Below are 111,920 nucleotides of genomic sequence, written 5' to 3' on the forward strand. Positions count from 1 at the left end.
ACCCACTAACCCTCAAAGGTCTTGGAGTTACATTCCGCGCCCTCCACTAAATTCTCACTCTACCCTTTCCAAGCCCTCCTACCTATCCATAATACGGAGTGAGACTCCGATGTTGCCGAGTAGCCAGAGACCTTCCTCCGCATCATTCTCTTTCTTAGCCCCCTCCCCTTCCTCTCCGTCTCTCAGCCCTTTTAGCTCAAGATGGTGGCCCTCCTTAGCTCTGTTCCATCTCCCTTTCCTTCTTCTCCAGCACCTCCCTTCCAGTCTTCCCACACTCAGGCCCGGGGCTAACCTGCTAGAGTGGACCCAAGTTCCATTTACGTCTGCCCCGCCCCTCCGCCCTCCCTAGGGCTTGGCCCTGGGTCCGCCCCTTCCCGCCCCCTCCTCCAGTTCCCTCCTTCTCTGATCTCTTTGCCCTTCCCCCTTCCCGCCCCTGTCCACTCCAACCTGCTGGCCCCTCCCGGTCTGAGCCCGGGGCCCGCCTCTTCTAACTTAGGACGCTCGCGATCCCCAACTCGGCGCTGCCATTCCGGCGCCTGCTGCCTGGGCGGCCCGGACTGCTGCGCTTCACCAGTGCGCTCGGCGACCGGCGAGTTTGGGACGTTGGTGGGTCCGTGCATCTGTCCGGAGAGAACTGCCAGATCCGCGGTCCGCGATGGTTCTGGCCTCGCTGCTGCTGGGGCTGCTGCTGCTACCCGCGCTCTGGAGTGGAGGTGAGTGCGGGCTGCAGGGTCTGGCCGAAGCTCATTCTAGCGAGCCGTCGAGGGTTATGGGGGATCCCTGGCCAGGTCCTGGGGTGCACGTCTTAGTGGAACCGGTGGGCACCGGGAGCTTCCCGTTACCACAAAGGAGGACCTTGAGCCCGGTGGGGGGCTCTGGGAGCACCCAAGTTTGAGCCTGTAAGAAATGCAGCACAGGTCTGGTGTAGCATGCACTAAGAACTTTACCCTCAACACTGTCTAGCGGCCTGGCCGCTCTTTGGCGGGATTTCTGCGAGTCACAGACCGAGGATTCCAAGGTAATTCCACGCCGCGAACCACTAAGTAGCTGCAAGAGTTGGATGTCTACGTTCGCGCCTGGCGTTTCACTGAGGCTAGGTGTCCTGCCAGGGAAAGACTAGTTCTGGCTTCTCCCCTGGGCTCTGATGAACATTGTGTTGGCACCCCTTTGCGGGGATACCTTGTGAGTGTAAGAAGCCTGGAAAAAGCAGAGGGGGACGATATGGTCCTTTCACTATTACTACTGTGGAGCGGAATCTGTTTTGTTTGGGTATTTTGTTTGGAATCTGTTTTGTTTGGGTATTCACCTCAGACTCGCTTAAGTGTTTTCACAAGCGGTTCAATTTGACATGCTGGATTGATTAGTGCAAACAAGTATGGCAGGTTCCTCCTCAGATGACACTGAGGTACTTTGTGAAGAAGCTGGAAAAAAACAAACTAGGCTTTTCCAAAAAGAAATAAAAGCAGGAGTGGGGAGTTGGAAGACTACTATAAGCAAGCACGTTTCAGGTATTACCCCTCCCCTAAAAGGTTCTGTTTCTAGTCGGAATAAGGTTTTGTCTCTTTGATCTTGAATCTGGTAGACTGAAGTTTGTCTTTTAAGACTACCCGGAAAGTTTGGTTTATGGTCTAGCTACAAACCTCGTTTTTTCCTCTCAAAGTTCATTTGCTCAAATGAGCATTTTTTGGAAACAATCCTCTCCTTGCATATTAAATTACATAAACAATTTGTAGTTTGAGGCAATATGACAATTTGCAACAAACATCAGGAGCCAAAAACGAGCAAAGAACTGAGACCGCTCGATTCTCCATTACTAAACCCTCAAAAATGCCTCAGCCTTTCTGCCAGGTCTATTCTTAATAATCCGCTGCAAGTCGGGTGCACTTTTGCTACTAGTGCTGGCGGACCATATGTCGGTTTGGAGGCTGTGAATGTGGTAAGCATGGGAAGAGTGATGGGAACCAAAGCTTTTGTTTGATATTTTAAAATCTCTGCTTTATTTTCTAAGTTTTGAAAACGTGTGATGAAGCTCTATACCTGACAGACTTAGACAACCACAGAAAGGCTTAAAATGCACTCCGAGAAGAATGAAAGTTTCTCATTTTTTTTTTCTACCTGAATTGGAACTGCTGAGAACATGTTTCAGGCATTCCAGTCCTTCCTCTCTGCTCAGCCCCTGATTCGGAGGGTAGGGGTGGGGGTGTGGGGGTGGGGACAAAGCAGTATAAGGGGCATTTGGTTTCCCTAGGGAGGGTCAGAGATGGAAAGAGGATGAAGGAGAAGTTTGAAAGTGCATAAAAGTGAAACCAGTCTGGTGACTTAGTCTGTGACTAAGATTTGTGAATCCTGAGAGCAAACTGGATTTTAAAATGGTCAATTTCTTAAACTGACACTGAAAACAGATATTCCAACTTATTATAAACATTTTTTTTTCAAGAACTCTAAGCGGTTCTGTTGCTTACAGTATTTTTATTGTGACTCCTCTTGTTTTTTGGAAGTAAGCAGGGTTTAAATAAATAAATGAATGAATTTTGTGAAGTTCTTTAAGGTAGTGAGCAAGATATAATCATTTTTAAATTAACAAAATTATGCTTTAATTAAAAAAGAATCATTTTATTTCTGTGTTTTGCTTGTGTATGTGTATGCATAGTTCCCAAAGAGACCACCGGAGGGCACTGAGTCTCTGAAATTGGAGTTACAGGTGGTTCTGAGCCATGCTGGGAATTGAACGTGGGTCCTCTGGAAAACAGTCAGCTCTCTTAACCTCTAAGACATCTCTCCAGCTCAAAACTAGGTTTTTAAGCCTTACTTCTTTTTGAAAGAATCTACAGATAGTTCTGGAAGGAGGGCTAGTGAGTCACAACAGATTGTCAGGTAGGAAAGAAGACAGCCAGATGTGGGCTTTCATAACAAATCCAATTGTGTTGTCCCCAAGTGAAACATCCTCCAATGGCTTTCTGTTCCGTGCCAGATTTCCAGATCTTGAAAAGCTTCACAGGGCCTCTGACCCCACCCCCACCCCCTTTGACTCATTTCTAGTCATTTCCCCCTGGTTACTGCTACTCTGGCCACCTCTGTGTCACCTTCCTAGCACTAAACAGCTTTTTAAAAAGTATTTGTTGATTTTTGTTTCTTGTCTATGAGTTTCTTGTTTTGTCTGCATGTTGTATGCGCACCTATGCATGACCAGTGCCAAAGGAGGCCAGAAGAGAATGTTTAAGTCCCTGAAATTGGAGTTTCAGGAAGCTGGAGACCACCAAAGGAGTGCTGGCAACAGAGTTCTGGTCCTGCAAGAGTGGTGCACACCCTTAACTACTAAGCCATCTCCTTAGTCTGATTAAAAATATAATTCAGGAGTGCATTTCTCCAAGGACCTTGACTTTGGATAAGAACAGTAGTTTCATCATAACTCAAAACACATGGCTCTGGGTTGGACCCCATCTCTATGGAGGAAATACAGGTCTGAACTCTATGGGCCTTGGGGAGGTGGTTATGTCTTAGAAGCTCTGGACTATTTTTGGTACAGCGGGACACTTCCATAGAAAGTGTTAGAGTAAATTTTTGTCAACTTGACACAACCTAAACATATCTAGGATAAAGGAAGCTCAGCTCCGGAAGATTGGCCTTGGTCATATCTACTGGGGTAGTTTCTTAATTGCTAATTGATGAAATGTGGTTTTGACTTCCACCTCCTCCCTGGGGGTGGAGGGGTGCCAGCAGGATCTTGGTTCTGCTGTGAATACCTGGGAGGTGGAAGGTGGCTTCTCTTTTAGACAGGGCTTCATTGACATAGCTTTTGTTCTTTATTTGAGGTGAACAGTGGCTCTATGAACCTCGGAGAGTAGAAAGGGATTTTCAGGTGAATGTGCATTACCTGGGGCTTAAAGTACTGGGAATGCCTCGTTTGCATGGAGAGGCACTCCAGGAGTCCAGGTGCTTGCTGGGCATGTTCTTATTGAGAGAAAGGGAGTAATTTGGTGAAACCTGTAATTTCACCACAGACTACCCGACATTCCTCAGGATGTGGGGGTTGGGCTCCCCAGATAAGGTCAAGTGGAGAAGAGGAAGCCCAGGTGGCAAAGGGAGTTCTCCATTTTGGGCTGAGCTCAGGGAGCTGTCCCATCATGGTAGACCACCTTAATAGCAGGGTTTCTCAACAATAAAGAAGGGCCCAGCCCACTGTGGATGGAACTATTACTCGGTAGGTGGTCCTTGGCTGTATGTATGAGAAAGGTGCTGAGCAAGTCATGGGTACAGGCTTCTACTTCAGTTCCTGCCATCAGATTCCTGGCTTGGCTTCCACTGACCGTCTGATTAACTTTACCTCCAAGCCAAATAAACCCTTTCTTTCCCAGGTTGAATTTGGTCAGCAACAGAAAAGCAAACTAGGACATGCTGGGAAGATGAGATGAGCAAACAGCACATTGTAAACCCTGAACCATTGGTGCTGTAATTACCAATGGTGCTCCTCTGTACTTCGGCATGCAGATTTGGTGTGGGTAATTCATTTTCCTAGACAAAAGGTGCTGAGTAGACGCTCTTCCCCCCGCCCCCCTTATTGGAATGCTTTCTAAATAAAACCTTGAACTATGAGGGTAGAAAGTCCAGATGTAGCTCCGTTGGGTAGAGTGCTTGTCTAGCGTGCACAATACACTGGCTGCAATCCCCAATGCTGCCTAAGTCAGGTATGGAGACTGGCTCACCAGGACTCAATTCTACCTGAAGAGCTCCTGGCAGGTGATGGCTGCTTGCGGAGAGAAAATCAGTTTTCTTTAGGAATGTGGTTCTCGGTTGCCCATGCTCTCGTGGATGGACCTACACTCATGTGACGCCTGCAGCATTGATTAGACTCAGCGTGAGCTGTAAAATATAAATAAAAAGAGGACGTGAACTTGGGATCCAGAAGGAGTTAAGGGGGGGAGTTGGATGGTAGATATCATCAAAATACGTTATATACATGTATGAAATTCTCTAATAATAAGTTTACAATTACACATACACTGACATATACCTATAATCCTAGCAGTCTGAGGTGTAGGCAGGAAGGTCAGAAGTTCAAGGTCATCCTTGGCTACATATCAAGTTTGAGGCCACCCTAGACTATATTAGATCCTGTTTTCCCACCCTCCTTTGCTGCAGTGATTTGGTGAAGAGACTGAGGTGGTTGTTCTGGGTGCCTAAGTCCTTTGCTACAGACCTTTAGGACTTTTCTTCCTAGTAATTCTGGCAGCAAAACCCAACCAGGAGCAGGCTTTCCCAGAAGAGACTGGCACTACTAACCCCTGCCCGCTACCTTACTTGTGGAGTAGAGGCTCAACTTGCCAGAGGAATAGCTTCCTGTCATGTGCCTCACAGGAAAGCATAAAAATGAGGTCCAATTCTGGCTCCACTTCCTACGCAGCTCTACGCCAAAGTGGGTGTGGGTTTGTTTTGTTTTTTATTTGTTTTGGTTCCGGCTTTTTAAGTGACTGAATCTAGGTCTTTCCTTTCCTTTGGCGGCCTCCGCAAGAAAATGAGCATTGTTCATTCTGTGCAGATGTGAGGGTCTGTGTGTAGACTGGGCTGTGGGAAGTAACAAGGAAGGTAGGTCCTGGGTGCGCTCTTGCTTCCCGCTTGATGGCAGGTGCTGTTGGAGATCTCCGCTAGCCAGCAGGAAGGCCCAGCCTCTCCTCTCTCATGCTGGATATTCATCAGCCCCTGTCCTTAGGTAAGTCTGAACCCCGAGGTTCCCCTTCATTGTGCCTGCTCTTTTGCCTGCAGCTGAAACACTGACGATGCATCCTGGCAGGGTAGATCCTTTCCGATCCGTGAGCTCCATTTAGGGAATAAAAATTCTGAAAAACTTACCAAGTGAGGCTGTTCTTGATCACTGGCTCTAGTTTTTGTCATGGTTTACTTGGTTTTTCGGCCTATCCCCTGGCTTGTGCTAGGTGGGACGTCTTTTACCATAGCAAGAACCCTGGTTTTGTGGAGAGCTTACACTCAGTTCCAACTTTGAGCATATGGAAGCCTGTTGGTCCCCTTCCCCTGACTTCTGTCAGTTTGTGGGCCCAGTGGATGTGTGGGCACTTGAAGTCCTAGACAGCCTCGTCTGGGTCATCTCCTCAGGCTGCAGGGTCTTAGTGACGAAGGCAGGGTGAATATGTCTTGATGATCTCATCAAGACATCTATATTTACCTCCAAATATAGAATTGTTCTTCTTACCTGTTCATTTATCATCATTTGACTCAATGATCAAAGGGATTTTCTGAAGTCTTGAGGTGATAGAGGGACAGATAGGGCAGAGGTGAGAAAAAGACCAAGAACAGAGATGCTGACTTTGTGTAGTGTGGTGGTTTGAACATGCTTGGCCTATAGGAAGTGGCACTATTAGGAGGCGTGGCCTTTTTGAATAGGTGTGGCCTTCTTGGAGGAAGTGTGTCACTGTGGAGGTGGGCTTTGAGGTCTCCTGTGCTCAAGCAAGGACACTACATCTGGTACAGCAGCTGCAACCAGATATACTACCTGATTTAGTTTTTGATTGTCAACTGTCATTCTCCATGACTCATCTCTCTTCTGCATGGGCCAGACAGGAGTGTTAAAGGGAGATGTGATGGGAACCACCACCCCTGCATCTTTCAAGTCCTTGATGGTGGCACTAATTTCTGCATTTCTTCCAGGTATATGATTCTGTTTGTGATTCAGTATTTTCTTTGGCAGAGGAAACTCTAAGGCTTCCCTTTAGCTTTTCCAACCAAAATAACCTTTTCTCTACAAGTTGGGGAGCCAATGTGAGAATTCTGCCAACTTCTAAGTATATTTATCCCAGTTATACATTCTGGAACTAGGGAAATAACCACAGGATAAGTTTAGGGACCTATTGGACCTACTGTCAATCAGACATTAGCCAAAACTTCATTAATAACCTGGCCTCCATAAACTCCTACTGGTAGCCACAATATTTTTTAGGATCTCCCAGAATCAGCATCAATTAAGAACCAGTACCCAATAGACCCCAGAAAGTCTGATTGTTTTTGTTCCCTCATTCTACACTTACCCTTGTAAAAGGCTGTAGGTCCCTCTGGGGAAGAACTGGAGAAAGGCTGACAGCAAAACTTTTAGGTGTCTTATCAAGGTCTTTCCTCAGGGGTACCTGGCCACCCCTTCATTCAAGGGGTTCCAGGTCTGCAAACTGACTCAAGTCTGGAAGTTGATTCACTGGCTGAGATTGCCTTTTGCCATGATCCAGTGTAACCTTTTTCACTTGTTTGAGAATTTTTCTGCTTACACAAATCAAACAGAAATGCAGTAGACTTCTAATCTCTTTCATACCTGGAAACACCACAAGAAATTAGCTGTACCAAAGGTCCATACGAGTCATGCCATTATAAAATTCACCTCGCCTGTGCTGACCATTCATTACGAGTTAGGTTATTTTGAACATTGTTTTATCTATGTTGCCCATTACGATAACTACAATCACCTTGCCTCTGGCCATTCAGTGCAGCCACCTGACCCCACTACCTTGAGGTCCAGCGAATTTAATTCACCCACTGAGCAGCAGCGTCTCCAACCCTAAGGTCTGGCACAAGGAAAGGGGAGAAAACAAAACTTCAAATGTGCTGGTCCCCTCTCATCATTTTGTATCTTATAGGATTCACGAAGGGCATATGTCCTGGACCTCCATTATGGAGGATTAGGTTTTACACAGTGTATCCACTGCAACATTGCAATTTCCCTGAGCTTTAAAATCCCTTCATCAGCACCAAGTCAAGGGATCTCAGGCATCTCCAACTTCTGTTTTTTGATAAACCTTTCAGCCAACCATTCAAACAAATTTCTGACACCGGTTTTTAATCATGCGAGCTTCCATATCAATAAACTCAGCTGATCTAATTTTATGTTCCTTCCACCATTATCCCACACCCTTAAAATCTGTTCCCACACATATTCCCCAGACTTCTTCTTGAGTGAATTGGCAAACTCATTAAGCTCCTTAATAGTGTAGTGCACTTCTTCATGGACTACACTTCCTACCTCCCCTGTAGGGGTCTGCTTTGCCTCAAGTCTGGTTATGGGTCTATTGGTGGACCTTGAGAAGCATCATCAGTATTGTGTTGCCTGGCATTTTCTTCAGAGAAAATCATTGCTAGTTTATCAGACAGTGAAGGCGTTTTGCTCCTCAAGTGAAAAGGGTAATATTTTAAGGGTGAGGGTACTACTTCCTTAGGTGAGATAAACCCGGAGAATCTAGGGGTTCAAAGTTCTCAGCTTCAGTAGGGTCCTCCCACACATCCCCATCCCAAGTTATAGGATCCCAAGTTATATGTCAATTAATGACCTTACTTTAACTGCTGACACCCTCTGAGGCTGAGACTTCAATCGCCGTAATTCAGCCAACCTCATTATGAGGCTTCAGTTTGATTTTTTGCAACTTGAACTCTATGGCTTCTGCAGAGAAGACTCTCTTCAAGGGCACACTTAGAAACCACTAGATTGTCTATTTGACTCTGGAGCCAGTCAAGTTTACCATGGAGCTCATTCCTGTCCTTTACCAACTTATCCAGAAGTACTAAGAACAACCAACCAGAAAGATCATTTTCCTTCCTTCCCTCCAAACTGTAGAGTTTCATATACAACGTCACCTAATCCATTACCATTCACAATTGATGGATCAAGATAACAAAGGTATTTACCTCTTCAAGTTTGAAATATAGTTTTCACCATGGGCCTTTTATATTCTCTGAGCTCTCAGGAGAGAGTAAGTGGAGAGGTTTCAGTAGCTAAAGGTGCTAGTGAATTAGTAAGTGTTGGCAAATTATAAAGGCTAGCCCAAACACCTAAAAGATCCATCCTAATACTTTTCTTCCTCTAGAACCACTCCAGGTACCAACTTCTGTCTTAGTTTGGGTTTATTGCTGTGAAGAGACACCATGACCAAAGCAACTCTTATAAAGGCAAACATTTAATTGAGTCTGGCTTACACTTTCAGAGGTTCAGTCCATTATCATGGTGGGAAGCATGGCAGCATCCAGGCAGAAGATGCTATAGGAGCTAACAGTTCTATGTCTTGATAGGAAGGCACCCAGGATTCCTTCCGGCAGCCAGAAGGAGGCTGTCTTCTGCACTGGGTGGATCTTGAGCACTAGGAGACCTCAAAGCCCACCTACACAGTGACACACTTCCTACAACAAGGCCACACCTATTCCAACAAGGCCACACCTCCTAATAGTACCATTTCCTGTGGGTCAAGCGTATTCAAACCACTACATATAGGCCAAGGACATACACAAGAAGTTTTATACCCAAAACCAAGATATTCCACTGATTTGGTTTTGGAAAAATTTTATTTTATTTTATTTTATTAGCCAAACAATGCTTTTTTTTTTTTTTTTTTTTATGGCAATTCATTTGATGTGTCTATATTTCTCTTTGTATTTAGAACCTTCCAAGATTTCTCAATTGGTCTCTTCAGAGGTACTATCTAGCCCAGCAGGATGTGGTCCATACAAAGTTAGTTCCTGTCCAGTTCCCCTCTGGAGGGACTGTCCACAACTCATGGGCCTCAGATGTGCAATTAGGTAAACGCTCTCTGATATAAATCCCTTTTCTGGCAGGTACATCCAACCTTTTGACATTGCAACACATGTAGGGCTCACTCATGCTCAGAAAACATGCAATTGAGTTATCAAACAAATAAACTCTCTCTCTCTCTCTCTCTCTCTCTCTCACACACACACACACACACACACACACACACACCATAATGTTTGAAGTAAGTTTACAATTTTATATTGGGTTGCACTCATAGCTACCTTCAGCCACATTCAGCCATGGGCTGGACACCCTGGAGCTGCTTGCTCTTGCAAGCTCTAATTACCTCAGCATCCAAGGACTCTAAGCATGGTAGGATCTGCCTTAGCCACACTCTCACCTCATTAGACACACAAAAGAAAGCCTTGTTTGTTTTGGAGAAAGTGTTGCTTTGCTATCGTAAGCTTTTGGGGCTTCTAGTTAAAGCTACTAACAGCAGGCTGGCCTCCTTTATGGGTTTGATGAGGAGTTTCACAAGCAGGAACAGGCTGTCCTTGTGGTGAATATTAGACGGGAGCCCACACTAGCCAAAGTTGCTTTCTTCCCTCACATTGCTCATGGAACTCTCTGGGAGGTGATAAATATGCATGGATTCCCATTTGCTGCTTGTATCTGGTGGCTGGTGTTCCCCGTTTTTTTTGCTCTGAATGACCCTCAGCCTCTCTGGTACACAGGAAATGAAACCAGCCTGTAAGCATTTGACAATTATCCACATGATTTGGAAGTGGTGGATGAAATTAATGTTCTTTTAAAATTTAAGAACAAAGTTTAAAAGGAAGCTCATTGGATTTAGAATTAGTTAAAACAACAACAACAACCACAAAAACAAGTTTGGGAGACCAAGATGTAGGTTCTCTTCTTGGGTTAGATTTTTGTTTTACAGGGACATTTAGGTGAGTGTGCAATGCCCATTTATCAGCAGACAGAGCAGATAGATGAGAGTCTGTGTAGAACACATTTCTACCTGGAGGGGAAGGAGATGGAACATTTTCTTGAAACTGGCCCACAAATCTGAGTCCTGGCTGCGATCAATTCTGGATGTGAGCAATGGTCAGTATCCATTATGCAATGAGGAAATGGAGATCGAGGGCAGAATATGATGTAAAACATGGATCACTCAGTTGGCTCTTCAAGTGTTGGTAGTGTCCATGCTGACTGCCTATGCTCTCCCCAGCCCCAGTAAAATATCCCCTCCGGCTCCAGCTGGAGAAATAGAATAGTCTTGAAATGCAAAGTCATCTTATTAAAAATTGTAGACTTCTCTGAACAAGCCATGAGGTCTTCCCATCAAATGTGCTGGGAGTGTGGGCTCTTGGGTTCTGAGTAGCAGGAAGGACCCTAGGTCTTCCTGGAGTAAATGGGATGGGGCATGCCCGCTAGAGAAAGCAGTAGAAGTCTCAGGGCTTGGGGGAGACTGACATCAATTCTAAAGATCTGTTCATTTAGTGTTAGGGTGTAATTTTACATTTGTGGGAGGAAAACCTCAAATGTGCTGTGCACAATTAAATGCAAGCCATCTAAGTATTTTGGCTGAAGGATAAGGGAAAAGGCGACTGGGGCAGAGGCTATCAACAGGAGGTGAAGTGAAGTGGTTTTAGTTGTTTTTATTGTTTTGTTGCTCCAGATAGGCTTTCTCTTTATAGCCCTGGCTGTTCTGGAACTTGCTCTATAGAACAGGTTGGCCTCAAACTCAGAGTTCTGACTGTCTCTGCCTCTGGATCGCTGGGATTAAAGGCGTGCGCCATCACTGCCCAGCTAGGAAAGTGAGCTTTAAACTCATCTACAAAGTGTTTGCAAAACCCAACTGCCTAGGGCAGCCCCGGACCTATGGACCAGATCTTTGGGGGTGTGGACCTGCACTGTTTGGCCATTCTAAGTCACCTCTCTAATTACACTCCACAGAGCCAGTGTGTCTAAAGTCTGATACTTGGAGAAGGCTGGGGAGCCTTCTCCTACCATCCAGGAGAAAGTGTATCAGAACCTGGCCATTAATTTAGGACTAAGGTATTTGTGCTTATCCAAGGAAAGGGGCGGGTTTCAAGCCGGAGTGAGAACTCTGGATTGGATCTTCAAGCCAGAGCCAGTTGCTGTCATGGTTTTAGGTCTAGCAGGAAGAGTAACAAGGCAGTTTCTTCTCTTTAAAACATACCGCACAAGCATGCTGTGATTCTAACTAGAGGGGCCAACCAATAAGTATCCTTGACTTTTTCTTTTTGCCACTGCATTTTTTTCTTTTCTGATCTATTATTTAGTCTTTATACTGAAGACTTGTCTAAGTAAAGCATAGAAAAGCATAGGATATTTACCCATGGCCTTACCACCCAGTGTAAGAGGTCAAAGGTTAGCAATGCAGGCTGTTTTTCACTTGTTGCAACCCTTAGTCTCACTTCATGTCGAGTTCATTAGTGGCATATAGATGGAAATGCCTGGTTTTCTGTTTCATTTTTAAAAGATAAGATAGGTTCTTATGCAGCTCAGGTTGGCCTGTGGCTTGTTATAATCCTGAGTATAACCTTGAACTTCTGATCCTTCTGCCTCTACCTATAGAGTTCTGGGATCACAGAGCTATGGCACCATGTCTGGTTTATGCAGTGCTTGCTGGAGCTAGAACCCAGGACCTCCTGCATACTAGGCAGGCACTCTACCAACTGAGCCACATCTCAACACGGTTCATTTATCCTTACAGGTACATACATGAATATGGCAGACACTTAATGCTATACAATAATATTTTTCTTTTAATGATCCATGATGTCACACATAATATCTGTGTATGGGTAGCGGCATGTGGGTACAGGTGCCTCTGGGGGACAGAGGCATCAGTTCTCCCTGGAGTTACAGGTGATTAATAAGCCCCCAATAAGCTAGGAATCAAATTTAGGTCCTCTGAAAGGGCGTTATACATTGATTGCTGAGTTTTTTTTTTTTCTCCAGTCTAGTTCTCTCTTAATGGCAATTTAGGTTTTCCTAAAGAAAAGTTCCAACTGCTAGATTAGAAGAGCCTTAAATTTTTAAAATCAGTTTATGTATATAGGTGTTTTGCCTGTATATATGTCTACACATGAATGCCTGGTGTTCTAAGAGGCCTGAAGAAGGTAGCAGATCTCCTCAACTGGGAGTTACAGAAAGTTGTGAGCTGCCATGAGGGTGTGGGGAACCCATACCTGGATCCCCTGTAAGAGCAGCTAAGTCCCCTTAGCCACTGAGCCATCTCTTCTGTCCCCAGATACACAGAATTTTACATGTGGAACTTGATGAGTTTAGGCAAATATTCATGACAAAACCACCACACAAGTTAAGATAGCCCCCAACTTTTGTATGTCTCCCAGTGAAGATAGACACTTATTTAAAAGTTGAAATGTTGAGCTGTGGGTTAAAAGCAGTCTTCCCTCACAGAATGCCAGTTCTGTGTGTCGCTTAGCAGACTGCTGTGGTAGAATATCTGGACAGAGCCATTGCGTCCCAAGGCTACTCTAGACAGGTCTGCCCTCCTCAGAGCAGGTGGTAGCTGGTTTGTCAGTGTGGTTGAGGCTTCTTCCCTCCCTGGACCTTCCTGCTTGCCCTTGGTTGTCACACATGGGACCCCTCCTGGTCAACTCTCCATCTCTCCTTCCTGGCTATGCAAACCCACTTGTGAAGGCCCTACTAAGTAAAAGGGACAATATTTTTAAAATATTCATTTTTTATTTGGGGTTTAAAATTTCCTGTGTTGCCGTCAGTGGTGGTACACGCCTTTAATCCCAGCACTTGGGAGGCAGAGGCAGGCAGATTCCTGAGTTCGAAGCCAGCCTGGTCTACAGAGTGAGTTCCAGGACAGCCAGGGCTACACAGAGAAACCCTGTCTCCAAAAGCAAAGAAAAAAAAAAAAAAGATGTCCTATGTTATGAATGTTTACCTGAATATCTGTGTGTAGTGAGGGCAAACAGGGGAAGAACAAAAGATTTCTCCTTCGGTGTCCTTTTATGTAGGCTGCCTCTAGAAGACATGGCTCATATTTAGGGTGGGTCTTCTCCCTTCACATGAGCTGGTCAGGAAATCCTTCACAAGTATGCCCCCGCTGCTTGGGTTTTAGTTGATTCCAGATGTGGTTAAGTTGACAGCCATGATTAGCCATCAAAAACTGTGACTCCACACCATTAAGTCCCGCTCCCCCTCCTGAGCAACCACCATACAACTTTCCGGTTTTGCTCCTTATGCCTGCTTTAGCTTTTTCCAGAGTGCTTGTTGTTGTTTTAAATGTTTGTTTTACATGTAATAGCCAGAGTTCTTAATTATACTTACTACAGAAAGTAGGCAAAAGTTCATCTACTTTTTGATAAAGTTTTTGAAGAGGATGCTTTGCTCTCTGTCACTTAGAACTCTAGCAAATTAGCCTTGCTAAGGCTTTAGTCTTCCAGAATTGTCACATTTTTAGGAAAATACCTATTTTCTTTAAATGATTTTTTTTTTTTTAATAAGCAGAATTCAGCTTTCTGTGGTCTGGAGTACAGTACAAGTTTGGGAACAGCATGGTAGAGAAAATGAAGTTGTGGGCTGAGGGTCTCTCCTGGGTTTTGGAAACCCACCTCTGGGCCTTTGAGAGAATCAACTCCAGACACGCACACCCCCACACACACCCGCCTGGGTGAGAAAGAACCATGCTTTCTGCCTGTGGCCAGAAAGAATTGCTTCAACATCTTTCTGGGGCAGCTGGCAGACTGCCAGAGGGGAAAGGCCTGAAAACCCTTGGTTAAATAAACAGTGTATGTTCACATTTCTTCGTGAGGAGTTGAAGGGTCTAAGTCAGCAGAATTGGTTCCATATGTTTATCATCTCCAGCCTAGGCATGACTAGTTGCAACCGAAACGAGGCAGATCAGATGTTATGCTGTTGTGGAAATACTCCCTGCCGTTGGTCTGTGCACGCCAGATCCTGCAGCGTTTACCTCAGCGCCTGGCTCCTGTTGTCAGACATGGGATAGCTCCACTTCATGGCTGCTCCAGACCGTTCATCTGAAACCCTGCTCATCATGCCCTCCTCCATCTCCCAAGAGATACCCAGTCACACTTGGGCTTATCCAATGGGTGATTTCAGTTCCATATGCATCCCCTAGAAAGAATCCAAGGCAGTTTAATCAGGAAAAATCTGAGTTCAAGGCCAGCCTGGTCTACAGAGTGAGTTCCAGGACAGCCAGGGCTATACAGAGAAAACCTGTCTTGAAAAACAAAACAAAACAAACAAACAAACAAAACAAAAAGAATGAGAAAAAAAGTAACAGACAGAGACATCATGGAGGTGTGTGGCACTTAAAGCCCTTTGGGTCTAAGGGTAAACATGGTTCTCTTTTTTCCCACCTCCTCTTTGGCTGAAAGAAATGTGTGAGGCAAGGGTGGTAAGGTTGTCATTCTGGTAAGTTCTTTATAATTTGGTCAGATCTTTGGGGCCTTACTCTCCAAGAGGATAGGAAGTTTGCCTGGTAGACTGGACTCCCTGTCTGCCCTTCCAAACATACTCTTCTTTCCACTGTAACCCCAGAAAGCCAACCTCTGGTCTCACTGGACGACCTGTGAATGGGTGCCATGGAACTCTGGCTCCAAGTAATCTCATATGCCACATAGTAGTTGTTTTTCTGTTGTTTAGGTGTGAAAGTAGTGGCCCGTGTCTCATCTGACATACTATGCTGACTAGGTCTGTGTGAAAAATCTGGCCTGGCCAACATCATGCCTCATTGGCTGCTTTACTTTCTTCCCACTGTGTGGGGAACTCTGGACTTTTGCTATCACTGGGGCTTTTGGCCTCCTGTTGAGCCACAGCTGTGACCTCTTGTAAGCACATGTGACCACTGGCCACTTACTCCCCTCTTTTCAAGCCATCAAGCCCTATTCCCATCCCCCCACTGCTGACAAAGTCTGGGGCTGTACGCTTACACACAAGCACAGCCCGAAGTCTTTAATCTCTCAAATAGCCTTTTAACTTTTTCCAGTGGTCTGAGGGCAATCTCTCTGGTGAAGTTAATGATTACTATGTACAGTTTAGAACTGGTCAGGCCAAGTGATCTCTGACTGAAGGTTATATTTTTCCTACTCCCTTTTGGAGACAGTGCCTCATGTATCTCAAGACTGGCCTCAGATTCTCTGTCTAGCCTAGGATGACCTTGAACTTCCTCTCGTCTTGCTCTCCTCCTGAGTGCTGGGATTACACACATGTGCTTCCAGAACCAGTTGTATGCAGTGCTGGGAGCAAGCTCATACGAGGCTGGCATATGAGCTCACTTCCATCCTCAGCACATGAGCTGCACCACCAGCCCCGTAGTTTTCCTCTCTTTTAATTCAGAATCCTTCCCATTTGCATAAAGTCAGACTATTCCAAGTGGAAAAATTTTGCCTTGTTTTTACCAAAAAAAAAAAAAAAAAAGAAGAAGAGGAGGAGGAGGAGGGGGAAGAGGAGGAAGAAGAAGAAGAGGAGAGGAGAAAGAGGAGGAGGAAAGCATTCAGCTCCACAACTTGGGGGTACACACAGAATGGGAGATCAGTGACCTGGCCCCTTCTTCTGAGGAAGGCAGAAGTACTGTATATACAATCTATGTGCCCCAGAAAAAGGCCTCTCAGGGAATACCACAATAACAGATCATACCACAGGGAGGCCACAGGGCTGAAAGGAAAACACAGCATGCTGAGGCAAAGTATCCTATGGCCCAATCATCGTACATACGACCCTGCACACCTATGGATTGAAAACCAAGAATACCTTAGTGGCTTGAGGGTAAGTCACCACCCCTGAATCCTCCTTTGGGCCTCCTGATATTGAGACTGAATTATAGATCATGAAGCTGAGGAAGAGAAGAAAGAACAGGCCACAGGTCCCACAGCCTGGCCTTTCAGGCTCACTCTTACTCCATCATCTGGCCCAGGAGCACTCTTCCCAGATCCCAGCATTCCCTGTGAATCAGGATCATGGTATTTAAATAACACCAGGGTCACTAACTAGGACTCTCTGCCCTACAGGGCTGTTGTCCTGCACAACCCACAGTCTGGAGGGACTTCAGATCCAGAAAATCTGCTTGATGCCCCCTACCCACTGCCCTGGGGCCTTCAGTGTCAGCTTCCCTTTTCCACCTCAGACCATGGTCACTGAGCTTCAGGAAAATTAAAATGAAGTTTCTGTTAAGAAAGTCTTATAGAGGCCAACCCAGGAGAGATCCCCGAGAGCCAAGAGCCCAAAGTATGCTTTTCCTGGGATTCACAGCTGTCAGGTACTTCCGCCATGGTCATTCCCTATGTACTCTCCCTAGTGGATGCCATTGATTATTCCTAGAGCTTGTTTCCCCAAGGCATCGCTACTTTAGAGGACCAACAAGCCAGAGTTCAAAGGAAAGTCAATGAGCACCACCTCAGGCGGGATGTGGAGAGTGTATTCCACATCTTGCCGCCATGGTCCTCTTTTCCTCTGGGTTTCAGAGAGGTTAGAGACATCTTGAATGTCAAGGCAGTAGCAGAGGAAGTGGGCTTCACCTCTGAGAGCAGAACTGCTGACTAACCATTGGGCATCCCTGCCCACTAGTTCTCACACACGGCTCACCAAACATCCTTGGACTTAACTGTGAGTTGCATTAGTCCATCATACAGAATAGAGATTGTGTGCTGGCATGGAAATTCATGGTCAGTCAGTCTTGAGACTTCACAAAGTCCCCGAGTGTCTGAGCCACTGCAGATGTGTGGGTGGCAGAAGCCTGTTCTGGATGCACAACAACAGTCCCATCATTGTCTTCTATGGTGGTTTGAATAGGAATGCCTCCCATAGACTCGAGTGTTTGAAAGCTTGGCCCATAAGGAGACACACTATTAGGAGGTGTGGCCTTGCTAGAGTAGGTGTGGCCTTATTGGAAGAAGTGCATCACTGTGGGGATAGGCCTTGAGGTCTCAGATGCTCAAACTAGGCCTAGTGTGGCAATCCCCTGCTGCCACCTGATGATCAATAAGTAGAACTCTCAGCTCCTCCAACACTATCTGCCTGCGTGCTGCCATGCTTCTTGTCATGAGGATAATGGGCTAAGCCTCTGAACTGGAGCCAGCCCCAATGAAACGTTTTCTTTCATAAGAGTTGCCATGATAGCTGGGCTGTGGTGGTGCAGGCCTTTAATCCCAGAACTTGGGAGGCAGAAGCAGGAAGACTTATATGAATTCGAGGTTAGCCTGGTCTACAGAGTGAATTCCAGGACAGCCAGGGCTACACAGAGAAACCCTGTCTCAAGAAAAAAAAAAAAAAAAAGAACAAAAATACAAAATAAAAAAAAAATACAATAAAGGTTGCTACAGTCATGGTGTCTCTTTACAGCAATGAAACCCTAACTAAGACATCCTCTCAGCCAAGGCAGCATCAATGCCTGGCCTATCTGTCTTCCCTGTCCACCCTTTAGAATACTGTACAATCTCATGCCTATATTCCATAGATGTTCACAGTGTGTCAGTGCTAAACCGTGCATCATGCAGGACCCTTAGGATGCTACCTAGAGTCTCTGAAGAAGCCACAGATGGATATGTTCAGAAAAACAAAGCAGACCCACATGGAAAGTGGACATCATACCTAACCAACTTAGCATCTGAGCCATTAACCATTGTTTGCTGCATCCCACATGTCTGTCCCTAGGCTGAGCAATGGGGAAAAGTGATGAGGACAAAGTCTTTGACTATAGGAAGCCACCATGTGGATTCTAATTGAAGGCTACGTGGGGCTTGGGAACACAAAGGCACTGGGCAGTGGGGTTCTCCTATCTGAAGCTGGGACTATGTGGTGCTGTTGAGCTGATGCAGGTGCTGAGCTTGGAACTGAGCTAGCCAGAGGCCATGTATCCGAGGGTGCTTGCTTAGCAGCATGAGCTGTGAATGAAAAGTCACATTTTCCACCACCTGCTCATCGGCCCACACATTAGAACACCCTTGGAAGAAGTGGGATGTGATTTCTTCTGCATTCACCCAAGTCGCAGCCAGATGCAGCCCACTCTTCCACACATGCGGTGTGGGAAGGACTAAATTCGCAGGGAGCTGCTGACGGGAGTGTTTACTATAGCTCCCAACTGAACAGTCAACAGTTATCTCCAAAACGGGAGTCATGCAGCAGGCCCACATCTGCCTCGACTTCCGTGAAGTCAGTAAGAACATGCCAGTGACAGTTTTGAAGGCTCATTATAGAACCTGTTCTTTTTGTCTGAGCTCACCTTCCCATTATCAGGCCACCGGAAATAATTCTGACAGGATTCTACTTCTGTGGCAACTTAAAGAGGGCAGTAAAGGAGCATTCTATAGAATGCCAAAATAGCTGGCGACGGGGAAACCTGGCACCTTAGAGTGTACTTTGAAAGCTGGGGATTGGACTCAGTTGGCTGAGTGTTTGCCTATCATATAAGATTCTCTAGTACCTCATAAACTGGGTGTGGTGGCCCATGACTGTAGTTCTAGCACTTAGAAGGTAGAAGCAGGAATGTCAGACATTCAGGGTCACCCTCAGAAATATGTCAAGTTTGAGGCCAGCCTGAGTTACATGAGACCCTGTCCAAAAAGAAAACAAAAATGTATTATACTATTATCCTGACCTTGGGTTCAGAATCTCAGACTGTTTCTGTTTTTGCATGCCCACTCCCTTTATCCACACTGAAGATTATGCATTGCTCAACTGTCAGGCACCATTTACACACATGGACAGCACTGCAGCTGCACCCCAAAGTTGTACAGTCCACATCTCACCAGCCACCAAGAGAGGCCTGGTCCTCAGTACCAAGCCTTGAAAGTCAGCACTTTTCAAGTGCGAGGCAGCAGCAGAGTTGTAATAGCTCACCATCAAAGGAGAAAATAATAAAAATAATAGCTAACCTTCACTCTGAACCTGTGAGCCACACATGGTAATCTATAACTCCTTTATTCCTAATAGTGGCCCTGGAGACTCCAGTTTTGACATTCCCGTTTTTCCTGGGAGGAAGCAGTGCAGAGCAGCTCAGCTCAGGCTGCTGTCTCCCCATTAGCTCCAGGACCTTCTGATGCTCTGCTTTTTGGACACACATATGCCTTACTTTCTCAGATTGGACTGTGGGAGCAAATGTTGATGCCAAAACGTTATCTACATAGGTGCCAGAAGTCAATATATTCAGGCAACTTCTTGGCAGTCACACATGGAGATGAGTTGTCTTCTGGGCCATCTGAGTATGAAAAAAGTGCAGGCTGAGTGCAACTACTGCCTGACTCAGGGGTGTCCCAGAGATGGGGAGTCTGCCCCCACTCACTTAGCAGCTTTTTGCTTATAACACCTTGGCTCATCTAAGGCTGAAAGCTACAACAACCCCAGATTGTTATAAGAGGTTGTCTTGCAGGGTTGGGATTGCAAAGTAGTTTCCATTTTATGTGATTTTTTTTAAAATAACAAACTAGTGGTGCCTTTAAATTAGAAGAGCTTGGTGTTAAGGGATAAATTATGTAATGGAGGTTAGCACCTATTTTTTCAGCTTTTAAGGTTTGCCTTCTGAGAAAGAGACATACATCTAACTGGAGGAAAGCAATTACTTAGACAAAACCTTTGACCCCTTGGTCCCATGGTGCTTGAAAAATAGGAGAGCTGTCATTGCCTCTGCGCACAGTGAGGAAGTTCAGTCTTCCCTCTGAAGGTCAGATGACTGAGTCTGCTAAAACAAACTGCCGACAGATAGACATATTAGCAACAGAAAGAGCATATGAGAGGCTGGGGATGTGGCTCAGATGGTAAAGTGCTTTCCTGGCATGCATGAAACCCCAGGATCAATTCCTAGCACCGCATAAAACCGGGCATAATTCTAGCACTCAAGAAAATAGAGACAAGAAAATTAGAAGTTCAAAGTCAGCCTAGGAATTGGAGAGACCTGGATGTCAACAGAAGCAGGACTGGTTTTTTTGTTTGTTTGTTTGTTTGTTGTTGTTTTGTTTTTTGTTTTTGTTTTGGGGAAAAATGATATGTTTCCAAGAAAGGAAACTCAGCTGGGAATGGAGAAGTGAGAAGAAGGTTTAGAAGCTTGAATGGCCACCGCCATGGCCACATTGAACAAAGGGTGGGGGCATTTGTGTCACATCAGGCTCTGGGGGTCATTTACATAGAGTGGGATTTCTCAAGCATACTGTGACTTCTATTTCTGTTTTAGAAATAAGGAGCTGAGATATGGCTTAGAGGCTAAGAGCACTGGCTGCTCTTCCGAGGACCTGGGTTCAATTCCCAGCACCCACATGGTAGCTCACAAATGTCTGCAACTCCAGTCCCAGAGGATCTGACACGATCTTCTGGCCTCCGCAGACACCACACACACAGACATACATACACACAGGCAAAACACCCATACATATAAAAATAAATAAAAATAAGAAATAATGTGCCTGCCCAGGGAGGAAATGACTATACACACTCTGAGATTAATTAAAGAAAAGCTCTTTCCTTAAGCGCCTGGTTGTCTGGTGCTAATGCCCAAATAAGAGTCAACCTCAACGGAAGAGTTCATTAGCTTATGTAAGATGCATACCTTAGCTCATGCATTTATCATGCTCTGACATCCTTAAATCTCTTTTGGGTCTTAGCCTCAGGTTCCACTTCAAACAGTTTAAATGGAGGCAGGAGTCTGAAAATCTGGCTACTTAGGCAGATAAAGATATCACAGTAAAGATATCACATATTCCTAGACTTATAAGTATGCTAGTCTTGGTCTTTTTCAAATAGTTGTTACTTAGGGTGGTTTTTCCACCTCATAGAATTATTTTCTTTCTGATACTAGCAAAGGGGACTTAACGATGGTTGTGAACCCTACATCCTGTCCATGCCCCTTAGAGATGAAAACCAGGTCCTAATGGCTGGTCATAAGTCATTGCTGTCTCCTTCGTTGTAGGAGGCTGAGCCTAATGGTTGGTCAATCCCAGTGAATAAACATTTACATCCTAACATCCTAAATTTCACTTATCTCTAGCAGGCCTGGTTAGCATAGTACTTATCTTTAGGTATTTTGGAAGCAGAGCTCCTTTGGTTAAATCACACTTGTGTGACTTAATCTTTAGCAGATCTATTGATAATTCTTTATATAATACCCAATTCTGTAATTGTAAGTTTCTTCTATATCAGTTCTATACAACTTCACAGCACATGCCTCATTAGCATCTTAAATGTCTTCGTGTGTGTGTGTGTGTTCCTAAATATATAAATGCAACCTTGTTAGGTTTATAATGTTACTCTGTATGTTTCCAGAGGTGATCATTTGGTATTGGGTATCCAATGGGGTGCTCTTCCCTAGGGAAGACTGTTTCTCCTGCTTTTCAGCATTCCTCAGTTGCCTATAGTTTCTTTGTGTGGCGCTGAGACCTTATGAGTTTTTCTGAATCCACGTGAGCATGTCTATTGGTGTCATCCTTGTGTGTGTGTGTGTGTGTGTGTGTGTGTGTGTGTGTGTGTATCATCAGTCATAGGTTATTACCCTCTGGAACTCTGAAACTCACTTGGACCTGTGGTGTCTGTTCTAGCTGGCTCCAGGTCGTCTTGTTAGGGAAGGGAGGGTGCCCTTGGCCTACAGGTGCTTCTAGTAAACCAAGGCCTGTGGCACCACATCCTTTATCACATTCTCCTGCCTCCCTTTCACTTCTGGACTCTTACATTGATCGATCTCTTGCCTGCCATCTGACACCCATCCTAATTTCTGAGAGGCATTTCCAAAGGAGGAGTCTTGAGAGTGGAGCCAGAGTAAGAGAGCCAGGTGGCTCCCAAAGAGGTGAAGGGTGTCCTGAGAGGTTCCTTGTGGACAGGAGTAGCAGCCACAGCTGAACAGTAGACATGTAGCCTGCAGTGATGAGACGTAGAGGAAGCAGCAGGAGAGCCCCAGGTCCTTCTTTTCCTGCTTGTTTGTTCTCTCTCTCTCTCTCTCTCTCTCTCTCTCTCTCTCTCTCTCTCTCTCTCTCTCAGACTTCTTGCTTCACTTCTTCACTAGTCAGTTGAGCATTTTGCTGGACACTTAATATGAAATGCTATTTGTAAAATTCAAGCTTAACTGGTGTCTATCTTAGTTAATTTTCTACTGATATAAAGACACCACGACGGATGCAATTTATAGAAGACAGAGTTTATTTGACACTTGAGTTCATGACCATCATGTGGGGAGCGTGGCAGCAGGCAGGCAGGCAGGCATGGCAGGCAGGCAGCAGGCAGGCAGCAGGCAGGCAGGCAGGCAGACAGGCAGGCAGGCAGGCAGGCAGCAGGCAGGCAGGCAGGCAGGCAGGCAGGCAGGCAGGCAGCAGGCAGGCAGGCAGCAGGCAGGCAGGCAGGCAGTAGGCAGGCAGGCAGGCAGGCAGGCAGGCAGCAGGCAGGCAGGCAGGCAGCAGGCAGGCAGGCAGCAGGCAGGCAGGCAGGCAGCAGGCAGGCAGGCAGGCAGCAGGCAGGCAGGCAGGCAGGCAGGCAGGCAGCAGGCAGGCAGGCAGGCAGGCAGGCAGGCAGCAGGCAGGCAGGCAGGCAGGCAGCAGGCAGGCAGCAGGCAGACAGCAGGCAGGCAGGCAGCAGGCAGGCAGGCAGGCAGACAGCAAGCAGGCAGGCAGGCAGGCAGGCAGGCAGGCAGCAGGCAGGCAGGCAGGCAGGCAGGCAGGCAGCAGGCAGGCAGGCAGGCAGGCAGGCAGGCAGGCAGCAGGCAGGCAGCAGGCAGGCAGGCAGCAGGCAGCAGGCAGCAGGCAGGCAGGCAGGCAGCCAGGCAGGCAGCAGGCAGGCAGGCAGGCAGGCAGGCAGCAGGCAGGCATGGCGCTGGAGCAGTAGCTGAGAGCTCATATCTTGATCCACAAGCAGGAGGCAGAGCCCACACCCAGTGACGCATCTCCTCCAACAAGACCACAGCTCCTAATTCTTTCCAAACTCTTCCACCAACTGGGGACCACATATTCAAATAGATGACCCTATGACGCGCGGGGGGGGGGGGGGGGGATTCATTCTCATCAAACCACCACAGTATCCTGTGTTCTTCCTTCCCTTCTCCTATCTTCTCTCTTTTTTATATTTCTCCTCCCCTCTCCTCCCTCTCTTCTCCTTCCCTCCCCTCCCCTTTTCTCCCTCTCATTCTCCCCCCTTTCCACCTCTGTCCCCCATCTCTCTTTTTTTCTTTAGAGATAGAGTCTCACCATGTAGCCCAGAACTTGCTATACAGATCAGTCTAGCCTCAAATTCACATAGATCTACCTGTTCCTACCTTCTGGGTGCTGGGATCAAATGTATGTACCACTCATCTGACTTGAGCATTTTTTAAAAATCATATTTATTTCTTTTGTATGTATATGTGGAGGTCAAAGGCCAACTTCAAGAAACCAGTTCTCTTCCCCTACTACACATGTCACTGGGATTGTTGGCCCCAGGTCGTCAAACTCGGTAAAGTGACTTAATTCACTGAGCCATCTTGCCAGCCCCTGTGTTTTTATTCCCTAATTATGGCCTAATCCTAAACAGAAGTCACAATGGTCCCTGTCACCTATGATCAGGTGCCCAGCGGGCGAGATATTCTGAGCAAGAGGTATAGCCCCCTAGTAAGGCCGGGTGCCCCAGGGCACTGCAAGACACTAACCCAGAGCACTGAATGCTGGGCTGTGTCTGCCTTACCACTGCCTCCATCATTCACTGCCAACATATTTGAATGAGTAGCAACCAGCAGAGAATGTGTGTTCCTCAAGTGCCACTTACAGAAGCTCAAGTGCAGGGAATGAGCCTCTATTTTTAGAAATAGAAATAAAAACATTTATAAATAAAAACCAGATGAAATAAAAACATTTCCTGCCTCATTCATGTAGGCATGCATTTGCTAGACGCTCCAAGTCTGGGGCATAGGGGAACTTTCCTGTTGGGCACAAAACTTCTAAACCCGTCTCTTTGTGAAGCCACAGTGGCCATTGCAGTTGTCTGAGCAGATGGGTAGTAGGTGGGAAAGGTGACTTCGGCCTTCATACAGCTGGCCTTTTCCTGCTAGGTTATGTATATAGAACTTGAATTGAGTCAAAATTGTTAGAGAAACAATTGTATAAATTTATATCCTTGGTGTCTGTATATGGGAGGTGGTGCACGCTCTGCTGCACACATGGGGAGGTCAGAGGACAGCTTGCAGGAGTCAGTTCTCCTTCCACTATGTGGGCTCTGGGGATGGAACTTGGGTCATCAGGCTTGGCAGCAAGTGTTTTTTTACCCACTGAGCCATCTCATCAGCCCAAGAATTGACTATCTCTCTCTCTCTCTCTCTCTCTCTCTCCTTCTCTCTCTCTCTCTCCTCTCTCTCTCTCTCTTTTTTGTTATTTTCTTTCTTTTTTTTCTTTTTCTTTTTTTTTTCCAGAGAGGGTTTTTCTATGTAATAGAGCCCTGGCTATCCTAGACTCACTTTGTAGACCAGAGATCCATCTGCCTCTGTCTCCCAAGTGCTGGTATTAAAGGTGTGTGCCACCACACCAGCCAGAATTTTCTTAGGTATCCTTTAGCACAGTGGTTCTCAGCCTTCCTAACGCTATGACCATTTATTTAATGCAGTTCCTCGTATTGTGATGACTCCCAACCATAAAATGTTCTCATTGCTACTTTATAACTGTAGTAATTTTGCTACTGTTATGAATCATAATGTAAATATTTTTGGAAATAGAGTTGCCAAAGTGGCGGAGACCCACTGGTTGGGAAACTTTAGAAGGCAGCAAGAACACAGATACCACAAATCGGTAAGTGAGGCTAGTCGTCAGTCGTGCTTGTCTATCAGGAAGTTCTCCTCATCTCTCTTCTTTTGTTGAGGTGCTAGGAACTGAACTGGGGGACTTGTAGATGCCAGGCAGGTGTTCTACCACTGAGCTACATCCCAGCTCTTGATTCTTTGAGACAGACTTTTCACTGTGTAACTCAGGTTGGTCTTGAGCTTTTAACCCTCCTGTCTCAGCCTCACAGATGCTTGGATGACAAGAATATGCCTTTACATTCAACTTCTTGTTTATCTTTTCTGAGGCCACTGAGGATGCGCTGCTTCACTGACTATGGCCTAAGTATCTGGATTTTTTTTCTTCAGCATCTTAAAGGTTAAAACTCTAATATTCTGCTTTGCAGGCACTGCTGAAAAGAGGGAAGAAACCAAGCCAGATCAGCTATCTTCAGGGCCTTTACCAGGGAGTCTACCAGCCGACCACAGGCCATTCTCCGCTTCTCACTCCAGTAGGGACAAACTGTCACCATCCCAGACTGGAAGATCACATCCAGCACACACAGCTGCTCCCCAGATGACCTCTGCAGCATCAAAGCTCCTACCTCCTGTTGCGTTTAACCACACAATTGGACACATAGTACTTTCAGAACATAAAAATGTCAAATTTAACTGCTCTATCAATATTCCTAACACGTACCAAGAAACAGCTGGCATTTCATGGTGGAAAGATGGAAAGGAATTGCTTGGGGCACATCATTCAATCACACAGTTTTATCCTGATGAGGAAGGTGTATCAATAATTGCATTGTTCAGGTATGTATCCTTTCTTTCTAAATGCCATTGTGCTAATACCACCTCTAAAGCAGAATCCTCAAGTAAAAATCACCTTTGTTTTGCTTATTTGTTAAGCACTGTTGATCCCTTTAGAGTGTGGATAAATAGTTGACCTGACTGTGGTGTTAATTTCTTTTAAATGAGCTTGCCTCATGGTAACTGCTGGCTAACACACGCTGAGGGTTTAGAGGGCTGCTCCCAACTTATCTAAGGTCAGTATTAAGTGCACCTTAGATTCAAGGGCTACTAGAGAGTAGGAAACTGTGTATGAAGTGGGTGTAGTTGTGTTTGTGCCTGTGCATGCATGTTTGTGTGTGTATGAGCACACACACGCGTGCACATGTGTGTTTGTGTGTGTGTGTGTGTGTGTGTTAGCCTGTGTTCATTTTCAGTTCTGGGGATGGAGTCCAGAGCCTTGAGCATGCTAAGCATACATTCTACCTCTGAGCCATACCCCAACCAAAGAGAAAGTGGTCTTTTTCTGTAGACAAGCTCTCAGGTAGTCCAGGCTGACTTCAAACTTGCTATGTAGCTCACGCTGGTCTGGAATTCCTGATCCACCTACATGCTGCGGTTACAAGACTGGATTGATAAAGTGCTTAGAGTTTTTGTTTTAAAATTATTTATTAATTTATTTAATATTATGTATGTTTGCCTGAATGTCTAGATGTGCACTGTATATGTGCCTGGTGCCCTAAGGGGCTAAAGAAGGGTATTAGCTCCTCTGGAACTAGAGTTACAGACAGTTGTGAATCACCATGTGCATCCTGGAGCTGAGCACCAGATCTATGCAAGAGCAGCATGTGCCCTTAACCGCTGAGTCTCTCTCCAACCCCAGGAAAGTAGCTTTATGAAGGACCATGTAAAGAATGCCAGCTCTTGGAGAGATGGCTCAGTTGGTAAAGTGCTTGCCGTGCAAGTATGAAGACTCAGTTCAGTCCTCAGTGGGAGATGACGCATTCCAGATCTGGGGAGGCCGAAGATAGGTGGCTACCTTAGTCTGACTCACCAACCAAGTTAGCCTACTAGTTAGCATGCATGTACACATGTACACATGCACACACACACACACACACACACACACTCGCAACAACATCAATGTTATCTAGTGGCTATGGAAACAGTATAGCTGTCCAAGTCCTATTTCCCTTTGTTACTGGCCCTCTTCTGTATTCAGTTCAAGGGAATGAGATCGATCGGCTGTCAGCCAGTTTCAGTATTCCTTCTATTTTGCAAAGGGAAGGTTGATTGATGAGTTAGAGTAACTACCATCAGCCAAGGCAGGACAAGCATCTGGAATATTCCGTTCTTCCGAAAGCTGAGCCATCGTTTTCAGAGGTTGTAGACTGTGGGATTGTTCTCTTCTATCTCTTCAGTTATCTCCTGGTTTTAATTTTTATTAACATGTATTAATCGTGTGTATTAATGAGTGCCGTGTGGTATGTATATTACATACTGACCGAATCAGGGTAATTAGTATTTCCTCTTCCTTATCATTTAAAGCTTATCTCTTCTAGATCTTCATAAAATAGAAACCAGATTGTTACAGTTGACAACCGCTGTGCCGTGGAATGACCAAATGTATTCATTTTACTGAACTTTGGCTCCTGTATCCAGCCTCTCCTTTCTCCACCTTTACCCCACTTCTTAGCCTCTAACCATCAGAGTTCTATATTCAGATCAACTTTTTTAAAGCTGGGTGGGGTTAGTCTTTATGTTTTGCATATGCAATTGAAGAGCTGACTTGGCCCGTTGTTACCAAAAGCTCAAAACGAGATGGGGACCACTCAGAGTCAAAGCAAGACCTTTTATTTTCTGACGCCTGCACAGGAGTGGAGTGGATGGAGTCTGACGCCTGCACAGGAGTGGAGTGGATGGAGTGAGGCGCTCTTTGATCTGCTATGTTTTTCACTTTCTCTGACCTGACCCTTGGCAAAATCCCATATGTGTCATGCCTTTAGGTGAATCATTTTTGTTTCCTTTTCAGAAAGCCACCTCATAGTTCCCACAGTCCTGATGACTCTGCTCAGGATTTAGTTTGTCAATGTTTCCACTAGTTGTGCTTTGCTTCCGGGCAGAGAACAAACTTCTATGATTCTCTTGGTTCATTTTATTCTAGCAAGATCTATGGAGCTGCCCTTCTCAGACAGTGGCTCTGACTGTATTTTTTTCTGCATCTACTACAGAAAGCAGATGTTTTACATAATAAAGCTTACAAAGAGAAAAGGACACCATTACATAAGCACCTAGTAGGGTGTTTAATGACCTAAAGAAATGAACAGAAGGGCTGCATAGGTCAGGTATCACTTGAAGAGAGCACAACCCTGCTGTTACAGCCATCCATGTGACTCTGGGTCAGCTGCCACAGCTCCCTGGCTATCCATAGTGATGGGCTTGGACCACATGATGTGAATTTTAAAATGGCCCTTTAGACCTGGGAAATGGCTCAATAGGTAAAGTACTTGGCATAAGGACCTGAGTTTGATACCCAGAACACACCTTTTTAAAAAAGCTGAATATGGTGGCAAGCACTTGAAATTCCAGCCCTAGGGAGGCAGATCCCTGGGGCTTTCTCACCCAGTCTATGAGCAGGTTCCTGCTGTATTTAAGGTGGGGGTGCATAGACCCTGTGGGCCAAACTTCCCTACACTTGGCCTTTTCTGGCCCCAGTTTCTATTGTCACCTCTTTATCTCACTGCTCTTGGTAACAAAATGAGATCAAGGGACTGAAGAGATGGCTCAGCAGTTAAGAGCACAGGCTCTTAACTTGACTCAGTTCAATTCCCAGCACCTACATGGTGGCCTCATAACCATCTCTTACTCTAATTCCAAGGGATCTGAGTCCCTGGTATAGTCCCTATCCTGGCAAACACTCAGACACATGAAGAAGAAGGAGAAGGAGGGGGAGGGGGAGGGGGAGGGGGAGGGGGAGGGGGAGGGGGAGGGGGAGGAGGAATCAAGTGGGACATAGCAGAGCATTCCTGTAATCTTAGCAGTTTGGAAGATGAGGCAGGAGGATGTCATGTGAGAGGTCTGCCTGAGCCACACAGCAAAGAAAACCTTGTAGGAAGAAGAAGAAGGGAAATGGAATCAAATATGAGCAGAAATCCAGAAAATGGCCTGGCAGTGGTGGCACATGCCTTTAATCCCAGCACTTGGGAGGCAGAGGCAGGCAAATTTCTGAGTTCGAGGCCAGCCTGGTCTACAGAGTGAGTTCCAGGACAGCCAGTGCTACACAGAGAAACCCTGTCTCGAAAAACAAACAAACAAACAAAGAAATACAGGAAATAAGAGCAGTTTCTTTACCCAAAGCACCATGAGAAAATTATTGTTAACCATGGGATCTGAGGGTCATGGACTTGATTCACAGTCACTAAACTCTTTGCCCAGAGTTTCTCTCACTTGGTTATCCATCTCACCCTCTTGAAACAGGGGAGAGCAAGAAGCTTGGCAGTGGGTCTTTGCACTGATTTGTTAAATTGTATTTTTATTTTTATTTTTTTTTGCTTTTGTATTTGGTCAACTGCATATAAAATCAGTACCTACTTACGCTGTGCACACTCATATGTGTATGTGTGTATTGTATGAGTGTGTGTATGTATGTGTATATATGTGTGAGTGTGTGCATATGGGGTGTGTATGTGTGTGAGTGTATGTATATATGTGTGTGTATGAGTGTATGTCTGAGTGTGTATGTGTGTGAGAGCATGTGTGCATGTGTATGCGTGTGTGTGTGTGCGTGCATAAAGGTCAATCAGTAGTAATAAGAACGTTTACCTTGACTGTGTGACTTTTTCCTATTTCCTGAATCTTCCCCTCCCCCACAGTAACATTTATCTACCTTCTCTGTAGATAAATGTTTGACAGCTCCAAGCTTCTCGTTCATTCAGAATCATATAGTACCTTCGCCTCTTTGTATTTCTTTTGAAGAAGACTTGAGAGTTTAACTGCTCCTCAGGAGACATTTCTCTGTAGGCCAGCCCAGCGTTGGCGTGTTGATGGATGGAGATGCTGCCTGCTAATAGAATATCCTGGAGCAGCCCAGTCACCACTGCCCTGGAGCTTGGGCTTCCCCAGTGCCAGCCCTGAAGCTCTGGCCAGGTGGTTCCTGTCTAGACACTGCGGCTCAGTCTGGATCACTTCATTCAGCCTTCTTGGTCCAGACGTTTGTATTTCAAAGGCTGATGGGATTTTCATCCCTTGGGTCGGGAGCGATGCTAGAGCCAGAACCCAGGGTCTGGGGCTGTGCTGGGCTAGTGTTCTGCAGCAGGACTGCATCTGACCAGCCCCACACTATTTTTTAAAGCACCATGAACAATTATAAATTTAAAGTTAAAATGTATTATGTAATTTAACACCCACAAATGCATTGAGAAGTAAAATTAACAAAATATGTACTAGATAGACCTAAATAATGAATATACTAAGCCATAACTGGGAAAAGTAATGATTAATAAAGCTACATATATTATATAGTAAATTATACATAATTATTATATATATTGACTATATGATACATATATATTCATTGGCATGTATGAAATATTTTGTAATTGGCTGATCATCTAGAAAAGCATTAAATTAGACAATGTTTCATATGGCTTCATTAAATTTACCACAGGAAATAATAAAAACAAAAGCAAAAAGTAGGGGAGAGATGGCTCAGTGGGTAAGGGGGCTTGCCACCAAGTTCTATGATCTATGTACTAGCGCTGGCCTGGCTATCCCAGGAGAAAGGAAAAAAGGAGACAGTCACATGTCCCTTGTCTGTGCCTCCCTCCCTGAGCCACCACCACCTGAGCACAGAATTGGTGTCTGAGGTAAATGCAATGATGTTGGCCTGCCACAGTGATGGTTTAGGTGGGGCTGAAGAGGCTCTGGTTAAGAGTACAAAGTTTGGTTCTCAGCTCATGCTGGGCAACTCACAACTGCCGGTAAGTACAGCTCCATGGCATCGGATGGCCTTTTTTGGCATCTCTACTCATGTGAGCATACAGAGGGGGATGGGGAGAATAAATCCAAAACAAGAAAGATGACTCGGGCACCAGAAAATTCCAAACCAGACAAGAGGATACCGGCCCTCTATTTTCACAGTGCTTGCAATTTAAGGCAGTCAAGTGAATATTAAAACTCTGCAAAATACTTAGAGACCATGCAAGGTAGAAGCAGGACCTAGTTTCAGAAGGTCATTTGGGATATAGAGCAATTGCTCAGAACTTTGAAATTCCATAATCTATGGAATTCCATAATCATAACTACAGCCCCAAACTCCTCAGATTTCCAAAAATGTCCTGAAGGAGAGGAACCAAAGCCTTGGATCACAGGCCACCATGGAAGGCAAGACACCTGATAGCATGCATATTAGGGACTCAGAGAGATATGAAAGCAAGAGATGTGAGTGCAAGAGCAACCATGTGGGGGGTGTGTGTGTGTGTGTGTGTGTGTGTGTGTGTGTGTTAGAGAAAGAGAAAGGGTCAATGAATTCACACTATAATAAATACTGAATTCACACTATAATAAATACTAACAAGTCTGAAACAGCCAGGTGTTGGTTGGAGACCCATGGAAGATTGCCACTGACCTTCCTCTGGGGACCTCAGTCTGCATCTGATTAGAGGAGATCCATGCATGTTGGGAAGGGTCATCTGCTTTACTCAAGGGTTGCCAAGTTAAATGTTCATGGCATCTGAAAAATATTCTTACAGCAGCTTGTAGACCACCAAGCTCCACAGCCTGGCCATGATGACATAAAATTAACCACATGATAAGTGTATTGAAGGATTTTCTGGTTCTATAATAGAGACTCAAAGACAGTCACTACAAATTTCTTTTTTGTGTTTTCTTTGAAGCATAACCAGTGTGCAGCGCTCAGACAATGGGTCGTATATCTGTAAGATGAAGGTGAACGATAAAGAGATCGTATCTGATCCCATATACGTGGAAGTTCAAGGTGAGCCCAAAGCCATATCCTGTTGCCTGAGAGCAGGGTAGAGCCTATGTCACATGTCTTCTACATGACACTCGGGTGGGTTTGCCTGTTTATAAGTGCTGTAAACCTGATGGATCCATCGGTGTTGGAATTTTGCAAGACAGTTCTTGGAGTGTGTGTGTGTGTGTGTGTGTGTGTGTGTGTGTGTGTGTGTATGTGTGTGCGCCCAGGAGGATTGTGCATGCTAAGCATGTGCTCCATTACGGGACCTCTATTGCCTAAGTGTTGCTCCCCACCCGTGAGGTGCCACCTTCCATGGTGTCCCCTCTTATCGCCATCTTATCACTTCTCTGCCTCACCTTCCACATCCCCTTCCCACCAAAAGACTTTTCCAGTGTCCATCCCCTTTGCACACGAACTTGATGCTCAGTACCACTGAAGAAGGCTTGAGAGAGGGAGAGAGGGAGAGAGGGGGGAGAAAGGGACAAAGGAGGGAGTCATACTTACAATGGGTAAGTATGGAGGAGAAGAGACAGGAAAACAGTCCCTTCGATGAGTATCATAGAAACCTTTGCTTTGGACCCATCCCAGAGTACACAGCTGATACCAGGATTATGTGGCCATCAGTCAACAGGAGGGCATCCCTACATTTGGAATTAATCTTGTAAAATACAATATTTAGTAGACAATTTACTTGTCAGGATCCCAGAAAAATACACAAGTTGGGGGAAAGTCTGCATCTTGAAAGCTTTGAAACAGGAGGAAAAAAGAATCCTATTATCCTGTGTGGAACCAGATTTGCGAGACACGAGTTTATAAATCCCGTGACTTAAGTGTTGAGGCTAGCCAGCTTGCCCTGGTAAAATTTTGGGCATGTAGTCCAAACAAGTAATCATTGGCTTTCTCTGAAAATTCCCCAGACTCCTTGTGGGCCAGATTTTGGAGTTTCAGTAGATTTTAGGATTATAACTATAGAACTCTGCTGATTATGTCTTCAAGTGAGTACTTGTTATAAACTCTTTAGTTTTATACAAATACATGTATGAGGGATGGGAGGGTAGGGGGTGGACTTCAGAGTCCAAAGAGGGCACTGGACCTCTTGAGCTGGAGTTACAGGTAGTTGCAAGCTGCCTGGTGTGATTGCTGGGATGAACGTGGATCCCCTGGAAGAGCAGTGAGCACCTTAAATGCCAGCCATCTTTCCTGCCTCGCTCTGCTTGTTTTGGTGAGAAATACTGCCAACTTGCCAACCAGTGCCAAGCCCTTAAGCAACAAACACCTGATTTAAAAGCTGGCTATGGATTCCACTCTGGCCAAAGCAGATGGATCACCACTCATAGTGCCTAGAAAAAAAAGTGTCCTAGAAAGCTGGCTGGGGACAGACAGGGTGTCAGGAACGTCTGCTCTCTTTACTTGGAGATGACAATTGGCTATTTCAGACCCGGGGAAACCCCCGATCCCTGTCTTTAAAGGTTCTGCTTCTGGTTAAAGCATGCTCTGCTCCACCCTCTCTGCAGGACTCCCTTACTTTATTCAGCAGCCCGAGAGTGTAAATGTCACCAGAAACACAGCCTTCAACCTCACCTGCCAGGCCGTGGGCCCTCCTGAGCCTGTCAATATCTTCTGGGTTCAAAAATAGCACCCGTGTTAATGAAAAACCTGAAAAGTCCCCATCTGTCCTAACTGTACCAGGTAAGTCTGAGCATTATGCTTATGCATTACATTCATTCATTCACTCACGCATCCATCCATTCATTCATGCATTTCTTCCCCTTTAAACTATAAAGGTGACAAAACTTTGGTGATGATTGCTAACATCACCAATGTTGATTGACCCAACAATGGTCAATCAAGAAGGGCGGAATAGGTATGGGAGCACTAGGGAATAGGGATGAATAGGTATATTGGAATGGAGGTGGGATGTCCAGTTGCCCACCTCAATAGAATCCAGCCCATGCATTCTTAGTCCTGCTCACATCTCCATGGTACTGTGGCCTTGCCTACCTGGCAGGAATTACCCTGTGGAAACACTAAGGTAATTGAGGTTGGATGCCGAGAAAGTGGATCGGTCACGGAGCACTGTGACAGGAAGTTTGTGAGTCACTGTGGGACTGCTGGCGAATTGACATTCCAGGGCCATCTTGATCTCCATCCAAACCAGAATGCCTTGGCTTTGCTCCTGCTCTTGGGCTGCCACTGAAGCTTCCGGTGCCGCTCAAGCCAACGGGCTCCTCTATTGCTTCCCTGGTTGCCTTTTTGAGCTCCATCTGATGATGTGGCCACGCTCCATCCCTTCTTCCTTTCTCATGCATTCAGCAAATGTTCAGGAGGGTCTGCTGTGTGCCCAAGACAGATCTAGGCCTGAGATCTCAGCGGTGGACGTTTTAAAAGGCACATGATGCTGGCTGTCTTCCCTCTTCATCGCATCTGCTTTGTTGCCGGGCCAGTTCTGAACATCGGGTGCCCAGCTCAGTCCTGGCCTAGCTCCCTTTCCCTCCGAGTCACACCCTCCTGGCTGAGTTCCTCGGCCAGCTTCAATGCCATCTGTGGGATGGCTGCCTGGGACTTTATGTCTTGGGCCCTGCCCTCTCTACTGAGCCCCCAGCTCCTGTGTCCAGCCGTCTCCTTAGCTTTTCCCTCGTGTTGAGTGTATATGCATTTCAAAATGCAACTCTTCATTCCCCTCAATCTTCTGCCCCAGAATTCCCCCTTCCTGCTAAATAATATCACGAAAGAACACTCCTCCCTTTCCTCATTTTTTTATACTGAAAGCCTCAGCGGTTTTGTGAATTCTACTTCTACAGCGCAGTCAGCCTCTATCTGTCTCCACGGTTCACATCAGCTCCTGCCAAAACCACTGCTCCCATCCTGTCCCTGAGTCTCTCCAGTCTCCTCAGCAGCAGCTCATGTCACTCATCTTATGAGACCCCATCAGTGGCTTCCCATTGGTCTAGACTATCACCCAGAATCCTTCCTGGCTTTGTTGGTCAGTCCTTCACGCTCTGGCCCCTGCCTAGCTCTCTACCCCGCACCCAATCCTCTGCCTGTGCTCACTAAGCATTGTTGACATGGAGTCCCTTCCATTTCTTCAGACACATCATGTCTTCCTGCTCAGGACTTTGTACCCCTCTTCTGTCTGCCCACACTGTCTTCCCACCTGCCCTTCGTCCTATGACACATACATATATTGCTTAAGAAGATATCTTTCCTCTTTTTTTTTTTTTGACTCCCAGTCAGATTGTGTGTGCATTCTTCACTGCCCTTATCAGAGTTTAACCATGTTTAACCCACGTAAGAATGGATGTGACTAACATAAGTCTCCCTTCTGAGCATGCTCCCCGAGACACAGGACTTTGTGTTTGGTGCACCACTGCAGGCCACCCTAAGCCGGATCCTACTGATAGCTTGAGCTGAGGCCACATAAGCAAGTGAATTCCAGCCCTAGGTATTGGTGTGGAGGCCCCTCTGTGACCTCTGATGGTGGGAGAGGTGATACGGGGTTCTCTACCTTCATCTAAGTTTTCTTTGAGTTCCTCCAAGGAATAGATAATTGGAGAACTTGTGTGTTTAAAATCAATTTCAAATAATACCCTCTGTGAGATAATTGCTCCAAAGTCCATGAAAGAAAGATATTCCTATTGTTATTATTATTATTTTATTATTATTATTTTGAAGTATAGTTTTATGTAGCTTACGACCCTAAACTCCTGACCATCTACCAGCATTTACCTACCAAGTCAAGTGCTGAGATTACCAGCCTGGGCCATCGCAGCCAGCAATACAAAAGATTAATGGTTTGAAAAAAAACCCAGATATTATATATTTAATTTAAAACTCTTTTACATTTGTGGGAGGTTTGTGTGTGTGCGGGTAGATGACAGAGGACAACTTGTAGGTTTTTGTTTTCTTCTTCTACCATGTAAATTTTAGGGTTTGAGCTCAGGTCCTCAGGCATAGCAGCAGGTGTCTATTTCCCAAGCCATCTCACTGGCCTCAATGTTCTGCTTTTTAAATTTTTTTTTTTTTAATTGAGAAAAATAGGGTGTGCATTTATCATGGAGGGTGTGCTGTTTTGAGATGCATGTGTGTATTGTGGAATGGCTTTAGTGACTAACTTATGTACTGCCTCAAACATACTGTTTTTTATCTTTATCATTATTGTCTCCGTGTGGATATCCACATGCCACAGGATGTGTGGAGGCCAGAGGCAACTCTGTGGAGATTGGTCTCTCTTCCCCCCTTTACATGGCCTCCAGGGATTGAAGTCAGGCTTACTCAGGAAGTGACAACTTTACCCACTGCACTATCTCGCCAGCCCCACAGTACTAGTTTTTGGTTTTGGGGTTGTTTGTTTGTTTGTTTGTTTGTTTTTGTGGGGTTTGTTGTTTTGGTTTTGTGTGTGTCTTAAATCATCTGAATTTAGGAGAGATGGCGAAAATGGGAGTTGAATGGAAAAGTGCACATATTTTAAAGTTTAAAAATACCCTTTCCAAAAAGTCCTTGCCAATTTCTAGACTGTCTGGTAAAGCACAGAGGCACAGGCCCTGTGCTGTGTGCACACAACATCAACAGATTTTTATTTATTGCCAAACTTTGTTTACCTGAGTCTATTTGTAGACGGTTGTGTGTGTGTGTGTGTGTGTGTGTGTGTGTGTGTGTGGTGTGTGCTTGTGGAGGGCTCAGGTTGACATCAGATGCCTTTCTCAATAGCATTCTGTCTTATTTTTTTGAGATATCACCCCTCAGCAAACCTGATGTCTGCAGACTTGACTAGACTGGGTGGTCAGCAAGTCCAGGGCTCCTCTTGTTTCTTTGCTTGCACAGAGATTCAAATTACACCTTTTCTGGCTTTGTTCTTTTATATGTTTTTTTTTTTTTTCCTAATCTTGCTAGAAGATTCTCTCATCTATCATAATGCGCACACACACACACACACACACACACACACACACACACACCTAATCTGAAATTTTGTTTTCTGTAAGTCCAAAAAATTCTGTTGGGAAGAAAATTCCAGAAATAAGAAAGGGAATATATTCACATAATTTTTATTACAGGATATTTTAGGGATTGTTCTATTTTATTAGTAGCACTCATTATTGATCTTCTAGTGCACCTAGTTTATAAATTAAACTTTGTCAGAGGCATCTGTGTCTAGGGAAATCATGCATTTCTGGAATCTGGAACTGAGATTTCAAACATACATTGAAAGAGTCCTGGGGCCGGGCGGTGGTGGCGCACACCTTTAATCCCAGTACTTGGGAGGCAGAGGCAGGTGGATTTCTGAGTTCGAGGCCAGCCTGGTCTACAGAGTGAGTTCCAGGACAGCCAGGACTACACAGAGAAACCCTGTCTCGAAAAACCAAAAAAAAAAAAAAAAAGAAAAAAAAAGAAAAGAAAGAGTCCTGGGAACATAATCCCCACCTACTAAAGTGGGATTTTTTTTTCTGACTTACTCCTTTAGTTGTCTTTGAGAGCCTCAGAGAGCAGAAACTAAAACTTCCTTTGGCTGTATCTTCAATGTCTAGGAATGACAGATAGGAGAGGGGCCAACACCATGTCATAAGAAAGCTCCTTCAAAACTGTAAATATTCCATCAGAGAGCCCATGACAATGGAAAGTCTCTCTGACATCTTGTACATCCGGCACGGGCTTCACCAATTTCTCTATAATTTCCCGAGCCAAGACTAATGTCTCTGCAAATGGAGAGCCTGTGTTTAAGCTGCTGAGCTGGCATTTCCTACCTAGTTCCCCGAATGACTACAGTTCCCAAATTGACCACATTGCCCAAGCAGTTCTCCTGGTTGTGAAAGGTTGGAAAAGTGGGTTTCTGACTTTTCTCTCTTTCTCTTTTCTTTTTGGTGAGAAAAATTTTTGCATGTATGTGGGGGCAGGGTCCTGTATGTACATGCTAACCATATACTTTATCATTGAGCTGTACTCCAACCCTGTGTTTTTAAAGTTTTCTAGGATTCACATTGATTATATCAAAGTAACATGTCAGATTTACATTCAAGTCAACCCAACCAACTTACAATTGCCTCAAACTGCATCCACCCATTTGTCACCCTGGTTCTTCTTTATGCAGAGGAGGCAACACCAGGTACCTGGCCATCTCAGAATCATATCATCTTTTAAAAGGCTCATTTAATTTATTTTATGTGCATGAGTGTTTTGCCTACATGTATATATGTGTACCATGTGTGTGCCTGGTTCCCATGGAGGTCATAGAAAGGATCTGATTCCCTGGAATTGGAATCACTGTGTCAGTGCGGGGAACTGACTCTGGATCCTCTGCAAAAGCAACAAGTGCTCTTAAACACTGACCTGCCTCTCTGGCTCCTCCTACAAATACTTTGTTTTGTTTGATGACAAAGATGGCATAGCTGATGCCCAAACGTGAAGACCTTTTGAGCCAATAATGTATTCTATTTGGAAGCCTTAAATTTACCCAAATTCTTTGCTCTGCCCTGTCTGGCTGTCAATCATCAGGTTCTGCACATTGTTCTCGACTGTCTGTTGAGCCCCTTCCCCTGTGCTTTTCCACAGTGATGACCTTAATTCATATTTTCCTGCTTCCTTGCCAACACTGTTGTTGCTGCACCCTAACGGTGGCCCTGAATTCCTTGTTCCTCTGTCCTCTGTGCTCTCCCGCCTCCCTCAGCTTGCCACCTACACAGTGAGTCATTCTCTGCTTTGTCAGCTTCTTCTAAAACCCAGAGCACCCCGTTGCAGGCAGTCCAAGCCAGTCAAAGTCTACCATTTTACTCGGATGACCCATATCCTTCAGCCCTTTGACCTTTATCCCCCTGCACCTCTCCTGAAGCATTGCTGCCTGCGCACGGGATCTCATGAGCCTCTGGCAAGTCCACAAAGGCACTGTGCCATCTCGCTTGGCTTCCCAGGCTGGTCCTTCTAGCCAGCTGCTTTCTTCTCATTGGCTTTCGGGTAAACCCCTCTTCCATCTTTTGACTTTTCGCCCTCTGCTCATCTCTGAATGCTTGCCTGGTCACTCTGCTCTTATCTGTATACTCACAGCCCCTCTGACTTCAGTACCTCTGCTTCCTACTCAACCATAATCATCTACTTGTCAGGTGCCCAGGAGAGGCTAGCATTTCATGTATAGATTATGTGAGAAGTATTAGCTAGTGTAGCCCTCTCTCTTCAGTGAATGGCTGAGCGAACCACTGAACAAATGAACTGTTAACCCAAGGGCTGGAGATGCGGTTCAGACCCATAAAGCCCTGCATTGGGCTAGCACCCATGGACATTCCTAGCACCATGGAAACAGGACATGGTGGTGCATACCTGTAATCCCAGCACTTGGGGAGTGGGAACTAGAAACATAGATTCAAGGTCATTCTTGACTATATAGTGAGTTGGAGGTAGTCTGGGATACATGAGATTTCATCTTTAAAAAAAAATAGTAGATACAAACTTTTCCTATCAGTCTAAGAAAGTATCAAGTAGGGAAGTGGTTGACTGGCCCAGGCAGTCTGGACTGCTTTGAGCAAGCTTATTTGCTACAGACAGGATCTGGCTCCAGGCTGGCCTCATCTCTAGAAGAGCTGGGGTTATAGGAATATGTCACCACACTCCTGGCACTTTTCTCCTCTTGTCACAATCCCTCCCCACCTGACTCTGAAATGTAAAAGCTGTCCCAAAGACACAGCAGGAAAGGTACTGTGTCTGAAGACCACTATTCTGAGTGAACAAAGCCAGCCTCAAAGGTCACACGTGATTCCATTGAAATCACCATCCCAAGTGCAAAATTACTACCCTAGAGAAGGGATCAATTCTTTCTGTTGGTTCTCTTAGGCTAGGATGTACCCACGGGGGAGTCCTTTTTCAGTAGAACAGTTTCATAGGCACAAGTCTGTATGTGTGATTTAAATTTCATAAGAGTATACACACATAAATGCACTCTCCCCCAGGGGGGAAAAACTGATAAAATCAGAGTACGGTTGAATTTTAGTGACTAGCAGTGTACCAAAGTCACCTTCCTGATTTCCATTCTGGTATTATGACTGTTTAAAATCTTTTCATGGAGAAGTGGGGGGAGGGGGGAATAGACAGGAACTTGGTGCTATTTTTGCAACTTTTTTGTGAATCTAAAATTACTTCAATCCGAATTTTTTTCCCTTTTAAAGAAGCATTTTATAAGACTCGGTGGTAGAGAGTTTGCCTACCACACACAAAGCCTGGTTTCTGCTTTTTGCACTGTAAACAAAATGCCCAGCCCAGGCCTAAGGGTGTAGCTCAGTGGGTAAAGTGCTTGTCTATCATGTATGAGTCCTCAGGTTGATCTCCAACAGGAATAAACCAGGTGTGGCGGGTGTGTGCCTGTAATCCTAGCCTGCGGGATGTAGGGCAGGGGGATCAGACATTTAAAGTCATCAACACCTATGTGGTGAGTTTAAGGTCATCCTGGGCTACTGAGACAATGTCTCAAAAAAATAAATAAGTGGATGGCTTTTGTCTTAAGCGACTCCAAATCCGAAGTGTACAGAGACCTTTCCTGCCTGGTATTTATGGTGGAATTACTGTGGGTGATTGAGGATGACCTTTCTCAGCATACAGACTGAGGCATCTTGTTGTTTTGTGTCCTGGAAAATTTTAAAAAACTTCTTTTTAAATGTAATTTTACTTTTATTTATGAGTTTATTGGGGGTGGGGGGGGCAGTATAGAGTGCAGTACCCATGGTGGCCAAAAGAAGGCTTTGGATCCCCTGTACTGAAGAGATGGCTTGCCGGTTAAGAGCACCTGTTGCTCCCGCTCCCTCAGAGTACTGGAGTTCGGTTCCCAGCAAGGGTATCAGACAGTTCACAACCACCTCTAACTCCTTCCTGGTCCAAGGGAGCCTATTCTAGACTCCATGGGCACCCACAGACAGAAGAAGTACACTCACATAGACAAGTACATGCAGATGAAAATAAAACTTAAAAAAAAAAAAAAAAAAACCCCACCAATTATCTGTTTAAATGGACAACTAACAACTAGTTTTTGTTTTAGTTAGCTGGCTATAGCTCCTAGTCTTCGTTGTAATAACCATGGCAGTGAAATTTTACACAAATCAGTTCCTCCTTCTTACAGTGCTTGCCAAACGATTTGCTTTGAATCTCACTGCATCTTTAATGCCTGTTTTGTAATCTGGAAGTTGCTTAAAGTCTGTTCTTCGGAGGGCAGCTGGAACATTTCCTGGCAAAGCCAAGTCTGCCAGTCCTCCTCCTCTAGGGCTCCAGGCTTCCCCGCTATTTTGGAAAAGGGCCTGGGCTGTTTATGCGCTAGGATTCCCCAGGCTATTCCCTAATCCGAGGTATTTCCCCTGAGGCATTTCTCAAAACTCTACTGTCAACCTCTCCCTCTGCTGGAAATCAGGGCCTGCTTCCCCACCCTCCCAGACCTTCTTCTTAGAACTTGTCACCTTCCTGCCTCCTTCCAGCACATCAATCAGCTTCTCTATCAGGTTGTGGTTTATTTTGCTCTGGGGGAATGTGAGCTCTAAGGGACAGGAACTAAAGACATCCCAGGCTCCTGGGGGGGGGGGGGGAAGAGTCTGCTACAGAGTGAGTACTCAGTACTTGTTGAGTGGGTGAAACCAGGGCAGACGGAGTTCCACGTAACAAGCCATTTCCCCTATACAGTGTGCTCTGTGTATCGCATTCTCGGATAGAGAGACAGACACAAGGGAAAAAAAATGAAAATGCAGGATTGTTTATTTCATTACATTTCAGAGTTGCTTAATCCAGAGCTCAGATACTTGGCCTGACTGTTCCTGGAAGTTGCTTCCTCAGCAACTGTGATTGTTCTTCCCTCAAGGGAACATCTTGTCCCTTAAAGCTCCTTAAAATATCTCAGGTCTGGGTCACAGGCTGCCATTCCTCAAACTGTGTGAGTGTGTGTGCGAGCCTGTCCCTGTGTCTCTATGTATGGGGGTGGGGGGAAGCAAGAGAACTATAGACTATCATCCTGTGGCTTGGGGAGGAAAGCCGTCCACTGGAACCCAGAGGACAGGAGGGGAGGAAGAGGTTTTAGGCTCTGTGGAGCCTCCACCTAGAGCATTCAGGATTTGTGGGAGGAAAGGTGGAGACTGGAGACTCACAGATGCTGTTCTCCCAGGAAAGCCACAAGGATTTGGGCTATAAAACTCTCAGGTTTATTTCAACCTGGTGGTTATTGTCCCTGCATAGAGAGACCAAGCAAGGGAGGAAAAGCTGGCTTTTCCTGCTGAGCAGTCTGTAAAGCTAGTCTGGCTGTGTAAACCAGACTGTGCTTGGGACGTATATTAGTGCCACAAAACCGAAAAACCATAAGGGAAAAAGTTACACAGGGAGAGGGTGTGGGTTTGTGGGACGGCAGCCGCCTAGAGTGAGTGAGGTCGGAGTTCTGTCCCTGGAATGCGGAGGATAGAGGTGAGGTGGGGGTGAGGGTGGGGTAGAGTGGGGGTGGGATGAAGTAGGGTGGGGTACCCCTGAAGCTGTAGGTGCCAGTCTAGTTTTGGAGAAAGTTGCCTTTATTTACATGGGTTTCCACTTCTGTCTGCTTGCATCTGTTTGGCTTGTGGGGGTCAGCTCCCTACCCACATGGAGAAGCACTGGAGCTGGTCTCTGGGAGTTCCAATTTGGTGTGGGTACCTTGTGCTGCTGAGACATCTGCTATAAACTGTTTTTCTGACCTTGTGTAAACTTTGGAGAGAAAAAAAAACACAAAGAGGGAAATGACTTCCTGCTTGATCTAAAACTCAAGCCGCACAGTAGCCAGCTTCCCTTTAAGCACTTGTTCGTCCATTCACCATAGAGGCCAGGAACAGTGGAACAGTGTGCTCAGCTGATCAACCTCCTTTAGGGAGCTGTGTTGAAGTACCGGGTCCCAGGGAAATAAAGCTGGTTTGCCATAGGGCTGACTCTTCCTGCTTCTCTCAGCGTGGAATGTGATTTTTGTAGTTCATACTCCAGGTATATTTCCTAAAAGTTTGTGGAACATAGTTTTCCTAATAAGAGCCAAGCATTGCAAGCTCTTGGGAGCTGGTAGGATGGGTGTCTCCCCTGGGAGTTCAGGACTCATTGGTTTTGAGGATGCTGCAGCCTGACAGCGAGGCTGTGGTTTGGAGTGCAGCAGATGCACGCTATGCACCGTGGGTCCCGCCTTGGTCCTCACTGACCGTGTACATTCTCTTCCCCACAATCAAAGCCTGACCGACTGATGCCCAGAAAGGGCTTTTTGTTTGTGTGTTTGCTGTTGTTGTTTGCCACCGACCTCTCATTTCTTCCTCCTTTTCTAGGAGGTAGAGACTCACTCTGCCCCTCCCCCAGAGTCCCAGTGGGACAGCAGCTCTCAAAGAATTTGGTGTTCAGGATCTCTTTAAGAGTTAAAAATTGGTGAAAAAGAAAAACAAAACAATTTTGTACTAGCTATGTTTGTCTGGTTACGGAATTAGAAAGTAGAATGGAAAACTTTTTTAGAAATGAGGATATGCAAGCCTGTGTTCCACTGACTGGTAGATGTGTGGCGTCATCATGTGACATCACCCTCTGGAAAATTCCTTCATGCATTCGTGAGATAATGAGCATGAGAAGGAAAATAACACTACTATCATGAGAATAGGCTAACTTTTGATCCCAAGTGTCCCTGGCACCTTCTGAAATCTGTGGACCCGAACAGCTGCTATGGCACCTTGTCTCAGGGTTCAGAACTTTCTAGACTGTATACACAGAAAAATTACAATTTGATCTGGCAAAGGAGGAGGGAAAAATGTAGCTTGCCTATCATACATGAAGTCTTGGGTCTTATCCCCATCACTGACAAAGAAAACATGGAATTATTTATACCAATTAATTGTTTCCTGATAATTCCTATATAATCAATCAAAAGAAAGAAAATCATATGGCTATTATTTGAAGATTTTCGAGCACACATGTGGATGCTGTTAAATAGTCTTCACGGGAGAAGTAGAAAATCATGGTGGAAAATTTAGACTCTAGGAGGAGTGATTTCTTTCAGCAGGTGATGTTGGTGTCAAGATATTGCAGGTGGAGTTGGGGATTAGGTATGGCCAAGTTCCTAGATTCTATCCAGTTTTCTAGGTCTCTACTATTACATTTTATTCAGCTGCTTCAATCATGGAAAATTTTGGAACGTAGATTATCAGAATGTTTGAGCAGATGTGCATACTTTTCAAAGTTAGGAGGAAGCACACAGAAGATATAAGGAGACCCCTCCCTGCAGAGTAGACATCCACAATCGTTCTTCATAGATGCAAGTAAGGGGTGCAAGATAAAATATTCATTTCCAGATAACTAATTATTTGCTTTAGCCACCATGCAAAATAGAAGCGTTTCCCCTGAGAGGAAGTGAATACGCAAAGATAGGGCTCCTGACTGAAGCCACTGTTCTTGGTGCTTTAAGTTGTCAGGAAACCTTAATCAAGCAATCCACTTGAAGATTTCCCTCCAGTGTCCACCACTGGGAACTCTTTCCCTTGGTTCCTGTGTCCTTCTGATGCGACCCATCATTGCCTGCATGTGCTTCTGGGTTAACTGTTGTGTTTGTGACTAAACTCTGGCTGCATGGTGTAGTGGCTCACACCCCTTAACTACCAGCACTTAGAAGGCAGAGGCAGGCAGATCTCTGTAAGTTCAAGGCCAGCCTGGTCTACAGAGTGAGTTCCAGGACAGCCAGAACTACATAGGAAGACCGTGTCTCAACCTCTTCCCCCACCTGACTCAAAAAAGTCTGAACAGCACCACCTGACATTCAAGGATTGAAGGGATGAAAACAGCTGCCTCTGGGGCCAGAGCTGCTCCACTCTGGCACCTGTGGTTTCTTCTGAGGTTGCTTTTCCTATGGCTATCATGTTTTTCTCTTTAGATTAATTTTACACTTTAGGCTAAAAGCTATGAGTCAAAAAATAAAAGCTGGCAAAGCCACAGGTCTCTAGCCCAGGACAGCCTGTTTATCTGCCTCAAATCTCATGAGTGCCCTTCCATCCCAGGTCTGACAGAGACAGCAGTCTTCAGCTGTGAGGCCCACAATGACAAAGGGCTGACGGTGTCCAAGGGTGTGCAGATCAACATCAAAGGTGAGCAGGAAGGCCAGGGCTCTGGAGCAGGCCCTGGGGGCTGGGGAGGGACACAGGATTGAGTCTGGTTTACTCCATGACTTTTTTTTTGTAACACTATGTAAGTCTCTTCTCTTTGGTGTCAGTGCTGGAAAAAATGGGGACAATTATAAAGCCTACTTATTTTTGAGGCTTGGTTATTGACTACAAGTAATACCTCATAGCAGTTCTTGGCACATACTTTGTTGATAAGCATTAGCTAGTGTGGTTCTGCTTAGCACAAGAAGAAAATAAGCTAGAAGCTTTACCTCCATTTTCGCGTTTCCATTTCTGCCTTGCACTTATTTATCCTCATTGACCTTTGAAGAGCCCAGAGGTGGGCTCTTCAGGGCTGCTGCTGGTGAGGACTGGGCCAGCAGAGCCTGATCCAAATCTTACAAGAGGAGACTTACAACTGGGAGCAGAGAGCAGAGAGCAGGTAGGATCAGTTTGTCTCCTCCTCCCCCTTTCCATCTTACCTCCCCTTTCACTAGATGGGCACTCACTGGGCAGTTGATTGACAGTAACAGGGTCCAAGGCAGATGTTAGTGGAGACATGACAGTCCTTTGCCCTGTCCTTCTACATAATAACAGGTATTGACACCCAAAACTTGGAAGGGAAGAAAAACCTACAAGCAAATTCTGTCTTATTTTATCTTTATATCATCATTCTTACTCATAGAAACTCAAACACATTTTATATTTTACTGTCACATAAATCTTTAGCTAGAGAAGAGTAAATGCTGGGTTTATGGTCCTTTCCTATTATCTTTGGGAAATCAAAGCAACACGAAGACATACTGGAATGTGCTGAATGAGAAGTTAAAGGCTGGGCAAGCAGAGAAGGGTTTAAAACTACAGAAGGAGTTCTAAAATATTCTTATTTCATTTTTGGTAAACGGACTGGATGAAGGATATGACATAGCATTTTGTAAAGGTTCATTGCAAAAAAAAAAAAAAAAAAAAAAAAGCAAACTAAAAGTGACTCCTGGAGGAAGTGTATAACTTCCTTCCTTTTCAACAAATTCCGCTATTACAGTTTCAAAAGGCATGTTGGGAATCTCAGAAATCTACCAGTAGGAGTAGACTTGTAAAGACGTATTTACTAAGTCTAAGGTTTAAACTTCTCCAAGTTTTAGACGTGTATAAAATGGGAAGCATTAAAATGTATGCTTCTTGTAGAAACTCATCTAAACTTTCTTTAAAAAACTCTATCCTGTTTCCAAACCTTAGGGAATTTCTATTTATTTTAAGACAAGTTGACCTTGAACTTCTGATTCTTCTGCCTTGTCTCCCCAGCACTGAGGCCAAACTTGTGTTTCTGATCTTCATTTATCTTAAAACCTTTATCAGAACAAACCAAGACCCCCTTTGTCTAAGCCAGTGGTTCTCAACCTCCTAGTGCTCAATCCTCTAACACAGTTCCTCATGATGTGGTGACCCCCAACTATAAAATTATTTCGTTGCTACTTCATATCTATAATTTTGCTACTATTATGAATGGTAATGTAAATATCTGTGTATTCCAATGTTAGTCCACTCAGGTGAAAGAGTTGTTGACCCCCAGAAGGGTCACGACCCACAGGTTGAAACTGATTTGATACTTGTGGCCTCCTGTGGTTTACAATTGTGATTGTGTGTGTCTTGTTTTTCCATAGTAATCCCCTCTCCACCCACTGAAGTCCATATCCTCAGCAGTACAGCACACGGCATCCTGGTCTCCTGGGTCCCAGGTTTTGATGGCTACTCCCCACTTCAGAACTGCAGCATCCAGGTAAATCTCCAGAATGGAAAAGGAAGGGACTGTGTAGTGCTCTGACTCCCCCATCTTCCTCTTCCTCTTCTTCCTCCCTCCTTCTCCTCCTCCCCAGGGTAGGTGTGGAAGGTGTACCTCCACTTCTATTCAGAACCTCTTCCACTCCCCTCATTGTCCACCATCATGGGCTAGCTTGATTCTCTGGCCACAGTGCTCCATTATGGCCCAGGACCCAAGCAGGAGAAAAACATGTTTCTAAGGACAAAGGCCAAGGAACCAGGGGTAATTTCTTTATAAACTACACAGACACATCCCCAAATGAGAGCTGGTTTGTGACCAAAGGTTCAGGAGGCTACACACCTCCTAGAATGATTCGTCCTGGACTAGTGTTATGAAGGACAGTTAGTTGTGCCAGCCCAAGGTGGGTCATGTATGCTGATAGATGAAGTCCCTTAGCCACTGTCTCTTGGGGAAATGGGGGGTGAGGAGGTGGGTTTGCTGGCCATGTTCAATCTTCATCTCCTTTTAACATTACCTAAAGTTACTATAAAACAGGGCTGGGAAAAATATGGGTGGGTCACCCTAAATGATACCTCGTCATGGTATAAGCTGCACTCTTGAGTGTTCCTTTCATGAAAACAGAAACAGTGTCAATAACATTGTTACTTAGCAAGTACCTATTATAGCCAAGGCATTCTGCAGATACCTCTTGTTTAAAACACACTTACCTAGTCTGTGAGTGACAGGACCAGACTTCAGGCCCCTGAAGATCTGATGCCAATCAATATCAGAGCTCAGAGGTCCTAACTCTACAGTCAGATTAGACGCTGTGTGGGAGCTAGTTAGCAATCACTCGGGGACTGTCTGTTGGCAGTATGAATGTATTCTACCTTGTCCATTGTTATGCATAGGGACAGAATTAATTTTAATTTCCTGAATATCTAGTTTTATCATTAAAAACTCATTAACCAGCTGGGCAGTGTTGGCGCGCACCTTTAATCCCAGCATTTAGGGGCAGGCAGAGGCAGGTGGATCTCTGAGTTGGAGGCCAGTCTAGTCTACAGAGTGAGTTACAAGATAGCCAGGGCTACACAGAGACCCTGTCTCAAAACACAAACAATAAGCCAACAAACAAAAGTCATTAACCAGGCCAGCAAGTTGCCACACAAACCTGAGAGCCTGGGTTTGATCCCACAGTAGAAGAAGAGAACTGAGTTCTGAACATCATCTTCTGACCTTTACTTGTATATCATGGCACACAGGTGCCCCCCCCCCTGATAATAATAATTAATAATAAATAAATGAAATTAGATTTTTAAAAAGATAAACAAATTAACCTAGCATGCTTGTCATGCCAACTCAGTTTGGAGAAGTGACTTCCAGAGAATTTTGTGTTGATTAACCAGATGTTTTTCATACCATCTAGAATTAAGTTCTCTGCCCTTGGTGCCTCCTACTCTTATCTGACAGCTGTTCCTTCTATGAAAAATAAAAACAAGCATTGATCCCTAAAATAGTCTCCTCACCCTATGGCTTCCTGCCTTGCTTAGCTCCTGCCTGCCTTTATTTGTAAAGCTTAGTGCACTTCGTGTGCCTGCCGTCTCTCACCAGGAAATCCAATCAACTGATTAATGATTTTTTTTTTTTTAGGATAAGAATCAGTATCAAAAAAAAAAAAAAAAAAGTCAGCATCTTATTGTCTGTAGTGGTCTTCTGCTCACTGCTGCCAAAATAACCATGAACTTCTCATCCTCTTGCTTCTCCTTCCAAAGGGCAGTGTGTGCCACCATGCCTCATTGAAAAAAATTCACTATAAGCATTTATGCTGCACACCTGTGCTAAACGTTTCCCTGTAACATGGCTTTAGGTGTGTTCCAGGGCATTTTTGGTTTGCTGTATCATTCATCTCAAGGGGTTCCTTTCTTGGTTTTGTTTTGTCTTTTTCTTTTTGTCTTCTTGATTATTTAGGAACGTGTTTAAATTCCATGCTTTTAAATTTTTTTTAAAAATTATTCCCATTTGTGTGTGGTATATTCACATGTGTATATTCAGGTACATGCACACATGTGTGAGGTCAGAGGAGGCTGTCTGGTGTCCTGCTCCATCACTTTCCACCTAGTTTTCTGAGACAGGGTTTGTCACGAAGCCTGAAGCAAGCTGGCAGTCAGCAAGCCCCATAGAGCCTCCTGCCTCTGCCCCCACAGCACTGGGGTTACATGAGATTGGGCATGCAGTCAGCCACATTCAGCTTTTTATGTGGGCACTGCTGATTTGCACGTGGGTCTCCATGCGTGTCCAACCAGTATTCTTACCCACTGAGTCTCTTTTCTAGTTTTAATGTTCCATTAGAAAATGCTTAGCATGATTCAGTCATGTAACATTTAGTAAGGCTTGTTTAATGACATAGCGGATGTCCTATCCTAGAGACCACCAAGCACTAGAGATGGTGTAAACCAGTTGTAAAAGTGTACTAGGTGTAACAGTTTAGCCTAGTTGTTTTGTTGTCTTCCTCTGTCCTGTATTCTGTTCATCTTCTGTCCTAGTATACTTCTATCTGTAACTGACTGAGGAGTCTAGGTCTCAACCCTTTATCTTTTTAAACTTTTCTTGCTCTAATTCTACCCGTTTTGTTCTGTGTGAGTTCAGAGCTCGCTTGCTGTGTACAGAGAGATGTTTGTTCTCACAGACATAGCTGGAGTTACAGCCAGCCTTCTGAAAAGCTAAACTGAGGAGCCAGAGGGGGTATGGCCGCCCTTCTCTCCTGAGAGTGGCTAACTTCAGGGAGACTCAGAGTGAATGGCTCCTACTACCACCTCTTTGGGAGATCAAGTCTCTGGGTAGGTGTGAGGAGGGGCAGGACAGCTGGATGGCTGGAAGTACCAGGTCTCTCCAGAAGGTGAAGAGTCAAACACCAGCATCACCCACTCCCTCTGACTTTGCATAGCTGTAGACTATATAAAAAGCATCCCAGGGCAGACAGATGGAACCATGAGGTGTCAGATGTGATCATTCTGCACTCAAACCATTAGCTAGCTCGGCTCTCCACTCTTTCTCCCTTCTGTCTCTGGTGGACTTGTTAGATGAGCAAGTGACAACAGAAAAGCCAGTTAAGTGACACAGGTAATCTCAATATTTACCTATATTAAAAACCTGGGTTTCATTTTTCTGAATTTCACATGTAATAGAGTATCCTTTGTTTCCTATGGTGGCCCTGCGTGGAATCTAGAAGTTGTGTGCAGTGTGTCCCTTTTCTGGAGGGACTGAGCATGGATCTTAGTTCATTACCATTTTAAGCTCGGTAACAAATGAATGGTTTGGATGGGATTCAGGGCTGCACACTTTTGGGACACACCCTTTCAGTTCCTTTGATCCTGACTGTAGTTTCTTTCTTCACCCATTTTTTGGGACACATGTTCCATTTCTATTTTTAACTCCCTCATATGCTTCTTGCTGTTCTATGCCCTCCTTTTCCCCAGGGTCCACAGAGGAGGGCCATTTTAGAAATCCTATTTTTTTTCCCCCAAGAACCTGCCTGTACATGCTCACAGAGGGTTCTGGAAGTGGAGTTGGGGCAAAGAGCCAAAGGTTTCTTCCACCTTAGTTTTAGTGGTTGGTCACCAGGAAGTCAGTGCATAGTTTAATATGAAAGAACAAAGAGTTATTCCTGCCAAAAAGCCACCCCAAGATAAGCACATGGCTCCTGTTTCTCAGACAGTGGTGGCTCCTCAGCCTCGGGCCAGGTGGTACCTTCCTGTCACCCACAAGGTCTGAGTCAGAGGTGGAATTCAGCCTCCACTCCACCCTCATGACATTAACCAGGGGACTCCAAAATGTTCTAAAATGTCTATTTATGGTCCCATGCTAAACTGCACGCACACCTATCCTGACATAACAACACTGTACTCCCATGGGCTGTGATTACACCTCCTTATTAAAGGGAATTAGGTTTTGGATTAAAGATTTTTCCCCTAAAATTGCTTTTGGTTGTTTCTGTTTTTTACATTGCTGTTCAGTCTTTTTTTTTTTTTTTTTTTTTTTTTTTTTTGATTTTACATACATATACATGAGGTAGAGAAACCACCTTCACCCCCTCATAACCCATTCCCAAACAGGATGTATGCATAAGGGGGAGGGGAGAGTTTGGCCAAGAACTAGATTTTTGCTGAGAATCCTTTTCTCTTGTTCTGTGTACATAGATTTGGAGGTAGTATGGAGGAAATGGTGGCATTTGTGGAGAGGGGTAAAGATGAGAAAATGAACATTTTAAGGAGATTAGAAAAAGGTTTGCTAGATGAGATAGAAACCATCTTTTCCTGTATACCCCAGCTTCCTTCAGAATATATGTGCACGCTCCTAAGGTTGAGTTTCTGTTGGAGTGGAGAGTAAGAAGGATAAAGGACACATTACCAAAGCCAACTCAAGGCAAGAGCAGGGATCTTCATGTCACAAAATAAGACAGATTTTTGCTGGGCATGGTAGCTGCTAATCTCAGGTGTCTATAAACCTAGCTACTCAAAGACTGAGGAGGGAGAATTCAAGTTTCCCCACAGCATGGACTATGTGGTAAGGTTCTCAAAATAGAAACGTGAAGAGGCTTAGAGGTGTTGGTAGCACAATGGCAGGACAGTTGCCTAGCATGTGTGTAGGCCTGCAGTTCAGCCCCAGTTCTGGCAAATGAGAACAAATCACCTTTAAAAAGAAGGAAAGACCCCAGGCAGTGGTGGCGCCTGCCTTTAATCCCAGCACTTGGGAGGCAGAGGCAGGCAGATTTCTGAGTTCGAGGCCAGCCTGGTCTACAGAGTGAGTTCCAGGACAGCCAGGACTACACAGAGAAACCCTGTCTCAAAAAAACCAAAAAAAAAAAAAGACAATAGTCACGCACTAGCTTTGTCAACGTGGCACACTAAGGGTAGATGTGGTATGGGAAACAAGAGTGGCTGCAAACAGGCCGTGGCATCCATCTGGGGATTCCTGAGGCCATGTTTGTAGTTGTGTATTCCTCCGTGAAGCAGCCTGGGAATGAGATTGCAGACACAGAACTAAGAAGCTGGAAGAGAAATATCTAAAGTGTACACTTATGGAACCCCACCCCCAGAGGAAAAGGAGTCCCACAGTTCTCAGGTGACAGTATCTTCCTGCAAGATGGCTGCACCCCAGAACCTCAGTCCCCCCTAAAGTGTGTCTGCCAGGGGAGAGGAGAGGCTAATGCAATGCCTGAATGTAATTCTGATGAAAATTAGGTATTGCTGGATCAGAATTTTCTGACTGCCTCAGCATCTTGATTCTCTTGAGGAAGACTTTCAAGATCTATTTACTATTTGGGAAGTCAACATGACTGGGGTTTCCAACTGCAGTGTAAAAGAAGCAAAGATGGTGTGATGGCTATTCTTGGTTGTCAACTTGACTACATTTGGAATTAACTGAAACCCAGGTGGCTGGGTACACCTGTGAGGAACTTCTTGATGAAGTCATCTGAAGTAGTGAGATCCACTTTTAATCTGGGCCACACCTTCTGCTGGCAGCCTGTGTAAAGGACATGGAAGACGGAAGCTTTCACTCTGCCTGATGCTCTCGCTCTCACTGGCATGTCCGTTCCCTCACTGGCACTGGAGCTTTACTACTTTGGAATTCTGGCACATACTGAAGACAAGCTGAGACATCCAGCCTCGTGGACAGAACACCTACTGGACTCTTGGACCTTCCGTTGGTAGACAGCCATTGTTGGACTAACTGAACCACAGCCTGTAAGGCATTCTAATAAATCCCTTATATGTATGTTTGTTCTATCAGTCCTGATTAATACAGATGGTTCTACCAGGAACAAAGCATAGTGCTGGGAGTTAAAAATGTGCTTCAGTTGTCTTCCCAGAACACAAGGCCATCACACTCTCAAATTCTGCATCTGTGGTCACATGCACAAGACTGGGCCCATCAACTTCCTGTCATGGAGTAGGGAGGTGTCCATATGGCTTTACTCCTCCCTGAGAGTGGATAGGCAGGTAACAATTGTCACCAAGGAGCAGCTCATGGAACCTCACTCTTTGAGGATTCATGGGCAGTTGATGATTGCTGTGGGGAGGAAGAGACTTTTTTTCAGTAGCATAGCCTCTGGTAGGGTACCCATGGTTCTGTAAATAACCCCTCACCCATGCTCCAGTAAACAATCCTAACGAAACCCATTAAAAATACACACACACACACACACACACACACACACACACACACACGGCCATGATGGTGGAGAATGGCTCAGGTGTTAGGAACATTTTTTACTTCTGCCTGAAACTCCAGTTCCAGGGGATCTGGTTCCTTTTTCTGACATCCAACAACACCAGACATGTGTATGGTGTACATACATGCATGGCAAGACATTTATACACATAAAATAAAAATAAGTAATATATGTTTTTAAGAAGACATAACCATAGAAGAGAGACCAACACCTGGAAGAGGGTGGCGGGAACAAGAGAATGTAATGGGGATGAAACATAATCAAAACACATTTATATACATGTATGAAAATGTTATAATGAAACCCATTATGTATAATTAGCAGGCTAATAAAACATTTTAAAAGGGGACTGCAGAGATTGCTCAGTGGTTAAGAGTGCTTCCTTCTCTTGTAGAGGGCCTAGATTTGCGTCCCAGCCCCCACATCTGCTAGCTTACAAGCATGGAGATGCTGTGAATCGAACCTAGGTCCCCTGAGAGAGCAGCCAGTGCTCTTCCCTCTGAGCTAGGTTTCTAACCCCAAGTTGTGAACTTTTAAATTCATGATACACTGCATAGGAATAGTAAAATCTCAGCAAAGCTGTTGGTGCTATGTCAGAAGTGTGAAATGAAACAGGTTATAGTAAAAATCCAAGCATGGCACTCCTTATGAAGTACTGAAAATATGCTTGAATGATATTCAGCGCCTGTGTTCCATGTTATCATAAAACAGCAACGCTGACAAAAGCCAAGAAATCCACCTTCTAAAACGAGATCTGGAAACTACTTAAAGGGCCAGGAACTATGAAACAGAAGAATGGATTAAGAACTGAAGTGGATCTGGGAGAAGGGGGGCTACTTTCTATTTGAGTACATGTGAGTTATGATTATTAATATAGTAATAATATCATTACCACAGTAACTGTTCATCAGTTACCTGCCGCAGTGAAACTTCACAGTATAGACATTTTCCTGAAGGCGTCAGTTGCTGCCAGAGCAACGTGAGTAACACAAGGAATGCTGATGGGGAATTCTGTGTGTCCTGAATGGAAGCAGGTCCTTCCTCCAGCACAGAGGAAGGGCTACGTGCAGCCAACATCTGCGTGCCCAAGTCTGACACCCCCCATCCTCCCCACCCCTGTCTTACTAATACTACTTCGCATCTACTCTTCATTCAGGTCAAGGAAGCTGACCAGCTGAGTAATGGCTCAGTCATGATTTTTAATACCTCTGCTTCGCCACATCTGTATGAAATCCAGCAGCTGCAAGCCCTGGCTAATTACAGCATCGCTGTGTCCTGTCGGAATGAGATTGGCTGGTCTGTAGTAAGCCCTTGGATTCTGGCCAGCACAACAGAAGGAGGTAATTCCTGCAATACACAATGGCCAGCTCTCTCAACAGCCTGTGATCAGACAAGCCTTTCCTAGTAGCCTGATGTCTTGTGCACTTAGCTTGTTTGGTGCATTTTAGTGGAGTGGCCAATAAAATAGGAAAGAAACAGAACAAAAAAACCTTATCTGTACTATGTGTATGTAACATTTTCTTTTATGTGGGAAGACAGTTGCACCATTTTTAAAGCCAGGATTATTTTCAACTAACACACAATGCACAGTTATTATTTGGCAACCCAAGGGGAAAGTCACTTTTTCATTAAATAAAATTTTAGCCTGACAGTTGTCTAGAGGGTGTCCTAGTTAGGTTGATGGAGACAAGGTCTCACCACATAGTTTTGGCTGGCTTGGAACTTGTTATGCAAACCAGGTTAGCCTCGAACTCTTAGAACTGCTCCTGCTTCAACCAGGGATCAACCAGCAAGCAGTGGTTCCTCCGTGGTTTCTGCTACAGGTTCCTCCTTTATGTCCCTCGACAGGACTGTGACCTGGAAGTAAGTGTAAGACAAAACAAACCCTTCCCTCTGCCAAGTAGCTCTGGCATGGTGTTTATCAAAGCAGCAGAAATAGCTGTGTGGTGTGTGTGTGTGTGTGTGTGTGTGTGTGTGTGTGTGTTTTTAAAGGGTTGGAGTTGAGCGCTTGCTTTTCCCTTTTCTGTATTATAGTGTTCCACTGTTTCCTCTCTTGCTTCGCTTTCAATGTAAAGTTGGTGGTAAACCTGATTTTATTCCTCTCCCCTTAGCACTGGTCTTGAACAATTTAACTTTAGATTTATTTTCCTAATTTTCATTAGACTCCTTGCATTTATGTGTTTATAGTTTGTATCATATTTGGAAACATTTGGCCTACTACCTTGCCCTCACAGTATTGAAGACTACATTGTATGAACACTTTATCACTGAGCTATACACATCTCTGTGCCTTGTATATTTTGGGCCTTTTTACCTCTCCTCTTTTTTAAGGACTTCATCTATGTGCATAGCAGACAATTTGAAGAACCATAATGCAATGGTGCTCTGCTAATCCCTCCCCCCTTTCTCTCCTCATTTTTCCTTTGGAGAGTTTCTATTGTTACCTCTTCTGATTCAGTAATCCTACTTTGTTCAGTACCTAGTGTGCTACTAACACTAACTAGACTGTATCTTTCATATTGAGATTCTTGTCTATATGAATGATCATGTAGAATACAGTTAGGATAATTGTTTTGATGTGATTTGATAATTTGAACATCTATTCTATCTGTAGTGATATCTTAGCATCCCAGTATGCTGGCTAGTTTTATGTCAATTTGGCGTAAGCTAAAGTCATCTCAGAGGAGGGAACCTCAGTTGAGAACATGCCTCCGTAAGATTGGGCTATATACAAGCCTGTAGGGCATTTTCTTAATTGGTGATTGATGGGGAGGGTCCAGCCCACTATTGGTGGTACCATCCCTGGGCTGGTGGTCCTGGGTTCTATAGGAAAGTAGGCTAAGCAAGCCAGTAAGCCACACTCCTTTATGGCCTCTACATCAGCTCCTGCCTCCAGATCCTTTCCCTGTTTGAGTTCCTGTTCTGACTTCCTTCCATGATGGACTATGATGTGAAATCATTGTAAGCCAAATAAACTCTTCCTCACCTTTCTTTTGGTTACGGTGTTTCATCGCAGCAATAGTAACCCTAACTAAGATGCCTAGTATGGATAATCTTTCATGGCTATCACTGGTAGTACCATGAGAATTCTACCTTGTTCAAAGAATTTCCTGTAAATAGCAAGCTTTATTTTAGCACATAGGTGAGCCAGTGAGAAATTATTTAATTTTGTTGGGTATTGTTTTCAATATTTGTTGAGCAAGACCATATAGCATTGCTCAGAATAAGGCCAGTTATTAACTACTGTAGAGATGAGACCATTCTGTATGGTCTGGCCAATGACCTTGAGTCATAAGGGTTTCCAGTCTGATTGATGGGAGCTAACACTGTCTTTCTTCAGCCTTTTGAACTTGTGTTGAGGAATGAAGTAGAGGTACCTCAAGGCCAAATCACCTCATAATCAAACTTTCAATAAGGCTTCTCAATTTTAGTCTCCATTTCTTGCCTGGGCTCTCAACCTCTGAACCTCTCTATGGTTCTTAGTGAGAAACTGGTTTGTTGAGTTGATGATTCTTTTTTTTTTTTTTTTTTTTTTTTTTTTTGGTTTTTCGAGACAAGGTTTCTCTGTATAGCCTTGGCTGTCCTGGAACTCACTCGATAGACCAGGCTGACCTTGAACTCAGAAATCCGCCTGCCTCTGCTTCCCAAGTGCTGGGATTAAAGGCGAGCACCACCGCCCGGCGAGTTGATGATTCTTAACTCTTTTTCGGTGTTCACATATATGCAGAAAGTCCTCTGTGGTTAACTCCTTTTGCCTTGTGAGCTCATATCTTTTAAACCACATACACACACACACACACACACACACTCACACACACCCCGTAACAGGGGTTTTCAGAGGAGGCAGACAGAAAGACCTGCTTAGTTGGCTCTGCTTATTATTAAATTCTACAACAGATCTGAAAGTGTGTAAATTATTCCCTGGCAGAGTTTTGGCTTTATGATATTCCCCAGGTGAAAACTTTTTTTAACTGCTGTCTAGCCTGAGGATACATCAGAAATGAAGAGGATTGAGATATCTTTTTTGTTGTTATTTTCTCTTCCAAAATATCACAAATATATAATTTAATCTATGAATACAACTATAGGTAATGGTCTAGTATATATTATTCCTATTAATATTCCTTATTCCATCTGTGAGACATGTAGTTTTTAATTTATAAAGTGGTTTAATCCCAGCACTTGGGAGGCAGAGGCAGGTGGATTTCTGAGTTTGAAGCCAGCCTGGTCTACAGAGTGAGTTCCAGGACAGCCAGGGCTACACAGAGAAACCCTGTCTCGAAAAAACCAAATAAATAAATAAATAAATAAATAAATAAATAAATAAATAAAGTGGTTTAATATAGGAGCTAGGAAATTAGCTCTATTGGTGAAAACTTTGTCATATTCAGCCCCCAGCTAGACATGATGATGTGTGCTTAGAATCCCAGTACTGGGGAAGCAGAAACAGGCTGGTCCCTGGGGTTGGCCATCCTGCCTAGCCTAATTGGTAAGCCCCAAGTCCTACTTAGAGACCCTGTCTCCAAACAAATAAACAGAAAGATGCAAATTGGCCAGCTCCTGAAGAATGACACCAAAGGTTTGCCTCTAACCTCTATGTATACATACATATATGTGCACACATGCACATAAACACAAACATGTATGCCTTATACAGACATATTAAAATGAAATAATATGTACTGTTTAGCCATTTTTTCTACCTCATTGGTGTTGTGTTGTCTTTTGTTATTATTGTTGGGTATTTTCATACCAATATGCATAGTGTATCTCATTCCTTCATTAGCCACATAGTAAGTTTTCCATTAGGGAATGTATCAAAGTTTATCTTATAATTTTTGCCTGAATATTGCATGTATTCTGTTTTGTGTTGTTATTATACAATGATGAGTATAATTCCCAATGTAGATTACATTATTGAAAATAAAATACTTGGTCAAAAAGTCAGGCATGTTGGCCCATGCCTTTTATTTCAGAGCTCAGAGACAGGTGGACCACGGTGATTTTAAGGCCGGTCTAGTCTTCCTAGTAAGATCCTCACCCTCCAAAGCTTGCAGTAGTAGTCTTGACTTGTTTTCTAAGTTATTTTATATATAAATACACAACACACAGTTGGCTGCATTTATCTGTAGTCCCAACATCCTCAAAATTCATGTAACTGAGGATGAAAAACATTTGAAAATCAGTTGCATCCATACTGAAATCCCTTGTCATTATTCTCTAAACAATGTAGCACAGCAGCTACTTTATTTTTTTACCTTGTTTTTTTTTTTTTTTTTTTTTTTAATAGGGTTTCTCTGCATAGCCCTGGCTGTCCAGGAACTAGCTCTGTAGATCAGGCTGGCTTCGAACTCAGAAATCCACCAGCCTCTACCTCCCAAGTGTTGAGATTAAAGGAGTGGGCCACTGCCACCTAGCAAATAACAGCTATTTTTATAACATTTGCACTGTACTGTTAAACAATCCAAAGATGACTTAAAGCATGTGGGAGGACATAGGTATGCAAGCACCGGGGAATGCTGGTACCTTCAGAATCCCCTGAAGTTACTGAGGGATGACTATAGAAACACTTCAGACTCGATGACTAGTGTCCTTACTGCCCTTACTGTCTGGAGCAGTAACCTGCTTCTGGGCTGTATAATGCAGCTTCATTTTCATCAGCATTCGCTGCCTGCCCATTCCAGATCCACAGAGCTTATCTCCATCCAGCCTTGTTCACTTCCAACGCCCTAGGTATCTACTGGAGGAACCCATGAGCACCAGCCCCCTCCTTCCTAGGAGTTATAAACACCCTGGGCGTTTATAACATTATTAAAATAGCAAGTGAATCTTGAGGATTTTGCCTCCCCAAACCCTTTCTTGTAAAAAACGTTACATGACAGCGGGATGTAGCTTACTTGGTAGGGTGCTTGCCAGCGTACGCAAAGCTCTTAAGCCCCATCACCACACAAAACGCACACACAAAACTCTTGTGGTTTTTCAGTGGTACTGTTTTGTTTTTCAAGTCAGGATTTCTCTGTGTAGTCTGGCTGTCCTGGAACTCACTCTGTAGACCAGGCTGGCCTCAAATTCAAAGATCCTCCTACCTCTTCAGACAGAGCTGTGTTACCTGCTACCCTCTTCTCATGGAATTTTTTGCTTTCCTCTGAACAGGAGATTAAAGTTTGGACCTGCTAGACAATGAACTATATCCCTAGCCTTTTTTTTTTTTTTTTAATTTTGAGACAGAATTGTACTAAGTTGCCCACCCTGGCTTGGGACCTATGATGCTCCTGTTGTGGCCTCCCAGGGTTTTGGGGATGACTGGATTAAAGGCTTGTGCCACTGCCCAGTTCTCAGTGATCCCTAGTTGCAAAGAGGATAGGTATTTACCATTTGTCTGGGTCTTTCATAAAATATTTGAAACCCAAACACTTGATAACCAAAAAGAAAATGAAAACTGTATGTTCTTTTCCTGTGGTGCTTCATCTTTTTCTCTTTCTCTCGTAGCCCCATCAGTGGCGCCTTTAAACATCACTGTGTTTCTGAATGAATCTAACAATAACCTGGATATCAGATGGATGAAGCCTCCAATTAAGCGGCAGGATGGGGAACTGGTGGGCTACCGGATATCTCACGTGTGGGAGAGTGCAGGGACTTCCGTAAGTCTGCACCCTAAAAGCACACTTAGTCATTTCCTTTTGACTTACTGATTGCATTGTGTTTCAGAAACTTTCATTCTGTGGGACTTGTTATGACTGAGCAAGGCAAGGCACCTGTCGATGGCACACAAGTAATGTAGTAAAAATTAGAGATGACTAAAAAGCTAGAAAATTCCACGGAGTCTTTCAGGGGCTTTTCTCAGGACCTCATTTACCCTTTCATTAATTTATCAGCAAATAAGTACTTAAAGAGTATCTGTGTTATCATGTGACTCTTGTCTTCAGGAATTTAGGCTGTTATAGGAAGAGTACTGTGGACTATCCAGTGGTCATAGCTTGCAGTTGGGAGTTACAGAGCTTAGCGTCCTGGCAACTGATAGCCTTGTGGAAATTTCTGGAGACTCTTCCCTGAAGAAAATTGTCATGGAGCATTCTTAGCTTCATAGAGAATGATAGAGTAAGCAGCCTCCAGAGGAGAGTATTTAGCAAGCTTCTGTTTGTGGAAGGGCCCAGCCCACTGTGGGCAGCACTATCCCTAGGCTATATGAGAAAACTACTTGAGCATAAGCCAGTGAACAAATCACTAAGCAGCATCCTCCATGGTTTCTGCTTAAATTCCTTCCCTGACGTCTCTCGATGATGGCGTGTGACCTGGAAGGTTTGTTGTGGCCAAAACAAACCTTTTCCTCTCCTCAAGTTGATTTTGGCCATCGTATTTATCACAGCAACAGGAATCAGACCAGAGAAGGTAGATATGCTGGTGTCACTAACAGGACTGAGTCTTCCTTACCTTCCTTTACTGTGGTCATGGAAAATATGCCTCTTGTCTTATCATATTCCTCCTCCATCTAACCCTGCTGGTAGATCCCAAGTTTAACCTCTTTATCACATGTATCTGGGACATCAAAGAAGTTTTTGGAGAGAGAGAGAGAGAAAGAGAGAGAGAGGAAGAAGGAAGAGGGAAGAAAAGGAAGAGGAAGAGGGAAGAAGAGGGGAAGAGGGAAGAGGGAAGAGGGAAGAGGGAAGAGGGAAGAGGGAAGAGGGAAGAGAGAAGAGAGAAAGAGAAGAGAGAAAGAGAGAGTGTGTAAATAGCTACAGCCTTGGTCCAAGCTGTCATTTCTAACTTCATGCCATCCAGTGTTTATAAAAATTGATTTGTTCCAAAAGGACAATTTTCCTTCCTATAAGAAAACAGGCTGTTGGAAACAATAGGTGATGTGATAGAAGAAAAATACTCAGGTTTAGGCATCCACATTCTGTATCATGTGAATGATAACCAAGTATCTTAGCAATCTGACATGGGAAGCCTCTCATTCCCTCGTCTTGTTTCAAGACATTTGTCTCACTGTCTCAAAGTTAAGTGTCTTTACCCTTGGCCTAAATTAGGGAAGTAGCTGGTTTAGACAATGTGGCATTTCCACAATGGTGCGTGCTTAGTGTAGGTCAGAAAAGTTTAGTAATTGTCCAGTTCAGTAGGAATTTCATTTTTCTCTGTTGGCAGAAGATACTAGTAGACCCATTCTGCTCTAAAGAAAACCAGTGTGTTTAAAGAGCTATTCCTTCTGGTTTGGATGAAGGCCTCTTTCCTAAAAGCTACTTCTTGAGCTGTGCACTTGAAGAACAATGGAGAAACCTTTATGAATTACAGTGGCCTGGTGACTGCCACTCACCCCCAGCCTTGCCCTACATTCTCATTGCCCTTTGGACCGTCCGCAGTGAGAACAATATAGGCACAGTTCGGGCTGTGACCTTTCAGTATCTTACCTCCTTGTGGAGGTCAAGTCATCCGATCATGAGGTCATTTGCATTGCGCCCACTCTGTACTTTGTGCCTTGTGACAATAACAGCCGGAGTTGGTCACTTACTTTGAGAACATTCCCTGCTGCAATTAAGAGTTTGTCTCGTGATCTGAACCTGGAGGCAAAGAGGGGGTCCTGAAGAAGGCCTGGAGCCCCCCACTCCCACCAGACTGAAATGATGTTTACAGTGACCTGGCATATATTTCTTCATCTCATAAGGCCACAGCTGAGACAGTTATACTTTCTTTTGCACTTTTGCACTTTGCACAATTATACTTTCATTTGCACTTTTAGCTTCTTATGTAAGGCAGGAAATTGGACACTTCTGAAATTTCTGACTGATGGCTGTAATAAATAGGATCTTGTATTTGTGCAATTTCAGAACTTTCTTGGAAGAGTTCTCTGGGTGGTTTGTTTTAGTGACCGTTTTATCACTGTGTCAAACAAGTAGGAATTTCATGTTTCTTTATTGGCAGTGGCCAATGACTGCCAATGGCAGTATAAAAGTCTAAAAGCCAACCAATGCCTGGGCATCCCTTCTGCTTCTGGCATGGGTGAAAGCCACCTTTCTGTACTGAAGGCCAGTAAAGATAGAAATATTGTGAATGATGCTGGTCCAAGGCCTGCTGCACAGGATGCCAGCAATGCTGTGTGCTATGTTCCCAGTATCCTTCAGAATTGTAACCTGTGCACTGAGAACCATGTGGCTGATTAGACAAAGAACTTCTCATCTTTGCTGCTTGGATATTTCTTTTACCTCAGTGAAGAATTTTACCCTTTTTTTTTTTTATTGCCTTATTTTTCTTGATATCCCTCACCTTCCAAATCAGAGCTCAAAGTCCAAAGGTGAGGCCGAAGTGCCAGTGTGTTCTTGTTCCACCTGGGGTCCTGTTCATCTGTGCACTGTCTGAACATGCACGGGGTCTTTCTCTTTCTTTGGAGGCATCTGTCATGCATTGAACCCAATGTGTGGAACCTGCTATACCATCTCAACCAGCTGGAGAGTGTTCCTCTGAATAGGACAGCCTTTGACAAATGTAGACTCAAGTTTTCTACCCTATACCAGTCTCATAAAATATCAGTAGGCTTTCCATGAAAACAAGGGCTCAGTGAGCAAATAAGATTGTAAAGTATTGTATGCTATACGTCTTTCTTAAAGACCTCCAGTGTGATCTAGCAAAGCTTAATGCTCTTCAATCGTCTATAGCAAATAAACCTTGGCCCTGAATTACCCAAACATTAGCAGGGGCTCATTTTCATATGCGTGGGCTTTGTGGATCTCATTGTTTGGGGAGCATAGCTCTGATCTAGCTTAATCTGTAATTGCTATGGGTAGTAATTTTAGATCAGATGGGAATCTCAACAGAGATTATTGTGGTCTTGAAACAATGTGATAGGGCAGGAGTAGAGTGCTTGTCTACCATGCACCAGGAACACACACACACACACACACACACACACACACACACTATGTGGAACCAACTTCTTTAACATCATCACAGGGAAGTTGGAGCACAGTTAGTATTCCCCTGGACATAGACCTCTGCCTCCTCCTAAGTTCACAGTGGCCATGAGAGCAGCAGAGACATGTCTGCTCCCTGCCTCTTCCCCTCTCTCTCTCTCTCAGCCAGAAGGACAGGGTATAATTTTGAGGCCTGAGAAATAGACAGGATTCTCATGATATGGGCCAGGGTTCTAAGCCACATCTAAAACCTAGGAATCAACCAAGGCCAGTTCACTTTGATTAGAGGAGAAGCTCGCTATGAAGGTAATCCCTGAGAAGGCCACTGCTTTGGGAAGCTTGACAGTTTAATTTCCTCCCATGCTCTAAGCTTGCATGTTGCCATGAGCCGAGGCTGGAGGAGGCCCTCAGCTAGAGAGGAGGGAGGTCCGATTATTTATTTATTTATTTATTTATTTGCCAGACTGCTCACTGTTTCCTATAGGGAACTTGTTTAACTCCTACATAAATATTGTGAAAAAGACAGTCACCTCAGTTTTCACCCAAGGAAATAAACTTAGAGGTTTTGAGTGACTCACCCAGAGCCACCAAGCCTGGACCTGGAGGCTGGGGATGAGAACACAGGCCTGGCTGTCTGGAAAGCCAGCACTGCTCAGAGCCCTCTGCTGCTTGCCAGCAGCCGATGGCTCTCTCTTCCTAATGCAGACTCTCACGCTCAGCTCCACGGGGTGGACCCTCAGTAGAAGTAATGACAGGAAGGTATGAGTTTGTCCCCAGTGCCTAGAAACCTGAGCACCTTTAACCAGCGACCTTTGCACTTCATGTGACACATTTTTAGGTTATATTTCTTTCCTCATTGAAGTCATTGCTCTTTGGGGCTGGAAATAGGCCACGTTCTTAGATGCAGTTGTCGGTTACAGACTGTAATTCTTATACACTATGTGGTGATGTTCAAGTCATTTGATGATAATAAAACAAAATACCATAGTTGCCTTGTCTAACCCCAAGCCACACCCATAAGAAAAAAGAAATTCTTTCCAGAGTTGTACTGTTAATTTCTTGTCCCCCAAAAGATTATAATGTCACTTTTAAAAATAATTATGGGAAATTGCATTTAAAAGCCATATTATGAAGTAGATTTCATTTCCTGAAATAGAAAAGTTAGTAGATTTTTAAGTCTTTATGTTGGTGAACAATGAAAGCTCACTAAACAAGAAATATGCAGTTGGCCCATGGCACACATTTCATAGACAGCTCATTGCATGCTGGGAAATGCTCTGCACCCTGACAACCCAAAAGACAGGATATGTGTGGTAGATACTTAGTGGTCCAGTCTTAAATAAATTTCACAGTGTCCAAACTCAGAATTAAGACTATGGGTATGAACACATCCAAACAAAAAGACTACATTACATCCTTTGTTTTGTTTTCTTATTACTGTTTTGTTGAAACAGTTACCCTGGCCAACCTGGAATTCACTGGGTAGACCAGGCTGGATTCAAATTCACAGAGTTCTTACTTCTGCTTCCTGGGTGTCAGGATCACAGGCATGAACTACCACACTGCTATATTCATGTTTTGAGATTTTTTTTTTTTCAAAGAATGTGTGTGGGTGCCTTTCTGTGTAAATGTGTGCCTCATGTGTGGGTGCTTGAGGAAGACAGAAGAGGATGCTGACATGAGGCACCCATCATGGGTGCTGGGAACCGAACTCCAGTCCTCTAGCAGAGCAGCAAATGCTCTTAGCTGCTGAGCCATCTCCCCAGTCCCTACATGAGGTGGTACTGTAGTTGTTGTTGATGATGTTATTGTTGTTGTTGTTGGTGGTGGTGGTGGTGGTAGTTTTTAATAGATGTGGCTTTTGCCATGTTATTATACTGACATCCTTCTCATTTGAACTTTCTGAGTAGCTGGGATTACAGATATCCACCATGGTGCCCAGCTTTTAAGGTGTGAGTACTTTTCAAACTACATCTGAATTATCATTTAAGGGTATGTATAGAGAAAATTGTTAAATCTCCTCTAAAATGTCTACCAGATAGCTTTCTGATCATCAGGTTAATGATTTATACTTCCACCTTTAAAAATTAGATAATCAATGACCTATTTCCCAACTGTTGCCAGTTGCCCTGCCAACATTGTTATCCTGAGAGTCAGAACAATGACAATTATATACAGTGTCATATTTGCCAGACTAGACCCTGATCCATGCACTTTACCCAGGTTAGCTCTTTGTCTATGTTAACTCCTCTTGGGAATAGAAGGTGAAAATGAAAAATAACTTCTCTGGCTTTTCATAATAACTTATAAACCCCAGGTAAGTAGGGATTGTAACCATGATTGGTCTTCCATGTCTGTGATTTGCACATCTGTGGATGCGATTAATCACATATTGAAACTATTCATAAAATAAAGCATGCCTCTTAGTCAGCATTTTGTTTTTCAAGCCAGGCATGGCTGGACTATAATGCTAGCACTTAGGGGTTGTGGTTATGAAAACTGCTGTGAGTTTAAGACCAGCCCGGTCTACATGGTAAGTGTCCAGTCAGACTCTATCTCACTTTTTTTTTTTTTTTTTTAAAGACAGGACCTTACTAGGCAGCCCTGGCTGGGCTGGGCCATTCCTCCAGCCTCTGCCTTCCCCTTGTCCCACCACATATAATCTCAGCCCTGAGTTTGTTTTGTTTTTTTGAGGCTAGGAATATACTTGGTGCTAGAAAACATGTTCATCATGCACAAGATCCTGGCATTGATCAAAAAATTATAAAAGGTTCCAGTCATTAGTCTCTAAACAATCTAACAACAGTAACAATACTATATAGCCACATTGTTAAAAACAATGTAACTAATATAGCAGCTTTAACACTTATCAGTTATTACCTGTTATCAAAGGATTTATACCTGCCAACAACATAAGTTGGGGAAATCTCACAAGGCCCCACTCCTAGATGAAGAGCTACAATCAATTAATGGCGGCTGAGAGAGGGAGAATTAGTTTTCTCCAGGGAAGGTCCATGAGAGGTTATCCAATCCTAGGTGGTCAGCCTTAAGTAAATCTACTTATGAACTATACTAAATGAACTCAGCCGATTGTATTTATTTGTGTGTGTGTGTGTGTGTGTGTGTGTGTGTGTGTGTGTGTGTGTATGAACTTGAGAGAGAGTGGGGGAAATGATGTGAATACTATGTCTGTGTATGCCTACTGAGGACGGAAACCCAGCCAGAGCATCCCTTCAGCTAAGTGTGTACCCACTACTGAGCATGAACCCAGCCATTTTTGCTTGGGGACCCAACCCTGTACAGATCCCAAGGGATAAATGTACTGTTATATTTATTCTCCACCCTCACCCCACACCCCCAAAATTTATTTCTGTTAGGATTTATATTGGTCTAGGCATGTCATTTTTTTTCTAGTTGGTGTTTTCTTTTAACTTATAGGTAATTTCTCTTATAAATGATGTATCACCCTTGAGTCCTTGGAGGAAAGAACAGTATATAGCCAGAAGTAGCCCCAATCCTCTATTTAGCATTTGTCCCATTGCTTTGAAGAGTGATCAGGCTGAGAGCTATGCTGTATACTTTCTCTCAGTGAGAACTCTGAGTCACTCCGGGGGGGCTCCGAGACTGAGACTCGCTGTGGACTGTGGAGTTAAATGCACAATTACAAACTAAGCCGCTATCAAAATAAAACACTTTCTTTCTAAAAAGAATCAATCCAGGATATGCAACCCCCACCACTGCTAACTTTTCATTTGTTTATTTAACAACAACAGAAATCTTGGGCAAGTGTCATGAGCTCAGAGCTTGGGGCAAAAGGGAGGGAGGCGGAGTGTCCCTTCTTTTCTTTCTTTTCCTCTCTTGACTAAAGGTCACTTCCAGTTTAGATTTGGAAGCAGCTCCGGAAGGCCAGAAGGCCAAACTGGAAGGCCTCAGTTATGAATGACTGCCTGTAGTTAAAGCAATACTTATCCCTTTCTAGCTTAGACATGAATGAGACTTGGACTATGGTTATTTTATTTAGCTTGACAATTGCTGGGGGTAACCCCTAATCTACTTTTCTAACTGCTGGCCTGGCTATGTCTCCAGCTGTGTATCCCAAACACTTGCTGTTTCTCCTGGTCACGTGCTCATGGTCCATCTCCGCTCATGGTGGCTTCCTCCTCTTGCCCTGTCCTTTCTCCTCCTCACCCTCTCTGCAACCCCCCAACCAGATAACACACAATCCCCCCACCTCTAATCCCTCCAGTAATGCCTGTAGCCATTTTTTATTTTAAGCAATAGTTTTAAATTAAGGAACAAGGTTTTCACAACAAAAGCTGGTAAACAAATTTTTACTTTATAACATAGCAATAGACACACTAAACCTCACACTCTGTCCTTGAAGCTGAGCTAGCTCTGACCTGCACCATTTCTAGAACTAACTGGATTGACATCTAGTGAACCCACAACGACTTGCCACCAACTATGCCTCCAGTCCAGAGATGGCATGTGGTACCTGTGCCCCATATGGCCTGTGATTTCTGTCTGAAATCAAAGTTCCACCATCCAGAGATGAAGGCAGGCTTCCAGAGCCTTATTTCAGACTGACAGCCCCACAGCTGTCACTTCAAAAGCTGGGCCCATATGGGGATTACCACGGTGTTTCTCCCATTCTCAGCATTCCTTATGCTTGTAGCTCTTTGTGTGGGGCCGAGGCCTCATTTGCTTTCCCCATTCACTTTGGTGTGTCTATTGCTATCGCCTTTGTTTGGCCCTGAAAACATACATACAGGTAATATTCTATAGCTTGAACAGGTTATATTTAGGGATATGTATGTAAATACATATACAAAAGCAGCCATGAATTTGAAGGCAACCAAGGAGGGATATATGGGAGGCCTTAAAAGCAGCAAAGGGAAGGCAGAAATGATGTAATTCTATTATTATCTAAAAATAAATAGCAAAAGTAAAAAATCCAGGCCCAAATACATTTCCCACAAGAGAGAGCACAGTGCCCATGCAGGTCTGGAAAGCCTGAGGAATGTGTCTGTGTGTTGTGGTTGCTTCTCTCCCTTGGTCTTCATGGCTCACTGTTGCATGGCAACAGCTTTAAAACACCAGCAGTAAAAGTGAACCCAGGTCTCCAAGACTGCACAAATTGAGGCTGGAGAGATGGCTGAGCAGTTTAGAGCACTGACTGCTCTTCCAGAGGACCCAGGTTCAATTCCCAGCACCCACATAGTGTCTCACAATTGTCTAACTCCAGTTTCAGGGAACCAACACTCTCCTCTGGCATCCACAGTACAGGCAGGCATGTAGTGCACAGACATGCATGCAGGCAAAACACCCACACACATAAAATTAACAAATATAAATAAGTTTTTTTAAATCACACAAATTGTCCATTTGTCAGCATAAGTGGGGAAATCTCTCAGTTCTCCCATCTATCTACCCAGAGTGTTCAGTCAGAATCCCCAGGACTTCAGAGAAGAGAAGAGAAGCTGGGCTAAATCAAGGGTAGTTGGCAGGTGCATAGTGCCAAGGTACAGTGTGAGTCTGTGGCATTGTGCCAAGAGTAAGTGTTTGCACATGGGGTCTCAAGAGTTCAGTCCTGCTCGTAACATCTAAAACTGTGGGTCTCAACCCTTGGGTCACAACCTCTTTGGGGGAGTTACATATCAGATATCCTGCATCTCAGATATTTATATTATGATGATTCATAACAAAAGCAAAGTTATAGTTGTGAAGTAGCAGTAAAATTATTTTCTGGTTAGGGGTCACAACAATTTGAGAAACTTTATTAAAGGGTTACAGCATTAGGGATATTGAGAACCACTGATCTAGAAGCATTTACTACATGTTCCTCTGTTCTAGAAGTTTCTGGAACTAACTCTACTTGCCATGCTTTAGGATCCCAAGTGCCATGCTTTAGTTTCCCAAGGCTTGAGAATGTAGCTGCCCCAACCCCCAACCCTTTGACCCACCCTGTAGAGTCACTGGCAATGACCCTGTGAAGAAGGAACTTTGTGGAAACATGACCTCTGTGCATGGAGCATGGGTGACTTCCCTCAGAAGGAACTGTGGGCAATGTGGGTAGCTGTCTAGTGACCCACCTCCCACTGTCCATCAGTGTTTCATTTCCTTTTTGCTTCTTTGTTTTCAGAAAGAACTTTCTGAAGAAGTCAGCCAGAATGGCAGCTGGGCTCAAATTCCTGTCCAAATCCACAATGCCACCTGCACAGTGAGAATTGCGGCCATCACTAAAGGGGGCATTGGACCCTTCAGTGAGCCAGTGAAAGTAATCATCCCTGAACACAGTGAGTGGGCCGGGTGTGTTGACTGCAGGGTATGAGTTCAGACAGCCTAAGTGGGACCAGTGCACGAGTGGCTGATTGACAAGTGCAGAATAAGGACCTAAAAGCATTGTTGCAATAATAAAGAACTCTAGAATAACTCCACAGAATTACCACACTCCTGCCGTTACTGTCAGTGCTAGTAACTTGTGAGGAAGATCAGTCCTTTCAGAATACTGAATTGGGCTCTCTCTACCTGTTGAATTTGATTCAAAGCACATTGACACTGTATTTTGGACAGGCAATACTGCTGGTCCATAGTTGCCTCTGACTGGCACTGTTGGTTTGCCACGTTTGTTTCTGCTCTGTTTTAAACTATTGCTTGCCTTGTTTTTACCCACTCAACCCTTGGGTAATGTGTTTGTGACTCAATCTGCATAGACTATCAAGTGTTTCCTTCGGGTGCCATCCTCATGCTGCCGTGGCTGGCTGAGCTAAATGCCCAACCATGCATATTACCACTTGCCTATTGCTGGAATGTTCTTTGGCAAGAAGCCACCGTGATGCCTCACATGGGCAAAATGCTGTTCATGCTTCTGTAAATCAGGGGAGCCAGCTTTGTTCTGACTCCAACCTATCCTAGGTTGAGCAGAATTAAACCGTTGTTGTAAAATCCTTGGCCAACCATCTTTTCAGCATGACTGACTTGTTTACAAGTTCTTGCCAAACATGGCCTTTGCACTCAATAGCAGATGAAACTGGATAGCTGATGACTTATTTGTGTCTGTTTCTTTCTGAGTCATCCTCAAGCAGGCTCTCCCGTTTAGTAGATTACATTAGAAGCCAGTAGACTCAGTGCCTGGGAAACATAGTTACTGATGCTCGGGAGACTAAGGGCGTCTACCTGGAAGAAACTCAAAGACAGAGTTTCTGATTCAGAAGAGTCAGCTTTACAAACCAAAGTTCAGGACAAAAGATAAGAACACTTGCTGCTCTTGCAGAAGACCAGAGCTTAGTTCCCAGTGACACACCAAACAGCTTACAGCTAGCTACCTGTAACTCCAGTTCCAGGGGATCTGATGCCCTTTCTTGGTCTCTATGGGAATCTACATGCATGTGCATTCATGCATTGTCACACACATTGGCAAATATATGAATATCAATAATGGTCCATCCTTCTTAGAAATCAGAATTTGTAGCGAACCGGTGGTGGCTCAGCCCGTAAGGCCTCTGCCTGCAGAGGGCGTGGGGCCCTCTGCACTCTCTCTCTACCCCACGGGTTTGAATCCCACTTGCTCCTGAGCATCTCCTCCCGCGTCTCATGGGAAAAAAAAAATCAGAATTTGCAACCACAGAAATTCCATTTTTGTGTGTGACAAACTATAAACAATCTTAAAGCTTTGTTTCATAGGCAGTATGTAAAAAACACCAACTATTGCAGTCTAAATAACACCAGGTCCTCTCAGCTATACGTTTCAAATTTTAGTTACTCTCCTATGAGAATCATTGTACAAAACATAATCGCCGCCATTGGTCACTGTGAGTGACAGATGTGCAGGGTCTCTGGGGTAGTCCTATCATGTTTCCAGGCTTGTCGGTGACTGACCTGTCATTCAGTTCATACACATAGCAAAGACACATGCCCACGTGACTTCCTTGCCTTCCAGTACCAAATCCAAATGACTTTTTCAAACATGGATATTGATAGAAGCTATTAGTGAGAATATGAAAAAGTAGTGGGGGATGCGGGTGTTGGAAGGTAAGGGATGGAAGGTAAGCGGAGTGGGGGTGATGAACTCATTGGCTTGAGCACAGTTGTAAATGTATTTACATAAGCCCAGTATGAGACAGAAACAATGATAATGTCCCAGTTAAAGGGGCACCGGCAAAACCCTTACATTAGAGGCTGGGAGTACAGCTTAAGGATACAGCGCTTGCCTAGAATTCATGAGGCCCTGGGTGTCATCCCCTCACAACAAAACCTTCCTGGTAAAGGAGCTCACAGAGACACTTTACAGCACCAAGAGCAAGAAGACAAAATATTGAAATTATAGTCCAGTTTAGGAAAGAACATGACAGCTCCCTGCAGCACAGAGAAGGTGTTTCTGTGTGTTCAGTTGCATGGCTAGCAGACAAACATTGTTTAAATGTCTCTTGGGTTTTTTTGTTGTTGTTGCTGGGTTTTTTTGTTTGTTTGTTAGACAAAGAAATAACTTTGTTATTTCTATCCTACTCTTTTGGCTTACTTTGCACAAGCCAGGTGTGGTGCACTGGACTACTAGCCTGGGAGAGACATGAGGATAAAGAGCAGGAGACCAGCCTGGACTGTGTAGGGAAACCCTGTGAAAGGAAGAGAGGAAGGGGAGGGAGGGGGGAGAAGGACGAAGGGGAGAAAGGGAAAACGCTGTGCACCAAGCAAATGCTAGTTTTCCAAAGTTTTCCTTTTCTTCTGCACTTATTACCAACATTTGGTTTTTTTTTTTATTGACAAGTGAAAGTTACATACATTTGTGAAGTTTAGTATGTCATTTTGATGGGCAATTACTGTGTAATGATACAATCTAATTAATCTCCTTAATTAATACAATCTCCTTAAGATTTATTTGTGTTTTATTCGTGTGCATCATGTGCCTGTCTGTGTCCCATGTGAGCACATCTCACTGCTCTGCACCGGAGAGCAGTGCCCACAGAGACCACGGAGGGTGTTGGAACCCTTCAAAGCTGGAGATTCAGGCGATTCTGAGCCAACCAGCATTGGTACTAGAAACCAAACTTCCATCCTCTGCAAGAGCAGCAAGTGCTGTTAACTCCTGAGCCATCTCTCCATCCCCTGCTTTCACAGAGAGTTAAAACTCCGAATCATTTCACCTTGCACAAAGTGAGAATGATCTGCACTCTTTGCTCACAAAATGGTAAAGGATTTGCAAGTTGACGTATCCTGTGAACTGTTTCCAATGCATGTTTTGGGTGTGTTCCAGGTAGGGTAGATTACGCTCCCTCATCAACCCCAGCCCCTGGCAACACCGAGTCTATGCTCATCATCCTCGGCTGCTTCTGTGGATTTGTTTTAATCGGGTTGATTTTATATATTTCTCTGGCCATCAGAAGGAGAATCCAGGAAACAAAGTTTGGGTAAGTTGGAAACTGACTAGGCATGGTGGTGCACACCTTTAACCCCAGCAGAGTCAGAGGCAGAGAGAGAGGCAGAAAGGCAGAGAGGCAGAGAGGCAGAGAGGCAGAGAGGCAGAGAGGCAGAGAGGCAGAGAGGCAGAGAGGCAGAGAGGCAGAGAGGCAGAGAGGCAGAGAGGCAGAGAGGCAGAGAGGCAGAGAGGCAGAGAGGCAGAGAGGCAGAGAGGCAGAGAGGCAGAGAGGCAGAGAGGCAGAGAGGCAGAGAGGCAGAGAGGCAGAGAGGCAGAGGCAGAGAGGCAGAGTCAGAGAGGCAGAGGCAGGTAGATCTTTGTGAGTTCAGACCGACCTGGTCTACATAGAGCTGGGATGGAGGAGACTCTGACTAAAAAAAATTAACCTCATGGTATTGATGGCGTTGTTATGTCTTGCCTTGTCCTATCTTATGCAAGCCCCGGAGTCAGGTGACTTCCCCATTTAGACCAGTTCTTGCAAAGTCAACAACAGCAAAAAGCAAGAGCAAGCCCTATAATGGGCTCTTTTACAGAGAAGAGCTTCAGTAGGATACACTGTGCAAACTGGGCAGTGTTTAATGAGAAGCTTTAAAAAGGAGACCAATTATTATTGTGTGTGTGTGTGTGTGTGTGTGTGTGTGTGATGTGCACATGTGTACATGTGTGTGCATTTGCACTTTTCTGTGCATGCCTGTGTGGAGACCAGAGGTGTTTTCCTATGTTGCTCACAAGTGTTTTAAAATTAAAAAAATAAAGATTTTTTTTAACTTTGTGTGCGTGTGCATGTGTGTGCGCATGCGTGTGTGCGTGTGCTATCCCACAGGCCTCCTCTAGTGTATTTTTGAGATAGGCTCTCATTAAAGCTGGGGTTTACCATTTTGGCTAGACTGGCTGACTAGTTAGCTGGGGCCTCGGGCCTGCTCTGCCACTGCTCCACCACCAAGCTACATCCTCAGCAGAGAAAAGTTCTGGCTGCAGGAGAACCCTTTATATTTGGTGACAGACACCATACAGTCCTGTGTCACACGGTTCCAATGACCTGTCCTTATGGTTGGATGTCTCTGTTCTGGACAGGGGTGCATTCTCCGAGGAGGATTCCCAACTAGTTGTAAATTACAGAGCAAAGAAGTCCTTCTGTCGGCGAGCCATTGAGCTTACCTGTGAGTTGATCTTTTGATTCACTTTTTGGCAAAAGTTAAAATAGTGGAGACCCAAGATAAGTCTCTAATGAATGCTAAGAGATGAGAATGGAAAAAAAAACACATATGTGTATGTATTTTTCTGACATGTATATACATACGTATGTATGTACACACACACATACATGCATGGGCTTTTGTTTTTGTTTTCTGAGACAGGGTCTTACCATGTAGTTCAGGCTGGCCTCAGACTCATGATCCTTCTGCCTCAGCCTCCTGACTGCTGGCTTACTGGAGTTAAGAAATGAATTGGGGATCCACAGCCTCATAAAACACTGAGGAGGAGAAGAAAAACCTTGTGGCTGATGGGAAATGGGGCAGAGGTCAGAGATCAGAGGTCAGAGGTCAAAGGTTTAAAGGAGCAGTAGATTTACCTGTCCAGCCTCACCTCCTGTCATCCTGGCCACTCACTCAAAGGAGATGGATAGTCTGCTAAGTTATACTGGCAGGCTTGGATTTTGCTGAGTGGGAGTGGGGGGTTCTGGTTTGTGGGGAGGGTAAACAGAAGTTCCTAAGCAATTTCAGAAGCAACCTGGGAAGAATGCAAACATTATCAAGTCCATGCTTCTGGATGTCTAGCTTAGCAGAACTAAACAAAAGAAAACAAAATAGAACATAGCCTGATGGGGTCCAGGCCACTGTGAATCAAAACGTATTTGATGGACAGCAGCATTAACTATGTTTCTAACATAAGATTTTTTTACCTTTTGATGTCTCTGTTCTTGCATTTAAAAACTATTCATTTAGATTGTTTTTTCTCTCTATTAGAGAACAAATTGAGTGACTTATTTTTCTAGGAGGGAACATCTCCCTTCTGAGGCTCTTCTCTTTCAAAAGTTACTCATGCTCCAACCGTAGCTCAGGGTGAACCATCTTCCAGCTGGTCATTAAATGGGTCTCTCTCTCTCTCTCTGATGCTGCACATTTGTTACATACATTATTATATACCACATCCTTACTATAGACAATCTTATTCTCCAGTCCCCTGAAGTACCTGATGTCTTAAAATGAGGTGCCACATACCACATGTACAAGGACAGTTTATTCTCTGTATGTTTCCTATGCTCCACTTACCAGCTTTCCTGGCTGGCATGGGAGGGTAGGAGACATATCCTGATGGCTCTTTTCTATACAACAAATAGGCCTATAGACTCCACCAGCATGCACTCATTGATATGTTTCTCTAACCCCTTTAAAGCAGACTTCTGTGTGAATCTCAGTGCAGACAACTGCTATCACGAAAAGGAAAGGGAAGTGTGGGTCTCATTTTTATAGCTGTTTGTAGATGGTCTTACCTTGAAGGACTGATGTTATTGCCCCAAGTCACAGTACAAAGTTGGGCAAGTGTGTAACTATGACACAGGACTTCCATATATGCCTGCTTATGCTTACTGGAGAAAGCATAGGGCTGATTCTCACGCACATGGTCACTCCTCTCGTAGTGCATAGCCTGGGAGTGAGCGAGGAGCTACAAAGTAAGCTTGAGGACGTTGTGATCGACAGAAGTCTTCTTGTTCTTGGAAAAGTTCTGGGGGAAGGTAAGCCAGCTGCTTTAAAGTGATTTTTTTAAGATTTGAGACAAAGCAGTTGAAAAAAATTTTAACATGTATTCATTGAATAAAATATCAATTTTATGACTTGGAGTTATAATACAAATAACTCCTCCTTTAGAGCTTAAAATGAAAGAGGAAAATTTCGAAACTCAGATCTGACATACGTAAGAGGCATCTGCAGCCTCGGGAACAGAGTAAGCTTCAGAAGTGTGAACTCCCTTCCTTTATTGCAAAGCATGTGATTCATTGGTTATTATTTATTATTATTATTATCTATTTAGATGATTGGCATTGATACTCATGTTAAGGTATTGATCTACTTAAGTTGACGAAAGTATATACTTAAATTTTAAAATTGTTTTAGCAGGAATGATGGCATTATTAAATTTGTGCTTTGGGCTGGGAATGTAGCTCAGTGGTGCTTCCTAAATGTGTACAAAGCCCTGAGTTCTGTCATAGCACTTGGGCGGTGAACAATACTGTTTTGTGGTCTTTGGTACTATTTCCCATGTTTTCCTATAAGTATCTTGAGTCAGTTATAATGGTTGGTGAAGTGGCAAGCTAAGTAAAGTCTGTACTACTCAAACTCACAGTGCCAGTGTGCACGTGTGGTATGCACGTATAAGAGGCCTGAGCAGGCTCTGCCCGATGTCTGTGGATGACTCACTCCAGGACCACTCACATCTGCAGTTCTGTGGCCAGGAGAGCATCTGCACAGCATTGCATAGATACTGCTTCACTTCACAGGAGAGTTTGGGTCTGTAATGGAAGGAAATCTGAAGCAGGAAGATGGGACTTCTCAGAAGGTGGCGGTGAAGACCATGAAGTGTGAGTTCCTGGCGTGGGACCTGTTCTTCTGGGGTGGACGGTTACCCCAATGTCAGGTGCTCCTTGTAGAACAATGGTTGTGCTCTATTCTCGGTCACCGATGGGTCAGTTGGTGTGGCAATCAATGTGGGAGCATGGTCACCAGCAGAAAGTACAGGATGAGCTCTCTGTGCACACATGCATTGTATATTCTTCATGCTCAGAACAGTATTTTCACTTCCACCAACTCTATCTTAATCCCCCTCACCCTCCATTACCGAGTACAGCTAATGGTCCCTGAAGTGAGGCATGAGTCCTGGAGGCAGAGGGATCTAGTGTTAGTATCTGACCCCTGTGGGGCCACTTCCGAAAACTAGCTCCCACATGAATTACATCACCATGGTTATCAAAGATTGAAAGAACAGCCTTGGCTTCAGAATCTCCCTGTAGTTCAGGAGTACTCACCTAGCATGCACAAGGCCCTGGGTTCCATGCCTAGCACTGTGGAACATAAAATAAAAACCAGGTCAAAGAGAGCTTGTTAGACTTTTAACCAGGAGCCCTTGACATTGTGACCAAAGATTGATGGTGTCCATAGGGTGATATGGTCACTCAGAGTGCTATTTTTCTGAGGGGACAAAAACAAAACAAAACAAAACAAAACAAACAAACAAACAAAAAACCCTGATTATGTGGCGAAATAAATGTAGGTCTCAAATTTACTAAGAAAAAGAAAGACTCGTGAGAGCCCATTGGCCTGGGGTTGGTTCTTGGGGAAGAGTTTACAGACAGACCTCCATCTCCTCCTGTTGGGTTCCCTGATGCTCTGTAGCTAAGGGCAACAGAGAGAATGATGGTGACAGCTGTGCTGTAAATGTAAAGCTTTGAATGCTTTTTCTAAGCTTTCTGTGCTCGAATGAAATAAATATATAACGAACTGTTAGAATAGTGCAGCCCTGGCTAGGTACCGTCAAAGGCCGTTTTAGTCACTAGCTACACCCTGTTCAAGAAGTCCCCTTAAGACAGGCCTGGCCTCGTGTTTTGTCTATTTTGTCTATTTTTAATTATACTGAGATAAACATAAAATGAAATTTGCCATCTTAAACATTTGGGATTTAACCAGTGGCACTTAGCACCTTCCTGTTGTCAGGAACCATCCTTACCATCCGGTCTTAAATGTCCCATCTCTTCTAACCAGACGCCATTCCCCACCCCTCCCCACCCAGGAAGTAGCACTCCCATTTTTGTCCGGCTTTGTCACTCTAGGCACTGCCTAAAAGTACAATCAAACAGGATTTATTTTCTTGAGACTGGCTTGTTTCAGATGACACAAAGATGACACAATATTGAATTTTATTTAAAATTTCATTTATGTGTGTGTGTGTGTGTGTGTGTGTGTGTGTGTGTGTATACACACTTTGTACCATGGCACATGTGTAGAGATCAGAGAACAATTTGTGGCCGTCTGTTGTCTTCTTCAACCCTGTGGGTTCCCCAGGGATCAAATGCAGGTCATCAAGCTTTTGGGGCAGGTTCCTTTATCTACTAAGCTGTCTGAATGGACCAATGCTGAATTGTAAAATAGTTCTCTTAAACTGGTTACATTTCAGAATTTTGCTACGAAAGTACACCCAGCTCAGTTGGAAATCACTTTGGATTTGGGGAGAATAATTTTTCCTTATTAAAATTAAATTAACATTTTAAAGGCCAGTTTTAGACTGACAGAACAACTGAACAAGAAAATCCAGTCACCATAAGTTCCCTGTCCCCTCACCCACGACTTCTCTTTAACGCTATAAGCAACCATCTTTGATTAGTCTATGTCCAATTATGGGCTCACACTCACATATCATCAACCAAAGCTGTTTGCTTTCACTCGTGTCCACTGCTGGTCTTGTGTGTGTAGTTCTGTGGTGTTGGACAAATGCGTGAATGATGTATGTCCTCCATATGGTATCATGCAGAACAGTTGTGCAGCCCTAAGAATCCCTCCGGTTTCACCACTGGCTTCTCTCCTTCCAACCCCCAAACACTGACAAGTATTCCTTCCTGCCTCTATAGTTTAGGAGTTTCTATTTGTTTGAAAGGAGGATTTGTTTGTTTGCTTGTTTTGTTTGCTTTTAGAGAAAGGTCTTGCTCTATATTCCAGGCTGGCCTCTTGAATTCTTCCTCAACTTTCCCACCGTGAAGCCTGGTGTGGTTTTTCATTTTACTATACCAAGTGCCGTTCCTGGCCCCCACCCCTGAACTGACTATGTTGGTCATGCCTTGCATTGCCGTCGCTGGCCCCTTCCCTTTAACGGAATAGAATGATCACGCCTTGAATTTTCATCTGCTCCTCTAGTGGACAACTTTTCTCAACGGGAGATCGAGGAGTTTCTCAGCGAAGCAGCGTGCATGAAAGACTTCAATCACCCAAATGTCATCCGGCTTCTAGGTACCTCAGGGACATGCCAGGCCAAGGCTGGGGGTGGGCTTTGCTGACCCACTGTGTGCCAAAAGGGAAAAAGTGCCAGTGTAAAGAGGTTCATACCAAAATTTACAACACTAGGTTTGTCCTACTGTCTGAGGCTAAGAGTAAAAATGGGTTTGCATTTCCTGGGTGCTGATGGAGTTAGCCTTCTGAGTGTGCTAAGTCAGAGACACGAGAGTCACTCATGTGATGGTCTTTGTTGAATGGAGGTTGTCTGTGAATTGAAAACCAGTGAAGTCAAGCTATAAACAAAGACATCTCTCTAAATAGTCTTTGAGAAATAATTTACGAACCAACGTGTGAGTCATGGCACAGTGACTATTTCATAGATATGACTGAATGTAATTCAGCTTTATATAAATATCTTTGTGAAAAAAATTCTATAGACATGAGTATCAGTGCATGATGTGTAAGGGGCACTATTCTGAGATAAATAATCTGGAAATAGTGATTTTTTTTCCTTCCCTGCCCTTTGCCTTAGTCCATAATAAAATTTTGAGCAACCTTTCAAGGTTCTATATGGCTGCAAAGAGGTCTGAAAGCTAAGGTTTGGGTAAAATCTCATGTCAAAGAAATAGCTATTGTTTGCAGTTAGTGGCTTTAGCAGACTAGGAGAGACATTGGACTTTGCTTGACAGGTTACACTTTGCAAGCCTAGCATCGGGTGACGGGCTCCTTCTAGAATTCCATACTAACACACTGCAACTTCAATCACTGAAAGTTTAGAAAGAGAGGTGTTGACAACAGGCCCTCAAAAAATGCTTAATAACTCTAAACATCTGGTTACAGTAGACTTTTTCATAGGGGCTATTAGCTAATTTGTCCTCAGGTTCTCTGAGGTGTCCACCCTCAGTCATTCAATCTAACAAAAATAGAACACAGAATCCTTGACTTATAGTTGTCTTTTCTTATGACATGTTGATTTATGAGAGTTCTCTTACAAACACTAGCCAGAAAGAAAGATAGAGCGAGAGGAGTGAGGGAGAGAAAGAGAGAAAGAGAGGGAGAGAGAAAGAGAGAGGGAGAGGGAGAGGGAGAGGGAGAGGGAGAGGGAGAGGGAGAGGGAGAGGGAGAGGGAGAGGGAGAGGGAGAGGGAGAGGGAGAGAGAGAGAGAGAGAGAGAGAGAGAGAGAGAGAGAGCGAGCGGTCATGCAGCTTGCAGGTGTTGCATATCCTAGAATACACTGTGAGAGTCCCAAGCCTTTGGTTTTCACCTCTTGGCCTGTTAGCACATGGCTTCAATTTGACCAGTGGGCCTCCAGGGTTTACGTGTTCATACCTAACAAGGGCTCTTTGTAACTGGTCCTGTTTTCAATTTCAGGCGTGTGTATAGAACTGAGCTCTCAAGGCATCCCGAAGCCCATGGTGATTTTACCCTTCATGAAATACGGAGACCTCCACACCTTCCTGCTATATTCCCGGATAGAAACAGGACCGAAGGTAAGAGGCCACTTGTGCTGCCTCTCAACTGTTTCTGAAGCTTTTATGACAGCTGGGACAACCCGGGTGTCCCTGAAAACACAGAGGACACTGGCCTTGGTTCAGAGTTCATTATGCACTCGGGGGTTAAACTATCTATGGTCTCCATCTTCTTGCCAGGACTATGAGTGTTTATTCTTGTTCATGGTGGGAGGAAGCCAGCTGGTTCCACAATCTTGAGCCAGCATCTCCTTGACTGCCACCTATGGACCATTTACTCGCCACAGGCTGGTAAAGGCAGCTCTCTAAAGAGATGTGTTTTGTTCATTTGAGATAAGTTTATATTATTAGCCCAGGCCAGCCTTCTGAACGCAGGAATGATGAGCTTCTACTTGTCCTACCCAGATCTCCTAAAGTACATTTTTCAGAGTCCTTGCTGGAGTCATGGGTCTGAGCCTTTGAAGTGTGAAATATTCATTTGTGAGTGTATCCTCTATGGTCCGTAGTAAGATGGGTTGTAGGTAGATATGGCGAGGTGAGAGGACCCAGCTGCCACCCTTGTTTCCTGGTACACCCCACATTGACTAACACCGTGAGAACTACACAGCCCTGGCAATTTGGGTCATAGCCGGAGAGCCAGTGATAGGTCATCCCAGAGATTTAGGAGCACGAATTTAAAGGCTTGCTCTCTTTCCAGTCAGTTTTTACTGTGGACTTCAGGAGCTTACGCTAGAGACATTGCCATGGGCCTCCTTATAAAGCAAGCACTTTGTCCCTTCTTCATGTTCCCTGTAGGCAGAGTGACTGGCGCCTATGAGCAGGAGCTCTTGTGTCCATGGCATGCCTAGCCTGGTCCATCATTCCTCTCCATTGGTTCACTTCGCTGTCTGAGGTGGCAGCATTACTGCAGGGCACCCACAGGGGAAAATACAGGGCTTATGCTGTCAGGGATCACCCTAGATTCGGACAGAATTTACAATGTCCCCAGTCATTGCTGCCCCAAAAATGCAGGTTGCGGGAAGGAACTGTACCAATCAGCCGATACCTGAGCCTCCTCTAACACAGCTGCCTCTGTCCCCTTAGCTGCCATCAACAGCAGAGCTCTAAGGAATGTAACTGCAGACAAGTGGTTTAAGTTTTCCTTTCAGGTTTCATGCTTTGGCTGTCTTACCTGAGAACTCTTTACTAACCCCTTGTTTAAATTGCCTTTTTCCTGCTGCTTTCTAAAAAATGTTGAGATTTACATGATATATTTGAGTATTCAGTCCATTTTGAGTCAATTTTTATAGAAGGTTTGAACTTTAGTTTAAGGCTTCTTCAATTTATTATCACCACCACCACCACCACCACCATCATCATCATCATTTTTTGATTGGCCAGGATCTCATGGGGCCCAGGCTGACTTTTAACTCACTATATAGACAAGGATGACCATTAGCTTCTGATCTTCATGTCTCTGTCTCTAGCTCCGGGGTTCTGGGTTACAGATGTGTGCCACCATTCCCTGTGGTGCTGGGGAGTAAGCCTAGGACTTTTTGCATGCTTTATAACCACTCTACCAACTAAGCTACATCCTGACCCTGAGATCCTTTTGAGTGGTTGATTTTGTGTATGACTGGTCATCATGTATGAGATGGCCACCTTTAATCTGCTAAATTGCTTTCGCACATCTATCAAAAACTCGCCAGGCTGCACGCGCATTGCGGGTCTATTTCTGAGCCCTCCGTGTGGTCATTAAATTCTCCACGTCCTCCATCCCCACCCATTGTCTCAAGTACTGAAACTTTTCTGTAAGTTTTAACACCACAGCGTGTACTTCTCCTGGCTTTATTTAGCGTTTTTTAAACACACACCCCTGCTTCTTTGCTTCCCTACCCCATCCCCCACCCCACCCCCAACGTGTGCTTCAACAGTTCTGCTTCAACTGGCAAAGGCTCTGCTGTAATCTTTTGTCCTTTTAAACAAAATATCAAGTAAGACAAGCAAGAACACAGTACTTTCTTGACTCACTATTTCCACTTGCAACAGTATCAGGGTGTCCTCTTGGTGGCGGAGAATGACTCCCCAGTGTTACAGGGACATAAAAGGGGTGTATTTTTACATTTTGATATTCTGTAGCCTGAGATAAAGATGGAAGACACGGAGAGGAATGGCTGGGATAGGAGCTTTTATTCAGACCGCTTCTTTGCTTCTCATGCAGTCAGTTCCCTAGGCATAAAGACCTTTTGTTCTGACCCAAGATTAAGTCTCAGGGCTTGTCAATGCGCTTCTGAACAGGGCCTGGATTCTGGCTCCAAGTGTCACTGTCCTCAGCACAGACAGTGTCCCTGGAGTCTGCAACACAGATAGGCAGGTGATCAGCACCAGCCTCAGCATCTCATGGAGGATGGCTGCTGGGATGACATATGCATCTGGGGAAGGAAGGAGTTCTGACTGGAGAAGCTTTAATAGTCCATGGTGCCTGTGGTAGAAAGAAAAACGAGAGAGAGGGAAGCATGCAGCCGGGACAGGAGCAGAAGAACGAAGAGCACACGCATTGTAGGAACCTCAGGTTTTCTCCAAAGACAATTATAGGGACCTTGGGGCAAGGGCAAAGCAGGGGAGGATGGACATGGAGGAGCTACAGCAGGGGAGGATGGACAGGGAGGAACTACAGCAGGGGAGGATGGACAGGGAGGAGCTATAGCAGGGAGGATGGACAAGGAGGAGCTACAGCAGGGAGGATGGACAGGGAGGAGCTACAGCAGGAAGGATGGACAGGGAGGAGCTATAGCAGGGAGGATGGACAAGGAGGAGCTACAGGAGGGAGGATGGACAGGGAGGAGCTACAGCAGGGAGGATGGACAAGGAGGAGCTACAGGAGGGAGGATGGACAGGGAGGAGCTACAGCAGGGAGGATGGACAGGGAGGAGCTGCAGCAGGGAGGATGGACAGGGGTGCTAAGGTATCCTGCAGTTGCCCTTTGGATCTGCAGGAAGGAACTTTTACTAGCGTGTCATACCAAAAACAACTTAAAAATCACCTTCAGAAAGAAGCTACAGAGTAAGGTCTGGTGTCCCAGGCCTGTGATCCCAACTGCTGAGGAGGCTGAAGCAGGAGGACCACAAGAAAAAGGGCAGCCTGGGATACAGAACCAGAGGTCACATTGCTCCTAGGGGATGTGTTCTGGCTGAAGCATAAGGTGTCTGGCATCACCTTGTCCTTGGATGTTCCATCTGTGCTGGTACTGCACGCGGTATAAGATGGCTGCTTTAAGTGTCACGTGCTAGCATCCAGAGACAAAGGGGAGAAGCCTGTCCTTTTCCTCTCCTGGGTCCATTTTTCTCCACCCCCAGCTCTGTGTTTGTCCATTTCCACACCCCTCCCCCATCCCTTTTCTTAGAACAGCATGTTCTTTGTGATAACTTTATTGAGATACTACACAATTCTCCCATTTAAAGTGTTGAGAAGGGGACTAGGGAGACTGCTCAGTACACAAAGATGCTTGCCACTGAGACTAGGACCTGAATTTAATCCCCAGGGACCATGTAAAAGAATATATATGCCCCCAAATAATTAAATGTAATTTTTAAAAAATTTTAAAGTATTCAAAGAGAAGGAAAGAGAAAGAAAGCTCCTGTTAGAGTTGGTTACCAGGCTTGTGACTAAGAAAGACCTCCAAGTAATGCAAAATACTTTAATACAGTTGTGGCTCCAAAGAAGTCAGCCCATACAAGTTCAATCATGAACAGTTCCATCTCTGATGCATTCCCCTCCAAGATTCTCAGGGTTATAAAATACTGTCCTTGAAGGCTAGAGTCACAGGAGGTGGAGAACTTGCTGGAACCATTTGTAGCCCTGGCTTCTACCTCCAATACTGCAAACACTAGATGTGGTGGCACACTCCTACTGTCCCAGCACAGTGTGGTGTCGCAGGAGGACCTCCAGTGCCCATCCCAACCTTCCACTCAGTTTAAGGCAGGGTCTTTTGTTCTCTGAGTACCTCATCCTAGCTGTCCTGAGAGCTTCTGGTGATCCTCCTGTCTCTGCCTCCCATCTCACCTTACAAGTGCCTAGCTCCTACTACCTTGCCCAGCCTTATGTGGGCCCTGGGGACTCAAACTCAAGTGTTCATCCTGTCCACACACACGGTTCCCACTGAGCCATCTCTGCAGCACTCAGCTGCCAGTTCTATTTCGTCAGTGGCTGTGTGCACATCTGCCCTCTTACTACGCCACCCTAATTATTGTCTTTAGTAAGTCTGAGTCTTTTAGCCTTGTTTGTCTTCAAGTTGAGGAGATTCTGACTTCCCTGGATTTCCTGTGGAATTTTAGAATTAACTCATCACATTTTACAAAGAAGCAGGCTGGCACTGGAGCAGAGTTTATATTGAATATAAAAGCTGAGCAGTATTGACATCATAATACCAAGTTTTCTAAGCCATATGTGGAAGATAAATTCTTATATTTGGATTTTTAAAATTTTCGCCAACATAATATATATATATATATATATATTTTTTTTTCAGAATGTAAGCTGTACATGTCTTGTGAAACTTGTTCCTGAATATTTTTATTCTGTCGTTGCTGACTGTGTCATTTGTCCTACCTTCAGGTTATTCTCACTAGGGCAGAAACTCTGCTGTGATACCTGTGGTCATCCTGACATGGTCATCTCGACTCACTTAAAAATTGTTCTCCGCAATTATCTGTTAAATAACTTTTAGTCACAGGTTCCAAGAACAACACAATTATTACAGGAAAAATATCACAAATTACTAGTATCTTCTACTTACTAATGATAATAGGATTTGCTATTTTATGGAAATTAGCATCCAGAAAACTAAAACAGAGAAGAGGCAAAACTCCCGTGTTTGACTCCTTAGCCTTTTTCTGTAACTCTCTTACTTAAGGGAGAGGATAATTATGGCATCGTGGTTCTATATATAATTGGCATCTGTCATAGGTGGGAAATATGTCATTAAAAGTGTATGCTCAAGCCTAGAGCTGACAGGTAGAGAGCTTGTCTAACACAAGGCCCGAGTTCTCTCCTCCACCATAGGGAAGAACCAAAACCAAAGACAGCGTCCTTGTACACACCGTTTGGAAACCTTATAGTCCTTGGAGATGAGCCGTGGCAAATCCAATGTCATGTGGAGGGATAACAGTGGGAGAGTAGGTGCCATGGACAGACCACTCATGATTCATGATTCCCAGGAACTTTGTGGTCAGACTTTCTTTAGTGCCACGACTGCATAAGGCATCAAGTTATTACTTAAAGGTCTCCGTTAGTCATCATTCTATTCTAAATGCCTGAAAGGCAGTCTCTCTCTCCCTCTCCCTCTCCCTCTCCCTCTCCCTCTCCCTCTCCCTCTCCCTCTCCCTCTCCCTCTCCCTCTCCCTCTCCCTCTCCCTCTCCCTCTCCCTCTCCCTCTCCCCCTCCCCCTCCCCTTCCCCCCCTCCCTCTCTCTCTCTCTCTCTCTCCCTCTCTCTCTCTCTCTTTCTCTCTCTGCCTCTCCCTCTTTCTCTCTCTCCCTTCTTTCTTTTCTTTTTTTCTTTCAGGAATTTTTTTATTGTTGTTTTTGTTTTGAGACTGGGTCTTACTTTTTTCTGTCTGTCTCTTCTCTTTCTGTCTCTCTGTCTCTTTGTCTCTGTCTGTCTCTGACTCTCTTTCTTTCTCTCTTTCTCTGTCTCTCTCTGTGTGTAGGGCTGATGATGCTGGAGATTACACCCAGGCTGCAGGGCTGTGTGCATGCTACATGAGCCCTTTCCCACTGAGCTGCATCCCCAGCCCACTGAGGGCATTTATTTGTAGCAATTTTGTTTGATCTTTACAACTCAGAGAAAACATTAAATGGCTGAAACTCTAGTAAAGGCCCCAGGGGGAATAAACTTAGAATTTCAGGTGCGTGCTTGTATTTTAGTTCCAAGATAAGGGTGAAGGCTAGCCTAATTATTGCTGTCTAGAAGAAGAAAACTATCTTTCAAAACAGCTCAAAGTAAAAAGAGCTGTCTTAACATTTGTAAAGCCTAGAGATCAAATTTGTTTAGTGCCATACACACCAACAAGGAGAAAGAAGAGGAGGAGGAGAAGAGAAAAGAGGGAGGGAGGAAGGAAAGGAAGGTAGGAAGGAGGGAGGGAGGGAGGGAGGGAGGGAGGGAGAAACAGGGAGAATGAAAAATGATAGCAAGAATACAGAATTAAAAACATTTCCTATCTACTTGCCCCCCTCCCAGCATCTGCCCCTTTCCTAAAATATCTCCTCTTCCCTCATTAAAACCAAGAGTTCAGTCCCTGGACCCCATGATAGAGAGAACTGACTGTCACAGCTTGTCCTCTGATCTCCAAATGTACATGGTGGCATAAGCAACCCTCCCTCCCTCACACATATGAAATAAGTAGATAGATGTAAAGAAAATTAAAAACAAACTGTTAGGCACCCCTCCCTCATCCTCTCTGCCTGGAATGGTCCTCTGGCTCAGGAGTCTCAGGATGTGAGGCTCACTTTTGACCTTATAAGACATGGAAATATACAAAATATTTATCACCAGAAATGTTTTAAAGGCTAAAAGAATGTGGTATTTTCCAAGAGATTTTTAGAGTTTTTATTCCTTTTTAATTTTTTTGAAGCTCTTTTTTTTTTTTTTTTTTTTTTTTTTTTTTTTGCATTATTTCTGAGCCAAGTGTGGTGGCTCATGTCTGTCATCCCAGCACTGGGGAAACTGAGGCAGAAGGATCTTGAGTTGTAGTCTAGTCTGAGCTGTGTAGGAAGACCTTGTCTCCAGACAAAGTGTCTGTTTAAAAAATATATATATTAAGGATATAGAAAGGAAAGATCTGTCTTTGTGTGTCACCACTACAACTTAAGAAATAAGAACACCATTTCCTGGGCTACAGAGATAGCTCAGCAGTTAAGAGCAGAGGACCCAGGTTCAATTCCCATATGGTGGCTTACAATCATCTGTAATTCTAGGTCCCAGATCCCAGGATTCTGATACCCTTGTCTGGCCTCCTCTGATGCTAGACACACACATGGTGTACATACATACATGCATATATACATACATACATACATACATACATACATACATACATGCAGGCAAAATGCTTATGCATATAAAATAAAAATAAATACAGCATGGTTTTTCCCTTGGTGAGAAGCTTGCCAGCTTTTCCTTTTAAATCATTAATGTCTTGTTTCCTTCCCATAGTACATCCCTCTGCAGACACTGCTGAAGTTCATGGTGGACATTGCCCAGGGAATGGAGTATCTGAGCAACAGGAATTTTCTTCATAGGGATTTAGCAGCTCGAAACTGCATGTAAGAACCTGGGCCATCCTGGGGAGGCAGGGTTATTAGATTTCATAGGGTGGGGAGTGACCTGCTATTAGGTTATCGAGGGCATCTGGCCTGGGAGGGAGACAGAATGCCTTGCCCTGTATGGGGTTTCTATTGCTGTGATTCTTCCTTGGGAGTTTTCTGTCTCTGCCTCCAAGTGTCTGGCTACTATCCAATGCTCTCTTATGGTTAGTTCTGTTTTCTCCTTGTCACTAGGCTAGGGACACTAGGTGTGATCTTTGGGTTTTTTTGCCATCAACTAGCTTGGACCCACAATAATATGGAGGTCAGCTAACCATAGTATAACTTGAACAACAATAATGAAAATTGTAAAGACTTTTCCCCATGCCTTTGTCAACACACAGCTCTCTCCTCGAGGAGGGTAAGAAATAGTGTGTTCTAGAGTCAAGTACAAGTGACCATGGGCTGAGAATACAGATTCAATGGCCTCAAATGTCATCTTCCACAGTGGGAACTGTCTTCAGGTTTTGACACTAACAAAACAAGGAAAATCATAAATCAATACACCTTCAAATACATTGGTGGAAACATGCGGGTTACAGCAGTGTGGAGAAACTTCTGCTATAGGCCTCAGATGCTGGATGATCACATCCCTGGCCTTGGTTGCTCTGCTAAATTAATACATCCAGAGCGGTTTCCTCTGATAATCACTGGGCAGACACAGAGGTGGGCAGAGACAGTTAAGTGAGCTAAAGATAACTTAAGATAGATTGTAGTTAGACTCTGCCCTTCGACTTTCCAACCGCTCCTCCTCCATCACTGAACTTCTAACCAGACAATCGGCCTTCTGACGGTTCAATGAGAGGTATAGTTCCTTTCCAGGAATTTGCATCCATATCTACCCAACCATCATGACACTGTTTCATACCTTAAATATCTAGAAGCTTTTCTGCCACAGCAGATGATGAATTGTAAGAATTTACATGAGAACTTTGGGCTTGAATTTTCTCTATTTCTTTACCTGCTTTGACAGAACCGCCTGATGTAATCTGCAAACACCTTCACTGTTCCTTGATTTTAGCTTGCCTGTTGTGAGACGAGGGAGGGGCCCTGTGCATTTGTCTTGGTCAGAGGTTTGACTGTAGACTTGGCTACTCACTCTTCTCAACCACAGGCCCTTCCCCCTTTAATTTAGTCTTTAAAAACCCCAAGAGATTCGGGGATTGTTACTGTTTTTCGACTGTGAATAGTCATGAATTTTTATTTTTCTATTAACATTTCCTTCATGTTTTTCCTACCAGGTAGGAGGACTGCCTGTCTAGTTTGTCCTGAACTAAGGATGTGGGTCTTTTGGGTGTGCATCCCTGTATTCCCAACACCCAGAATTATCCTCAGCTGCACAGCAAATTTCTGGCCAACCTGGGCTACATGAGACCCTGTCAAAATGAGAGAGAGAGAGAGAGAGAGAGAGAGAGAGAGAGAGAGAGAGAGAGAGAGAGAGAGGAGATAAGGGTTAATGTCAGACAGACAAGGCTATATCAGACACCTGCCTCTCTTTTCCTTTCTCCTCTCTGCCTTCTTTCTCTTCCTTTTCCTTCTTGTCTAGGACCTGTTTTACTGCTGTGGGCTATGACTCCAATTTATTTCCTTTTAATTTCCCAGTTCCATCCCCCGACAGCTGCCCACATTAGCCAGCAATCCTTCAGCACCATCTTTTGATGTGTGCCTCCCACTTCTCCAGACTTTGCCTCCCCTTATGCCTCCACACTGCCTTGCTTGGTCCACAGGTCTAATGCTGCTTGCAGACAGATGGCAATGGCATGATGCGATCCATGAAAGGACCAGGAGGAGTTGCTGTCCTTCCACTCCTGTTCTGCCACATCTCTGTCCCACCCCAACCCTTTGCTTCCAGCCACTGTGCCTGGATGCCTTTGCTGGACCAGCCCCACATAGGACAGAGTGAAGGGAATACAGGAATATCTTCTCCCTATTACTTGCTGTTTCTTTGACTTCAAAGCAGCTTCCTACCCCAAGCTCATGGCTCATGGGCTCTATTTCTTCTTCTTCCTCTTTCTTCCTCTTCCTCTTCCTCTTCCTCTTCCTCCTCTTCTTCCCTTCTTCTTCCTCCTCTGTTGCGCACACCTCCCGTGTCCCCCCTCGCCCGTGGGAGAGAAACACGAGAGGCAGAATTCGGGTAGTTACCACAGTGAGGCTTTACTCTGTATCACAGACGTGGAAAACGTGGAAGGGCTGAAGACAGGAAGAGGCCCAGCTTAAATACACCCTAGAGTGACGTATTCACTTCTGATTGGCTGTTCACTCATCACCCAATATTACGCCTCAGGATTGGCCAGTGACTTTGGCGGGCTTTCTGCCTTTGCAGCTGCGCAGTTACTTGTTTACTAGTGGGAGGACACGATGTCCGCGCCATCTTGGAATGGCGGATACTGACATACTCACTACGGCTCCCAACACTCCTCCTTCTTCTTCCTCTTCTCCTCTTCCTCCTTTTCCTTCCTTCCTTTTCCCTTTTTGCTCTTTTCCTTCCCTCTTCTCCTCCTATAAAGATGTCATATATCCCAGGCTGGTCTTGAACTTGACAAGCAGCTGAGGATGACCTTGAACTTCTCTACCTGCACCTACCTGCCAAGTGCTGGAGTTAGAAGTATGCACCACTATTCTCCTTTATGCTGTGCTGGGGAACCAAACCAAGGGCTTTGTGCATCCTAGCCAAGCATTTTACCAACTGATTCACACCTGCAATCTCCCCATGTCTTCCTTAGTCACATTTCATCCATTTTGAGTGCATCTGGTACAGGCTGGGGTTAAATGCTCTGCTCCCAAGGTTACTGAGGACCAAAATTTACCCTTCACAGGTTGCGGGATGACATGACTGTCTGTGTGGCAGACTTTGGCCTCTCAAAGAAGATTTACAGTGGTGATTATTACCGCCAAGGCCGAATTGCCAAAATGCCTGTGAAATGGATTGCCATAGAGAGCCTGGCAGACCGAGTCTACACAAGCAAAAGTGACGTGGTATGCACACAGCTTTGATTTGACAGACAGAGACGCACTGAGAGAAATGACTGAGCCTGGTGATGTAGGGAATTATGCTATGATTAAACTGAGGGTTGAGAGCATGCTCAGACCATGCTTTTATTTCATTTATTCTCTCATTCCTCTGCCTTTTGTTGTTCTGGGGTTGACTCCGGGACCTCACACATGCTACAAGAACACTAGCTACTTTCACATCCTCTACTTTTAAGATTTAACTTTATTTTAATTATGTGTATAGGTATGAGATCTGTATGTGGAGATGTGCACACAGAGGCAGGTGCTCTTAGAGGCCAGCGGCATCAGAACCCCTGCAGCCTGAGACAATCACAGGGGATGACTGTGAGCCAAAATGGATGCTGGGAACCAAACTTGGGTCCTCTTCAAGAGCAGAAAGTACTCTTACCCACTGGGCCATCACTCTGGCCCCTTTTTACTTTTTATTTATTTTTATGTACATGAGTATTTGGCCCACATGTATGTCTGTTCACTGTGATGTGCCTAGTGCCAATGGAGGCCGGGAGAGTGTCAGATCCCCTGGAACTGGAATTAGAGATGGTTGTGAGTGACCATGTGAGTGTTAGGAATTGAACCTGCATCTTCTGGGAGATCAGTCAGTGTCTTAATCACTAAGCCATTTCTCTAATCCTCTCTACCTTTTATTTTTGAGGCCAAGTCTATCTGTGTCACCTAGAAAGCCCTTGAGCTTCCAATCCTCCTGCTTCAGTCTCCCCAGTAGCTGGGATCACAAATGTGCACCATTACACCTGGCTTTCTTTTTTTCCATTAATTAATTTATTTATTCACTTTACATAGAATCTTTAATTCAGGGCAACTAGTAGGTTGTGGTAAAGTCCTCATATTTGCTTTGCATATGACCTTTGAAGACTTCCAGGTTACTTTGCTACAAGTGAATGACTTATTGCCCATAACTAAGATAGTCACATTAAAATGAATGAGTTCATTCAGTAGTCTTTGGAACCCATGTGTTACATAAACGATGCTGTGTAATTATACCCTTGATTCAAACTTGGGAAGAGAAAATATCTCCACAATAAGAGCAGAGCAGCACAGTGCACTCAGTCAGCAGTGGTGATATGAGATGAAGCTCCATCTGCCTTTAGCCAAGTTTCCCAGAACAGCTTTAGTAAGAACAGTTAGCTATGGGGCTTCGACCCCACGTATTGCTGTGTCAGGAGAACAGTGGGCCTCAGACATAATTACCAGCTCTGTGTACTTCATCATTGGGGCTTTACGGAAATGACCTTTCCCCATGAAAAAGTCCATTCAGCCTTTGTGGAAAGACTTTTGTCCTAAATTCTCATGCCTTTGTTCTCAGTGGGCTTTTGGCGTGACCATGTGGGAAATAGCAACACGGGGAATGACTCCCTATCCTGGAGTCCAGAACCATGAAATGTACGATTACCTTCTCCACGGCCACAGGCTGAAGCAGCCAGAGGACTGCCTGGATGAACTGTAAGTGTGCATCCCTGTAATGCTGGTTGTGAGAGGACCTGGGAAACACAGTCCTGGCTGGTGCAAGTGGGATCTGCTGTTAGCCAGGAGAGCCTATGAAGAGAGTGCCTCTTGCAGAAGCCTCGGGCCAGCAGACACTCCTAATGCATGTGGAGGTGTATGCCCAGCTTCTGTAAGCCCCCTGTGGCTCAGTCATCCAAAAGGTCTCAGTCTCTTCCAATGGACACAGTCAAGGCAAGGTACCAGTGTGTGTTTCCAAACAACAACAACATAGACATCACTAGGGAGTAGATGGTGCCAATGAATAGGTTTATTTTGTAGTATATTGGGTTCTGGGATCCTTCATCCGTACTCACTTTGAACCCAGTAATCCTTTTTCTCTATAGCATTTCAAATGCACTGATCACACTTATTGGGTAATGTCAGAATCTGCACCAGTGCCTTTGAGAACAAACTGGCCCTGGGGATTGCTTGGGAAATATTCTGACAATGTAGTTGCTTATCCCTATGCCCAGAGGGTGCAGTGCTGTTGGTACAAAGTGGGTCTAGAAATTGTGTTTAAAAATGTTCCCTGGAGGACCTGTGCCCAGCCAGCTATGAGTTCTACCTCCCATCACAGAGCACATCTGACCAACACAGCCCTCTCTCGGTCTTCAATGTCAAGCATTATGGGGAAGGGACCCAGGACTTGGGGTTGATCAGGACAGGCCCTGTCCAATAATTATCCACATGTGTGACATGGCAGCTGGCTTGACATTTCTGTACCTCATATCATGAGCCACACAGTGTATATTCTTTGGAGAACTGTGTTATCTTGACAAAAGCAACTGACGTGGGAGAGGGTTTATTTCAGCTCCAAGTTCAAGGTGCTTTCCGTCATGGCAGGGAAGTCAAGGCTATAGGAGCTTGACAGGGCTGGTCACATCACATCCACAGTAAGAAACAGAGAGTAAGGAATTCTTGCTATCCCTCAGCCCCCTTTCTCATACAACCAAGGATCCCCTGCCTAGGCAATGGCCCCGCCCACAATTAAGATGAATCGTCCCATAGCATTAAGGTAATCAAGATAATCTTTCACAGCTATGCTCATAGGCCCATCTCCCTGATGATTATAGATTATGATATGTTGAAAATAGTAACCATCACAGTATATTTGTGTATGTGGGGGGGGGGTACACATGTGTGGGTATGTGTCCAGTGTGTTTGTTTATCTGAAGGCTGGAGATTGGTTTTAAGTGTCCTCAATAGATCTCCACTTTTATTTACTGAGACAGTGTTTCTTGTTGAACGTGGACCTCATGGATTTGGCTTGTCTGCTTAGCCAGCTTCCCCCTGAATATCCCGTCTTCACTTGCTGATGGCTGGAAACATAGGCCAGCCACTCAAACTACCTGGCTTCTAGATGTCCGCTGAGGATCCAAATTCTGGTCCTCATTCCTATAGGCAAGTGCTTTATCACCTAGAGCATCACCATAGTTTCATCATTAGTTTGGTCTCCCCAAGCACTTTGCTGAGTTTTTCAAGACAATGTCGTGCAGTGCTGTCTTCAGTGGTGACTTACACTCTTTGGTGAGTCTCCTCCAAAGACCACAGGCTTGGGATATTTTCATCATATTTAACAAGAGCATTATAAGAACATACAGCATGAGGGATACTGGTGCCAGTAAGTATATGCAAGACCTTCAGCCCCATCCCAGGCTCTGTCTCTGTGGCCTCATTCAGCACACGGGGCCCGGTCACAGCCTGTGTACACAGCCTCCTAGGTACATCCATGGCTTAAACTCCAAGCCAAACACAAGGAAGATTGTTTTGTTCCCAGCCACAGCGTGCTTTGTGGTTGAAAATATTTGATACCGAACAGAAACAAAGGCTTCAGATCTCTTGGAAATATCTTAAGGCCTTGATTAAATTAGTCATAAGGTTTCATGGTCATTTTGAAGAGGGCTGAGTTAATGAAACGTTGGCTTCTGGAAATGAGGAAGCCTTGCTGTGCAGCCACATTGCCCAGGAAGTTTTGTGGCGGCTTCTTTCTCCACTGTTCCCCCTGCAGCAGCAGCATCTGACATTAGCAATGGTCATTGTGGGCCTGAGTGAGTTCCAAGCTGTGTCGCACTGTGGTTTTTGTGTGTTTCACTTTGAACTAAAACAAGAGACTGCTGAGCTGGCGGTGTCTGAGAACACTTTTAGCTGGTGGAGTCAGCTCCCACCCTGTGGCTGGGGACCCAGGTGATGGCAGACAGGCTGCCATCCCCATGTTCCTGATTTCTGCATGCCCTGGGCCGACAGACGTGATGCGGTCAGCAGGCTAGTGGAGCAGGCTTTACTCCTCATATGGATGCCGACAAGCAACAGTACCCCAAAAGAAACTTTTGTACTTGACACACAAACTCACACTCACACACATACTCATATTCGTATATACAAACACACCCGCCCACTCATACTCATATACTTACATACACAAACACACACACCCACTCACACTCACATATTTACACATACAAACACACACACACAGACTGACACACACAGACACAAAAATACACACTAACACTCATAGACACATACACAAATACAGACACAAACACACATACTTGCACCCATAAACACACACTCACAGACACACACATTCAGACACAGACACACTCATGCATACAAACTCACAGACACACACGCACTGAATATTCTGAGTGTCTCAGAGTCCAAGCATGACTAGGATGAGTGTGCTCCTTGTGTGTGTGTGTCTCTTTGGCTGCTTTAAGCTAACTGTCTGAAATGTGGCAATGTCAGGTGGGAATGTAGCTCAGTGGTAAGAGCTTGCCTAGCCTGCATAAAGTTATATGTTCACTCTCCACTACTGTAAAACAAAGGGCTAAGGGAGTGAGGGAAGGAAGGAGAAATAGAGAAAAGGATAGACAGATACAAATCACAGAGCCCCTAAGCCCCTACTCTCTACTCCAAACCCCCAGAGTCACCTCTCCTCATAGTCTCAATCCTACCATGGAGTGACCAGACTGTCAGTCTTGCTTCCTACTGCCCAGGATGCCATTTTCTATGGTGTGTTAATCAATGTGTATGGGACATTTGCCTAGCTGAGGTCTTTAAGCTCTCCCTGGCACCCTCAGAGCCTTTCCTGCCAGCTGTCCACGGTGGTCCTCCATGGCATGAAGATCCACCCTTGATCCTCTGATAGGGCAGTTTTATTTTCCCATAGGGTCTTGTTGGCCAGCAGGTACTCTTCAGCATTGAGAATTCTTCTCCTCACTGGGCATGATAGCACGCACTTCTAATCCCAGCAGGGGCAAGCCAATCTCTGTGAGTTTGAGAACAGCCTAGTCTATATAGTGAGTTTCAAGGCAGGCAGGACTACATACCAGGAGTCTGTCTAAACAAAACAAAACAGGGCTGGAGAGATGTCTCAGCAATTAAGAGCACTGACTGCTCTTCCAGGGAACCTGGGTTCAATTCCCAGCACCCACATGGCAGCTCACAACAGTCTATAACTCCCGTTTCAGGGGCTCTAATGCCCTCTTCTGGCATATATGGGCAGGGCACACATTTAGCACACAGACATATATTCAGGCAAAACACCTATAATATAAATCTATATAGATAAACCCAGAATTTCCATCTTCTTTTCTCATTGCTGATACTGACAGATCACAGAAATCCAGAACTGCATTACCATCATGATGACATCATGACATAAATACAGTGCTCTGTGCAGAACCTTCATCCCCCTTACCCAAGGGTCCTCCTTCATTGCCTAGACAGCAACCAAGGTGATCTCACAAAGGTTATAATCAGAGCTGAGGTCCCTCAGCGGTAGAGAACTTGCCTACCATGCACATGGGCCCTGCTAACATCCTAAGTCTAGACATAATTACCATCATAAGCTGCTCATGGATTGTTTCTGGACATCATCTTCTTGTGGTTTCCCAGCCCCTATGGTATCTTTCAAGGCCATATTTAAGATGGGCATAGTGAGGTATGCTTATGCAGGAATGTCAAAAGTTTGAGAGCAGCCCAGGCTATATAGCAAGGTCCTATCTTATAACTCTCTCTCTCTCTCTCTCTCTCTCTCTCTCTCTCTCTCTCTCTCTCTCTCTCATGTTATATATTAAATATTCTTACATATGTAACACATCACACAAAGTTATATTTATATACTCACAAAGTATTAGATATGAAAGGAAAATAAATTTCAGGATAGTACTACCACTATTCTCTATAAAGATAAGTCACTTAGCACTTTCTTCTAAAATGTGAGGTTAATGAAAGAGAAGTAAACAGCCCGGCACCTCAACGCAGAAGTGAAAAGGATGTTATGTCCTTGGGGACTGAATTTCTCAAAACCTATGTGGGCAAACAAGCAAGGCTCTGTGCAAAGTTGGAGTCTTGCAGATTGACTGATGTAGTGAAAACCTCCAAAACAGAACCAGATGTTGTTTGTCCAGTCTAAGTGACTGGCTACTGAGAGTGATTTAGAGACTCAAAGGAGCTCCTGAGGCTAAGACAAAATTCGAGTTTTGTGAGGCAAGTGCGAGGCAAGTGTCAGAGTGGAGTCCTGTGTTGAGGTCCCGTCCCTTTGTATGTGGGTGAATTTCCAAGTTCCAGAACCAAGTAACAGCCCTGTTAAGGGCTGCAAAAATAGGTCAGTGAAAGGCCATGAGAACGTCTGCACGGATGAGATCTGTGGGCTGTGTGTAGGGACTAACACTAGACTTAGCCCAAGGATCTATAGATTGTGGGAACTGCATATTTTTGTTCCTAAGAAAGCCAGAGTCAGCATACATCAGGTAATTTAGATTAAGCTTTATTTTGTATTTTTTAAAGATTTATTTATTTATGTATTTATGTTTTGTCTGCACATACATCTGCACACTAAAAGAGGGCATTGGATCCCATAGCACTACAGAAATAGTTGTGAGCTGCCATGTTGGGTCTAGGAGTTGAACTCAGCACCTCTGGGAGAACAGCCAGTGTTCTTATAACCACTGAGCCATCTTTCCAGACCCTACCTTTAGTTTTCTTTTCTTTTCTTTTTTTTTTTTTTTTTTTTGGTTTTTCAAGACAGGGTTTCTCTGTGTAGTCCTGGCTGTCCTGGAACTCACTTTGTAGACCAGGCTGGCCTCGAACTCAGAAATCCACCTGCCTCTGCCTCCCAAGTGCTGGGATTAAAGGCGTGCGCCACCACCGCCCGGCCTCCCCTTAGTTTTCTTATCCAGTGATATTAATATCAATTTCCCAAAGCAGGGAAGGCTCAAAATGAAATGCTGGTGTGAATTCTTCTCAGCCCAGCAATTTCCTGTGGTCCGTTCCTTCCCATGGCCCTCAATTGTAATCCTTAATGATACTAGATATTGGGGATGAAGTTTCCTGCAACGCATGCCCTGTAGAACTCAGCAGAAATGCCTTGAGGAGCACTTGTGTTGGGCTTACCCAACCCCAACCTCATTCCTCTGCTCCCCGCTGCTCCCAATGAGGCCAGGGCATGGACTATAACTTACAGGGAGCTGTTGGGAAGCTGGGAATGGAGTGGTGCACGGTACTTACCACTCAGTCGCCCTTCATGTGCCAGTCTAGCTCTGGGTAACAGCTCAGTTTAATGGTGTAGATGGAGGTTACTTGTTTGGTAAATGTCTTAGTTACTGTCCTATTGTTTTGCAGAGCCACTATGACCAAGACAACTTATGAAAGAAAGCATTTAATTGGGAGGCTTGCTTACAGTTTCAGAGATGAGTCCATGACTGTGCACAAGCATAAGTCAAAGAGAGAAGTCTGAAAAGGGTGTGGGTTTTGAAACCTCCTCTATCTAGGCCACGCCTCCTAGTATTTCCTGAACAGTCTCACCAACTGCAGACGAAGCATTCACATAGATGGGCCTATGGCTTTGAGGGCCCTTTGTAGCAACCACTCAATGCTACAAGTGTAGCAAAAGCACAGACAGCAAATAGGCATAGCTGTGTTCTAATAAAACTTTACTTACAGAAAGTATGGTTGGTTTGATTGAACGCCTATATAAGAAAAGGACAGGGAATCTGTTTTATTTGCAAAAGTAGATATAACTGTCAGATGCATCTTCTATTTCTAGCCACAGGATTTTTTTTTTTTTTTTTTTGACAAGGGGCTGGAGAGATGGCTAAGTAGGTAAGGGTACTTGCTGAGCAAGCATGATAACCTGAATTCAGTCCCCAGCAACCATGTAAAAAGCTTGCCATAGCCTCCAACCTCAGTGCTGTTAGGGGTAGAGATATGAGGATTCCTGGGCTTCCTGGCCAGTCAGTCTAGCCAAAACAGCAAATCCCTGGTTTAGTGAGAGACCCTGTCTCAAAGAAATAAAATGGACAGGGATAGAGCCATATATCAGATGCCCCCCAAGCCTCTGTACATGCATGCACAAGTACATATTATCACACTTACACAACACATGAAACATTTTAAAAGTTGAATAACCATTAGACCATTTCTTCCCACCCACCTCCCACCAAAACTCATTCATTTCCATAACAAGTGGAACAAATGCTGATTAAAATGAAATGAAATTAAACATTAGTTGAGGTGGAAGGGGTGGCTGTACCGCAGGTTCTGGGTTTGTGCCAGGTAACACTCACATGGCTCTTATCATCAGGTATGACATCATGTACTCTTGCTGGAGTGCTGACCCCTTGGACCGACCCACCTTCTCAGTGTTGAGGCTGAAGCTGGAAAAGCTCTCCGAAAGTTTGCCTGATGCTCAGGACAAAGAATCCATCATCTACATCAATACCCAGTTGCTAGAGAGCTGTGAGGGCCTAGCCAATGGGTCCTCACTCGCGGGGCTAGACATGAACATTGATCCTGACTCCATCATTGCGTCTTGCACGCCTGGCGCTACCGTCAGCGTGGTCACGGCAGAAGTTCACGAGAACAACCTTCATGAGGAAAGATACATCTTGAATGGGGGCAATGAGGAATGGGAAAATGTGGCCTCCGCTCCTTTTGCTACAGTTACATCTGGAAAAGATGGTGTCTTACCAGAGGACAGACTCACCAAAAATGGCATCTCCTGGTCTCACCATAGTACGCTACCTTTGGGGAGCCCATCACCAGATGAACTTTTGTTTGCAGATGACTCCTCAGAAGACTCTGAAGTTCCGATGTGAGACCGGCCACGAGGAAGCATGACAGAACCACACAAATACTGCTTCGTGGGATCCGGTTGTCTTAGATGCTTTGCTATTGCTGTGATGAAACATGATGACCAAGACAATCTTTAAGAGAAAGTATTTAACTAGGTTTACAGTTTCAGAGGGTTAGAGTCCATGATTGCAGAAGGAAGGTATGGTGGCAGGTACAGCTGAGTGCTGACATCTTGAATAGCAAGCAGGAGACAGAGCACTCTGGGAAATGGCACCAATCTTTTGAAACCTCAAAGCCTGCTCCCAGTGACAAAACTTCTTCAACAAGGCCATACCTCCTAATTCTTCCTAAACAATTCCACCAACTAGAGACCAAACATTCAAATGTATCAGCTTATTGGGGCCATTCTTATTCAAACCACCACACTGGCTATACCTGATGTTTTGGTATTTGTTTTCCTTACCAAATAGAGTCCATGGCCTGACAACACTAGGTGAAAGCTGCTGAGTCAGTTTTGCAAATAAATACATAACCAAGGTCTTGAGAGATGACAGGTTTTTTTTTTTTTTTTTTTTTTTTTTTTTTTTTTTTTTTTTTTTAGAGATTTCTTTTACACTGTTGCCAGCAACTAAATCAGACAGCTCAGAACCACCTGTAACTCCAGTTCTAGAGGACTGATACTCTCTTCTGGCCTCTGAGGGCACCTGTACACATGAGGCATACTCTCACACAGTCATATGAATAGAAATAAATCTAAAAATAAGTAAACCAATAACAAGGCTGGGAGTGTGGCTCAGCAGCTGTGTGCTTAACCTGTGGACTGCCCTGCACCCCATCTCAAGATCCCAAAGCAGTACAGAATAAGAATACAGAGGCCAGGGGGGACAGCTCAGTTGGTAAAGTACTTGACTTGTAAGTGCCAGGATGTGAATTTGATCCCCAGATCCAACAGAACACAACTTTGAATGTGGTGACACACACTTGTGATCTCAGTGCTGGGAAGGTGGTCTCAGGTGGATTTCTGAGGCTCACTGGCCAGCTACCCAGGTAGGTTCCAGGCCAAGTGAACCCTGTCTCAAAGAAAAAAGGTGGACGGCACCTGAGGAGTGATATTCGATGCTGTTTTCTGTGTACACACACATGCATGCACACACACACCAGCACATACATGAACATGCATATACAAGAAAAATATAAATAAAATACATAATATATTTATTTAAAGAGAGACTATATATATGTATATAATGGAAAGAGACAAGGATATTATATTTTAATAAAAGATGACTTATTTCACTGACCCTGCAGAACTCAAAATGTATTCCTCAGTGTTAAACATTTGTACAGAATCAATGTTGCTTTTTTAAAGTTGTTTTCTTTTCCACAGTATTAAATGTACAAGTGTTTGTAAAGTGACATGGCAGGTTTGACTTCATTTTTGACCTTCATGAGAAGCCTGGCATGTCTCCATGCATCGTGTGTGTGTGTGTGTGTGTGTGTGTGTGTGTGTGTGTGTGTGTGTTAAAAATGATTTGTTTAATGTTCAAGGTTTTACAACTGATTGAGATGACTTCCTAATAAAATGCAAATGAAAAAGGATGTGTTCAGATTTGGAAAGAGAGCTGCCACCAGCAGCCCTGCTACCTTTCTTTGCAAAGGAGTTTCCTTAATGGCTGGCCCTCACCACAGTTCCTATGCCCATTCTTATCATTGCTTTGAGAGACATGGACAAACCATCCCAGGAGTCCTTAGAGGAATGGCTGGCAAGATGGCTCAGCTGGTAAATGCACTTGTAACCAAGCCCAGTGACCTAAGTTTGATGATCAGGACTGACCTGGTGGAAAGAGGGAACCAACAAAGATGTCCTCTGACCTCCATGTGGATACACACACACACACACACACACAAAATAAATTAGTGAATAAGTAAATAATTTAAAAAGAGGTCATGAGTGAAAATAAAAATAATAAAGGATTCAAGATTATATAGGCTCTGAGAAGATGTGGAAGCCTTTGAGTGGTGAGTCACATTTCCACCGCAGAGCTGTCACTCACAGGAGGTAAGTGGGGCAGGCCCAGGGCATAGGCTGTAGAGTTCTGCCATCTTGGTTCCATGTCTCAGCCACCATGTGTTGAACACTTGCCTTGTTTCCAGCCCTGTATATATCTGTGCCCTTTACTGTGTGTCTTACACTATGGGTACCAGTGCCATCCTCATGTCTAGGCCAGGAAACCATTGCTTGGAAAGATGAGTAACCTGCTCCTGACCCACGTCTAGAGACTGTGAGAGGCAGAATTTAGAACATTTGAGTAACCACATGTTTTAGAATTCACGCTAGTAAGTTTCACATTACAAGATACAGCCTCAGCAAGCATAAGTTTTGATAGAATTAGAAATACAACTGTATTTCTTTTATTTTTCTAAATCATGCAGGCCAAGACCAATAGTAAGCCACCTGTCTTAAAGTTTGATTTAGCAATCAAGACAGATCCTTTAGCTAAATTTCTTATTTCTGTGTAATGCCATTTCCTGAGTCAGCTTGTTAATAACTCGTATTTAAGTGTTAAAGCTTGTTATTACACTTTCCCCCTCACCACCATGGATGGTGTTCTCAGCCATAGCCTTGAACACTTGAAAATGTGGAGACCACTCTCTCCCAAACTCCCATACTGTCTTTCACTACATTTACTATAGAGAACCTTTCCTGTTCTCTGTGTATAGATTCAAGTCTGTTTTCAAAGTAAAAGCCTGAGAGAGGAAATGGGAAGAAACCAGTCAGGTCATTGTGTTCTGCTAAGCTTGGAATAAGGCAGGGCGGCCAAGAGGAAGGGAGTAAACAAACACCAGAGACACCACAGGCTGCAGCGTGAGACTTGCCTGGTGCTGGTGGTGTGGTGGGAAGGTGGGGGGTGGTGGAATCTTCTCCTTCTTCTCCTCCTTCTCCTTCTCTTTCTCCTTCTTCTCCTCCTTCTCCTTCTCTTTCTCCTTCTCCTTCCTTCTTCTTCTTCTTCTTCTTCTTCTTCTTCTCCTTCTCTGTCTCCTCCTCCTCCTCTTCCTCTTCTTCTTCCTCCTCCTCCTTCCTCTTCTCTTTCCTCCTACCTCCTACTTCCTTTCTTTTCTTTACTTGTTCTAGCTCTTTCTTCCCTTTCTTAATGAGAGATGTAAGGGACTTTGGAGAAAAAATAAAGTGCAGACCCAGCTGGCCAGAAGAAAGGGTTGGATAGAAGCTATGCATGTCCGATTTTCTTGGGCAAGACACCAGTGTCTTCTGTTACACTGCCCTGAGTAGGAAGGGGATGAGGCAGAGTCTTTGAAAGAACGTTGTCCTTGCAAACTTGCTTGAGGCTTCATTTCCTACACAGTACAAGACCTCCAACATTCGTCATATCAGAAACGTCTTCCCTGACATATGATCAAGTTGCCTTCTAAACACTTATACTTGGGGACTGCACTTAACCTGGCTCAAAGAACTTCTTTTTACACTGGGCAGTTGTCAGCACAGTGGCTCGGAACCTCTAAAGAGCTTACAGTGACCGTTGGGTGCTGTCCTACGTGGAATATTTATATCAGCTACCTCAAGGCTCAGGGAACATCCTAGAAGAGGGGGTGGGAAAAAGCAAGAGCTGCCAGATTGGGGCAGGGTGGTTGTTGTGAAACGCTGTCTTCTAGACAGGACGTGGCTACTGCACTCACACATTCCCAATGGTATGGTGGTTATGTGCATAGGAGCAAGTCAATCAACATCCCAGCTTGAATGGGGAGGGACTCACGAGGCCCCACCCCTTGCTGAGGAGCCATTGGAGGATGGGTGTGCCACCATTAGGTTGCCCATGCTCTGATGGATGGCCTCACACACAGACAGCACTAACTGGACTCAGTGGTTCTTTCTTTCTTTCTTTCTTTCTTTCTTTCTTTCTTTCTTTCTTTCTCTTAAGGAAAGGACAAGAAGTTTGGAAGGGGATGTGCTGGAGGAGTGGGAAGGAAAAGGGAGGATATGAGGATGAGGATGATATAATTTATGGTAGATATACAAATATATATAAAGTTGTTAAAGAGTAAAAATATTCTTTAAAAAGAAATATTTTCCTTCTTATGTTAAATTTAGAGAGAAGGTGAAAGAGAAAAAAAGACAGACAGAGAGAGAGAGAGAGAGAGAGAGAGAGAGAGAGAGAGTCACTTAGGCATAGATGCCTTATTGGGGAAGTGCAGAATGAAGGATGACATTCCTCAGTCCTCACCTCAAGCAAACTATCAGGTTCTGGAGCCTGCAAGTTGCTGCCTTTTTTGCAAATTAGGTCCAGGTTAGACTTACTTACCATGTGAGCCTTCATGTCTCTTCCCCATGAGTGGAAGCTTTACCTCTAAGATACAGGGACATGGGGTGGGTCAGAATGTAAGCCGTGCCCCCCTCTCTGCCTCTAAGTCCACAAGAGAAAATAGAAATTCCCCTCAGAAAATGGCCTAAGCACCATCAGTGTTCTTAGAATCAAGCCTGGCTGTCCTCATTCACAAAGTCAAAATGCTGTACCGTCGCCGCATCAATGGCTTAAGCAAGTGGGACTTCTGCTGAGTCGGTGGAAAAACAGCCGACCTCACAGTAAACTTGCTCAGCAGCAGCTTCCACTTCTCCAAAGACTTTTGCTGACTTCAGAGGCTAAATGGGAAGTCAGGAAGTCTTTCATGAACATGTCACTAATGTACAATGCCCCTCCACTTAGATTTTAGTTCCTTTATTTTCAATTTTAAAAAGAAAGCTGCGAAACTACTCTTCTGTTTCACATAAAGCTTGCCCAATTACTTATTTCACCTACTTAAATGCAGTTATTTCTAGAAATCTTAACCCACAGATCAATGCTTTAATGTACAGCAATTTTGTTAAAATTGGATTTAAGGGACTGGGGGTGACACTCAGTTGGTAGTGTGTTTGCCTAGGACACACAAGGGGATCTTCCATCTCCAACATCGCATCAAATGAGCAAGGTGGCACACACCTGCCATCAGAGACTTGGGAGTAGACACAGAAGGATCGGGAGTTCAAGATCATCCTTGGCTCTATAGAGCTTAAGCCCAGCCTGAGTTACATGGGACCCTGTTGTTGAAGAATAATTTAGTGATTAAAATTGTATTTATTATGTAAATATTATTAAAATAAAATCCTGTTGTATAAAGTGCAGAAACCATGCAGGGATCATATGGTTTCTACATACAAATATTTAAAAGAAATTTAAGGATTATCTTAAATAATCCTTAAAGTTTAAGAACTATTCTTAAATTTAAGAATTAAACGTTCTTATTCCTTAAAGATATGACTTTTTTGATAGTTTTGTTCAGAGAACACAATTAAAAATGTATCCAAGGGAGTGTTTCCAGGCAATGTTAATGAGTCGTGTACAATGAACTTATCTATTCACAGATACAGAGGAGGGAGCCCAGCTCTGAGGTCGGGATCTTACAAACAATGACCATCTCCACCTGTTGTCTGGTAGCCAGAGAAGGCAATGGACAGCCCCTTACAGTCCTTCTTATAGAGTGTTGCTTCACACCACCAGCAGTCTGAGCAGGTTGGAGGCAGGCAGGCTGCTGCTCAAGCCCACATTTGCTGACAGCTTGTCTTAAGGATCAGTTTCTTTTTCCTGGGCCCAAATGTCTGTCTAGCTCTCCTTTGTTCCCATCAAATGGTATCTCTAATGAGCTTCCTTCAACTTACTAGTTTTTTCTTCCTCCAGTTCCTATTTGATATTAGGCTGTGTGTGTGTGTGTGTGTGTGTGTGTGTGTGTGTGTGTGTGCATATGTGTGCATGTATGTGCATGTGTGTGTGTGTACATGTATATAAAGGTGCATCTGCATGTGTATGCATGTATGCATGGTCTTTCTTAATCGCTTCCCAGCTTAGTTTTTGAGACAGGGCCTTTTGCTGAAACTGGGGCTCACCAACTGACTAGATTGGCTGGCTAGTGAGCCCCAAGGATCTGCTAGCTTCTGCCACCCCAGCCCTGGAATTGGAGGCACACCACAGGCCTGGCTGAGTTTTGTTTGTTTGTTTGTTTGTTTGTTTGTGTTACAGTTAATATTTAAAATTTGACTGCTGATCGAGCCGACTATCTAAGCTGTGGCAGCTCTGCTTAGCTCTGGTGCTATGTTTCACAGCCAGAGGCCACGTGCGTGCCACAGCTAGAAACAGCCAGCCAGAAACACCAGCCCTGACACCCACAAGATGCCAGTGTGGGAGATGGCTGCAAGGTCGGTCTGAGCCCAGACCATCCCTCCATCCACACGGTACCTAGTAGAAATGAGACTGTAAAGTTTAAGGATTAACCAAAGGCTTATGTATTTGGTAATGCTCAGATAACAAGATGCCCACAACATTAGAGGTGTTACCCAATACCGAACCTAGACATTACAACTACCTTAGACTGCTAGAGACTCTCCAGTCCTCTCTCTCTTCCTAGCTCCTCCTCTTCCTTCTCCTCTTCCCCTCCTTACTCCTCCCACTCCACCTACCTCTCATACAGCCCAATCGCCAAGCTTTATTACAAATGTAGTGGAAAAATATCCCGCTATATGTTTGTTTTAGTTTTTTTGTTTTGGTTTGTTTTGTTTTTTACAGGTGCCAGGAATCCAAAATGAGGTCTTGATGCTCGTACAGGTCATACTCTATGGACTATGACGTCTCCGTGGCCCTTTGATGAGGTTTTCATTCCAGTTAGTGTACTTCTCCCACTCTGGAACATCCATATGTTTGTTGGTTGGTTGATTTGTTGACTGAAACTTCTATTTTACCCATTCCTGTCTTTCAAACTGGGTCAGGGACACAGAGGATATTGGTACCACACACCCAAAAAGTCCATCTTCTTTTCTAAAAGTCCATCTGTTTTTTTTTTTTTTTAATGACTTCTATTTCTTTATTGATATCCTCCATTAAAAGTGTAGGTAGGTGTGGTGGCACATACCTATAATCCTGGCACTGGGAAGGCAGGGACAAGATTGCTTCAGGTTCAAAGCCAGCCTTCTCTACATAAAAACTCGAGGACAGACAGGGCTACCTAGTGATATCTCGTGTCAAAACACTAATAAAAGAACAAATAAGTAAATAAAAATTAAATTTAAAAGTAATTTTCTTTATTTCTCTGAGATTATTTACAAATAGATGACTGCTTATAATAAAGCATTTATCTGATAATTGCCAGTTAGGCCTATGTAGGGGCAGTTTCTACTGACTGCCTTTTCCTCCTGTGTAGGAATAATATCAGTTACTTCTGTGTTTTGTATTTTAACTCAGTATTTCTCATCATACTTACAGAAATTCTGGATCTCAATGAGCCCTTCTATCAGAGATGGGAATTATTGCTATGGGTTTTATGACTTTCATGGATTAATTCTGTGTATCATGTTTTTATGTTTTTTTTTTTTCCTGCAGTGTGGGACTGATGTCTTAGATCAAAAGTTATATTCACCTTTACTTTTAGGCCTCACATTCTACAAGGTGGCACTGGTGCAGCATAGCTCAGCCCTGAGACAATGCTTGGCTGGATGATGTACTTAAATCCTTGACTTGATGCAGGTTCCACATTTTGCTGATGGATCTGTTTGTGGCTTACTGAATGTATTTTCCAAATCCAGAAAGTCTTCAAGTTAGCTCTTTCTTTCTTTCTTTCTTTCTTTTCTTCTTTTTTTCTTTCTTTTTTCAAATAGTGCCTAGTTCACTAACTGTGAACAGATTAAAATATTCTACTCAAAACATAGAAATTGGATTGGGGATGTGACTCAGTTGGTAGAGTTACTGCCTAGCATGCACAAAGCCCTAGGTTCAATCCCCAGAACCAAATAAACCAGGTTGGTGGTATATGCCTATAATCCCAGCACCAGATGTGGAAGCAAGAGGACCAAAAATTCGAGGCCAGCCTCAGCTACTTAGTGAGTTTTCAATCTGGGTTATGTGAGACCCTGCCTCAAAACAAAACCAAAATAAGCAAAACAAACAAAAGCCCCACAAAATAAGTTCACAGATTGTCAGGCTAAATGAAAAAGGATATGGATCCTGAATATATAAAGAACTCTTACAACTCCACAATAAGAGAATAAATAGTCCAGTTTTACACGGAACAAAGAACTTGAATTCATATTTCTCTCAATTTGTGCAAATGGCCAATAAGCAAAAGAGGCCTAGCATCATCTGTCATTAGAGAAACAAAAGTCAACACCAGATTGAGCAAACACTTCACAACCTCTTGTACCCAGAGAACCTGAAAGCCAGGCACCAGCAGTGTTAGGAGATGGGTATGGTGGTGTGGTTCAGTAATCCCAGCACTTCTGGACACAGAGGTGGGAGTATCATGAACTGCAAGCTAGCCTGGGCTACACAGTAGGACCCTATTTCAAAAAATAAACAGCTTCCACTCTGAATAGCTATTTTAACTCTGCAGAAGTTCATTGAGTTGTATAGTCTTTGAGCCTGGTTCATTTTGGTGTATGATGTGTGTGTGTGTGTGTGTGTGTGTGTGTGTGTGTGTGTGTGTGTGTGTGTAAATTTTTAAAAATAAAGTTTAAAATAAAAGCAATTAAATAAAAACATGTACACAGATGTCTATAGCATTGGCATTAATAAAAGCCAAAGGTAGAAAGAAGAAAAATGTCCACCAACAGATACGTGGATACAGGATGTGGTGGCACACGCCTTTAATCCCAGCACTTGGGAGGCAGAGGCTGGTGGATCTCTGTGAGTTCGAGGCCAGCCTGATATAAAGAGTGAGTTCGAGAACAGCCAGGGCTACAGGAAGAAACCCTGTCTCGAAAACCCAAAACCAAACCAAAAAAACAGATGCATGGATAAACAACATGAGATATAGTGGTACAACAGAACATGATTCACTCTTTAGAAAGAAGGGAATTTTGACACTTGCTACAGTATGGGTGATCTGTTAAGACGCTCTGCATAGTAGTAAAGAAGCCTTCCCTTCCGCAAAGGATAAATATTGTGTAACTCCATGGTTCCTAGAGTAGTCAGAGAGGCAGACAAGAAAATGGTGACAGGCTAAAGAAATACAAGATCGGTGTTAAATGGGTGAGGGTGTAGAACTTCATCTGGGAAAGAAGAGAAGATTCTGCAGATGAACAGTGGTCGTGGCTGCACAAAATCATGAATGCCGTTGATGTTATTGAACAGCTAAAATGATATCCTTATCTTGCTTGTATTTTACCAAAATAAAAAAGTATGGACTTTAATCTCAATTAGTCTATAAAAGTTAATTAAATCACATTAATAACATAAGGGGGGAAAAGCATGTGATTGTCTCATTAGACATGGAAGAAAATTGTAAACCCAACCCTCATTTGTGGAAAAAATATCTCACAAAACTAGATACAGATATCCTGATAGAAATTTACTTCAATGTCAGGAAATGAAACAAAGTAAATATGCAAGGCAGGCACTCTACAGAACCACACTCTTCAGTTCTTTACTCTCTCAACGAGGCAGTAAAACAACTATTTACATAGTATTTACAACATACTAGAGATTAAAGACCTCTAAGCCAGGCCAGATGGATCAGAGGGTAAAGGCTCTGGCTGCCAAACCTCACTACCTGAGTTTGATCCCAGTGATCCACATGGTAAAGGAGAGAACTGACCCCTGAATGCTGTCTTCTGACCTCTCCATGTGCATCACAGTATGTGCATCCATGGCCCATGCCGAGGCATCTCTTTCCCCTGAAGGACCAGCCATACACCGATATAATATAGTTTATTTAGGGCATGGGGAAGGGCGTTAAGAGAGAGTAGTAGAGGCAGAGAGAGAAAGAGAGAGGTGGGGAGGGAGGAAGGGGAGGGGAGGGGAGGGGACGGGAGGGGAGGGGAGGAGAAGTAGAGGAGTAGAGGCTGGCCATGAGCATGTGGAGAGGGGGGAAGAGAAGTGGGAAGGGGTGAGGGGACAGAGAAAAGCAAGAGCAAGAGAGAGAGGAGGGGGCAAGCAGCCCCTTTTATAGTGGGCCATGCCTACCTGGCTGTTGCCAGGTAACTGTGGGGTGGAGCATACCTGGCTGTTGCCACTTACTGTGGGGGTGGAGTTTAGACAGAATGCTAACAGTTGTAACTTCAATTCTAAGGAATCTGATGCCCTTCTCTGGCCTCTTTCCATCCTGTACGTCCTGAGCTGATGTCCAGCTGTCATGCTCTGTATTTCTTTGCTTTCCTCAAACTTTGGAAAAGCTATTTCACCTTGCTCCTGGGACTTACACTGCCCTCCCAGGGAGAGCCACATTCCAGAGTGAACAGAGGTGAGCATCTCTGCCCCTTGACTTTTGATGAGGCTATGTTTAGAAAGCCATCATAAGTAGAAAGTATCTCAAGTCAAACATGGATTTCTGTAACCTGAAACTGGAGTGGGTGGCTACTCAAATAGGTCACTCTAGCGGGGCACAGTGGCACATGTGTGTTATCCTATGAGAGTCAATTATGATGCAATATGGGAATGGTGGTGCACACCTTTAATCTCAGCACTTGGAAGGCATAGACAGGTGGATCTCTGGAGAGAGAGAGAGAGAGAGAGAGAGAGAGAGAGAGAGAGAGAGAGAGAGAGAGAAAGAGAAAGAGAGGAAGAAGAAGAAGGAGGAGGAGGAGGAGGAGGAGGAGGAGGAGGAGGAGGAGGAGGAGGAGGAAGGAGGAAGGAGGAAGGAGGAAGGAGGAAGGAGGAAGGAGGAAGGGGGAAGGAGGAAGGGAGGGGTGGGCACTAACAGTCCACAACTCCTCAGAAAAGGCTAGGGCATCATGGGCATCTCCTCTATCCATAATGGATGTTGAAGGGCCCAATCTGAGAAGACTAATTGGGAAGAAAATAAAGTTTAGAGGGAAAGGAAGGGAGACAACAGTGGGTAACAGGCAATCTTTTTCATTTCATTCTATGCCAGTAAATAAAATGTTTCCACTATGAAGCGGAGGAGGGGCAGGTCTAGTGATACAGTCATGTGATTTTAGCATGTAGGAGATGGAAACAGGAGGGTTGTTGAGGTATACAAGGACTGGGGTATACAGTGAGACCCTGTCTCAATAAAGGAGAAAACAGTGTTTTGGTACATCAGTTGTCAAAGCTGTCAGCTTGGTAGCACAGGACACTGCAGAGCTTCCTCTTTGCTTGCTGACTTCAGGCTGTCCAGGACCATCAGAAAGCACCACATCACGCATCTCCAGCCACCGCAAGATCAAAATTAAGAACAGTCTGTACTGGGTGTCTGCTACTTTTGCAATACCATAAAGCTGAAAAACCGAGAGTCTAACTACCATAAGCTGGGAACCATCTATACCTACAATCCAGCTTCCTGGTGAGGTGACTTTAGGATGTTGCTCACACACTTTTTCAAAGTCTCTCCGAGATGACACGCCATTTGCCACTATGGTGGCTGACTGGATAATTATGTTGTCTTTATTGTCCACATTGTATTCACTGTCACGCTTACTCACTGTCTGGATTGACTTGTTAAGATTGACAAAACAGAGCTCCAGAAGGCTGGGAGGCTTAGACTGCAGCGATGAGCTTCTCATGGTTGTAGGGTCAGAAAGTCCAGGACTAAGGTATTGACACTGTTAAGATTCCTCGGACTGCCTCTATCGAGGGCTTGCTGCAGCTCCTCTGGTCTACAATGTCCTCCTCAGGCTACAAATGTGTCTGAGGCTCCTCCTGGGATAGGGATACCAATCGTACTGGATAAGGGCCCACCCTGAAGACCATGTCTCTGTCTCTTTCTCTATTCACATTTGATGAACTGGAGATTAGAACCTTAACATTTGAATTTCAGGGGCGTAGTATCTGCCCCAGAATGCTAACCTATCACCATTTATGATCCTTTCCTGATGAACTAGAGTCTTAATCCAGACACTGCTTCTAGAAGCATCTAAATTAAAGAAGTCTCTAAAATATAAGGATTTTAAGAAAGGCTATAGGCTTTTTAAGTTAAAATATATTTTAGAGTTCTTTTGTTTATATATATCAGTATTTGGCCTGTATGTATGTTTGTGGACCACATAGGTTCCAGGGAGGTCAGAAGAGAGCAGCAGATGCCCTGGAACTGGAGCTGAAAAAGGTTGTAAGTTGCCATATGGGTACTAGAAATGGAACCCTAGTCCTCTGCAAGAGAAGCCAGTGCTCTTACCACTGAGCCGTGTCTCCAGACTCTCTTATATCTACACTCCAGGATGTGCCCAGTTTCCCCTATTCCATTAGCTCTTTCTGTAGTGCTGGGGATTGAACCAGGGCTAGGGTATATCCCTGCTGATGGCTCTGTACTGTGTTAGGTTTTATTGATCTTACCCAAGCAGAGGGCTGTGAATGGAGGAGATAACAAATACAGCCTAACTAACTCAAGGAAGCAATGTTAGTACCACTCTTCTTTGGAAATGAAATTACCCTAGAGTAAGAAACATCTAATTAACAAAAATAATTACTCTTTAAAATTTTTAATTACATTTTATTTATGTATTGAGTAGCAAGTATTTGGGGGTTAAAGAACAACATTCCAGAGTCTGTTCCTGGGACCATGTGGGTCCCAGGAATAGAACTCAAGTAGTCAGGCTATGCCTTTAACCTCAGGACCATCTCAATACTCCATTTGCTGTTCAATAAGGTAAAATCCCTGTTTAGTCTATTACTTGGAAATAGATACTTCTGTGAGATACTTAATGAGCAGTAAGATACAGTTCTGAGTTGATTACTGGTTTAATGGTCTCTATTAAAGGTACTCCTTGTAGTGTGGAATGTTGCTAGCAGGGGAAGGTTTTTGAGGTGACCAGGGTTAGAACTCTCTAGAAATCCATTCCTCTCGATTGTACTGTGAACTTAAATGTGCTTGAAAAATAGTTAATTATTTTAAAAAATAAGTAAATTAGAGGTATAAACAGCAACTCCTACTGAATCTAATCGGGACTAAAAAAAATACCTTCAGGAAAGATTCAAATTCGTGTAAAACATCATCAATTTACTAGTGCCACCTACTGGTGACACCTGACTATTGCTCTCGAAACTATTTTTCCCCTTTTAAAGCGCGTTTAGATGGTTAGTTGACAAATGTTTTGTTTTGCTTTTAGACAAGCCTTGTGCGATTCACGCTGGCCTCACGCTTGCTATATAACTTAGGCTGTCTTTGAATTCCCA

At 44.3% G+C, this 111,920-nt stretch overlaps 1 protein-coding gene across 1 annotated transcript; it reads left to right on the top strand.

Moving 5' to 3' along the window:
* The first annotated feature begins 484 nt into the window (after positions 1–484).
* On the top strand, positions 485–100,380 carry Mertk (MER proto-oncogene, tyrosine kinase). The gene is given in 20 exon segments (XM_034494690.2): positions 485–713; positions 25,643–26,051; positions 31,922–32,022; positions 33,519–33,634; positions 33,636–33,693; positions 44,994–45,080; positions 46,757–46,872; positions 54,243–54,426; positions 59,576–59,727; positions 69,131–69,284; positions 72,239–72,392; positions 73,475–73,560; positions 75,042–75,137; positions 75,900–75,980; positions 78,304–78,396; positions 79,753–79,871; positions 87,041–87,150; positions 90,006–90,165; positions 91,523–91,659; positions 98,291–100,380. Coding segments are annotated over 20 exon segments (2,985 nt in total). The 5' UTR covers positions 485–655; the 3' UTR covers positions 98,805–100,380.
* The last annotated feature ends 11,540 nt before the right edge of the window (positions 100,381–111,920 follow it).

The sequence above is a fragment of the Arvicanthis niloticus genome, chromosome 2 (assembly GCF_011762505.2).
Source record: "Arvicanthis niloticus isolate mArvNil1 chromosome 2, mArvNil1.pat.X, whole genome shotgun sequence".
NCBI classification, from domain to species: Eukaryota; Metazoa; Chordata; class Mammalia; order Rodentia; family Muridae; genus Arvicanthis; species Arvicanthis niloticus.